This window comes from Euprymna scolopes, chromosome 1, assembly GCF_053919585.1.
Source record: "Euprymna scolopes isolate OS-2025 chromosome 1, ASM5391958v1, whole genome shotgun sequence".
NCBI lineage: Eukaryota > Metazoa > Mollusca > Cephalopoda > Sepiida > Sepiolidae > Euprymna > Euprymna scolopes.
This window is the reverse complement of record NC_136482.1, coordinates 99919464-100063642: the sequence shown is the minus strand read 5'-3', so window position 1 is coordinate 100063642 and position 144179 is coordinate 99919464. Positions and strand designations below refer to the sequence as shown.

The window sequence follows — 144179 nt, the reverse complement described above, 5'->3', positions numbered from 1 at the left end:
GTTCGATCTTCAACTGCAAATTTCATTTCTTTTAATTTTCACACTTTTGCATCGATTTTTTCCGGGCTAAACCCCAAATATAAAGTTTCGCGTGGATTCAAATACCTTATATATGAAGTTTCATGTCTGCAAACAAAAGCTCTAGGAGGAGTTTGGTAGGCAAACTTTTTTAAACAAAAATATATACATATACATAAATATATATGGAAATAATTTTGTGTTTACTATAAACTTTTTACGCACATATTATGCAAGTATAAATCATGTAGAACATCTGCATTAATATAATTACACGTAATAGTTAACTAAAGATGATCATCCCATAAGAAAACCGAAAAAAAAACTAATAGGGAATTAATTAAAATGAATGTTTAAAAGAATATGCAAATTAGCTAGATCTTCTGCTAGTGAATGCAATTCCACGCCCCATACATAAAAAATTGTATTTTCTTTTTAAATAAATGGAGAAAGGGATTTTAATATGAATATTAATACACACGCTTGAAAAACGAATTTATAGGAGTATAGAATAGATAGATAGACTAGCATTTCAGCCCGGCGTTGCCCGGGTGTTTGAAGGTATATGTTGAGAAAAAAAAAGCGGTCGATTTTTTTTAACTTTGACCCATATTAGGACCCCTTAAAATTAATTGTTTTGGGCTTGCATCAAGTTATTAAGTTAGATCCATGTTCAAGAAATCTATATCGAAATTTTCAAGTGTTTAGACCCAAAATTGTCGGAGGAGTTTGGTAGAGTTCTCAAAGGTCAAATTGTCGAACTTTGACCCCTTAACAGCCAAATTTCTGGCCAAAAACGGATTACAAAGATTTTCCCAAATCTCAGTACCCTGTATATCAAATTTCGAGACTAAAAATTGACAGAGTTAATGCGTAGGAAAATGTACACAAGCACACATACACACAGACACACACACGGACTTTTATATAGATAGATAGATAGATAGATAGATAGATAGATAGATATAATATTTAATAGAAGCCTTTAGGGGGGGCAAAGAAGCCGCAAATTATTTGTAATAAAAACTAACTTGAAAGAGAAATGTATTATAAATATCTGTTTCAGCATACGAGAACATACGAACCTTTCTACCTACTTATGTGTGTCACGCTTTTGATTAAATGATTGAAGTTTTTATTGGTGATGGTACACTTTTTCAACCACTTTGTTACCTACGAATATAAATAACATTCGTTGAACAGAGTAAATTTCGAACTGTACGCTCGACTCCATTTCCATTTGTTTAGATTAATTGTATTTTCGTAATTATACTAGCAGGCCGTCCGGCATTGTCCCGTCGTAAAATACGCTTATACGATATGATATTTTGATTAATGCAGATTTCGTATTTATCATTATATTATATTAGACCCAATATATAGTAATCCGTATATCTATAAAAGTGAAACTGTCGCTCCGTGAGTGTGCTTGTGTGTGTACATTTCCCTACCAAACTACTCTGTCAATTTTCAGTAAACAGACTAGAGATTTGACATAGGGTGTATTGATATTTGGGAAAATCTTTTTAATCGGTTTTCGGACAGAAATTTGTCTGTCAAGGGGTCAAATTTCAACGATTTGATCTTTGAAAACTCTACCAAACTCCTCCGCCAATTTTGGGTCTACACACTTGAAATCTTAAATGTAGGTTACTTAGACATGGATCAAACTTTTTAATTCGATTTGAGCCCAAAACAGTAAATGTTAAGGTGGTCAAAATTAGGGTCAAATTAAAAAAAAAATGGCCTCTGCGGTCTCTACCAAATTACCCAGCCAATTTTTGGTCTAAACATTTGAAATTTTACATAAAGTGTATTCAGACATAGAGCAACCTTTTTAATCTGTTTTTCAAAGATTCCCGTTCAGTTGACGGATTATGATTTCCCATCAAACAAGGAAACTGCACTGCGGATATCTTCAGAAAATAACTACTATTTGACACTGTAAAAAAAAAAATAACGAAACTCTTCATCGTTGCTGGCTTGTCTATTCGAAGTCTGCTAACTTAGTTTTCTGGTTTGCCTGCCATTTGCTCAGTAGTGAAAGCAAAAGTCGTGGGAGCCTTTCTTTGTTCATATGATTTAGTAACCAGTGAAGCTGTTTGTCGAAAACTCTGAAGACACATAAACAATCAACTAATCATAAGGAGTGTATGGTGGTGTGGCATGATAAACGGTCGGGCGACTCTGTTGACTTACAATCATTAAACTGATTAATGAATAGCAAACATACTGGAGAGCAGTTTTTATTTCGCGTGATTAACATAATTCAGTTGGGCTGAGAGAAAATTTGCCTTCTGTGGTACAAATCAAAAGCTCGGTAACACCATCTTGATCCTATCATGGCTAAACATGTCAAACGCGCTGGAAGCTATGAACTGCGTGGTCATTATGTCAGCAACCGCATTCAGAACGTATTTATCGACCTTTTTGCTAAGTAAATACGGGACAAAATTATTTCCAATGTTTTTGCAGCAAGATATTATAGCATAATACTAGATTGCACACCTGATATCAGTCACACGGAGCAACTAAGTATTATACTTCGGGGAATCGAGTTTACAGAAGGATAGGGGAGCAGAACTTTTTTAAACACTTCGTTTCTTAGAAGTCAATAAAAATCTGTATACATGCAATGTATACATGCGATGTGTCAGTCATCGACTTAATCTGGTAATATTACATCCATTTTTTTTTTTTTTTTTTTGCCTATCTGCAACATATGTATAATTGATTTGCTGCGTCAACGAAGCGACGGCTATTTTCAATAAACACTTGACCCACCTAACAGTTAAAAGCCTTTCAGACATAAGTTTGGAAGCAAAGGCGGAAGCGTTTTCAAACAACAGAAATTTTGGAAGCGATCGAGGAGTCAGAACGAGTGCCTCTGGATAGTCGAGATGGATTTATCAGCACTGAATGTCGAGCTTTAGTCACTGAAATCAGGAGTTGATTGTGATAATTAAATTGATTGACTTACCGAGGGTGGCTCGGTGGGAAGGGAAAGACACTCATGGCTGTGAACGGCCCGGCCTGGTGTTTGTTAATGAAGAAAATAGGATGTCTATTCCTTATAGCTTAAATAGATATTCCAGTCTCGTTTCAATCTCGCTGAATGAAAGATTGAGACTATAAAAAGAGTCACCTTTGAAGGCTTGTTGTTGTTGTAGTTTGTTCTTGTCGTTGTTAGAGATCTATCAGACCGGTACGACAACTGTTAACAGCGCGTTATATTTACAAGAATACGTTTGCTAGTAAGCAACGAGGTAATTTTTCGTTGCAAGCTAAACGTCTTTTCTTCCCCCCCCCCACTCGTTGGTAGGAAATATCGACATGATGTCTTCTTGTTTGCTTGATTAACTTGCATGACTTTTTGTTTCAGATAAACATTATAAGTAAAGCTCTACATATTCCTTCAATATGCATTGATGACCAAATTTCTCTCGTCGAGGATGGTACGTCATTTATTTCACAATATAGGCGGGAAAGACTTGCAGTAGTCGAAATTAAACGAAAGAGAATTAGCTGATGACCTTGAAGTAGGTCGTGCCTATCCGAAACCAAAGAGAAGAATGAAAACATGTCTCTTCAGATACGAACCAGCAGATGCGTTAGATTATCAGACTGGTGGAGAAGCGTTTCGCTAATAATTTTTCTATCTATTCATGAATACAATTTCACAAAGTCTTCAGGGATGGTTTGAAAGCATGAATTCTTTTAAATCAAAATACGGATTTTTGTGTGGCGCAAGTAACCTGAAAGCTCTAATAACCTCGTACATGTCGCACTCATGTTGCGCTGTTTTGGTAAAAGGGGTTGGAGAGAGCAATATTGACTGTGATAAACTTAAAAAGATTATCAATTTCGTCAAACTCATGAACATTAAGAAATTTATTACATTTCCTGCTGTTGAATGTGTAAATTATAAAATGAAATACACTTGTCGATTTATATCCAAAAATAGCTGTTGCACTCACAATTGTAACCATACTGCCAGTTACAGTGGCATCCGTGAGCGCAGTTTATCTAAATTGAAACTAATTGAAACTTTTTCGGAATTCCATGTCTTTAGAAAGACCGGCTGGCTTATCTGAAATAAGCCTTGAACATAAAATAAGCCAGGAAAGTTGATACGGAGAATTTAGTACAATAGTTAGCTACAGAGAAAGCCAGAAAAGTGAAATTTTAGTTATAAGGTTGGCAGGGACACACCTTTTCTTCAGTTCTATTTTTATTTTTGGCAAAATCTGTTTATTTTTGTCGACACTTATTAAAGCTTTCTTCCGAATGCATTTGTTCCTTCAGCATGTACAAACATTTTTCATGTGATTGAAAACCTGTTTTTATACCATTCTGAAGGAATTTTTACGTATGCACATTCTTGTAGATATTTTCACGGACTTTTTAAATTATTTCCTGAACTTTTAAGTTAAGTATCAGCGCCTATTTCATTACAAACATACAAATTAACATATAGCATACATAAAGATAAGTTTATATGTTTTTATTTACGATCCAAGAGAACACAAACTAACACCTGTTCGTCTTCTTTATTTATTTACCATCTAAGTGAGTTCCAAGTTTACCCTTAATAAAGGACGAAATTAACTTTATTTAGGTATGTTTTGAGTAGTTTTCATTTCTTTTTCTTCTTTCCTATTGCTGGTGCACTAGATCGTGACATTTGTTTTTGTTTATAATTGTTACGGGTTTGTGAAATAATTACATTATTAAACGAATCTGTTACAGAAGGTTGCAGTGCATAAATTATGTTTATGTTGAAGTAAAATATTTTAATCAGATAATTGGGGAGCGATTGCTGCTGTAAAAGCATAAGATAAATTTTGCTGTTTGGGGATAAGTTCAATGAAAAAAAAATGATTTAAGCCTTTTCTTACCATCTCCGGTAGTCAATACTAGACAACCAACGGCGGTTACAATATCAAGCATAAAATAAGATCAGAATTGAATTATGGAACTCATAAATTATAAATAAAAAAAACACACACACACTATATAACATAGAGCAATTTTCTTATTGTTCTGATGAGATAATAAATTTATATTTAATTTTTATTCTTCGTCTTTCATTTAATATTATTGTCTGTTGAGCTTTTATCTTGATAAGTTTTACTTTGTTAAAGATTTACTCTTTGGTAACTTTTAATTCAATTATAGATACTAGCTGTGCCCGGCCACGCGTTTCTGTGGCTGAGTTTGTTTAAATGGAAAATAAACTCCAAAAAATACAAAATGTGGTAAACTGGGGGGGGGGTATTATAAAAATATCCTCATGTTCGTACTTATTTTTTGACTGAAAACAGTTCATTTAAATTTAAATAAAGATAATATCGTAAAAATTTTGGTTCCTCCTCGATATTGTATCGAAATTCGGAAATCGAAAAAATTATGTTTAAGCAATAGTATCTTTTGACTAGCTATGTCGCATTTCCGCAAAACTATTAGGTATAAGTTAATGAATACAGAAAATAGCTTATTTATATATTCGTTTATTTGTGGACTATTATTCTCATATCTTATAATTTTTTCACGACGTTGATGTGGATAACGGTCGGCAAGTAAATGAATAAACTAATTACTAATCTCAAGAATTCCAAGAAGAAGCTAAGAAAATAGTTGTGAGGATAACAATCCAGAAATAAATAAGTAAATAAATAAATAAATAAATAAGTTAAAAAAACTATCCAGTTCAAAAATTCGAATAATTCAAACGTAGTCGATAGAGATAACGCGAGAGATATATATGGAGAGAAAGAAAGAGAGAGAGAGAGTGAGAGAGAGAGTAAAAGAGATAGAGAGATTTTGCGGCACATGTTACGTGATCAAAACAAAGACAGTCGATATCATTTGTTCGTTTAATCTGTGAATACGTATTTAAATAAGAGCGAGAGAGATAACGGCACATGTAACAATATCAAAACAAACATAGGCGATATCATTTTTTCGTTTAATCTGTGAATGCATAATTAATAGAAAGCGAGAGAGAGGGAGAGAGAAAGACAGGTTTAACGGCATATGTCACATGATCCAAACAAACGTAGTTGATATCATTTTTCTTTTCATCTGTGAATACGTAATTAAATGTGGAATGTAAAAAGGGTAGCTGAATATTTTGTTTTATTTTTAGCAATCTATTTTAGCGAGCCGAATGGAGAAACGAACACACGGACACAAATCACAAGCAAGAGAAAAACTCGCAGTGATAGAGTGAGAGAGAGAAGGAGAGAGAGAGAGAGAGAGAGAGAGAGGATGAATATGGAGAGTGAGTGAAAAAATATTTTTACGTTGGGTTGATAACGTAGAATGTAATGAATTTCCGTGTCGCAGTAATGCAACGAAAAAACGGAAAGTTGTAAATGAAATAATATGAAAAAATAGTTTGTCGAAGAAACGAAATAATATGTATGGCAATGACGCCATGTTTAAAATTCAGTAACCGTTCGTTTATGTAGTGAAGAATCGAATAACGGAATTGAAGAATTTCCAGAGCACAGGCAATCAGAATAGTTGGACTTCGGCAAAGTAGATATTATTATTTATGAATAGGAAAATGCAAAGAATATGTTATGTCTATGTATCTAATAACCAGTTTATGGCGGTGCAATTCTAGTATAGTAGGAAAATTTAGAATTGGTACCGGTGTCAACAGGTAGCGAGAGGAGCACTTAATATTGAGATAGAAAAATAGAGAACCCTTCATCTTGATATGTTGCGATTGTGATGCTGTTGCTCATCGGATGCAATGTAGCAATTTATTATTACTACTGAATATGTCTACAATGGTGTTCAAAGGCTACATAAGATATTGGTTAATAACCTAGATGTAATCAATTTGTATGTGGCATCTGTTGTTGCAAATTTACGATACTTTTTCCATATATATATATATATATATATATATATATATATATATATATATATATATATATATTAAAATCTTTTAGACTAAGCTCATCGGATTAACATCGTCATTGACAATTGTTTTAAAACTTTGTAGAGTAAATAAAAAATTTAGTAAGTTTACATAGCCTGAAAGAAGATCTACACATAGTGAATTCGTTGTTCTATATATTGACACATAAGCAGAATTAAAAGCTGTCCTCCAAAAGATTTAACAACAATGGTTGTGAAAACGTCCAATGAATAACAAAAAACAGCAAGGGTGGAAATAAAACAAATCTGAAGGAATATATATATGTGTATGTGTGTATGTGTTTGTGCGTGCGTTATTTTTATTTTTATTATTTACTCACTAGGAATACTCACCCAAACAATCGTCAAAGATTTTCCACTAAGTTTACTCATTTTTTACTTACTTTACTTAAATAGAATAAATTTAAAATATTTAAGCGATTATTGTTTTCTAATTTATATTCGTATCCTTCACTGCTTATTATTGCTTTCATTAATATTATTATTTGGTTCTGCTTTTATTCATAAATTTTACTGATTCTCAATATTTTCCTCCCCCCCCCCCTCAAATTAGCACTAAGTGTAAATGTTTAATTATGGAAAATTTAAACTTTATCTAACCTAGAAATAGTACGTCTTAAACTCTATAGACGTCAAATCTCCTTATGTTGGTTATTATTTAATTCTTTAATGTTTTTTTTGTTTGTAATTGGCAAAATGCCAATATATTTTCCATTTTATTTGCCTGAAATGTAAACATCCTCAAATGCTTCCCTTGTTTTTATCCCTTCGTGTATTTGCTTTGATATAACCATTATGCAATTATTTTATGTAAAGTGTAATTACCTCTCTGTAGTCAATGAACTACATGATTTGCTGTATAAACACTAGCTATTCTCACTTTAATCTTGATCATAAATTTTCTCTTTAATATATAATTCCTGTGCGCATGCAGACTTTAGTTCAATAGAAATTTATTTCGTCTCAGAAACGTCGTACACAAATTCGTTGTTGATGTTGAATTTTTGATGCCTAAATGGTTTTTCTATGAATCATATTGCCTCATACACTATGCATGTGTGTATGTGCGTGTGCATGTGTGTGCGTGTGTGTGTGTGTGTGTGAGAGAGAGAGAGAGAGAGAGAGAGAGATGCAAAGCGGTAATTATTTATTCTGTTTTATGTATTTAAATTTATTTATTCTTTTATTTTTTTTCTCAGAAAATATAAAAATGACTTAAGATTGGATGCCATCTCATGGTCATACAGCATGTCGTATGAATAAAACAAAACTTTCCCACAAACAGGTCATAAAGCGTAGCCCAATTTAAGTGAATTTCTTTCTAATCAAAAGCGACCGTGCATGTTACACGTTAATTCTTTAACAAACGTGTAGGGTGGAGCGTCAGGTTTTCATATGAGATATTTTATTCATCGGTCGCTCGAGATATAAAGCGGCCAATTATCCAAAATTAGAATTATTTTAATACTGAAACAAATTCATATTCCGTGTCAAATTATTTCCTTCGTTCCCAGCCAATATTAATTATTAGATTTGGAAAATTCCCGGTTTCATTCCATTGATTTCCATCGTAAAATAATCTTTTTCACATCTCTTAAAAAGAACAACCACTTCGCTCGTTAAACCGGTTGTTGCATATTAAATATAATCTAATAATTGTCGTGTGATAATTGTAATTTGAAAGCAGTAATGTTTCATACACTACCCATCAACACACCACACACCCGTGTATATATATATATATATATATATATATATATATATATATATATATATATATATATATAAAATGAAATTTTAAAATGCGATTGGATTACAGATTGTATAATACTGTAAACCTCTATATAAATATTAGTATCAATATTTATTAGATAATCCCAAACAGATCAAAATAAAAGCTCGATATGATAGAGCTATGATGTAAATTAAAATTTTGAATTAAGTTATGTCAAATTTATTGTTTGACTAGGAATACAAAAATAAAAATGTTTTCCTTAACCTATGGATTTTCAATCAAGCAAAAACATTTACTAAAAACATTTTATCAGATGAGATGAGCCATTCAGCCATTCATTTAAAATTCACGAATTAAGGGGAAAACCTTAATTATTTGTATTCCTTGTTTAGTAATAATTTTTTTTGTGTTTGAATTTGCATAATTTATTTCCAAATTTTCATATATATATATATATATATATATATATATATATATATATATATATATAGAGAGAGAGAGAGAGAGAGAGAGAGAGAGAGAGACAGACAGACAGACAGACAGAGAGAGAGAGAAAGAGAGAGAGAGAAGTGAGTGAAACTAGCTAAGCAAAATAATTATGATAATTAACTTATACAGAATTTTTCGCGTACTATCCTCGTAAGTACTCGTCATTTGAAAGAATTCTAATAAAAATTTATGAGTGTGAATTAATTTCGATTTTTTAGTCATAGTTTATGGCTTTAGAGGTAGAAATTCACTTTCATTGAGCTTAATATTTGTTACAATCCAAATAATAATTTATAGAATATATACCTTATAGTTTCTTATATTTTTTAATTTTTGAAACGTAATAGATACATTGCGTACTTGTGTCTCATTTGGAAATAAAGAGTATAACAAATTTTAGAAATAGAAAATATTCTAATCATAACACTGGACAACAAGTTTTTACTTTTTGAATGTTGTCGAGATTTCTATAACTGATTTAGTATTTGTTTTTTTTTTTTGTTTTTTTTGCACTCTCCATCAGGTTAGATTTTTTATTTGAAACCCCCCCCCGGATTTTGTGACAAAATCGATTACATTTTTGTCCAATTATCAATTTATTTTGTCAAGACATATCATCCTTAATATATTTTTAAGAGAAAATGTTTTGCCAACAACATATATTGATTACCTGATAGAAATACCGATTACTGTGAACTGAATGCATTGATAAAGGTAAGTACACATAAATTGCATGTTGCTTTACTGTTGTTCAAACTTTAGAACTTGAACTTCCGTTTCTTAAAATTCCTAGAATGCTCAGTGAAAGAGAGGTCTCTGTTCAAATTCCAACAGTAGTTAGCCATCATGACTGCGTTCCAGCGACACTGACACATGCCATCCTACTCTTTCAGGTCCTGATCGAATCTCTTCTTCTACTCGTCATTCTCAGGAAACCGGCCCATAGGTGAAAATATGGAGTGTATCTTGATGCTCATATTGTAGCCCAGGTTTCTGAAAACAGTCAGCCTGTTGTTGCCAAGTTTTGCATAGTTTCTAGCCTCATTGCTGTCAAGAAATTTCTTCACTACTAGAACAAACGCATTCTACCATACTTCAAATTCTACTTCATTCATTGAGTTTTCGAACTCTGGATCTCTGATGAGTTGTCGAATCTGAATACTGTCAAAGATGCCAGCCTTCAACTTGCTTGGCACAAGTAAGTGAAACAGCCTTGGTGAACTGCTTGATTAAGCCGAGTTTGATGTGCAACGGTAGGAAGAGTATTCTGTCTCTGTCCACTAAAGGATCGTTCCTTTCTTTGCAAAGCACCAATTCCTCCCGCACAAGTCAGTCTTTCTTTATGTATGCTGAGCACCAATTTTTGGAAGGTCTCGAGGTTTTATAACTTCAAACGGATCCCTTTTCGACATAATCATTTAGAACTGGATACGTTTTGTCATTAACGATCATTTTCAATCAAAACATGACATTTTACCTCCACCAACTTTTTCTAAAATGTTCCGCACATGCGTACATGTGAACAAAAACGTAACAAACTGCATGTGGTCATAAGTCAATAAGTTGCCATGATTGAGAAAAACCAATGCGATATTAAGATTCAGCGCATCAGATTCGTCCTAAATCAGTGGAAAAATGCATAGAACAAATTTGTTATTGATCAGTGTACTAAATAGTAAATTTTCATCAAATAAAGCAAATACCATTATTGGAAACCGAAACGGAAACCGAGAGTATACTAACTGAACTATTTAGGCTTTCTTTAAAATAGAGCTTAAAACATTACCTTCGCAAAATAGTTAGAACTTTGGTGTAACGTTATAGAGTTATGATTTACGTCATCTTTAAAAACATTAATTCAAACTTAAAATGAATCAATATCTTTGGAAATTATTTTAACTGGCCAAAACAATTTAGCTTGCGTTAACTACGCATTAACGATTAAAAGAAAATAATTTAATATAATAAGAACTTGGACACATAGGGTCCTTAATTCTTATATTCATAAAAATAAGAATTTAATTATATGTACATGGTTACGTGTTTCACCGTTCTTATTGTGGATGGATTTAGCTAGAATCAAAACTGTTACGCCAGTGACGTAAATTCGGCACCCTTAGCCTGGGCCCACATAAAGTCAGTTTTAGTAGAAGAAAAATAAACTGCATTTAAATGTTTTAATTCTTATTCTTATTCTTCTTTTTCTTTCTTTCTTTCTTTCTTTCCTTCTTTCTTCTTCTTCTTCTTCTTCTTCTTTGTCGTCGTTGTCGTCGTCGTTGTTTTCTTCTTCTTTATTGCGATAGTGAGAATCGAACGTATACAAATGTCTTTCTACGGGAAAGATTTCCTAAATCTTAAAAGGGAACTATTGTGACCTACCGGTATAGGAAGCCTGTCCTAGGATAAGTATATTTTATAAATATAGAGACGCTCCCTATATGATGAAATCCACTTTTAAATTCATGTAAATATGCAACTTTTCTTTTTCTTTTTACCCTGAATAAACTCAAACTTTTTACTTACTTTTTACTTACCCCGAATATTGTTAATTAGTAAAATTGATTACAAATAATACAAAGAAAATAAAATGAGATTCATATGTAAAAGATGGATTTAATATTAGAAAAAGAAAAGAAAGGAAAATAATCAGGTATTTGTTCAGGGTTTATTCATGACAACTTCCGGTTTTGTTTCAATATTCGCAAGATAGTAAAAGAAAACAATAAATATAACCGTGTTTCTAGAAATTGTATTTACAACAATTTAACAATTTAAGTAACTGTTCAGGAAACAATGGCATTACAGCAACTACATAAAGATTTTGAATATATACTTGATTTCTAAGTTCGGCGCTGATTGGTGTAAGTATTTAACTTTCTTTCTGGCTAGTTCAATCAAAGTCCACATCTCAGACGAATTGAGTACACAACCGGGGTTCATAAAAGAAGATGCGCATTACCTACTTTCTCTTTCTTTTCCAGAAGAAGACATTGCCAATAACTCATCCACATGACCCGAACCAACCCCCTAACTTTTTTCCCTTGACGCACTATCCGAGTAGTTTGGACCATGGGTTCGACTTCAACAAGAAAACTCAAGAATCCAACATGGCGATAGATGCACACGCACCGACACAGATCTACATACAAACATTGACACAGTCTAACTTTACCGCCCGTGTGTGTAAATACATTCTTATATATTAACTTTTTCATTTCTTTAAAATAAAACATTCATCCTATCCTTCATATGTGAACTTTTCTCTTCTCCTCCACTAATGGGACATTTATTAAAATCATATTGACTTTCTAATATTTCGTTCATACTCATGGACGTATTCCTTTATTCTTTCATTCCTTTTTATTAATATCACAAAGATGGCTAAATAGTTATTTTGAAGAATAAAAATCATTTCGTCGTGATTTTCTACTATATAATATTTTGATTGCAGAAATTTTCCTCTGGACCAAAGTACCGTAGCTTTTCAGCAACAGATGACATATATAAATTCATTACATCTACCCTGATAGCCAGTATCTTGTGTACCTTATGAACGCCATTTCTGTCACATTCACTCGTAATAGTAAAATGCTAAATACATCCGATGAGCAACACCATCATAATCGCTCCATGTGCAGAGAAAGGAGTTCCTGTTTTTCTCTCTCATTATTTAGTGCTCTCGCCGCTACCAATTAACACTGGGATAAATTCTACATTTTCTTACGCTATTTTGTTTGCACCGCCTTTAACTGGTAAATACATACACAGATATGACATAATCTTTCCATTTTCCACTTAATAAAAAAGGAAGTCTACCTGCATGATTCTGATAATTCCGATTAGCTGAGCTCTGACTATTCTTAGATTCTGGAATACAATTCTCCCACTTTATAAACGAACGGTTACTAAAAAATGTTACATAACGTCACTAACAAACGTATTATTCCATCTGTCAATGCGTCTGATACTGAAAAAAAAAACAATTTCTATTCTTACAGAAATTGCCAAATACAATATTACTTGTAATTAGACATTAATGTCTTCCTACTTTCTATACATTCCACACCATTGCATTCGTTTATTTTCCCTTAGCTGCACCACTCCTACTACGCCGCCGATGCGTCGCGCGTTCTCCGTCATATACATGAATAACCTTAGTTCCTCAGGATAACTACTTATTTACTGCAAATTTTACATGCGCTTTACGTTTCCACCTCGAAAAACAACTTCTCCTGTAGCGCTTATTGCTAGATCCAATTACAAATTTGTACTCACCTCGAAAAACAACTTCTCTTGTAGCGCTTTTGTACACATTTAGTCATCACTACTACTACTACTACGACGACGACGATCTCAGTTTCTTAGGATTACTACTATTTACGGCAAACTTTAAATGAGCTTTCCGGTTCCAGTACCCCAATTACGAGTTTTTACTCCCTTTCCCCTCCTAAAAACTTATTTTGTAGCGCTTATTTATAATTATAATTTTATTTTATTTTTGAGGTTTGTAAATGTGCATATTGCAATGCAGTTATTAGCCAAAAACGGGTTTATTCCGTTAGAAATGAAAAAGCGAGGAAAAATATTTATTCTGGCAGATTTGCATCGAATAAATTATTTTTCTCGGGATTACTACTTATTTGCGGCAAACTTTAACTGCGCCTTTCGGTTCAAGCGACCCCAATAACAAGTTTTACCCTCCTACCTTTTAAAAAATTATTTTTTAGCGCTTATTTATAATTATTTCATTCTAGGACGTATGAGGTATGAAATTTGCATATTGCAACGCAATTATAAGCCTCCCCCCCCCACAAAAAAGTTTTTTTTTTCTGTTAAGAATGAAAAAGACGGTGAAATTTTTTATTCTGACAGATTTGCATAGAATAAAGTTTTTTTTAATAACAGAAAAACGATAATCCATCGAAGCAAATAAGCCCAATATTTAGCATTTGATTATTATTCTAAAAATCGGTGATTTAAAAATTAAATAATTCGCTAGATTTCCTTACAGAAGGGTTCCATGTTTCCGTTAAAAACAAATAACGGTTACTGTTTTTTTTAACATAATAAAAGCGTCAAAATACATTTCAACGTAAAACTAATTCAGGTAGGTAGAAGAGTAATTTATCCAGCCTTTGACACTTTTCAAATCTGTTACTTGCTACTTTTAGTTATTTTTGGATGCACTCATTTTTATTTTATACTAAAACGCTTTCTGCTTTTGTTTTTTTTTTTTTTTAGTTAAAATAGCAGCAATTATTACCTAAATAAGATGGCGAAAACTGAGGACACTGAATAAAATAATTAAAACTAAGTATTGCAGTTATTAAAAATATAAATTAAATAAAAAACCCCGAGAAGTTTCGCTTCATTTCCTTAGGATATAATATGTTTTCATTCTGCAAGATAGGAGGAAACATCAATAAAGCGTGTTTCTCAAGATAATTATTACTTTTTTCTTAACAGATCATCGCGTATGAATGCCCAAAAGGTTAATGAGTTTACTAATGTGAGAGACGACGGCATGGCCAGAAAGAAGATGAACTAAAAGAAGACTACGGAAACAGCGTTGGAATCTGCGTTTGTTCTCGAGCTGTGTAGTACGTGTTATCAAACTATCACTGTGGTTTAGAGTGGCACTGGGAGCAGTAGAAATCAAATCGAAGTCTCACCACTGGATGCAATTTTTTTGTCATGTCCAGCAGAACAATTGGGTGAGTAAGAGGAAATAGCTGGACTAGTTAATAATATTGAGAATAAAGTAGGTAGGAAAAAATAGAGGAATGATGATTTGGGCGGTGTTTTTTACTTTATTTTATTTCTTTTTCAAAAACCAATTACCGTTTATCAAGGCGCAAAGGTCACTCGAGGATAACGGTTATTAAATGTGACGGGTAGATGTTGAAACATCAATTAGTAACGATAGTTGTAACTGGTCAGAAATTTATTATTTATTTGTTTACATTGGATTTGAAAATAATCATGGGAAGCAGTCCCGTGGTAACTTTTTCCACAAGGAAATAAACTTTGCTCATGGAAGTCAATTTTCTAAGATATATGTACTATATAACCACTATGTTATTGGTAGAAATATATATAAAATCATTGACTAAAGAAGTAGAGTAAAAGAGAAAGCGGGGGAAGGGTAACTAGAATAATTATTCTTTTAGTAAGACATTCTTATTTGCTTTTTCAGCCAAGGAGGCTGCCCAGGCATTTTTTTGAAAGAGAAAGTTCTCTTAATCTACTTTTCTCTTACTGACTTTTCTAACCCATTTTCTGAACCTTCAATAAATTAATAGGGAGTAATTATTAGGTTGATGTAAAAATAATGTCGTTTTTATCAGATATATATATATATATATATATATAATTGATTAGTTTTTTTTGGAAAAAGAATTCCAGCAGAGTGCTCAATTAAAAGGAAAATCCAAATTTTAAGAGCGTACTTATATTTTGTGTACAGAAAGTTGTTAGTTGAGACAGGTCATTGGTACCGTCGGTTTCAAGCCCGATAATAAGGCCCGTTTAAGGTATCCTTATCAAGCTCTCTTCAGCCAATATTCGTCTATCTTATAACCGGAAGTGTGAAGTATATATACCTCGCGAATCCACGTTCAAATCTCGTTTTGTATAATCCCCCCTTTTTTTTTTTTATCTATCTATATCGGATATATCTTCAATTTTCGTTAGTAGGATTCTTGTATACAGCTGGTTACTTGGTGTTGGTATATTTTTAGTGGAGTAATTAAAGGTATATTGTTCCATCTCCGGTTGTTTTTAAAGAAGGTGGTCTTTACTTCCTGTTTTGTGGTATTTCTTTCCCGACAGTGCTCAACCACTAGGCTATTGGTATTTACCGTAAATTCCTGGTGGGGGCGAATATGATTAGTTTTTTTTGGAAAAAAGAATATATATATATCGATATAGATAGATAAAAAAAAAAGGGGGGGATTATACAAAACGAGATTTGAACGTGGAATTCGCGAGGTATATATACTTCACACTTCCGGTTATAAGATAGACGAATATTGGCTGAAGAGAGCTTGATAAGGATACCTTAAACGGGCCTTATTATCGGGCTTGAAACCGACGGTACCAATGACCTGTCTCAACTAACAACTTTCTGTACACAAAATATAAGTACGCTCTTAAAATTTGGATTTTCCTTTTAATTGAGCACTCTGCTGGAATTCTTTTTCCAAAAAATACTAATCATATTCGCCCCCACCAGGAATTTACGGTAAATACCAATAGCCTAGTGGTTGAGCACTGTCGGGAAAGAATACCACAAAACAGGAAGTAAAGACCACCTTCTTTAAAAACAACCGGAGATGGAACAATATACCTTTAATTACTCCACTAAAAATATACCAACACCAAGTAACCAGCTGTATACAAGAATCCTACTAACGAAAATTGAAGATGTATCCGATATAGATAGATAAAAAAAAAAAAAAGGGGGATTATACAAAACGAGATTTGAACGTGGATTCGCGAGGTATATATACTTCACACTTCCGGTTATAAGATAGACGAATATTGGCTGAAGAGAGCTTGATAAGGATACCTTAAACGGGCCTTATTATCGGGCTTGAAACCGACGGTACCAATGACCTGTCTCAACTAACAACTTTCTGTACACAAAATATATATATATATATATATATATATATATATATATATATATATATATATATATATATATATATACGTCAAAAGAACGACATTGTTTTTGCACCTACCTAATACCATCGGATCAAATTGCAGAGTGAGAAATAAATAGGTGTAGCTATAGAACATATTAATGTATACAAAATAAATTTAAATGTAATGGATTTGGAGCAACAAATTTGATGATTACTAAATTAATCTATATAAATATAAGGTTGAGTTTTTTCTCGCTCTGACATTGATATTAAAAGCCTATTTTTCTATTTAAACATTATTAAAACGAAAATATACTCAGTCATGGATATGCGAGCGACTACATGAAGGTTACCTAATTCCTTTCCAAAACGAGCGTTGATCACTTATTCATTTTATATGGTTTCTAATTAGATTATTGGTTTCATTTCACCATTACGTTGATTTCTATTTATGCATAGTTTTTAGATTCTGCATGATTGTATAAAATTGAAAATCAAAACGTTCTACCACACGGATATATTTACTGCTAATAGGTCAAAATTTAAAATAAAACAGTCGATTTTGACAGGATAAGTCGAATAAAACATTACTCCTGTTGTTATTTTTGCGCATACGCAAAATTAAACATTCAATTCGCTTAATTTTTAATCTTTCGCATCTATATCTCGTTAGCTCAGACACCAACGACACTATACGTCGGTAGCTCAGACAGTAACGACGAAGACTGGAGTGCTAAACCTTAAGGTTTCGATTTTAACGGATGGTACCCAAGTTATATTTTTAATAACTTTTGAAATCATTACTATATATTGGATAATAATCAATAGAGAATTGGTTCTATAATCTTTTATATAATAAAATTATTGCAGAAATTCCCTTCTAGACCAAAGTACACTAGATTTGCACCAACAGATACCACATACAAATTTATTGTCTACACTATTAGCCACTATCTTATGTAACTTTTGAGCGCCATTTGACACACATTTATCATTATAGTAAAATCCTACATTACATCCTAAGAGCAACATTATTACATTCGCAACCATCTATAGTGGAAGTAGTTGTTATTTTCCCCTCTAAATAAAAAATACTCCTACCGGTCCCAGCCAATACCGAGAGGTGTTCTGCACTTCGGATAGATATGAAGTTGAACCCTTATTATTTGTATCATATACTTATAGGTATACCATAAACCACTTCCGACTGAGAAAATAATTGTCCAAGAAATAAACAGCTGATTTTGTCTTCAACGCAACATCGACTATTTCTTCACAATTTGATTCGAAAGATAAACTCCATGTAATATCAAATCAATATTTAATTGTACCTCGAGATTTTGGAATCTATCTGTATCAGTATAAGACAACCGTGTTTGTGTAAAGAAAATAACTTTTTTGCGTTCTTTGGGACTATTCAAATAACTTTAATGTTTTAACATCGTTTAAATAATGTATGCTTTTCGTTTCTAATTTACTTTTAATTTTCACCATATCTTTTATAACATGTTATTAAAAATGTTTCTGTTTGTCATAGTGATGATGGTACTAACTAACATATTTCTATTTTCTTTTCTTAATTTTTTCTTTGTTTTTCGTTATACTTTTTTAATATTGACTTTGATACATTTCTTAGCGGTCATAATCTGTAACAGCTGGGGAGATAACTGGCTTTGTCCATGTTATGGGGACGTCTCTTGGAAAAGGTGTTACGTCCTAGGCACGGCATTACCAGCTCCTTCAGAATAAACGATTGGCACACTCCCTTCACTTGAAGAGTTACTCCCGTCCGTAGTTTCAATGGATCTTCTGTTGTGTTTTCGGCTTCATTAATTCTCTCCAAAGAATTATTGATCTGAGCTTGAACCTTTATCTGTAAGTTTAATGCTTGTAATGAGGAGCGAACAACATACTTTTTTATATTTAAAATACATAATTTACTTTTACATTTCAACTTCCAAAGAAACACATAATCTAAACTCTAAAATAGGTAGAACTGAGGACGTACCGTCGACCTGTCTCGAATGGAGTTTAACTTCCAGCTACCAAACAAATATCCCGGGGTGACGAAAACCGAGAGAGAAAGAGATAAAGATAGAATGGGTGATAGATAAAGTGGCAAATAAATTCATGTGTACATATCAAGAAAAAAAAACAGGGAAATCTTGTCATATTTCAATACGTCCTGCAGTCATCCAATTAGATCTGACCTTTAGTTATATCCGATATGCATATCAATCTGTATTGCTTTGCCACGGCTGGGATTTTATAAATATCTGTCAAATCTAGGTAAGATCAAATCTGATTGACAACACACTCTGAAGTCGACATGTTTTAATAACACCTTTTCTATTTTACTCTGTTCTCCTCGAGTACAGAGAAATTTAGACATAAGCCTATTAAATGTGAGGAGTTAAAGCCTATTAAATGTGAGGAGTTAAAGCTTCCCAAAAGAGCTCACATCATCAGATTAAGTCTTTGCCTATTTTGTTTTCGTAATCTTAACTTTAATAAACTTTTGTGTCGTACTATTTATTTTTAATTTTAATTTTCTTATATTTAATTATATAAAGTTACGCATGTTTATGTGTTTATATATTTGTATGTATACTATTCAAACCTAAATTAATTAACTGATCATTATGAATTTTGGAACACAGCTCATAGTAAAGGTCGTAATATAGACTATATTTAGTTTAATTTGTTTTATGCAAATCTCCAGGAAAGGTTGAAATATTTCTTGAAAATTTAGATACCTCGTATTTTGTAAAATTTTAACAGATTAGATATTATTTAATAAATATTACCCAAATTTCAATTGTTGATGTATTTTAAAGATTTTAGGGGATAAATGATTAGCACAACATCCTATTTGAAAATTCAAATATTTCAGTTTTTAATTAAATTTTATCCCTAGTTTATAGTTATAAATGTCAATTAAGCAAAATTCTGTCCATTTTAATTTTTTCATATGATCCCTTAAGCTTGCCTTGATTTGTAGACATCTTCTATGATAAAAATCATATAATGGATTTTGATAACAATTGGAACAAAGATTACAGACATAACGTTTAGTAGCATTATATACTGATTTTAATTTTTATAAAGACATCTATTAATTCATTCATTCGCTCAAGTGGTGTCCTGCCTGGTTCAGGCAATGACTGTTATAACTCTCCAGTTACCTCCTCTCTCGAAGCATTCGTGAATTCATTGTTGCTCATCATTCACAACCCCATTCGCGCTTTTTTCTCGAAAGCGTTTGATGCATTGCCATAGATTTCTTTGCGGTTGTACAGACAGTAGGTGGCAGTTTCTTTCTGTCCAAGCAGTGTTCATACTGGGCGATTATCTTGACCATTGTACTCTAAAAGATCTTCTGCGCAGCACAACAAGATACGAAACCATGAACAGAATTATTCCTGATAGCTTCCGTAATACATCAGTCACCTGCTTTCCATGACCTCACGTTAGCCTGATCAGGAGGCTGAAGTGAGTGCTCGACCTTGCCCAGGGACGTTCCACAGATTTGTGGAGGAAGGGGGCGCCTAACCTTTCTTTTGACAGTAGTACTCCCCCGTCATCTTATACAGCGCCTATGTTTCTGCCATTTTTTAATTAAACTATTTGTGGTACAAGAAAGAATTCATTGCTTTATGTGTATTTAGTTATTTATTATTAAGATCGATTCGATATCGGTCATATTCGATATTTATATCTACGTTTCTCTACTTGATTTTCGGATTCTGTTCCCCGTAGAGAATGATGTCTCACAAGTCAGCTGAGTGTCATTTTATCAAATTCATATACTTTACCTCTTAAAGTTGTATTTTCTATTTCAATTTTTTGACTGATTTTAAGTATTTTAGAGGCCCACTTTCTTCCCGTTATTAAAGACAGCAAGAGTGCCGAGAATGTATGAATTTTGGGGGGGTTTAATATGTTTTACTCATGGTGAAGTAAACGTGAAACTTGTAATTACGTTGGTAACGTGATTGAAATAATGCATCGCAGCTAGGGAAGTGGGGGGGGCATAATAATATAGTGATTTATAAAGTGGATATTCGAAAATAGTAAAATTCACCACAAGATAGAAAATCTATCATCTCTAGGAAAACAGTATGTCCTCCCCTCGTGCAGTTATAGAGAAAAAGAATGCAAATGTAGCTCTTTCATTACACAACGACCAAACTGTTTGAAACGGAAACCACTAATAACTAAAAAGAAAAGAAAACATATATCTAAAAAATTATAACTTGTAGACACAGATATGAAACCTTATTTTGTATGTATGAATTAAAGCTGGGTATGCTGTTTGAATGTGTATAATATTGAAGATTCAGAACACTTCATGACACAATTATGATCCAAATGAAGACTTATATTGGTGCGTTTAAATGTATATTATGAATATAGTAGCTAAAATGGGCTGAAACGTTCAACATTGATATTAGTGGGTGTAAACTATTACTTTAAATAAGCAAATCAAAGTATGACTTCTTACCCCCCCCCCCGCCTCTCCCTCTCTCTCTCTCTCTCTCTCTCTTTTCTTTTTTTTTCTCTCAGACCAACAATCTAAGAACACAAGTAAAGAAGTCGTATTGCGATTTACATACAAGATTAAATATACCGGAACGTTCAATCATTTATAGAACAAAATTACACTTACAAACAGGCATGCGCATGCGCACATACACACACATAAACACACACATCCGCATATTTGCATACAAGACAAATACGTGTATTTTTCATGCACTTATCAGGAGCGTTCAGTCCGATTAGCGCAGGTGCAAACAAAAAAGAAAACAATATGAGAGTGACCTTCAAGCAATAGATAAGCATGGAGTTGCAGAGTATACAAGGGAGATAAAGGATGGATGTAATGGTCAAATAGCACAGTCGGTGCACATGAGGGTAAAAGAGACCCGAATTATAATCGTTTATTTTTCTCTTCCATCACAGGAAATATGAGATTGCGCAATCCGCGATCTCTCAGTTCCACCATAGCCCGAACGTGAACAAGCGAATACGCGATAGAAAAATGTTTGTTTTCATGTTTCTTTCGTTTTACAGAATCCATATTGATTCGCAATTTCCTGCAATAATATAATAACACAATAGCATGCAAGACTACAGGATTCCCCCCGCCAAAATATGTCACACATAAAATCTATTATATAAAAGAAAAATGTCTATGTGTATGTTCACATAAAACTTGAAAAATATACAACAAACACCCACAAACTTGGTATTTTTTTAATCGGTGTAACATCTGATGTATATCTAAAATTAAAAAGAGAATTCAAACGACCCTTTGTATAACTTAATATTATCAAGTATATTTTAATGTTATCATGTAAGGGAATGTAACTCTTTTCACAGAGTTATTTACTTTATGCCGACTCGAGTCATACGTAAAGAAAAAGAAAACTAAGGGGGGGGGAAACGGGGAAAGGAAAAGAAAAAAGGATAAAAGTTATATTACACTTTTGCTCTGATAGTCATTTATAAAATTCATAATCCTTTCTGTAAAGAAATCATGGTTTGATTAACTTATCCACTGATCTTCAGTCAGTAATATCCAATAGTCTTTTTTATTATTGCTACCAACGCTACGAACACCTGGATACGGCGTCATGCATTTTAATGGCATTTGACGAACTCTTCTCCAGATACTGCCTTGATTTCGCTTGTGACAGTCCTCGTCAGTTTAAGAATAGCTTGGTGATTATTTTAACATAGTGCTGTCAATAATCTCAACGGATGAAAATCTAAAGGATTATGGTTCGATGAGTGTGAAATTTATTTATTTGCTGGTGATCACCAAAGTGGAACTGTATAACGGCGATAAAACAAATACAGTTGAACGTTCATTAACTTACTGGATTTCATTTGTATCAAATATTGTTGGATTGTAGAAAGGATTGTGAATTTTATTAAAGATTTCATCACTGGTATTTGGAATGAGAGTCAATCGGCATATTTGTGCAAGATTGGAATGATAACATTCAATCAGTTCGGATATTAATTGGAACGTATAAAAAATAATAAAACAAGTCGCACTGAGATATAATTTATTGGTGGAATAATAAAAAGGATGATTTATTTTGCAGTGCCTAGCTCCCTAGCGATTGTATTCCAATCTGTGTAATCCATTACGATCAGATCACCATTTTCTGGTATAAATGTATTCAATTCTGGAAATACAAAAAGAAAAGCACAAATAAGAAAAAAAATAACGCAATTCTGTTAAAAATCTGATTGGTATTGGTGTTAATCCCAGGGTAGGGGAAAACAACCCATTGAGATAGAAAATGTTTAGAAAGGTAGAAGTCAAGTCTGGGCGATATGCTGTGCTTGGTGTCACTTATTTATAGGATGTTTCCTAAGATAAGAATATTTCTTTTATTCAAACATGTGCCACCAAGCACAGCATATCATCTTAGCTTGATTTTCATCTTACCGGAAATTGTCCTTGCGCTGGAATTAATACCAAATTAAAATAAGGAAAATGAAAAAAATAATAAAAAAAAGAACCTAGTATTGCTCCGAATAAGAAACTTAAAAGTTTCAAAAGTCCCAGCTCATAAAATAATAATAAATGATTTTTTCAATTATCATTTTATATTTTCATTTTCTGTTTGAAATAGTCAGTTGAAAAGTATTTATTACACTAGCAGTACTCGCTAACCGTCGTTGCCTGGTGGAAGCGTGGTCTCCCTTGAAAAAAGTTAAAATACGTTTGTTGCTGCTGCTGCTGCTGCTGCTGCTGCTGCCCAACTGCCAATCTCCTCATGTTACGAACGACTTTCGAAATAGACGCACCTAGCTCTTCATGGTAAGAACGGCTATTGGAACAACCCCCAGCCGTAAAAAAAAAAATTAAAAAATAGCAGTGAGGGGAAAAAAGAAAAAAATAGACGCAGTAGGCAGCCCGCGTGGAGAGAGGGGAAAAACATCCATTTAGCTGTTGAAGCTGTGGTAATGTTGACTGGTTATTTACCGGCCTCTGTGACTAAAATAGTTTTCTCAAAGTTTTATTAAGAAAAAGATTTATTTTAGAACGAAAGTTCTTCTTTGTATTTATCATTTATTAATTTTTTTTATTAATTACTGCAATGCAATTATTTCACTTATCACTGTAAAAAAAATAAAACCATAATAAAAATAAAAATACCTTCCCAAAATGAAAATAAACCAAAAAAACACAAACAAAAAGAAAACACCCCAAAAGCAAATGAAGTTTTTTTTTCGTTTCATTTCGACAATAAAAAATAAATCAAAAGCAAGAATAAAAGCAAATGAAATTCGATAATATAAAAAACTGAGCAAAATGGAGAAAAAACACGAAATGTTACACGTAACGAAAATAAGGAAACACCTGTTGCTCGGGTGTGTAGGGGTGGTGTATTAAGGATACTGAGCAAGAGTGAGGCGTAAAAAAGATCACGGAGAAATTTAAAAAAAAAAAGAGCTAAAACAGGAAAATAAATAAGAAGCGAACGGAAATAATCACATAAATACCCCTGTTTAAATGTTAACATCCACCCCCTAAAAAAAGAGACAATCCGTTACATTGGTTCGAACGTGAAACCCGTAGGTTACGACGCGAGCTCTCCATCCACTGGTCCACGGGGACGTACTCACAATAAAGCCGTGTTTTTATTTTTTTTTTTGGGGGGGGGGGGTTCTAGTTAAGCCAAATCAAGAAAGAACGCTTGACGCACATGTGTGGTTGCGGAAGTCTGGTAAAAAGGAATGATTTTTTTTGTGACCTCGCTGAATTTGTTGCGTTTTTAATAACGAAAATAAAGAAACACGTCATTATACGTTTATAAATAATGGACCCCCCCCACTTCCACAAAAAACCCCGAAAAATTGAACAAATGTGGACTATATTTGTGTGTGTGTGTGTGTGTGTGTGTGTGTGTGTGTGTGTGTGTGTGTGTGTGTGTGTGTGTGTGTGTGTGTGTTGTTAAGTAGTTTTGGATGCGTTTTAGTTGGTGAAAATTTAATTGGATTTATGTAGTGGTAAGCGAGCATATCACTTACTGCTAAATCAAAGGAAAAGGTGCCGCCGCTTCTTGAGTAAATCTTTTCATGTAATTGTAAGTATTGGTGGTTCGTTGTTTTTCTGTTAATACTCGTTTGCGGAGAACAGTTTCTTAGCGTTTACTAAAGATCAGTTCATTTTAGCGTAGCTTAATATAGGACGCTGAAACCGGATATAATAAAAAAAAAAAGCTGCGACGTAATTGTCTTAATTTAACAATATGTAAATAATGTTAATCAAAGTAATGGGAAATGGTATGTGTAACTTTATAGTAAATGTCGTGTATGTAGTTACCCGGTGGGAGAGTGGGAGGACTTTTCAGTGACAGGAGAAAATACGAACTACTTCGTCTATAGGTCTTGGCAATCGGGATGATGACGTTCGTAAGAAGTAAGGTGGGATTTTAATATGATGAATAAATGTGTCTGTAACGGCGATTAAAAGTTAGATAAGATGGTCGGTATTAGACATAATAAATTTATATGTGGCATCTGTTATTGCAAACCTACTATAATTTGATCCAGAGGGGAATTTCTGCAAAATTATATATATATATATATATATATATATATATATATATATATATATATATATATATATATATATATATATATATAGGAGATTAGTGTTTTCATTCCATGAAAATAGCGGCGTGCTTTTTTATTGTTTCTATGATAAAAATACTAATATAAAATGACGCCAATATAAAGCAATTATGCGGTAATTTCATATCGCTTTAGAAAACAGCTACTTATCTCTGATGATGATGGTCACTGGGATTCACCATTAATATACGAACTTATATTCTCTTTGCATCAATTGGATCACCGTGGAGAAGGGGTTTGTTCCGAAGCCTGAACTTCCTAATGATCACCGACAAGCAACATCAATGACGATGTAGTGTTTCATTATATCAAAAACGAGGCGTGTTAAAATGTTTTTGATTGGGAATGAGGGTATACCCCCCCAGTGATTCCGACGATCTTACTTATAACTTACGGTTAAAACAATCAACCAATCAGAAGCCTCCAACTTTATTATAAAAAAATATCGAATTTCGGATTCAGTACAGTTCGCTGTCAACCTCTGTCTTGAAACGACTGAATCGTGACTGCATTGATTCTTCGCCGCCATCTTTTTTACTATGAATTACTTAACACTCGAAATTGTGACTGCATTGATTCTTCGCCAACATCATTGTTACTAAGAATTACTCAACACTCAAGATCGTTACACCACTGATTCTTCGCTTCGATTTGATTTACTACCGCCATCTTTGTTCAACATAATGCCTCAACACATGTAGTCTACAAAAATTATTGGAATTATTTTAATATACTATGCGTAAAAATTCATAGGCAAGCATAGACAAACATGATATATTTATACTTTTACTTTAATTCATCCCAAATAAGGCATATTGACACTAATGCGTAACAGGTCACTGTGACAGTGGCCAGATTTATAGGGATATTTAGGTGATGTGTGTTAATCTATAAGATCTTCGTCCACACTGCATTTAAATGTTTGTATATTGGTGGGAATGGGGAAACAGAATGCGAGAAGAGAATTCCAGCGACAATATACTGAAGAAAGAAGTTATCAAAGTAGAAAATCTTCTGACATTTATGGACTTCCACATTGAATGAGTGGAGTTTTGCTGGTAATTGGTAGGGGACATTTTCGCTGAGTGCAGTAAGTTCATCGGAGCACATTCCGTGCTAGTACTTGTACAATAAGTACAATTAATGCAACAGTACGGCGATATGACAGGGGATGGCGTTTAGCAGACGGTTCAAAACCTATTACATTACAATTTTTTGTTGCACCTCGTCCAAGAGGGGGAGACTAGTGGTTGGTGCAAACAGTCCAAATATGATAACCATGCTCCATGTATGCGTGAATGGCGAATTTATAGAAATATACGATATTGGTAGGTGTAAGAAGTTTTCTAGTCAGGTAGATGTTTTATTTGCAGTAGATTTGGCAACATCTTCTATGTACTTATTTCATTTCATGTTAGCTGAGAGATTTGATCGTTAAACTCTAGGAAGCTTAGTATCACCTATGATAATCAGTGGTGAGAAAGGTTTTATATACTTGCTTAAGAAAAATAGATTTTTTTCCTTGATAGCATTAAATTTGGCCATCTATTTTGACAGTCTATTTTGGTCATTATACTACAGAATGGAGGTCAATTTTTAAGGATTCATCGATTGCTTTGCGAGTATTCGATTTTGCCTAATACCGAAAATAGAGCGCGTTTGCATATACTTACCAATATCCTTTTCTCCGTCTTCCTCATATGAAAGCCAATAATTATTGTCTGTTTGTTGTAATCCATTCAGTGAAAAAATATACTCTCCTCTTAGGCCTTTCCTCCACGAATCTCTGACTTTTGTTGTTAAACTAATTTAAGAACAACCAAGCAGATGAAAACGGTTAGACATAAAAGAAAGAAAAACAAACATGTTTAATAAAATACATGCAGAAATCAATATTTGCAGTTAACTCGCCGAGAGTTTAAAATTGATATATGTCGAGGGACAATACGAAAGATAATAATAAAAACATTTGTTACGACTATAGTTATGACTACATATTGTGATGATAAGTGCAACAAATTAGAATATTATTTCATAGTCTTTCCCAGTGATCATCACAGTTGTTATATGTGGTGTCTGGCTTCCGGTCGCCATCTTATCTCAGTAGTAGTTCAGCCTTACATCATTTTGGGCAAATAAATGAATACGAACGGCGTTCAATATTCACTCGAAAAACGAGACTCTTCTTTCGGATTTCAAATCAAAACCATTGCAGTAATGATGACTCCTCTTCCCAAAATGCTACCGATGAAATCGTTGATTAACTTCACCATCCTTTCTTGATTTCAACAATATTTGGTACAAATGAACTTCAGACTATGCCTGACTTATCCATGAAGTTTCAGTTATAAATGTTCAACAGTCTTCGTTTTATCAGAAGTACTGTTAGGTGCAACCTAAACTTGACACATTCTTCTCTTGACATTAACCTGATTTGGACTATGATGACGATTTTCATTTGAGGAATAATTTGGGGATATTTTTTAGAGACATTATCTTTGAGATACAATTACAAATAATTTCGTGCGAAACCCATTCAGGATCACAGCTCATACTGATGAAACAACTAAATATTGAACGGAGATAAAACAAAGTATGTTAGATGGTCATAACTGAAACTTGGCAAAAAGTTAGGTATAGACTGAAGTTTATTTATACCAAATATGGTTTAGATAATTGTGGAAAGGATTGATAAGTTTATTAACGATTCCATTGAAGCATGTTTTGGGTGAAGCGTTACCTTATACTATTACAATATGTTAAACATAAAAACTGAACGAAAGAAATTTTATTTCGTTTTCCCAGAAATTAGCCAAAGGCAAACATTCTCTCTTTTTTTATGCTATTCATTTATTGCGTTAAACTTCAATTAAAGCTAAGAAATTATTTTAATTGTTTATTTATTTATTTATTTTACTTTTTATTAAAGTTCAGTGTGTGTTTTAATATCTAAAACATTATACTCGTTTTTTAATTAAAGTAATTGTATAATGCTAAAGAATATAAAATAAATGATACCATATTTTATCCTCACTTTTAAAAGCTTTTGTAACAAATCTAATATATACACGGCTATATATCTGTCTGTCTGTTTGTCGGTTTGTCTCTCTCCATATTTTCGAACTCTATCTCCTCCGAAACTAAAAGTCGCAGAGCGGCGCTAGGGGCCTCAAATGATTAGATTTTATTTTTACGGGCCGTTCTTTTATGGATTTTTAGCTGGTTAAAATAGTTTTTAAGGGGTCAAAAATGAGTCAAAATTGGAAATATCGTTTAACATTTTGTACATTTATCTTAGTTTATTTTTAATTCTTAATTGGTTTATATGCGTGTCGTGTTGATACGGTGGTAACGTTACCAGCTTGGAATGCTACAGTTTCAGTTTCGATTCTAGCTGATGGCACCTAGATACTTTTTTTACTTTTGAAATCACGACTATATGATAATATATACGAAATATGGACAAATTAAAATGTCATACTTAAGCGTATTTTACACTCGGGTAAAGCCGGACGCCCCCCCCCGCTATTAAATTAAATGTCCCTAATCTGGACCTACTCAAATTGCTTATTATTACGAAGGCATCAATCAGATGTTGTATCCCACTATCCGTAGGGAGATTAATAGGGTCTCTGATCAGGAGGACAACAAGAACACATCGGGAATTAATTTAGATGGAAAAATCACTTATTTCGTGAGGTCCTTATTTACTTGCCTCCCTACAAAGTTGGCTTTTAATCTGGGGAAAATTCAAATCTACAAAAAGGAGCATTCTAGTTTGGGACAAAAATTACATTACTGCAGTCTAATAGGATTTCTTCTCTGCTAACATAAGACAGAAATGATGAAGTGTAGTATCAGAACCATAGATTGAAGCTCAGTCGAGTACGTTTAATGAAAATAACGATAAAAAGATTAGCAATGTCACTTCTATGAGAAAAAGAGTGTAAGGAAGAGAAAAGGAGATCTCCACTAGATTTTGAAGTCGGGTTTGTACTGTGTCAAGGCAGGAAAGAGTGAGCTGAGCGCCCCCCCCCTCTATGTGGCAACAATACTCTATATTGGGACGTGTTTTTTGCTTTTATACAGAATTGTGTCGAGAGTGAGATACCTCCTGGAGTAAGACGGTCATGTTACCCAAAGATTTAACCACAATTCAAAATTAGAATCTCGAATAGAAAGTAAAGTAAATTAAAGAGAATGTTTAGATCACCAATTTAATGTGTATCTTCAGTTGAATATTACTAAATAGTACTTCACATAAGCTATTAATTTAAGAAATTGATGAATGTTTTACTTTGTCAATTCAAGCAATAGGATTTGTTTTAGGGAAATATTTCCGTAAAATGTACCGTGTGATCAGCAATATCTGACAGAAGAAAAATATCCCAAAAGGGTTATAAGACACTTTTGCTTCGTTTATTCAAACATAAGGATATAAAAGAATAAATGCGACTTTTTTGTATACTGATGACACTGGTTTGACATTACATTCCATTTCAGAATCTTGCAAAAAATGGTTCATCATGGCACCCATTCGGTCTCGAGAGACAATGGACAGTCCCTGTAATGGTGACTGCGTGTAATCGTAAAGCAAGGGTTGTGTAATTCCTTTCCACACCTCTCTTGAGTCGGCACTGCTGGATTCTATAGGCACGGAGAAATCCAAGACGGTTGAAAAGAATGCCGAGATAAGCAGAGAGCACATACAGCACATACAAACGTCGCTTAACTGCGATGGTCTAATGAAAACCGGTGCGCTAACATGTGTATGCCATATTTAAAATGTTCATCTCACTGTAAATCTGCACAAAACAATCGTTATGCTTCAGTTAGTTACACAAGACATACTGAACCGTCTAATCTCAGTAGCAGAGACAAATGTTCGAGAAATTCACTGATTTCAATTATGAAATGATTATAAAACGAAAAGCATATATATTTGATTCTCCCAAATACAGATTCATGACAAGAATGAGGAAGGCAAAAAAGGTCAATGTTTATAATGCATGTATTTCATGTTAAAAAAACACACACATTGTAAGATTTGGCTCATTTACTGCTGCCATCAGATTTTTATGAAAACTAACACCTTTTCTCAAACAACACCTTCCAAAATTCGCTTAAAGCTTAATTCTGACGACATTGTAAGCACGTATAAGTATATTTTCTAACAGAAGAAACTACTCAGAAAGGCGGCAGGGTACCTGTCTAGCATGTCAGGTGCGCATATTCTGTAAAGAAAAAGAAGTAAAGAACTTGTGTTCGTAGCTGGATATATTTTTAGATGTGATATTGATTTGCATATGAGCGGAATAGCTGCTTTAAAAAGGACAAATTGGGGAGGACAAGAATTGAACATTTGACAGCCGAGAGAAAACATCGGCGCAGAGATTTGTGGGTGTCAGTTACGGTGTAAGTGAAGAGGAGTTCTGTGACTTTTCCTTTTGAGATTGCACATTGTCAAAGGATTTTTTGGAATGATCACGCCATACGAATGAAAGATTAAAAGATTACCATACAAATACTCTATAGTGAATGTTTCGAAGGAGATGGCCTTCAGCACAAGTAAAAAAAAACATTTCGTTATTGCTTAAACGAATCGTGTAATTGGCTTTTGCTGAAAATGAAATAAAAATTATCCAACATCTACAGGACTTCATCATTCACAGAAAAGGCCAAATAAACTTCTGATAAACAAAACCTCGAAAAACATTGACTACTTCTATTTCACATACAACCAAAAGGTTTAGTGGATTAAATAAATCTAAAGATGAATTAAAAGTAGAGTTGAGTTGCCAGAGCTAGTAATAACACCAGAGAAGATATCTAAAAATAAACACTGACACGATATTCAAACTGCAGACAATTTAATACTGACAACGTCCATAATTTCTGGTTGAAGCAACTAACTGCATTACATAGTCCATGGTAGTCCTGTTCTACCAGACTTCTCAAGGAAGTAGTCACACCGACACGGCTCACCAAATAGAGAACAATCCCCATACTAAAGACAATATCTACATTTGACTAGTGAGCGTATCAGCATAACAAAAATTTTGCCAGCACATACTATAATATCCTGTTTGAGTTTATCGGGATTGGCTAGATATCTGAAAGACCATGTAGAGCGAAATGAGGAGATAAATTGCCAGCCATCTGCAACTAACATCGCTTGCCGGTTTCAATAGTAATCACTATCAATTCCATGACGAATGATATATGTCTGCAATGGCCAGATTCATTTAATGAGCTGAAAGTCATCATGTTTAACGTGTACCATGTCCGAAAGAGAGAGAAAGAAAGAGAGAGAGAGGGAGAGAGAGAGAGAGAAACTAATAGCAACGTAATTTAAAAAGGGCTGATTAATAACATCAATATTGACTGACATGTTTACTAGGATCGGTATGGTTCCATTATGGTCTCTTTGTACAAGTACAAAGGGAAGAAAGTTGAGTGCGACAACTATCAAGGCATCTCTCTTGTTAATGGCACATGAAATATATTTCCCAGAATCTTGTTGAATAGTTTAAATGCTTACATCTGTTCTTGTGTGGTTTCTGGTGGTCACAGTGGCTTTAGAAGTAGAGGTACTACTGATATGATCTTTACGCCGTGTTAAATGCAAGAAAGGTGTATTGAACATTGTCTATATCAGGTTTTTATTGATTCGACGAAAGCATTCGATACAGTTAATCAGTGTACTCTGTGGCAAGTACTGGATAAATTGAGATATCTTATTATCAACTTAACTGACAATAATATATCTGCATCCACTTTGTTTTAGATTTATTTTGCTGTAACTTTGTCATTGGCTTTTAATAACTGTTTGTATCTTCTATTTCTCACATAGAGTCAGGAGTATACTTATATTGAGGATATTCTCTATTGTCGTTCGAGACTTTCTCTATGCAGACGATGTGGATCTCGTACATGACTGGCAGAATGATATGCAGGATATCATGGATCGTTTGCATGGTCGTCTAGAATCACAGATCTCACAAAAAGCTTGGGCAAGACAAAGTCTATGTTTCCAACTCGTATCACGAACTGGGTATATTTTCTGAAAACGGATCTGTTTATGTATCTGAATAATGTTATTTCTAGGAACGGATCGTTGAGTGCTGAGAAGACGTATTGCATAGGTCGAAGCGGTTTTATTTTTTATTTTTGGTCATTTGGAAAAACAGGTGTGAATACCACCTGATATCAGGCTGGAAACTATGTCTGAGATCTGTGCTTTATCAACTTTTTATATGCTTGTGAGGCAGACATGAACAACTTATAAAGCTCAAATTCGCGTTTCTATCAGAATTGTCGTAGGCACTTGCTTAACATCTCTTGGGATAGATTTAGTTCTAACGCCGAAATTTTGGCGTGAACTGCTATTCCAAGCATTAAGTCTCGTATAAGTACACACAGATTCATTCGTTTTTCTTATAATATACTGTCCAAGCAGGTGATTTATGGCGAATTTATTGGAAATACTCGCCCACACACAGCATAAATCACGTTAGCGATTCAAAAGACGGTTTAGAGCGCTTTGGAATCGATGTTGGAAGATAGGAGGCGTTGCTGTAGATGGGTCAAGTTTAGGGGAAACCGGTTATTTGGAGATAGTAAGATTTTTTAAAAGAATAAGACCGAAGCACACCAGCAGCTAAAGAGGGCAACGAGGAAGAGATGAGACGTGATACCTATGACATGTGGACTAAATATGAAACAGCTAACATGCCGAAACTGCAATTTGGTAACTATGTCATTTGTCGATTTGTTGAATAATCAATGAGTACATTTGCTGCAAACTGAATCATATGCAACAAGTGGGTTTGATTATGGCGTCCCTTCAGATCAACACAACACCTGTCACTTTTCTAAAAGTCTTCTAGGCTTAAAGAGTCATATCTCCATTTTTCACTGTGAGGTTTGAAATTAATATGACATCGATACGTAAAAATTGGTATACTCAAGACCGAATATGGATCAAGATTGTCATATATATAAGTACATAGCTGTGGATGACATAGTAAGTAGACTATGCCATATATATATATATATATATATATATATATATATATATATATATATATATGACATCAAGTCTTAGTATGGCTTTGCTTCAAATCAATTCAGATTAATTCTTGCAAGATTATGAGAAATGTGGCTGCAGATTGCATAATCATTGATTCACTATAACTATTGGTATTGTTAAATTCATTGTTATTATTGCCGACACATTATATAGCTTAGTACTATCACTATTTGCTGAGTTATTTAAACTATAGCACACTAGTCTTTTTATGAGTTTATGCATGCAGTTATTACTTAAAGGACATTTACATTTATCAATACAATTACAGGGATTAACTTGCGATAGTGGGTTATTATCATTTTTTATTATTTATTTAAAAATTGTATTGTATAATGCAATTACATATAAATTTTAATTGGATACGGTTGAATATTATAATGTAATAGTATTTTGTTTATTGTATTTATGCTGATTTATTTTTTTTTTAATTTCAATGATTTTAAATATTATCTAAGGATGTTTGTTTGAAGATTATTCAACAAAAAGTGTTGGGCCACGTAAAATGATGTCATGTATTTTCCATAAAATTCTTATTTACCATTCAGTTTTTAGTGTGTCTAAAGTAAAAGTTGTCCTTAGTAGCTGAAGAACAATTCTTAGTGTGAAGAATCCGTCAATTCGCATCATCATTACTTATAGATATTTTATTTATATTCATCCACTTATATTGATTATAATGCTTGTTTTTTATTAAGGATGTGTAGTTTTCTTTTATAAAACTAAGTTTTCTGTGTAACCTGGATAACAAATGGCAATGTTATAGAACTTAACATTTTATTTTTCGAAAATATTTCCATTTGCTAAACGTTTGGGGATTCTATCAGATACAGCCAAAACAGTAGTGTGAGTTTCTACGGCGTTTATTAAAATAGTGCAACGATTAATGCGGTTTGTTATATGATTAAACAATATTATTGGCGAATCATAGTGTTACATCTAAAAAGTAGAAATTGTTTGACTACTCTCTACAGTTATAATTCTTCAGAAAGAATAGATATAATTTCTTTATTATTAAATTATAAAGGCATTCGCGTACTCTGGTGGTAAAATAGCATTGTCTCTATATAAGCTTCCTAATAAGTCTACAAGGGAATGTTAATATTTCCTTCAATCCCACCAGGTCTGTGAAAAGCGGAATCTGATGTACCTATCAGAATGTAAACATTAGCCAACTTATACTATATATATATATATATATATATATATATATATATATATATATATATATATATATATATATATATATATAGTATAAGTTGGCTCAAACTGTGTTGGCATTTGCATCAAAATGTGCTTGTGCGTGTAAAAGAGTGTATATTCATGTGAGTTCATGCATATATATATATATATATATATATATATATATATATATATATATATATATATATATATGCGTGCGTGCACGGATGTGTTCATCGGTGTTATTGTGTATATACATGTGCGTGTAAATATGTGTGTGAATGTCAAGGTGCGTCGAAATATTTAAAACCCTGTTACGATTAGACATTTGAAATAAATTATCTTTACCGTGAAGATATTTGTGGAAGACTTCATGTTTCTTGCTCTGAGCTACAAAAACATTTGCCAACGACTTAGTGCGTCTGTGGTTGTCCATGCTTGGTTATTTTCTTGTAGATATTTCACAATCACGATATTAATGAATATATGATTCGGACATTTTTCACGAGTTGTCAGACTTTCAGTTTGAACGTCTATTCTTTTAAAAATACGATATTTACTTCTTTTTTTTTTTTTAATATTATAATTGCTTCAAATACAGCCTAGAAAATACCCGTATTTAATTTTGATTCATTGTAATGAAATATTTGAAATTGTGTTTTAAATTTTATATTTTGGTGAACTATTGAAAAATATCATAAAAATATATCCGCGTATGTATATTCCATATTAAAGATAGTTTTTTTCTTGTGCTAGATTGCTGATTTGAGCTTTTGTTTAAGTGAGAGTTGATCTGTAAAAACATTCGCTTCCTGTAGCCGCTTTTACAAATAGCAAGACATTGCGTTTAAAATATATGCTATATATACTTAGATATCATAAAACTCTTACATTTTATAAATTTATTCATAAAATTTAACTCTATGTTCATTTTTCTGCTTAGCAAATAATAAACTACTGAAAAGTAAAGTGCTATGAAACGTATCCTGATTAAAGCTATGAGAGTCTAAATATAATTATTGTGAAAAATCTGAGGACAGATAACCGACTCTGAACAACCACAGTGACACAATTACATGAAGTCAAAAAGACGGTCTAACAAATTATATCACTAGAGATTAGTCGGTGGCTCCAACATGCCAATCTTGCGAACGAAGAACAAAGAAAATGTTATTATTTATGGCCAGTGATATCAATACAAGACTGCCACGAAGAAATGCTTGAAAATTAATTTATTTAAAAAAAATCTTATTATTTTGTATTTACCTCTCGTAGTCTCCTTCTTCTCGTTAGTACGAAAATAGCCGACATTAGAAGTTTTAGGTTTATCCCATGTTATTTATCCTTTGAAAGGAATTTTTATGTCGGCCATTGTCGTAAAGTTCAAAGGTGGGGCTAGTTTTTTTTTTTTTTACTTACTAGAATAAGAAGTCTACGAGAATGATTGCGATAAATTAAACTAAATTTTATTAGATTACCTTAAATACTGCATGTTCATTTCCGTAGCTAGAAGTTGCTTGTTCATGTACCATCTCGCCAGTCGATCTAAGGGGTTCTGTTTCTCCAAACTTTATATGTTGCTCCAATTGGGATATTGTCAGCAAATAAAATCCAAATTTAAAGTTCGTATTCTACAAGGTGACTCCTAAAACGCCACTCGTGGAATCAGTAATAAAATACTGCAATCCAACCATATTCAGCACAAATAAACTTAAGTTACTTTCTGGCTTAACCAACAATTTTCAATCATGAATGTTTAACAGTGTTCTATCGCCGTTCAATGATAAGCGCATCTGAATACGACGTGTTAAATTGTGAATAATTTTAATTCACCCTCATCTCTTGGCATTATCATGATTTGCACTGTGATGAGACTCTCTTCAATTCAGAAATAGTCTGTGGATTCTTTTTTTGTTTTTGTTTTAGATATTATGTTTTAGATATTTATCTTTGGGATCTCTCATCTGTGGGGGTCGGAGATTAGCTCCGGTGAATGTGAAGTCCATTCAGAATGTTTCCTCTTCCTCATGACGTCAAAATCTTCCTTCGCCCATTCCAAGTCATTTGAAGCATGATGTGTTGCATGATTTTATTAACACCACTGCTCAGTGGTGTCAATAAAGCTCAGTGTCTGCTCAGTATTGGTCAATGCAGAGGAGCACATCTGGATCATATCAAGTCAGGTCTATACTGAAGTTTATTTGTGCAAAAAATGATGAATTTTATTAAGGATTTCATAGGTGGCATAGGCATAGGGATGAAAATCATGAGGCATTTCGGTGCAACGGACTGGCGGACTGGCGGACTGGCGGACTGGCTGCTGTATTAAACACACACGCACGCATATATATATATATATATATATATATATATATATATATATATATATATATATATATATATTAGAATGACAAAATTTTAAATAGTGAAGAAAGACCATAATCGGATATTAAATCGAATAAAATTCGAATAAAATAAAAGAAAAAGAAATTAAAAAAAAAAAAAAAACGGGGAAAATTACATATTGTAAATATACAATTGGGTGAAATAAATAACCCGATTAAAAGAATCACGAAATATAATAACACCCGAGGAGTTTTTCGTCAGGCCATTTTTCAAGGATAAATGTCTGAAAGAAAGAAAACAACTATTTCTTTTTGTTTTTTGTTTTTGTAGAAATACTAATGCGAAAGAAATAGAAACGAAAACAAAAAAATGAAATGAAATGTGTCTCCCAAAATAGTTCCAACCGTAACCGAAGGTTCTCTGCTTACACAAAGTATTTTACCAAATTGTATATGTACAATATATAATTTCCCCCGTTTTTTTTGTTTTGTTTTTTTTTTTTCAATTTCTCCCTTTTATTTTATTCGTATTTTAGTCGACTTAATATCCGATTATGGTCCATTTCTTCTTCTTCAACACACACACATACACACACACACACACACACACACACACACACACACACACACATATATATATATATATATATATATATATATATATATATATATATATATATATATATAAGACATGAAAGTTGCCTTATGAAAATTTAAACCAAATTGAATTAAAATTGTACACACCCACTTGCACTATTTATGCATCATCAGTGATTTACTTTCTAGAGTCATAAGAAATCTAGAGATTGATTATATATCAAACTTTCTTGTCTCAAGGTTCAACTGGGAGAGATCAGTTCCCAGCTAGTATCCCGGGAGTTTTTTTTTTTATGCATGACTGAAAGACGCAAAACGACATACTTCCAGTGACATTTGTGATTCTATTTTCTAAATTAAGATCTACAACCTTTTCACACACACTAAAATTTAACCGCATTTCTCTATAAAAATATGATCTAATGCAACTATATTCATTGATATAGGTAGCATAGTTTACCTAATAATGTTATTGAAGTCACAAAAAATGATTTGTATCAAAACACTGTCGGTTATACGTAATAATTTTATTCTCCCACCCAGCGGAATCTTCAAACTCCAATGAACATTTAATTTCATTCCAGAAAAAAAAAAAAAGATAAAAGTTCGCATCCGATCTTCAAGTTAGATCATCCTTTTTTACCCTTGGTCTTATCCTGCTACAGTTGAAGAATTCGCAAGTAGGTGTGAGGTCGCCAGAGTTTTCTCCATATTAAATCGCCAACATTATAACACTCACCCACAGCTACACGCACACACACCTTAATGTATATTCATCGATATACGCACGCATACACACAAACTATGCTTTACATCTTGTGCATTAGGCAAAATAAAACTAACAAACCATTTCAGTTAATTATAAAACTTCACATATTTTATAGATGCTTCGATGAAATAGTGATATCGTTTTTCTAGTTATTTTCACGGAAATAAATATAGAGTTCTTGTGGTAAATACATGCGTTTTATATCAAGGCGCGTATACATGACACACACATACATATATACACTACATTCTACGCATAATTGCATCGAAAATATTTTTCTATGAGTTAAAATAAATAATTACCTGTAGCTGATATATTTTTTCCATATAACTCAATATTGCTATGTGATTACATTAAACTCTTTAATCGTAGAAATGAAATTAGTTTGTTTTTCTTCTAATGAGTAGCAACTTATCAAGGATAGGACATTCGAGGATAAGGGTTAATGAGGGAGTTTTTAATTACACTAAACAAAGTGCGTCTTTTCTGGATAAGTTTGAGTTTTTTGTTTGTTTTTCTTCACGCAGGTGACATGCGCTAACACTAATTATTGAAAAGATTCTTTGAACTGCTTTATTAACAAACATATTAACAAAAATACGGCTAGAATCTGAGAACCTACATTGATCCAGTACCTGGATAAACATTTAGTGTTTTTATTCAATGTAAAATGTTTATTCGGTTTGAAAAACATACAGTGTTTAGCGGTATATGTTAAAAAGACAAATGGCGGCGAGCTCGCTGTTGAATACGTTAAGTTTGGGGAAATGAGTTCAGACAAGAAACTATACAAAATATTGTTAGAAACTCATTCAATATATGTTAACGTGGCATAGGCTGACATATATTCGGTGGGTTTCTAACAGGGGTTTGTTTTACTATACACATACTCATTTAGTGTTGTTTTAAAAAGAATAAAATCGATTTTTCACACAATTTTGTTTAATTTTAGATAGAATTTTTGACCACTTTTTCGTACCTCTATGGATTATAAAACAAACCTACGTTAAGTTAGGGAAACTGAGTTCAAAGTAAAAAGTATACAAAATAATGTTAGAGGGTTTGTTTTATAATCCAAATGGGTACGAAAAAGTGGTCAAAAAATAAAATATATAACAAATAAATATTAGCAAAGGATAAATAAATTACTCTTCTATCTGAAAAAGTTTTTAGTGTTTTTATTCATTTTAAAGCACATACACAGTCGATCAGTCGGTATGAACAAGAAAATGGTGGCGAAAACTGACACCCTAAATATTATATTTGAAGTTCTGATAATGCCTTAAACATAAAATTAAACAAAATGGATTTGTTTCACTAAACACATGAATTCGAAAAAGTTGTAAAAATAGTGGTAGCAACCCTAACCCAACAAATGAAGCATTTAGTGGATTTCTACCACCATTTTATTTTATTACTTATCTTGAAGTCATTATTGAGTCTTCAAAGACATCGCAGCCATCTTTTCTTGTTCTTCGGCAGCGTCAACATTATTCGTTCTTCAAACCGATTAAACATTTTACATTAAATAAAAACACTAAAAACTTATCCAGTTAGGTAGAAAATTAAATTTTCTTGCCTTTGATAACATTTAATTGTTATATATTTGTTTTTTAACAACTTTTTCGTACCTCTGTGTGTCCCTTCTATTTTTGTGCTATTATTGAAATTCCCAAGATTCGATCCTCTCACGTCTGATACTTTTTCTTGTTCTGACGTAACACTCGACACTACTTGTTTTTTTAACTAAATGAACCCTTAAAAATAAGTTAAATCACTGAAACCTTAGCTAACTAGGTAGAAAACGAACACTTAGAAAAATTGATTTTATCTTTTTTAAAACAACAGTAAACAAGTAAAAATATTTTTTTAATATTATGGTGTATGCACTCTCTTTTAAAAACAATATCTCCTGCAAGAACGGTCATAAAATGTGTTTTCAATCGATATTTATTCACTAATGGACTAGTTTTCCTTGCTAGCAAAAATGGACGAGTTTTTCGGGTATCGTAATAACAGCCGTAACTAAATAATTGCTTTCCAAAATGAGTTTCTACTTTTTAGGTGATTATGTGTGACTGAACATTCTAAAAAAAAATTGACAGAAATAATAGAAGAAAAAAAAACGGAAAAAAATATTTTAGAATTTGGACTGAGGAATCTGTTTCTTCTATAAATTTAATTTTTTACCACTAATCCAAAGTCTGACTGGAATGATAGTAAAATCACACTCAATCATTTTAAAAAGTTAATATTAACCTCTTCTCCCAGAATACTGCCCTAAAATACTAGAATAGCTCAGAAATTTAAGTCATTTCTTACATTAAATTTATAGGTGAAACTCTAAATTCTAAAAGAATTCATGTTTTTCTTCCTCGAGAATTTTTTCAGGGTGTTCATACATAATCTTACTTTTGCTTGGAGGGATTTGTTGAAGACTTTCATATACTACAACAATATTATTTTTATATAGTAAAATAATCAACTTAACTTATATTTTTACATGGAAATATAAGGTTAAATATGAAACGAATTATAAGAAAAATATTTTAGTAAAATATATTTTCAATTATTTTTTTAAAATATGCATTTTTATTGGCAGATAAATTTTCAGTCTCCATCTATGTCTTTGCGTCTGTCTTATCGGTGAAAAAAATATAAACTTAACTGATAAAATTGCTTCAGTTATAATCATGAATCGTTCATTACTCGATGTGAGTTCATATGCTTTATTATCAGGATATTGAAAATTTGCTTTTATGACAAGTAAACACTACTGACAGACAGGAGATGCCGAAATCAAAGAAACGCTGGCGCCAAAATGTTTCTACCGTAGAAGAGTGAAAAACCTCTAAGTCCACTAATTCATTAGAGTTTTTCTTTAGATTTGTCAATGACCGGAAAAAAGCCAACATTTTCTTTTTTTATTTTTTTGCACAAGTAAACTAAATTTACATCATTTTTTATGTTATTATTATGAATATACATTTTAATATCACTAGGTACTTAAAAACAATAAATGTTCATCATTCTATCTTAAGTGCCAACAATGTAAATTTAAGTTTTAACATGTTTTTTAGGAATCGGTTTTGGTATCGGAAATTAGAATATTTTTTCCGATTCCGATACCGATTCGGATACCCTGAAAAGTTCACATTTTTCCGATTCCTGATTCCGATTAATCGTCCCAACACACACACACACAGACACACACACAAACACACACACACACACACACACACACACACACACACACATATATATATATATATATATATATATATATATATTAGTAAACTATGTAAATATATTTATTGCAATTAAGCTACATAGAGGCATCTGCGTTCATATCTGCACGGAACTCTCAGGCTAAGTGCACATATTTTGGTTACTGATTGTTTTTATATATCTATGTGGTCTTTAGTATAACGAACTAGCCACTCAGATTCGTTGTTTCAGACGTTTTCATAAGTCAATGGTCAAGTTTTTTTCAAAACAAAAGCCTTTACTTAACATCTTTTTTTATTATTTTGTTTCGACGTGGCATACCCCTTTTATGAATGTGTCAAGTTAACTAGTGGTATCATTTTAGCATATACGTGATTGGAATATGTTATTCGTTTCTAATTTAGATGTTGATTTAGATCTTCTATTTATATATTCTACTTCATTTATTTATCATATATATAGTTATATTAAAGTTTATTATAAAAGAAAAAATAGAAAGGCCAATATTTCAGCGTACGATAAAATAAACACACACATACGTATATATATATATATACCAAGTTGAAAGTGTTCATGAATTAAAGTTTATTAAGAGTGATCAATAAAAGAAAGAGAAAAATCTAATATTTTTTTTATTTATATAGACAAATATTACATAGTTGCTACACTGAACATACTAATGTTTCGGACAATTAATTGTTATATGTATACGAGAGGGCGTTCCGAAAGTAATGCCGCCTATTTTTATATTCCACCCGAATGGATCAGAGAGAATTGAAAACTGGAGTGTTATGATGACTGAACGTATACATTCATAACATGAAAGTTTCATCTCTCTGTTGTGGATATTGACAGTGTGAGACTCTAAGAAAACAGCCCCTATCATTGACGAGAGTCAGAAGCAGAGATGCGTCGTTGATATTCCGGCAAAAGTGCATTGAAAATAGTGGTAACAATGTAGAAAATTAAATTCTGGACCAGAAAAGGTCGTTCGTTTTAATTGTACCGCTCGTGCTTTCGTAGCTCTTCAACATTTTGAGTTTAAAAAGTAGGCTTTATTTTTGGAACGACCCTTGTATGTGTTCCTGTGCACGCTCGTGTGTGTGTGCATGTGGATTTGAAATTACTCATTTAAGGCATGTTTCCGTAATAATAGATTTGGTTTTTAGTAGATGTTTAAACAGATTTCGAAACGTGTGTTAACCAGTTTTATATTAAGTCTTTTACCTGAAAATTGATTTAAATGTTCCATACATACACATGATTATATATATATATATATATATATATATATATATATATATATATATATATAAACTCTGATTAGTTTTACCTACAGATATAAGTGCTACATGTTTACACAATCATCACTGCAGGAGGTGATAATTACTAACAATTGAAGTATTCGAACCCAGTCATAAAATCACCTTTGACACTAGCTCGGTATTCAACCCGTAGGCCAGTAATAATTGTCACGAGAAAGAAAAGAGAATTAAGTTTTATATATAATGTTAGAGGGAGAGGATGAATACAGAGTACTAGTCAGATAGTATTTGACAACAGACGCCGGGACATTGCGTTACTCTAAAAATGACAGCTTATTATAACTATCTTAAAGAGATACAATGCTTTTTGAAAGAGGCATATAATAATATTTCCATAGATAAATATTGATTATTTTTACATACAGACACTATTCTTCATGCTTACGCACTCGTATGTATATGTGTATATATGTATGTATATACGTATATATGTGTATATATGTATGTATATACGTATATATGTGTGCATATATATGCATGTATATCTATGCTTATCGTATTCTCCAGGGTTTTAATGGTGCTTTTACTGACAAGATATAAGTTATTTGTCTAAATGTTATGAATTCAGTTCCACGTCTGTTAGTATCAATTAACGGTTTTACTGTGCAGCTTTTGCGGTGTCTGTCTGTCACTTACTTGAAACATTTGTTTTGGGAAGAAGCCAACTCGATCAATTTTTTCAGGTTTTTTCGGGGGGCAGTTAACACGGTCTTACAAAAAGTAACATTCGATTTTCTCAGATCCAGAATGATGGTTATGTTTTTTGACTGGGCCTGAGTCGCTGTAATATACGGAAGAGCCAGTCATTAATAGGTGCGAGTTGATTTTTTTGGCAAACCTTAATTTTTTAATTTTTTTTTCAAAGGTTTATGGTGTTTCTTTACAATCACACCGCCATGAGAAAAAAATGCTCCGTTTTATTTACTTTTAAAGTAGACTTGTTTTTAAAGGTGAGCAATCCAAACTCTTATATTTTGTCCGCAGAAAAGTAATTTCCGTGTTTTTATTTATTTATTTATAATGTTACTTATGACATGATACTATTATGAGTAACGTCATATTACCTGTAATAAACTACAATAGCACAAAACGTTCACTATTCTGTTTTTATTCGGATGCAAGCAAAATGACGATACTCGTAATATTACGTGTCTTGGCATAACACTTAGCCTGAAGAATAAGAACCCAGTGATTTGATGCAGACACTGTCAAACAAAAATACAATCGTCGCTAAATAAGCAATAAAATGACTGGAAGCCACGTCTCACAAGGGGCGTGGCTACATTAAGTGTGTAGACGAAATCTCGGAATGGGCGTTGGAGTTGTAGATGTGTGGGTGTCCAAATATGTCATATTAACTGCCCCAAGGAGATTAAGAGAAAACACAGCTGGCTAGCATATTTGAGAGATCAATTTTCGTCAACTGTGTCATCACACACACACACACACACACATACACACACTCTATGCCTGATTTGTCCATCAAGACTCAGTCATCGATGTCCAACAGTCTTGTTTTATCTCTGTTCATTGATATGCTCCAAATGTTCACCTGTTACTTTTGGGTGCGATGGCCCACTTCAGTTCCAGTATGGTTTTGATAGGAATTATCTTTGCGATCACTTCACGGATAAATCATTGGGTATCACACTTTCTATTGATGAGACGATCACAAAAGTGCCCCGCATATGATTGTACGTCGATAAAACAAAGACCCTTATAAATCCATGGATGACAATTGGCAGATTAGTCAAGTAAAAACTGAAGTTTTGTTGTTGGTTAGACAACAGAAAGTGTCGTAAATTTTATTAACAATTCTGAAAATGGCATCTTTTGATAGAGTAATCCTTTATGATAAGTAACATTTTTATAGCTACATGTGTACATGTTAAGATGCTTATCTGCCCCTAAAATTTCCATCTATTGACAAAAAATTGATAAATGACACTTTTTCAAATGAACCTCCACTGGAAGAGTATAGGGAGTATTAGGACCATAGAGAGTAATTGCCACTCAAATTTAGGATGATCGTTTCCAGTGAGAAATTATAGGGTAAGCAGCGTTTGCGATGACATAAATTCGTTTGAAATAGCTATCTAAAGAAATTGAGATTACTGAAAATCTTAGGAGACTTGTCACTCAGATTCCAGGGAACGCAACCGGTAATTATAAGTGAGCAACCACTGATTATAGCCTGCGTGAGAACTCCTAGTGAGTAACAATAATAACTAAAAAAAAGTAATAATAATAAGTATAACAACCACTAATGAAAATAATACGTAACGCATAGCACAAATAACAAAGGGACTGGTTGATATCACTAAAAGAAATGGCAAAGTAAACAATACAAAAAGTAATAAAACGGGAAGCAAAAAAAAAAACGAAAATTGAAAGATTGGGGGCGTAGTAATGGACAATTTATAAGACAGACCAAAGAAATTGCGCACGGGAAAACATCGATATGACCACAGAAAGGACGCTTGAACATAGAACTTGAATCTGCTGAGAGTCGCATAAAAATAACACAGGAAGAACAAACTACATAAAATATCAAGGAAGATAAAACCTATGAAAATAGCAAACAGAGTGTGTGCAAAGAGACGAAACAATAACTCATTTTATAAATGAATGCAGAAAGTTGGATCAAACGAAATACAGAAAAATCATTATTTGGTTGAGTAAGTAGTCCACTTGGAACTATGGAAACGACTACATTTGGAATATATGGACAAATGGTCTAAGCAAAATCTGAGCCTAGTGTTGGAAAACGAAATGAATAATAATAAAAAAAAAAACTTAGACGTTGAAATACGGACAAACACATGCAGGCACGAAGACTAGATGTGATAATTTTTCACAAGAAGAGAAAACAGGCAAAATAGACGGTCGTATCAACCGATCGCAGGTTGTAGCCGGAGAGAGCAGAAAAGAACTAAATAAATACATGGAAGATGAACACTTGAAGATAAAACTATTGCAATAGCAATAATTGTATCAGCATTAGTACAACCCCGTATAAAAGAGCATCAGAAACGGAAACAAAAAATAAATAGCAGAAATTAAAATCGGGCGGGGGGGGCACTGACATCATACGGACCCCGATAGAAACCAGCCAATATAACCATGTGACTAACCTACCAAATTAAGTAAAGGGGTTTGGAACAAAACTCAATTAGAAACAGGGGCGGGCAAATGAGAATGATTTTAAGCAAGTGTGGGATACTTGGTTAAAGTCTGAGGGAATATTCGAAAAATAGTGGAACTCCACCCCTAAAATTGCAGTTGTCCCAACATTGAGTTCTCTAGCAGCAGGTGGGTGTGGTGGATCTGAGAGGATAGAAACATTGAGCGATGGCATCATTTACACCTCTACTTGAAGGGTACAGAGAGTACTGGAATTCTGAGGAGGCGTATTGTCACTCAGATCCCAAAGAAATGTCAACGATCTTTTTCAGTGATTAATCACTGATAACGACTGGTGCGAGAATACTAACTTAGCTACAATAATAATCAAATGGAAGCATTAGAAAAATGGGAAGACTTGCTGTATGCAGAGATGGCTTTTTTTTACTAACGAGACACTGCTTATCGAAGCCCAAAGGCCACTTAAGGATAAGGATTAAAGGTTTGTGACAGATAGACGGTGGAAAAAATCACCTTGAGGATTGCAAACCATGATTGGGTCTGGGAAAATTTTGATTACTTAGGGGTACAACAACAAGAATTTGGTAAGATTGGGCTTAAAAATGACTCATTCTGTGCTTAGATGGGAAGCAGTTTTGTGGTATTGTGTTCCACAGATGGCCAGTTCTTGGAGAGAAACTTTGCTCATGGACATTATGTTTAGCTCCAGATGCACAAAAGAAGAAAGGAATTTTTATAGTGGTTGTAGCTAGATCAGATTTTGCTATGAATGTTTTACAGGGGGTAGAGATTAGAACTGTTGATCATCTAGTTACTTACTTACCTAGCGTTAATAGATAATTTTCAAGCAAGCAAAGAATCAAATGAAGATTCGCATACCTCCATTGCCATTTTTATCGTCATCATTTTGACGTAAGGTGTTGAAGTCTGCCCATTCGTATCCCAAAGCGTCGTTGCCAAATGAGGGGTTTTCGTCGAATCTTAAATTGTCAAAGAATGGGTGATCCATCGGATTTTCTGGCTGATATTGTGGCTGATATTGTGGCTGATATCGTGGCGGATTTTCTGGCTGATATTGTGGCTGATATTGCGGCTGATATTGTGGCGGAATTTGTGGAGGAATTTGTGGAGGAATTTGTGGAGGCATTTGCGGTCCCATTGGTGACAAAAACGGCAACTGGGGTGCTTCATTCGGAAATGGTGAAAATTGTGGCAAATTAGGGCCGGACATAGGCATGCAATTGAAACCGGAACACGGTGGTGGGTACATGGGCGGCGGATAAACGGGTGGAGGATAAAATGGTGGATGCGGTGGTTGCGGTGGTGGTGGTGGTTGTGGGTACATTGGTATTGGATCAATAGGAGGGTTGTCGAAATCAGGTTTCCCGGAGTTAAAATTGCCACCATTCTGTGAATCACTTCCGAAATTTGTGGGATTATTTAGCCCGCCCCAAGGATTCATTGGAGGGTGCCAATGTTCCGACGGAGATCCAGAATCTGAAATTATATAAAATCAAAAACGAAAAAAAAATATTTGAATGCCATGGATTGTTATTTAATATTACACGTGAATATTATTTAGAAGCGGGATCTAGTTATAAGTGTTAGTTAAAATAAGACGCGAAAAGATAGGTGAATGGCTTTTGATTTAGTGACAAAAAGAAAAACGAAAAAATATGGTTTGGTTTGGTTTGGTTTGGGTTGGGTTTAATGGCCCAACAATCACCGTAGAGTCATTTTGGGCCCAAACACTATTTCTGATTGTATTCGTTTTAGTTAAAGTTTAATTTTTGGTTCTTTGGTAAAGTTTATTCCTTGACGCTTTGGAGATATTGTAGTATTTTTGCTTTGTATTGCCTGCTGAAGTAGTTATACATTTTTTTTCAGATTTTATTGAATAATTTTATTTCTTTAAGTTATGCGATTAATTGGTCTATCTTCTTGTGGTTAAATATGTTTTTACATTAAAGTACTTTTTCCGTATAGATGTAAATTCGGCGTAATATATCATAAAGTATTTACAGTGTATGGTGCGTGGTAAGCTATGCATGATGGAGGTTCCTCTCTTTCAAGTAAGAATCGGTGGATTATTTTAGAGTGCAAAATATGGAGTCGAGCGAGAACTTCCTCTTTCAAGATTCTTTGTATTCTTTGTACCTATTCTCCTACAGTCTTATTGCTAACAGTTTATTTGGATTACAGGTGCCCCAATGCATTTTCCATTTGTATTGGATATATGATTGTATTTTTACTTTTAGATAAATGGAATCTTGTATGTTTGGTCAATAGGTTCTTTATGAGTATTTTTGGCGGCTGTATCAGCCTTATTATTTTCTTTGATCCCCGTGTTACTTGGAATCTAGCAGAAGACTGTATCTTTTATTTCTGACAATACTGTTAGTCTGCACAATAATTTTATGATCAATGGGTTGGCCAATTTTTATTTTTTTATTTTGTAGGGTTGTCAATACTGATGAAGACTCTGAAAAGATCAGGATTTTTTCCATTTCGCTTTGGGAGATGATATTAATTACCAAATGTATGGCATTTAATTTTGCACTGAACATAGATGCTTCTTTGGGAAAGTGTTTTTAGGTGACTTGATTTTTATAAATGGCTACACATTCTGTTGTATCCTTATCCTTAAATCCATCTGTGAATATGATGTTATACTTGGGATAGGAGTGTAATATTTTATTTGAATCTTCCTTAAATATGTATGGGTGTGTAAAGCTTTTGTTGAGATTCCATAGATTCAGTTCCACCTAGAGTTGTTTTATTTCCCAAAGTATCATATTTGGTTCAATGATATCATGTATGTTTCTGAGAAGAATGTTAGTTTCTTTAATTATGCTTTCCATAATGTCCAAAAGGTCTTATTGTATTTTTCCTTTTGGAATAATTCTTTATACTTTGGTTCAAATGTAATTTTGCGAGCTAGATTTAGTGGGCATGATTTAAGTTTTGTATAGTATTGTAACGCCAATTTTTGCCTTCGTGGAGCTAAAGATGTTTTTTGTTTTTTTTACATAGACGTCACCACTTATCAAGGCCGATAGGCCACTCAAGGATAAGGGTTAAAGAGTATAGAGTAGTCAAAAGGACAATATAGTAATCGATAGTAATGGAAGTTCGGAAAATTTGTTAACTTAAGTGGAACGGCTCATCAGAAACTTGTTCACGTTGGACTTGAAGACAACCATATTATAGAAAGCTGGAAAGCAGGAAAACGGAAGACAATTCCACAGGCGTGCAGTTCTAAGAAAGAAGCTTTGATCATGGAATCTATGTTTAGGTTTAGGTACAGATAAAGAGTGGGGAAAATTATTGGTAATGTTTTCAGCTAGTCTAGTGTTTCTTGTGAAAGTTTGGCGAGGGGGGACCATAGATTGAAACTCAGCTGAACACTTTCCATGAAAATAACGATAAAGCAGAGACAAACTCGCAACATCTCTTTTGTGAGATAGAGGTTGCAGCGAAGAGAATGGGACATCTCCCACTAGGCCACGAAGTCTATTTTGAACCCTATCAAGGCAGGACAAGTCTTTTCTAGCAGCTCCTGTCCATATGTGGCAACAGTATTCCATCCTTGGACGTACCTGGCTCTTATATAGATAGTGAATTGCATCAGCAGTGAGATATCTACTGGATCGATAGAAAGAACCCACCATTTTTCCAGCGGTCTTGGCAACAGATTTGATGTACGTATTCTATTTAAGATCAGGAGTAAAGGTCAAGCCCAGAAGCCTGTCAAAACTTGAGGCCTCCCCAAGACGAGAGCCATTCATTTTGATTGATGCCAGATGGGGATCAGAACGTTGATGATGTAAAGATAGAAGCTTGGTTTTAGATGCATTAAAAGCAACCAGCCACTCCTTTCCCCATTGTACAACGTGATCAAGATCAGAGGAGAGAGAATCGGAGAGAACTTGGTCGTTTACTGTCTTAGATGTGCTACCATAGATGGTAGTGTCATCAGCAAAAATGTCTATGAATGATGTAAGGATGTGATTTGGAAGATCATTAATGTAGATCAGGAAAAGAGTTGGGCCCAGGATGGACCCTAAGGGACTCCAGCATTTATACTGTGAGCTTCTGATTTTTGCCCATCAACTACTACTCTTATGAACCTATCAGAAAGAAATGATTTAATAATTGAGAAGACATTTACAGCAATATCATAGCTGGAGATCTTGTGAAGTAAACCTTTATGCCATACCCTATCAAAGGCCTTTGATATGCCAAGAGCAATTGCCCTAGAAAGGTTGCCTCTGTCGAGAGATTCGCTAATTCTATGAGATATAACTGTAAGCACATCTGCTGTAGATCTAGCAGAACGGAAACCATATTATGTGTCACTAAGAAGGTTATTTTTGCTGAGATGGTTGATTACTTCTCTATTTAACACAAATTCCAGCAACTTACTCATGACGCACAGGAGACTTATTGGCCTGTACTGAGAGGGGGATGAACGATCACCTGAATTCTTAAATACAGGGCATACTGATGAGATTTTCCAGGGTGATGGGAAGCAATTCTCCTTAAGACAACGTTTAAACAGTTTTGTAAGTATGGGTGCTAGTTCTGGTTGAAGTTTTTTGAGTACTATAATTGGAATATCGTCAGGGCCGGTTGCTTTACTGGAATCAAGGTTTTTGATTAGCTTGGCAACATCACATACAGATATTTGTGTATCACATAGTGTGTTTTCTGATACAGGAGGAAATATTGGGGGTTGGCGACCTTGGTCGCAAAGGGTAGAATTGGCTGCAAAGTTCTTGGCAAAGAGTTTGGCTTTGTCTGATGCTGACGAGATTAACTCAGGTCCATTGATGATAGTTGGGATGGAGCACACGCTTCTGTGCAATTTGCCAAAACTGGTGGGAACCAAGCCGCTGCTCAGCTACTTTGGACTTGACGGACTGAGCATACAACTCTCTTGCATTCTTTATTACTTTCTTACAATGGTTGCTGGCAGTCCTGAAAGCGGCTTTATTTTCCATACATCTATTACGTTGGAAGCAGTGGAAAAAGTGATTTCTGTGCGCAATAGCAGCAGCACATTCTGGAGAAAACCATGGCTGGCTGTTAGGTTTTTGCTGGAACTTTTTCGAGGGTATGAAATTGTCTATACCTACAATTAACCATTCTGTCAGGTCTGATACTATAGACGACACATCCTTTTAAACATGGAATGCAGAGGAAGATCCGATATAAATGTACGGAAACTATCCCAGTCAGCCATAGTGTATCGATATACTGTACGATGGAGAGGTACGTCTGAGGACTTATTACATTTCATTTTTATCTTAATTGATACAACTGAGTGGTCGGAATATCCAAGAGGAGACAGAACGGAAACTTAACATAGTTCAGGGCAAGTTGTGAGAAAAAGGTCTAGGAGACTTGCATACTGGCCGTCATTGTCGGGCACACGGGTGGGTTCGTGAACAATCTGAGTGAGGTCATAAGCAATGAAGAAATCATGACAGAATCTCCCCTCATCATCGGTCTTGTTTGAGTGGGTCAACCATTCCACATTGTGAACATTGAAGTCTCCACATACGTGAATGTTAGCTGAAGGATATGCTGATAGAACTTGGTCAATTTTCTCAGATATGCTTTTAAAGATAGTAACTCCGCTGTTGTGGGGGCGATAGAGAGTAAATATAAATGCCGTAGTGTGAGCTAGTGCTACTCGGAAGCACATATAGGGTAAGTTAGGATCTTCTCTGGAGATGTCCCTACCACATGGAAAGCCATCTTTTATATAGGCACATATTCCATGCCCATGGCGATTTTGGGGGTCAGATTTGGAAGTTAGGTTAGAGTATCCTTTAATTACGAACTCATTTAGGGAAATAGTCTGTCCAATTCCAGTTTCGCTTAAAAATAAAAGGTCTGGTTTAGTCTCTTGTAATTGGGCTTCAACCTCTGGAAGGTTAGAACGTAGACCCCTGATGTTGGAGAAGGAGACATGGTAGTGGGGGTCTACGTTGGAAGTTTCAGATCCGGGTTTAATCGTGTATTTTTTATTGAAACTTGTCATGATGGAATTTTGGAGTTTGTGGACTAGGTCGTCAGATTTGCTTAGAGCAGGACAGAGAAGGGAAACAAAGAGAGAAAAGTAACGAAGAATTTTTTTTTGTAGCACATGATAAGATACAGCCGTAACAATTATCCACTAGTATGGCATCGAGAGTTAGTTGGAAAGGTGGCAAACGATAATCGGAAACCTTGGTGGTGCATGCTTTCATATTTTCTTTTGTTGCATATTTTTTTATATGATTTACGAATTGATTCATAGATAAAGCAGTCATAATCTAGAGCGTATTAAGGTTCTATGTAATTTCAGTAATGTAACTTTGCCGCAGTTAGTGTGTGCCACCGTTCTCATTAATTGGATTTCTTTGTTGTATTTTACTCTTAAGTGCTTTATATGGCGACTGTGAGTTTAGAATTGAATAGAATCCAGAGGAATTGATGTTGCTGTACTACATGAATTTCTCTGCCACTCAGTTTTAAAGTTGGGCCACAGTACATTTTACATAAGTAACAGAAATATATACACCTAGTTTTAGTTCGAGATACTTTAAATCCGTTTTCGATTTTCCACTAATTTTTTTCCACTAATTTTGTTAGGTTGTTCGATTATTCTAATGCTTTTGGAAGAGTAACAAATTAAAAAATCATCTACATATAAAAATTCGTCATGATCTGCTTTGAGTGACTCTGCTATGCCATTGATTTTTATATTAAAGAGTATTACTGATAATATGCTTCCTTGTGGGGCATCCATTTTTGTGAATTTTCGTTTCTGAGTACTATCCTTGTTTTGAAATTCCTTTCTGTTAGGAAGTTATTCATGAATTGCGATAATCTTCCTTTAAGGCATAAAGATTTTAGATCTTTCATTATAACATATTTCCACGCTGTGTTGTAAAGCTTCTCAATGTCAAAATAAATGACAGCTAGATGGGGGGGGGCAAAAACATATCGAATAAAAGTTTCCAGTCAGACTATTTGGTCGATTGCACATCTGTTTTTCCTAAATCCAGATTAGATGTTTGTAATTAATTTGTTCTTTTTCCAAGTACTTTTTAATCTATAGTTTAGCATTTTTCCAGGATTTTACAGGTGCAACTTGTAAGAGCAATAGGCCTATAGTTTGTTGGATCTGAATAGTTTTAGGTTTTTACTGTGATAATTATGATAGCCTGTCTCGATAGTATGGGTATTTTTCTTGCTGTCCATTAAGTTCACAAGAAGGTTCCTTGTGGAATTTTTAATTTTGATTTCAAATGATGTATTTTCAAATAGGTTTTCGTTATAACCTTTATTTTATATCATCTTAAAAGGCGTTTTTCGCTCTATCCAATCATTTAAATTAGAATCGTTTTAAAGCAATTATGTCTTCTTTTCAGAATGTTGAATACAAGATGGAAAATAGCAAATTCGCATAATTTTCTTGTTTCAATTCAAGCTAGGCTGAAAACTTGCTGAAACAGCTCGCGATATCAAAGAAGCGTTTAGCCCAGGAACCACTACTGAACGCACAGCACAATGGTGGTTTAAGAAATTTCTTGGTGGCGACGATGGTGAGCGTAATGGTCGACCCTCGGATGTTTACAACGATAAATTAAAAGCCTTAATCGAAGTCCATCCATGTACAACTATTCAAGAACTTGCTTCTGAATTAGGCGTAACATATACGACGATTTTCAACCGCTTGAGAGAGATTGGAAAGACAAAAATTTGATAAATGGATGCCTTACAAATTAAACGACAACCAAAAGAATTGTCATCTTTCTTTTCTTTCACGCAACAAAACGACCCATTTCTCGACCGAATTGTGGCATGTAATGAAAAACTCAACTCAGTGGTTAGATGCCGACGGAGCTCGACGACACTTCCTGGAGCCAGAGTCACGCCAAAAGAAGGTCATGCTGACTGTTTGGGTGTCTGCGCCTGGTCTCATCCCTTATAGTTTTTTTTAATGCAAGCGAAACCATTACGGCGGAGAAATACTGTCAACAAATTAATGAAATATATCAAAAACTTTGACAACAACACCCAGCATTAGGCAGCAGAAAGGCCCAATGAAGTGTGGTTTTATAGTGAAATGTATGTAGGAATCGCTAAGTATGATCAGTTATACAGTACGATTTAGGAGATATGGGGAATAGTTTATTGGTTTGTTTAAAGCCATTTGCTGCTAGAATTTTTATAATATAAAATAAGATCAGAAAAATTCCTGCAAGACCCTAGTTCAGAAAATGTGGCTCCAGTAAGCATTTTTAAGTTCAAAAACACTCGTCATTTTCTTCGAAGATATACTAGCCTTCTGATAAAAGAACCAAGAAAAAATCTCACAAAAGAAGGACAATATACATAGACTCATTTAAGGAATAGCCAACAATGTGAAAAGGCTTGTTGTTACTTGCTGTCCATTGAAAACAACATGTTACACCTGTGCAAGAATTTATCACGAACTATGAACGTAAATCTCGCTCCCTTATTTGATAAAGAATTGGTGAAAGAGAAGAATTCTTCTTTCTATGGTCGCTTGCTATTCCCACTTACTTGTCTCCTCCCCACGAGGAAAAAGTTAGACACAAGATCGCTTTTTTATGTGGGAGATATCCAACCCTAAAAAAGGGGCAACCTTGAGTGGAATAAAAATAAAAATTTCCTCAATCTAGAAGAAATTCTACTTCACTGACCGAGGACAGAATTGAATAGGTGTAGCATCAGAACAGATACGATACTTTGTTCTTTTTCGTTCAATGTGATCTTTTGTTTAACATGAATGTTGTCTGAAGGTTTTGCAATCCTCTTGTAGTATTCATCATCATTCAACTGTCAATCTGTCCATTTAATTAACTCTTATCCTTGAATGTTTCTTAGTCTTGATAAGTGGTGATGCATTAGTACCAAAAGAATCATGCGGATATGTGTGTGTGCGCGTATTGTCCACAATAACTGAACTGCACTTTTGTTCTCCAGCTTAAACATCACGTTACAATTTATTTTTATCCTTATTTTGTTTCGTTTCTATAATTGCTTACTTTTAAGTGGCCCTGTCGGTAGGGCATTAGAATACGCCGACTACCCCCCTGCAGAGGATAAAAGTCCCTCAATGGGGGTCCTGGATATGACCTTAAACTCTATCCAGTGGTGAGGCCCCAGCTTGTGGGCTTTAGGGAGTGTGGAGCCACCCTTTAATTACCATTGCTCCCAGGTCCACTCTGACCCGGAGTGGTAGTACCTGTTAGGGTCCCAACTATGGGTTAAATAGAAATCGACGTGAAAACAACAAATATATTCTATTAAAAATATTTTTCTTCAAAATCTTTGGATTCGGCATTAAATAACCCGAAAAGGGTTGATATGCCGTAAAAAAAACAACCAACCAACCTTACTTTTAAAATTACTACTCTATATATTGTGTTTTCAAATTATAAGTAAAATCCAGTACCCGTTCCATCAAAAGGGCCGGAGAGATGTTACAATTTCGAAAATATCAATTATATATTAAAAGACATTACCTGTTTCTTCTTGGGTCAAGGTGGGGAGTAATTCTTGAATAAATTACCCTATAGATTTTTTTGTTCTTTTTAGAATTACATATTATCGATTAAGATAACTCTTCAATAAGTTATCTCCCATTACACCAGTCAAAAGAACATACAAATCTTTAGATTTTTAGCATATTATATCGATAACTAGACTTTTAGCCCAACCACTAATAAATGCTTTATGCCAAACTTCTAGAGTAAATGTATTGTGGTAACGAATCCCTATTAATTCCTATCCGTGTATAAAACGGATGTCATAATAGGTAGTTCACTTCACCTTGTAACTATGGTCCATGCAAAATTTTAACCAGCTGGATCCAGTAATTTCTGAGAAAAGGTAGAATGGACAGATAGACAAACAAACTCAGAAAAATATAATCTAAATAAATAAAACCTTATACTTAATATATATTCATTGGGAAACTTATACTTAATATATATTTCATTGAGAAACTTAATTGCATTCACTAAAGCGACGGATAGCTTGTGTGTATCAATTTCTTTCACAATAGATTTTATTCTCCAATGGGCACCATCTTAACTGGATAGCAGTAATGGGGAGGTGCCGGTAAACGGCGCTCATCAAATCAAATAGCAACAATATTTTTTCATCGGATTTTTTCGATTATCGGTTTTCGATACTGATTGTATTATTCGATACTTATTATATTATCCCGACACAAGACCTATATAAGAACACTCCCAGATACATAAAGTACATGTTTTTGTGAAATTTCATAAAAACCGATCCAGCTGTTTCGAAGTCCATAGGGAACTCACTCACAGACCCACGTGCACAGACAAACAGACACACACACAGACTCACACAGACCAAGTAACTTTTATATATCAGCATTATTTGATTAACTAAATGCAAATTCAATAGTGTAAAGTACTAACTCTAATTGATTTCCATTTTTTCTTAAGCAAACTATTGAACACTTTATTAGTTGAAAAACATTTTGTGTCTCTGCGAAAATTGATTTAAATTTGACTATCAAAATTACGTATTGTTCGGATTATTGTTCTCGTCGTTGATGTTATTCTAATAACGTTTCGGCCGATGTAACCTACGACTTTCTTTTCTTACTAAACTCAGGAATCTATGCGAGATTTTGAACAAAATACTTTATTCAATCCACGGGAGTAGCATTCTGTCGTTCTGTTAGCAATCACCAAGTAGAAGTCTTGCGCACCTAAGACGTAACGGGTAAAATACTAAGAAAAATTCAGTTTTAAGCGAATCTCTTCTGGAGATTGAAGATTTAATCCTCATTGCGGGGGAGACACAAAATACGATTGTAAATTAGTTAGGATTCTACCAGATCAAGGCTAGCGGAAAGAGGAATAAATTCAATTGCAATTTTGTCCAGATTTCCGAGTTCGCCAAAACACATCTGAATAAAGTTACATTGGCCAGAACGCTGTGAGAATAACATCCAATAATTCAAATAATATAAATTATCAATCCTCATCTCAAAAATTCAAAAGCATAACATCAAATTCATATTTAAAAAGAGAAAAGTACTGAGTAGATACAGCTAGTAAGTACAATTATTCAGTCCCTTAATACAAAATATGAATCAGGCTTACCAGGAAAGGTAGTTGAAGTAGTACTATTTTTTGACTTATTGATCAGATTCTCGAACCATTCCTTAAATGGATTGAGGTAATCGACCGGAATTGATCTAAAATTGAGCCATACTTTGATGCTTTCTTCCCATTGGGGAGCTTTCTTCATGAAATCAGAAACCTGAAATAGACAACATGTAATTTATTTATAACATGCATTATCTGTACAAAAAAATATTTTGCAACAAGAGATATATAAAGAGATGGCATAAAACGAAAAAGAATCCGTTTATATCTATAAATAAATAAAAAAATCCCATCATGTCTGTGTGTCTGTCTCCATTTTTCAAAGTGCATCTCCTTTGAGGTGCAAGATCGCAGAGCGGTGCGAGGCTTGTCAAATGATTGCATTTTTTTGTAAACCGTTACGATATATATATATATATATATATATATATATATATATATATATATATATATATATATATATATATATATATATCAGCCGGTAAAATAGCTAATAAGACATTATATATATATATATATATATATATATATATATATATATATATATATATATATATATATATATATATCAGCCGGTAAAATAGCTAATAAGTTATTAAATTGATAAAAATTTAAACTTGGTAAGCGTAATTCGATTTAATGTGCTTTTGTACGCATGTGCAAATATACATTTATACGTTAAAGTCAGTACATTTTTAACAATTTTTTTATCAGTCTGACAAAAGCTCAAGCGGTAACGACTAAGGCTAGAGCGCTAGATATTTTAGTTTCGATTCTAACTGATGGCAGGCAAGTAATTTTATTCTTAATTTTACTTTTAAAATCACTACTATATATTGCGTACAATAGAATAATCAATAAAAGAAAATCAGTTTTTTAGTAAAAATACGAAATCTGAACGAATTAGAAGATATTAAAATGTATTTTACGAGTGGGAGAGGCTGGGTGATATATATATATATATATATATATATATATATATATATATATATATATATATGATTGAAAACAAAGGGATGTAGTGTTTACCTGATATACGCTATGGTAAACTTCAAATTAATACAAATAACAGTATTTATATATAGAACATTTAATCCCAACCGAATTAAAAAAAGCCCAATACGCAATAGAGAGTAGAGCTTATTATAAGAGAAAGAAACTTAAAACTGTAAGTTGACCTTTACAATCAAAATTTATTGTTCGACTGAATACTCCATAAAACAATTCCAGTATTCAGTATTCAGTATGGAGTATTCAGTCGAACAATACATTTTGATTGTAAAGTTCAACTTACAGTTTTAATTTTCTTTCTCTTATATATACATATATATACATATACATATATATGTGTGTGTGTGCGTGTGTATGTGTGTGTGTATACACACACAGAGACACACACATTTATCATATTTATGATATTTTTCGTATTTACTTATTATATGAAGTATATATATGAATATAAACATACATATATATATATAATATAAAGCTGAATGTGTGTGTGTGTGTGTTTGTGTGTGTGTGGTCACAAATAGGCTCCTATATGATTGACTATTTTAAAAAACTGATTACATATAATGATAGAAGATGTATCGAGACACAAGAATGGGTATATATCGTTCGCGCCTGACCTATATGGAATGGAAATATGTCACAAAGTTTAACAAGGATTTTTAATATAGATCCACAGAATATTGTGATAAGTGTTTCAGTGTGAACAGGTATGGTATAATAAATTATGGGATTTATCTATTTTATTTTTACTTTCATCATATTTTGCTTTGGTTTTGATACCCCCAAATTCGAAGCTATCTCTTTACAACCGTTCCTTTTCATAACCTATCATACTTTCATAAATCAGAGTCCATTTTCTGTAGGCTGTTTTTGAATCCAGTCAACGACGGCTACTTTTGCTAGTATATATATATATATATATATATATATATATATATATATATATATATATATATGCTCCATTTATACGCTACATACAAAAAATTTAATAAATACATGCATATATACATCTATATACATATACGTATATATATACATATACATATATATACATATACATAAGTATATATATAGATATACATAAGTATATATACATGCATATATGCATATAGAAATACATATGCACATATACATATATACATATATATACATATATACACATACATATACACATATATACACATACATATATAAATATACACATACATATGCATGTATACATACATATATACATATACACACATATATACATATAAAGACAGATATATATATATATATATATATATATATATACCCACATACTTATATACCCATATATAGATATAAACGTATACATACATACACACATACATGTATATACATGTATATACACACGCAGATATATATATATATATATATATATATATATATATATATATATATATATATATATATATATATATATATATACACATGGTCGGACATAAATCCTGTTACAAAATTTCGGAACTATATTTTATGATAATATTAAAATAGGTTTACTATTTTATGATAATGTAATAAATGATTTCTTATTTTTCAGAAACAAATGGTCAAAGATACTAATTTTTAACAACGTCTGTTGAATTGAACAGAAGATTCATCATAGAGCAGCATGAGAAGGGCCTGCGTCCAACAGATAGATTTAAGTTAAGGAATCAACAGACTGTTCAGAAAATGGTCGATTGATTGTTACCTGGGAATATTGTCGATCAAAGATAGACAATGATCAGGCCGTACCTGCGCCTCCAGTCACACCAACATTTCTAATAATGTCAATTTTCCTTCTGAAATATCCAACACTGTTGGCATTTTTTTTGAAAAATTAAGAAGGAAATAAAAAATTTGACAAAAATCAGGTCATATATAGAATCTAATAGAAAAACATTAGTGGTGGCTTTCTCCTTTAAAATTCAACCAACACCTTGATACACATACGTTGATTTGGTACTCGTTGCCAGGCCATCCATACAAGGGTACGAAAAAAATCGAACCTGACTAATACTACGAAACAAAACAAAGGGTCTTTTGAAAGAAAAGAAAAAACACAACGCGACGAAAAAAATGTGTTTACAATATCGGTAAATTTTCAATGCGCTTAATTACATGATTATTGATAATGTAACCATGTGATTGAAATTTGATTTAAATTAACCACACGTGGTCGCTTTCCTATCAAATATTCATCGAAAAATGGTAGGTACAGACAAAATGAATGCCGACGTTCAAAGTGTATAAACATTTTGACCCCTCCCTTTACTTAAAAATTCACCAAAAATCAGGAAATTAACCAATTTTAACGAAAATTTCAGTATTTATCAAATAATGATCGCAGAATATAACGAACTAATTATTTTTACTTAACTCTTAGTGAAAATGTTTTATTTTGTTTAAACAAAAAATACCTTTACTAAAGTTATGGTTTTCAGTAGTAAATAAAAAACGCAAGAATTTATTTTTGCTTTTTTTTATATAAACAAAGCATCGTAATTTGTAACAATAAAAAATAATTTTTACAGGAACATTACGAAAAAAGCTCCTAAAGTCCGTATTAATGAATTCGATATAACTCGAAGAAAAATGAATTTCTTGCATACTATTCAGGAATTAAAGATTCAATTAGATTCTTATTTCAGTCACCTAAATTATTTAGGGTGAAATGAGTTTAGGAATTTATAGGCAAACCTAAATATTTTTTTTGCTTAAAAAAAATAGCATTAATACAGTAAGTTATGTAAAATTTGCATAGAATGCTCTGCTTTACGGTTGTTGTAAAAATGGAACGGAAATTTGAATTTCGTTACCTTTTAAATTCGGTACCTTTTTACATTACGTCCAACTCATCGTTCACATTCGACACGTCAACTTTTATAGCTTTTCGGGTATGCTGGCAAGGTTAGGGATGTCTATTCCGAAAGCCGTTCTAACATGGGTAGATTGGTAGGTGTGTCAGAAATTTCGTGAAAAATAGTGAATAATTCCACCCCGTCTTTCCAAGCTTATAACTCCTCGAAAAATGTAACTCAAGCCCTAATTTTTTTTCAATTAAAGGAGCAAGGACCAAGGTTTCATTAAAAGAAAAACAAAAAACAAACAACGTGCTTTAAAAAAAAGGTTTTAAACTTCGGACTTTACAGGTAAATTTCTAAAACACTACTTTTTTTTGTTTAAAATTTGAATATATTATTTATTAACCTTTTCTCTTCAATTTGGTGAGTAAATTAATTATTTACTTTTTAATAGAAATTTCAAAATGGTATGCGTGAATTATTCGAACCCCCTGTCTTTCTAAGCTTATAACTCCTCGAAAAATTTAATTCAAGCCCTAATTTTTTTTTTTCAATTAAAGGAGCAAGGACAAAAGGTTTCATTAAAAAAAACAAAAGAAAAAACAAACAACGTGGTTTAAAAAAAACTTCGAACTTTACAGGTAAATTTCTAAAAAACACTACTTTTTTGTTTTAAATTTGAATATATTATTTATTGACCTTTTCTCTTCAATTTGTGATATATAAAACTTTGGTGTGCAAATTAATTATTTACTTTTTAATAGACACTTAAAAATGGGGGGGGCGTGAATTAAAAAAAACGTTTGTCTAAATATTCGGTTTATTTGATAGAGCATAAAAATTTCACATTGATCCTGAAAATATCGTAAAAATAGAATCAATAGAAAAATTTTGATAGATTTTTAAAGTTTAAAAATTGAAAAATATTGAGTTCATAAAATTCATTACTGTTTTAAAAAAAATATTTCTATTACTTTTAAAACAACTTTAATAGTTTATTTTGGAAGTATAATCCATAAAGAAAATAAACAACCCACTTTTAAAAGAGAAATTACGAGTTTTTTTATATTTTATTCGCAGTTTCGTGATAGGGGTGTCAAAAATTCCTACAAAAATTCTGATACATCTACTAGATTGGAGTGTTTATTCGTTGTAAACGTACCCGACATTTCCATTGTGATTGGTAAGCTGGACTTATGTAAAAAATAACAAAAAGATATACCAAACTGACTTATCGTTTAAAAATGGAATTATTTCCCTTTCGTTATTAACTTTTTTTTAAATATTTTATGTTTTATATACATAAAGTACAATTGTTGAATGTTACTGTTTTGATTATATTCGTTTGGGGGGGGCGCAATTAAAAAATGAAGAAAGATTAAAACGGAGATAAATTTAAGTTTCCATTCCATTTTTACAACAACCGTAAAACAGCGCATACTCAGCAAGTTTTATCGTAATTTATAAGTATAATGTTGAAACACTAAATCAACATTTTATTTATTTTTCTGCATAATTGACGATGGAAGTATTTTTCTGTTTATTTTCTGAACCTCTGTTAAAAAAAATAATTTGTACATTCTCTTGAAAAAAAGAATCAAACTTTTCTCTACATTCACATAACTATTTACAGTGTTCATGTAAAGCATTCATCTGTTCTTTTTATAATATAAATTCCGTTTTCAAAGAGAAACGTTTACTGCCAAATTTCTTTTAAAAAAATGCAAGTTTTCCTGAAAAAAAATCTTTCACCTAACAATTTATGGTAAAAAATTAATCTTTTTTTTGGGGGGGGGAATAACAACTTTTATTGATAAAAAAAATTGCAAAAATAATAAAAGTAAATAAACGAACAAAATGCAATTTTTCTTGAGGAATGTGTTCCATTTACACAAACTGAGCCACAGCAACGCGTGGCCGGGTACAGCTAGTAAGAAAATAAAAATGAAACGATGATTAAGCCGAATGGTTGGTCTAGAAATATGTTACAATTTTAGAGAGGGGACAAGAGAAAATTACGAAAACGAGTAGTTTGAGAGGTTTTCGGGTGTGATAAAATCAAAAGAGAGAATTTTCTTTGTTTTTTTTTTTTTTTGTTTTGTTTGTTTTTTTAATATCCATAATATTTTTCGCAAGAAGAAAAACTTGCCGGGGAACAGCACTAGATGTGCACTTGTTGGAAAAATAAAGATGGAAACCTGCGATATTGTGTGCTTTTAAAGCATGCTGCGGGTAACGGCTTCGGGCAGATGATAAGTCTCGGCACAATAAATTAAAAAGGTAAGCTTTGGAGAGAATACGATAATTCTTTAGGGTACCAGAGGCCCAGTACCACGGACAAATCACATATAGTAATAAGAAGCATGAAAACGACGTTGTTTTTTGCATTTAATATTATATATATATATATATATATATATATATATATATATATATATATATATATATATATATATATATATATATATATATATATATATAATCAAGCGGTCCTCCGCTCTTGTTCACAAACATAAGTATCGAAATGAAAATGAAAGACGTTGAAAAAACTGGAAATTTGTATTTTGGACAGCGTTTATTTCTGCCAACAATATTCGAAAGAGTTCACGTGAATTATTTTAGAGTTTTTGGAAAAAGAAAGTTGTGCTTTATTTTTTATTTTTATTTTTGTTTAATTTTTGTAACGTATTAGCGATCATTTCAACCGGCAAAAGAATAGAGACGCAACTAATTTCAATATGTATAACAAATAGCTTGGAAATTGAAACGAATGTGTATAACGGTAAAAATAATATTAATGATAGTTCTCATAATAATAATAGTAATAGTTGTAAAAACAATTATAGTAAATAAATATAGCAAAGTAATAATAAAAATGGTAATAGTTATAATAGTAATATTATTAATAATACTATTGTTTCCATTTACTTGCATCCCCACGAGGGCGGAGATAGACACTAGGTTGCTTTTTTAATGTGGAGAAAATCCAGCTCTCCATGAAAACAGGCACATAGGATAGGAACAAAAATAAAAATAAACACAAAATAAAAATTGTCTCGATCACGATTTCTCCTCCACTGACCGAGGACATAAAAGGTTAAGTGCAGCATCAGAATAGATACTACCCTGTGATCTTGGCCCGAATATCACTCTGTGCGTATTAATAATAACAATATTTATTATAATAATAATAATAATAATAATAATAATAATAATAATAATAATAATAATAGTAATAATAATAATAATAATAATAGTAATAATAATAATAATAATAATAATAATAATAACAATAATAATATTTAACATCAGACCAATAGTAAAGTCTACATAAAAAATTTGTGTGCACACATGTACTGATATACATGCATGCATCTCCATATGACAGCCATGTTTACGCATATATATCCATATTATACAGCTATATGTAACGTGCATATATACATTGTGCATGCATTCCTATACATACACATATACATATAATCATATGCATACACAAACATGTACACATATACATACATATGCACATATATACACACATGCACAGATCAACATGCGCATACATACACGTACACGTGCTCATACTCACATAAATGTGCATATATATCTACATGTGCATGTGCACATACACTCATACCCAAACAAATATACATGCACATACACTCATATATATATATATATATATATATATATATATATATATATATATATATATATATATATATATATATATATATATATATATTTAAAGGAGATTAGAACAATAGTCTAAAGAGCTGGGTGTATTTTAATGTAACAGTGAAATTACTAGTTTAATTAAAATACAGGAAAGAGAAAGTGCTCGTTGTAATTTAGATATATAATAAGCTCGATAGGTAAATGTCCTAGAGCTAATTCAATATTAAGTAATGTAATTGATAATTTAAAATTTAAGAATCAAATTATAATTAAAGAATCAAATTATAATTATATGAAACGGATTTTTAATTTAATTATAATTTGATTCTTAAATTTTAAATTATCAATTACATTGCTTAATATATATATATATATATATATATATACAGAGAGAGGGGGAGAAAAAACAATATACATGAGCATGCAAGGCAGCACAAAGACATCTACATTAACATTTATATGTATTACACACACAGAAATAAATATATATATATATATATATATATTGTATATATATATATATATATATATATATATATATATATATATATATATATATATTAAACATCCATATATATATAAAAAATAATGAAAAATAATATTAATTAGTAGTTTAACAAGTCTATCCTTAAATCTATGTGTATCCGTACAAGCATACTTATACATATACGTACATCTATATGTACATATATATATACACACACACATACATAAACACACATATATATATATGCACATGTACATACAAATAATAGTTGAAAAGCATCAAACAAGCAATCAACATTGTAGTTATTATATATACATATATACACACATTTACACACACATATATATATATTGGCATATACACACAACATATATATACATACACCCATACAAACACATACATACATGTTGTGATGGAGAGAGTGAATTGGAGAGAGTCCCTATAGCTGAAATCTAGCGTGGTAGTAGGCAAAGTACAGATTGTATAGATGGGTAGGAGTACATTATTAGACGTGGCATACCTATTATGTTACCTAGCATCTTCTCTCATTTTCTGATGAGAAGCATCAGATTTCGAAATACCATGGTATAAAGAGTCTCCCACTTACCCTACATCCCTGATTGATGTATACTCTTATTGAATAAATTAATAAATATATGTATATAAGAATATAGTCTTATATCGTCATTGTTCTTTTATTGATTTCTATATATACATACACATATACATATATTCATATATTCTCATATACATACATATATACATATACATATATATGCTTATACATATATACACATATATATGCATAAACATACATATACACATATATACATAAACATACATACATATATATGCACATACATACATGTACACATACATACATATATACATGTATATACATATATACATATATACGCGTACATATATATACATATACATCGAAAGTGTATATTTCCTCATATATATATATATACATATATATATATATATACATATATATATATATATATATATATATATATATATATATATATATATATATGCATGCACATTACTGACATAGATATACTTGTTTTGCGATGGTTCTTATTTCGTTCAATAAATTTTTCTTTCAACCGAGATATTTTCATCTGAATTAAAAAGTTAAAAGCCGCAAGAACGTTCTTGTCAACCTTATATTATATTATATATATATGTGTGTGTGTGTGAGTTTGTGTTTGTGTGTGTGTGTATATATATATATATATATATATATATATATATTATATATATATATATATATATAAAGGTTGACAAGAAAGTTCTTGCAGTTTATAACTTTTAAATTCAGTTGAACATATTACGACTTAAACAGAAATTTATTGACCGAAAGAAGCACCATTAGAATAAACACACTTTTTGCCATTGCAAAACAGGTGTATTATGCCAGTAATGTAAAATTCTTGCGTTCTGCTAGCGATGAAATCGGTGAAGGCGATTTTCATACCGCTTAGGTTTTTTAAGCAATTCTCGCGCAGAAAGTTGTCGAAATACTTGAATACGTGGTAGCCGGGAGATGAGAGGTCTGAAGAGTATGGGAGAGTTTCCTAGCCCAATTTGTTCGATATTTGTAGGGTCGGTTTAGCAACGTGCGATCGGGCATTGTTTTGGTGGAGAATTTGGCCTTATTTGCTGACTAATGCTGGGTGTTGTTGTCAAAGTTTCTGGTGCATTTCATCCATTTTTTGGTAGTACGTCTCTACCGTAATGGTTTCGCCTGCATTCAAAAATCGTATGACCTTCTTTTAGTGCAGCTCTAGCTTCAAGAACTGCTTTGTGGCTTTATCAGTGCCCAACCACTGAGCTGAGCGTCGCCAGTTTTCGTAAAGAACCCACTTTTCATTGCAACTCACAATCCGATCGAGAAACGGATCGTTGTTGTTGCGTAAAAGAAAGGAAGATGACATTTCATAACTGTGTTTCTTTTGGTTGTCGTTCAAATTGCGAGGCACCCATTTATCAAGTTCTTTGTCTTTCCAATCCCTCTCAAGTAATTGGAAATAGTTGTATACGTTCCGTCTCATTCAGAAGCAAGTTTTCGAACAGTTGTGCGTGGATTGGCTTCGACTAAAGCTCTCAATTGCTCGTTGTCAACATCCGATAGTCGACCACTACGCTAATCATCTTCAAGACCCTCGTCGCCACTTCCACGAAATTTCTTAAACCACCATTGTGATGTGCGTTCAGTGCTGGTTTCTGGGTCAAACGCTTCGTTTATATTGCGAGCGTTTTCAACAGCTTTTCGAATTTAAAATAAGAAAATTGTGCGATGTTGCGTTTTTCCATCTTGTATTGAAAAAGCCTAATTGTTTTAAAACGATTGTAAATTCATCGATTAGATAAAGCGAAGCACCGTCTCTAAAACGATAAAGTAAAGGTATTTAAATCAAACCCGTATTTGGAAATACATCATTTGAAATCAAAGTTAAAAATACCGCACAATCTTCCTTATCAATGCAATATATACATAATATATAAACATGTATGTTATATATACATGTGTATACATATTAGCTATATATATATATATACATATATATACTACATATATAATACCTATGTATATACTGTATATACATATATATTCTATATATAATTATATGTATACTATATATAATATCTATGTATATACTATGTATACATATATATTCTATATATAAATGAATACATGTATATAATATATATAAATGAATATATGCATATAATATATATGTATATACTATATATACATGTATATTAAATAAATACTATGTATATAAAGTCTATATTACTATACGATATATACTATATATATATATGAAGTCTATATATATATATACTATGTATACGTATATATTCTATATATTCATATATACTATATATAAAGTCTATGTATATAATATATATACATATATATTCGATATATACTATACTAGCGGGGGTACCCGGCGTTGCCCGAGTGTTTGTTTCCGGGACGGGGGGGGGGGAGTTTTAAAACATGTTATGGTAGGTAAGTAGGAAGGATCAAACCCGGAGTCATGAGTAAAAGTAGGAAAATAAAGTGTGAAAAAAACAAAAAAACAAAAAAAACATCTGCAACGTTAACAGTTCGGCCACCAAGAAAAGTCCATTCCAGTTGTTAAGGAAAAAAAAAACAAAAAAAACGACTACGGTAGGTCGGCGCGAACGTGAAAATATAATGTGAATTGTACAGCATGCTAACCACTACGCCACAGAGCACTGCAGCTTAGTTTAGTGATTTTAAATAACTTCACATGAAAGAACTACGAAGCCAAACCGGTGTTCTCTTCTCAACTGTTCCTTGTGAACGATCCCCAAACGGTGTTAAGTGGTGGCAGGGGGAGGAGGAATTTATTAGAGAGAAAATATTTTACCACTTCCATTGATCTTAACCGATTTTGGCCGTGACTTCTCAGCAGAAAAAGTATAGAAATCTAAGATTATCGAGGAATTTGAGAAATAATAAGCCTATAACACACCTCAGATATAGTTCTGCCGTTTGTGCATATTATATTTGCATGAAATATCTTGATTTTAATCCTATTAATGTCAACATCAGACGGGAAAAAATGAGTTCATTTTATTTATATAGAGAAGAAGAGATATATGAAGTCTATATATATACTATGTATACATATATATTCTATATATTCATATATACTACATATAAAGTTAGTGTATATACTATATATGCATATATATTCTATATATTCATATATATATATATACTATATATATACAGTCTATGCATATACTATATATATATATTCTATATATTCATATATATATACGATATATATATATATATTCATATATATATACTATATATATAAAGTCTACGTATATACTATCTATACATGTATATTCTATATAGTCATATACACACTACTTCCTTTTTCTCACCCCTCCTTTCAAATTAAATTCTTCCACCATCATGTTATTTTTAGAAGATAAAATTTAAATTTGAGACTTTAGTAAAACATTTAAACTTGTGCTGATCTATAAATATAAATTTGATCACCAAAACTGCATCTGATTTTTAAGGATTATTTTTCTTTGATTTCATAAACAATTGTTTTCTTTTATTTTTATTTTAATTTAACTTTATTTGCCTGTATCCGGATATTATTTTGTTTTTTATTCACAAATTGATTTCACACTTGAATTGAATTTTGAATTTTGAAACTGATATATGAAAACCTTTACCGGATTGATATAATCAAATATTTGCCGGATATCTCATCCAACCAATGGAAAACTAAGAAAATATGTATGTATTAGATTGTTTTCGGGTGCCTTGGAAGAATTACACTAGGCGTTGGATCTTTTGTACCTCCCGACTACCAAGAACTTCCATTACAGAATTTAGCATACATTTTGGATTTGAAATTCAATATCCTTGTTTTCTGCATCAATATCCTATTTCCCTTACTCTATGTAGCTGAAATGATTTTAAAACTTTAAAAACTTTTAAGTTTCTATGTTTATTATTTTTAGCAAATAAGGTGAAAACAATTTCTAATATTTGTTAATATTTTTCCTCTGAGAAGATGAATAAACATCGAAAACTCATGGGTTAATTAAATATAATTAAACTGTAATCTTTGTTCTGCGTGCAATAAAAATTCTATATTTGAAATTTAACTTTTTCAAATCATGAAATTTAAATTCCTAAAATTATAATATATATATATATAAAGCTGTGTGTGTGTGTGTGTGTGTGTGTGTGTGTGTGTGTGTGTGTGTGTGTGTGTGTGTGTGTGTGGTCACGAATAGGTCCTATATGGTTGACTATTTAAAAAAAAACTGATTACATATAATGATTGAAGATGTATCGAGGATCTGGAATGGGTATGTTTGATCTGGCAGAACGGTAGTTCATAAAAATTGTGAGGTCTGCGTTCGCGCCTGGCCCACAAAGTATGGAAATAAAAAATTTAAAAAAACGTTTACAAGGGTTTTTGATATAGATGTACATAAGAATACTTTGATAAGTATGTTTCAACTTAAATACGGATGGTATAATAAAATTGTGGAGTCTGTGTTCACGCCTGTACTCCATGGAAATATGGCACAAACTTTAACAAAGACTTTTCTATCTATTTGCGCAGGTATACTTTGATATCTATGTTTCAGTTTGAAAAAACATGGTATAATAAAATTATGGGATGTTCGTTCGCGCCTGACCTCCATAGAATGTAAATATGCCACAAAGTTTAACAAGGTTTTTTCAAAGGGGTGAGGGTCCACAATAACACCTTAACTTTAATCTTAATTCACGTTAGCTTTTATTTTTTTTTTTAGTTGAATCATATTGTGTCGAATAAATTCACCTCATAAATTCACGTTCTTATTAAAGTTAAAGCAAAAAAAGAAAAGTCGGAACTTTAGACAATTCTCGACACAAATTTTGCACAACTGTTTTTTTTTATTTCTCCACTTGCACGTGGCACTCTTTCGAAAATAGATAAATAGATACATAATAAAAATAAGAATGTTACTTGTTATCGTGTCAAAAGAAGGAAAAAAATCCTGCTCACGTGATTACGTGTCTTTTAAAAACATTTACATAACCTTTTTATTTTTATTTATATATCTGTTTAAGCTTTTTTGTCAGTGTACTAGAATGATTTCAGTTGATTAAAAACCCTTTCTGCGTGTTCATTACATTACACTAGTACAACCCTGAATCCGACGGCGCAATACTACACCGTTCAATACTGCAAAACTGAAACGAAGCTGTTCTGCTTGAAAATGGCACCATTTTCTTCTTATTCATATTTATATCGATTCTTTGCTTTAAAAAACTAAAGTAATTACGTGTTTACTTTTTTAATACCCCATTTTGCTGTCTCGGATTATTTTACTAAAGTAAATAAAGCTTCATTATTTTTCAAAACTGTTTTTTTTTGTTTTTTTTTGTTTGTCGATATTTCGTCGATATTATTTAGTAAGAGTGTTTAGCAGAAAAGCCAACAAACGACTACCCGAAAAAATAAATATACAAGAAATAAATATTACCATAGTCAATAAAAGTTCAGTTCATGTTTTTTTTTGTTTGAAAAAGTTTTTAATGCTCTTTACTTGAAATAATTTCAGCGCACCGAAATTAAAACGAAATTTGAGGCGATAACTACTTAAATTAATTTTTAATTTAATAATAATTAATAATAATTAATTTATATAAATTACACATGCCATAATCGAATATTCATCAAGCACAAAATAACGGAAAGCATTAAAATATGTTTATAAATATTCCTTACGTTGACGGAACTCTCTTAAATTATTAACACAGAATGCTCAGGTGCCCCTCCTTCAAATTGAAAACGGGGCCCTCCATTTCAAAGTCGCTGCCATTTTGATTTTTTTAAATCGGTTCGTGAATTAAAAATTTTTTTTTTTTTTTACAAACTACTTAAAAATACAAATCAATGAACTTTTCTACCATAAAAGTAACTTTTATTGACTATGGTAACATTTATTTCTTGTATATTAATATTATTATATGTATAACAGTTTGTCTTTGTAAGGAAACATCATTTTGTTGGTCACTCTTGGCTACGAATGGAAACAAAGTTGATATAAAACAAATATATTTTCGCGAAAATCATCTTTACTTTCATCATATTTTGCTTAGGGTAAAAATTTTGAACATCAAAACCTATCTCTTTACAACCCCCTCCTTTCCATAAATTACTGTATGTATACCCATAATCCTGTTTCTTAGAAAATCGCCCATATTTTTATTTGGACGTATCCCGGAGTTCTACTGTACATGCATTCTGAATTTGACCGTTATCTAAGAAAATTAATGTAGACTAATTATAAATGATAAATTAATAAAATATTAAATAAGATAATTTTATGTAAACTATAACAGTATTACTGCAAGTTATGAATACGTAAATTTAGCGTTGGTGACTATACATTAAAATTCCAAGATGGCGTAACTTAAAGAAAACACAATTGCAATTTCTCTTCCGATTTCCGGATTTTGTAATCATACCAATATTCCTTTATTTTATTTTAAAGTTGATGAGTTCCTTTTCTTCTGATGAGTTAAGGGCGGAAAAAATTCAAAAATTGACACAATAATTGCATGAATGATTCTGCGCTACGAAACAATTACTGTGAAGAATTTAACATTTTAACATGCTTAAAGAAATAAACGGTAAGATGGACCACATTTTGAAATTTGAAATATAGACCTTTTTATCATTTATTTCTATATGCTCCGTAATTATATCGAGCTTCATAAATTAAAAGATTGGTATGAATAAAAAAGTGAAATATAATTGAATAAGCATATTTTCGTATAAACACACACACCCACACACACATACACACACATACACACAGACATACACACACACACACACACACATATATATATATATATATATATATATATATATATATATATATATATATATATATGACTACTAATGTATGAAAATATAATTTAATGCGTAAATTTTCAGTATTTCTTCAACAGTGCTCAATACATAAGTAGAACTAGGTAGTAACTTATAAAAATATATATATGGTAATTAAGCAGCACAGAATAGTCTCACAAAAATGAGACGCGGAATATTCTGTGTAGCTTAATTGCTATATATATTTTTATAACTTACTATATATATATATATATATATATATATATATATAATGGAAATGGTAATTAATAAAAACTGAAGAAAGTGCTCAATACCGTTGTAGAGCAGATATGCGTTTTATTTTTTATACCGTATCTTTCTGTTAAGTAACATTATTGTTTCAGCTACTTGGTCGTTTTTTTTTTTTGCTGTCTGTAGCATCCTCAGACTTTTACAGAAATGTTCGTTATTTTGGAGAGGATGCTACAGACGGCCAAAAAAACGGCCAAGTAGCTGAAACAATAATGTAATGGAACAGAAAGATACGGTAATAAAAAATAAAACGTATATATATATATATATATATATATATATATATATAATTTGGGGGTAGAAATTCAGCAGAGTGCTCAATTACAAGGAAAATCCGAAAATAAGAGCGTATTATTTATATTTTGTTTACAGAAAGTTTTAGGTGATATAAGTCATTGGTACCGTCGGTTTCAAACCCGATAATTAGGGACCGTCTTAGATACCCATATTAAGCTCTCTTCATCCAATATGTATCTCTATTATATAAAAATATATAAATAATTATCTTTAATATAAAAGAGATGAGTATCGGCTGAAGAAAGCTTGATATAGGTATCTAAAACGGTCCTTAATTATCGGGTTTGAAGCCGACGATACCAATGACTTATCTCATCTAAAACTTTCTGTAAACAAAATATAGATAGATAGATAGATACTTGAATAATACAATATATACTATCTATCAATATATATAATGTGCGTGTGTGTATTTAAGCTACTTACTTTGGAAAATAGATCAACAATATCAGTTTGCTTTTCGATCACTGTACGAAGTTTTTGAGACCATTTCGGTTCGTTGATGTCGGTATTGTTGCGCATTGTATTAATCAGTTTCTTCCACCTTTTCCTCGTTGCCACGTCAGTGATGACTGTGTCCCATCCAGGCCATGTTAGTATGGCCAACACCCAATTGCTCCTCTTTTTCCCAGTTATTGGCGAAGGGATGTCCGGTAGCACCACCTTAATGTTGGCAAGCGGATTCCGATAGAAATATCTCAGAAATGGGTTCTTTACTGTACAAAATTAAAATTAGAAATGCGGAATTAAATGTTAGAGAACGACAGAATTAAAGGATTTTAGTAACGAACTGGTCTTACTTACTCGTGTACGACAAATTAAGGCACGACAAGGCACGGCAAATGGCTCATGCTGATTATCTATTCGTGTGGTATTTAGGCACGACGAATTAAGAAAACAAACAATTTTTTAAAGGAAATTAAAGAAATAAACAAATGTTTTCTGCTGCTTTTGTATTTGTTTTGTTTATTTACGTTATTTTTTTTTATAAACAAGATATCTTTTTCCAGACTTAGGGCGAATATTTAAAAAAAATATACTAATCAAACAAAAAGAAAAATATTTGTTTAATTTTTAAAATAGTAAATGTTTTCCTTTATATATATATATATATATATATATATATATATATATATATATATATATATATATATATATATATATATATATAGTAAGTGTCGTTTTTTTAATAGTAGATGTTTACCAAGAAAAGAAAATTACTATGAAAAAGAAAATAAAACAAAAATTATTTAATTACCAAAATTTAGGCCTGCTAGTCTGAAAAAAAATTTAATTAGTTAAAGTCCGTGTCTTCAATGAAGCCAGTTTGCATAGAGATGAGAGCTAGAAGAAAACTAAATACCAAGTTCTAATGTACGACATCATTATAGTAATTTGGGGAGCCACTGGGATCATTGAAAAAGGGTTTTAAAAACTACATAGCTAATAAATCCGGCAAACCATTGGCACTTAAAGGGATGGTTAAAATTCTAAAATGATCGGAAATAGTAGGTGAATTTCTGGCATTTTAGTAGGATACCCCATCCCCAGAATAATTAATAAATTTATTAATAAAATTAGAATGTACAGAATGCTGTATAGAAACCAGCGTCTACTAAGGCTATATCTACCCAGGTGAAAATGTGGGGGTATGGATTTCTTAGATATTAACCATCAGAGCACTGATCAATATTTGATGAGTTTCCGGAACCCAAGTGCATCAAGAGACAAAAGATAGTAAAACAACGAAACAATAAGTGCAGGTTTTGCCACATAGAAGTGGAGAGTGTGACATTTAATGATCAGGTTTTGTTGTGGAACGGTCACTATTCGATTGAACACACTTGTGTCTCTAGATATGTCTTAGGAACATAAACCATAAATAATTGTTGGAAATACGTAATTGATAGCTATGCAATCCCTACAGCTACATACATACAAAACGTAGCTATGAAATCTGAGCTAGCAATACGGGGACAAGAGGCAGAGAATAGTAACAATAGTTGAAGTCAACATCCACAGTAAGGAGCTAGGAGGGAGAAAAGAACTAAATACTAAGATCTCTTGACAAAGGCTTCCTTTCTAGGGCAATTGCTCATGAAATATCAAAGGCCTTCGACAAGGTATGGCATAAGGGTTTACTTCACAAGATTTCCAGCTACGGTATAACTGGAAATGTTTTCTCAATCATTAAATCATTTCTCTCCGATAGGCTCATAAGAGTAGTGGTAGATGGACAAAAATCGGAGGCCTGCAATATAAATGCTGGAGTCCCTCAGGGGTCAATCCTGGGCCCAACTCTCTTCCTGATCTACATCGATGACCTCCCTAAACACATACTTAAATCATTCGTTGACATCTATGCTGATGACACGACCATTTACGGCAACACATCAAAGGCTGTAAATGACAAAGTTCTCTCTGATTCTCTCTCCTCTGATCTCGAGCGTGCGGTTCAGTGGGGGAAGATGTGGCTGGTTACCTTTAATGCATCCAAAACCAAACTCCTATCCTTACATCATCAACGGTCTGATCCCCATCTGGCATCAATTGTGATGGATAGCTCTCGTCTGGGTGAGGCCTCGTGTTTTTACAAGCTTCTGGGTTTGACCTTTACTCCTGATCTGAAATGGAACACGTACATCAAGTCTGTTGCCAAGGTCGCTGGAAAGATGGTGGGATCCTTCTACCGCTTCAGAAGATATCTCACTACTGATGCAATTCTCTACCTATATAAAAGCCAAGTACGTCCAAGGATGGAGTACTGCTGCCACATCTGGGCAGGAGCTGCTAAAAGCAGCCTATCCTGCCTTGACAGAGTACAAAATAGACTTCGTGGCTTAGTGGGGGATGCCCTTTTCTCTACCCTGCAACCTCTCTCCCACAGAAGAGACGTTGCGAGCTTATAGTTGTTTTATCGTTATTTCCATGGCAGGTGCTCGTCAGAACTCCAATCTCTGCCCCCCCCCTACCAATCTTTCACGAAAAACACCCGTCTAGCTGAATCCACTGTGAAAAATTTCCCCCACTCTATATCTGTGCCTAAATCAAAACGCGGATTCCATGACCAAAGCTTCTTTCTTAGAACTGCACGCCTGTGGAACTCTGTTCCGTCTGCCTGCTTCCAACCGGACTACAACTTGGATGTGTTCAAGTCCAATGTTAACAAATTCCTAATAAACCGCCCCGTTAAGTAAACACTTCATCAAATCTCCACACTAACGTAATGTACTTGCAATAACCCTTATCCCTGATTGGCTTCCGGGCCTTGATAAGTGGTGATCACTGTGTAAAAAAAAAGCGTGTGTAAGATATGAAAAGAAGCTGAAACGTTGGAAAGATTTTAATCATTCAAGTAATTAGGATCAACCATGTGTTCTGCAAAGTCGTGACTGATCGTAACGTTTCCACCCACGCAAGACGTGACGAAGAACTGTCTTCTTTCTCTCCAGGCCAGGTTCTTTTATCTGCATCAAATCCCGCCCAGTTACGTTGGCTTGTCACGTTCTTCAAGTCTTCTTGCATAAAACCTGGTACACTTCTTGCATTTTCTAGTTTTTCTTTTTCTTTTCATTGTGCGAGGAGCAGAAAGAACATACACTTTGTCTCTTTGCTATAAGTCTATTTGTGACATTACTACTACATCCCTCCCCATGAAACATTTGGGAGGTAGTCTTTTTGCGCAGTGTACTTCTTCGCAGTCGTACAGTTACTGGGTGCTTATTAGAAGTATTGTCAGACGAGGCATTACCTGCAATTATGCTGGGTGCCTGTTCACATGGTCTCTCTCCAATTGTTATAAATTTCTCACTCGCATCCTCTGAAGACATGTCAGAACAGACTGTCGGCATACTTAGTGCCACTCTGGGTCGCAGATCTTTTATATGGCGTGGCAGTCCGTTAACCGATATGTTCTGTGCACTGGCAGAATACACTGTTTATGGCGGCGATCCGTTTTACGGTTCTGTTTCATTGCTTGACGATTCCATTACCAGAGGGAATGTATTCACAGCGGAATCGAAGTCAGACTTTCCATTCATCAAGGAAAGATTTAAACAAGCTGCTCCGAAAGGCAATGTCATTATTTGTTAGAATTTCTGTCGGTGGGTCTAGCTTATAGAAGAAGATCTTCATTTGGTTGATTACACTTGTCGCATCTTGCTGAGGAAGGCGTTGCCAGATAGTAAACCGAGTGAGACCACAATCAATCAATGTCAAAAAATGAGCCCCGTTACAATGGGTAATATCCATCGCTAGCGTGTGCCGTATTTGTTTAGCATTTAAAGCACCCCCTGGCCAGCATATGGGTGACGGATTGATCTATTGATACTCTACTCTTCACATTCTCCAACAATGGTTTTCACAGCAGCTTTAGAAACCCCAGGGTCGATCTGTTTCGCAAAGTAGCATATCTGTCTATCACTAGGATGGCTGTTTTGTTAGTGAACAATCTTGATCTGGTCAAGCCCAACTGGGATCACGGACACAGTGCAGGCAAGTTGCACAGGTTCAGTGTTCCTCTTAATTGCATCAAGCCACTTCTGAAGCACTCTTGTCAATTGATCTGCTTTGTTTTGGATAGATCTGACCAAGGATACGTCCATTGACAGCGCGTATTCCTACAATTTTATTATAGTGTTAAGCCACCGTCGAATGAGCATCTCACTTATGGTTTTAATTCGTACCCTGGCCCTACCGGTAAGCGTATCTAATATAGGCACAAGCGGAATCCATGAACAAATGTAAGGTGGTCGCCTTCCAGATGATTGCCAAGTTTATCCCTTTAATAATGACATCAAATTCTGCGAGGTAAATATGTTGGGAGTCATTGTCTGGACGTAACTAGACAGCATTCTCTACTACATCCTCATCACATACCAATGACATGCCGGTAGCATAAGAGCTTGCATCAACCGATACGTTAAAATCTTGGCCTTCAATGCACCATTTGCCCTGTTCCGGGTCTTCTTTTTGCAATCTGGTGAGAACCTCCTTAATTATGATGTTAAGAGGGGCGTTGTCAACTTTGTAATCCCACCCAGTGGTAACGTCAGATGCTCTCCACTTGATGAACGCACAGCAACATGAAGCCAACCACTCATGAAATTGTGCCCAACCAATTTGCCACATAATGAAAATATATTGTCACGTAACGACACGAGGTATGTGTGGTATTTTTCCGCCTCTTCTCCAATACAGAGTTTTATCCTCTCCCCAGAAATGGGTTTACGTGCTCGTTTAACTCCCGATAGTCGAGCAACATCTTACTTTTTGTTTGTTCTGCTGGATGACGACCATTAGTGGGATTAAGCCTTCGGGTGCCCTAATTCCTCTTCTGGGTAAGGAACCAGTCACCTATTATCAATCCAGGCTTGTAATTCATTGTATTTTGCCCAGAAATACTCTGCTATACACTGATACTCTGTTGCATATTTTTTGGCAGCTGATTAACTGACCACTTCCACGACACCATTTAGAATTTGATGCGTTAGTTGAATACTGCGCGAAAGTCAGAAGGTCGAACCCCAACGATTTTTTGTTTATCACTAGTATGTCAGTCTTCAAGGGATTTCTGTCTGTCACTGTTAAAGTTATGTAACACCAGAAAAGAAATAAAGGAAAAAAAGTAATTTTAAAAAAATTAAGACAGTCAGCCACACGCAACAACAGTTTCCAAGGATTCCCGTACAATAGTCTCCAAGGATTCTCACAGATCGTCTTCGTTCTCCCTGCAACCTCCTTTTATGATGCTGATAAGCAATATCGAGACTCTCCGTTATTTTGCGATACCGCCCAGTTATAAAAGCTGTGAGCACCGCCATCTTGATTCTTTTCTCTCTCCCACTGACAGCTCGACTCCACATGACGCGCGGACGCTTTAATGGTATACCACAATTTTCCCTACAACCCCCCCTGATCTCATGATCACAGACAAGGCAGAGAGGTGGCGATCGTCTTTGCCGGGCACTCCTTCAAAGAGGAAGGACACACGTGTGCTTTCTGAAGGTCGACAATTACCGCGTCCGCCGCGAGGCTGCTAATATCCGAATCACTGCCTAATAAAACTGGCGCAAACCAGAGCGATAGCTAACTGGTCTCAGAATCCAAACCGCTTTCGTCATCCAATGGGGGTTACGGTTGCGTAACCAGCCGTAAATCTTTAACATGATGGCGCATACTATCAACCCGCACTGACTGCGAGCTGGTTACCTCAGTGATACGTCCGGTACTATATTTTGTACACCTGTCGCACGAACTTTTGACCCAAACGACATCTCCCTTCTTAAACTTCTCTCCGATCACTTCCAGTTCGGGTAGCGGGTTGACTTCAATGCATTTCGCCCTTACAGGCTACCTATGCAATGCGTCGGCCAGTGCTGTGGAAGATAAAACATCATCTTTTGGGGTGACGTTGTATCAGAAGACCGACTCAGACCCTGAAAAATCTTTTCTGGCTGCAATGGTTTTGGCGGTTCTGTGAATTCGTTCCTACTCGGCAAATGCACGTCTTAACTATCCACAAATTTCTTGAATTCCTCACTGGTAAACGCAGCTCTATTGTTGGTCAGTATCTTTATTGGTGGGCTTCGCTCAATTAAGACACTCGATAACTGTCTGATGACGGTGGTCACACCTTGACGACGCAGCAGCCGCCTTACTGCAAACCTAGATGGACTGCAATCGATAAGCGTAAAAAATTTCTCAATATTGTGGTGGATTATATCTTTTGTCAGTCTATTCCAGTTGTCTTTTGCGCTTAGTTTCCCCCTCGTCCAGCGAACAGGTGCTGGATTGATCGACTCGCAGGTTTCGCAGGCTTTTACAACGGATTTCATGTTCTTTTTGGACATTTGCGGTTCAATTAATCTGGAGAAATACAGAGTCTGTTTCACACCTGGGTGTCCGCTTTTTACAATGGACATTGGCTACCTAGTCTTGATTTAGTCGTGCTCCCACCGTTGCGCACTTTCGGGCGCTAGCCCTCCTTCATTTAGCACATCCAGCTAATTACGCGATATTCTGGTAAGGCGACCTGTACGAGTGTCACACCTATGATCAATTCATACTTTCACCAGTCATTGCAAGGTTCCCAAGTATCGCCTGACCAGCACCTCGTCAGCATCCCTTGTATTCACCTGTGCTTTCCCGATCAGAGTGTTGGAAATCCACCGATGCACATACACCGAATCAGCGACCAAGTGTACTGTTGTCGCCTCCCACTGGAGTTGAGCGCCACGTCACGCTCGGCTAAATTTATATGCTTGGCATCATTGCAGCCAACACGCATCTTCGATGACATTTCCGCTTGCCTCGAATGCTACTCGCATATTTACGGAACTCGCATTTACCAAGATTGTAATTTCGCTGCCGCCCATGCACCAGTCTCCTCTTACAGGATCCTGCTCTCATATCCTGCTCAGCATCTCCGCTAGTATGCAATCTGGATCCATCACTATGATCCAGAGACCAAAGCCAAGTCAATGTAGTGGAAGCACTTGGATTCACCACCTCCAAAAAGGCAAGGGTGAAGCCCTCCGCTGGTAAGGTCATGCTCACAGTCTTCTGGGACCAGGACGGAGTAGTGATTACAGATTTCCTGGCAAAGGGTACCACAATTACAGACGCCTATTATGCTTCACTTTTGAGGAAATTAAGGGAAGCTATGAAAATCAAGAGGCGGGGCAAGATCAGCAAAGGTACCCTCCTCCTGCAGGACAACGCCCCGGGCCACAACTCGCATGTCGCCAGATCAGAAGCACGGGCGTGTGGTTATGAAATCCTCCCCCATCCTCTCTACTCTACTGACCTTGCACCCTCTGACTTTTACCTCTTCCCAGCCATGAAGTTGTTTTTGAAAGGAATGCGTTTCCCAGGCTTGATTTCTGAAGTCACGTCGTGGTTGGAGGACCAACCTGGGGTGTTCTACAAAAACGGTCTCCAGAGCTGCATCAAACGATGGGAGAAATGCATAACTGTGGGTTGTTCCTATGTAGAAAAAGACTAATAACTGTGCCAAGTTTCGTTGCTCTACTGCTATGGGAAGTGGGTCATTATTTATTTATTGCACGCCCCTCGTAGAAGTGATGCATCAACTCTGTTGCTGTTATTTTGTCAGCTTTTGTGCACATATTTTTGCGTTGGCAGTGAACGCATTCGTGAAACCATTTAATTAACGGTAGTCCAACACTGAACCTACCTTCTGCTCATTTCCACCTGGTTGTCCACAGTTTCCCGTCAGAATCGAAGGAGATATCGAAATAGTGCTCATAAATACAGATGGCCACACACACCCTCTTTCTTCCACCAATATTCACGTCTCCGGTCGGCGAGACTGTAATACATTCCAATGCTCGAATTGCGTTGATTCCAAGCAGCAGGTCATAATCAAGGGGCTTCTCATGAGCTACCGAAACGCTGATTTTAGCCTGAACACCTCCATCCGTGAGGATCGACTCAATTTCGACGCTAAAGCAAGCCTGATATATTGCATCCACCGTCCGAATTCTCATTCATTGACTGCTCCACACCCAGTGTCGATCCACACTAACTATTGACTGGGAACACTCAATGTCGACGAGCGCTGTGCACTGTCAGCCGTCGACTTTCATGTCAACCACAGGCAACGTCGCATCTATTCTATTCTGGAACAAGGGTAGCTACGGTACAACAACTCGTTATGTGGTCTAGTTTGTTGCAACGATAACAGCGTATTCGTCCTCATACTCTTCGGTTATTTGTATGCCCTGTATTGCTCCGGCTTCGGCAGTCCCTGGCAAAAAGGTTGGGTCCACCATGTCTGTAGCATCTTGCGCTCTCTGTTGGTGATTCAGGTGCTTTTATAGCTGCCGCGACTGGTCCAGAGTTTTTCAAAATGTTTCAGGCTCTGGTTAATAATCTGTTCAATCCAAGCTCATTAAGCTTCGAAGGTAGCTGAATGGTGTCGTCTGGAAAACCCAGCAAAAAGACACATCTTAGTAGGCGGCGTTAGCTGGTACAGCCAGCCTCCTCAAATCGGCCAGGTAAACGTCCACCATTTCGCCCGGTTCCAGCTTTCATTTAGTACATTATTTCCAGGCAATGAAGGGGTCTATACCAAAGGCCGCATATAGCCCCTGCTAAATTTCTCCCAGATCTGCATCATCCCTGAGTTGCCGGTACACAACGTAGGTTCCTTTTGTGAGCCTCAGTGTGATGACCAGTTCGGACTCTTTTACTCTTTTATTTTGAACAGCCTGCAAATACGTTCGGTCTTTTCAAACCATTCGACGATGGACGGACCAGTGAGGAGGCCGTCGAATTTAGGGATCAACTTCAGGTTGAATTTGTCAATAACGCTGAAATAGCTTGTAACACAAAAAAAAGAAGGAAAAAAGTCACAGTTTCCAAGGATTCAGTACAACCGTCTCAAAGGAATCTCGTCACCGATCATCTCCGTTCTCTTCGCGGTATCCTTTCATGTAACTGACCAGTGAGATTTTGCACACGGACCGCGAGAATTTCTGTTATTTTGCGAGATCGCCTAGTTATAAAAGCTGTGGGCGCCGCCATCTTGTTTCTTCCACCCCTTCCACATGACGCGCGGACGCTTTAATGGTATGCCATAATTTTTCTCTACAAGTTATGCTGCCAACGCCGAGAAAATTGTGGTACTTTCACGCACTTTGGGTTGACATAGCAACCTACTTAAAACGGATGAGGAATATCTGGAATCCACTAACGCTATTTGATCTCCCCCATTGATTTTTACCTTTATTAAGGGGATCACTTTTTCTAGTTTATGTAGGGATAGAGAAGTGCTGGCTTCTCGTCCCTTGTCTCGTTTCCCGGACACCTCGAGGCGACATTTTCTTGTTGCTGGCACAAATAACAGCGTATATCCGGGAGAGCACTTCTTGCTCGCCCTCGGGCTGCCGACAAAATGATTGGGACCTCCATACTTGTTGACCTGCACTGAAACTGCGTCTTGCTGCTTGGGTTTTAAGGTGGCTCCACAGGCACATGAGGAAGAACTTTACGTCGTAAGATCGCCGCAGCAACAGGCTCACCCACCTTTATTTTTTCTGTCATGAGAGCTCGAGCACTAGCAAGGATCTGTTCTAGGATCACGTGTTCCGTTCTTGAGGCCCCACGCACTTCTTGTCAAACCAAAACGGAGAATCCTGATACAAAGCACCGGTCAAAGGGGTGTTCTTCAATCAAACATTGCTGATCTTGTAAATCACCCACGTAATCGTCCTGTTTCCTCTGGGTGCAAATGACAAGAGACAAACTTGGTAAATGCAACAAAATGGCCTGGCACAAGAGCCATGAAAAGAGCTTGTTTCACCAACTTTAAATTCTCCCTCTAATCACGGGTTAATCGTCGGTATACTGGAAGAACCCAGCTTCTCAGTGTGAGTGATAGAACCCGCTCGATGTTGTCAACACCGCACATTTTACACACCAACTCTAATTGTTACAACCATTCGGACACTGTGTAACCGGGTGAAACGCCATAAAATTCGGTAATCAGCCGAATATCAAACGCTTCACCTACCATTTGCGTTTGATTAATAGTTAATGAGGATTTAGCTTGTTCTAGAAGGTCCCGACTGATAGTAACGTTACACCCTCGCAAGACGTAACGAACAACCCTTCTTTCTCTCCAAGCCGGGTTCTTTTATTCGCCTCAAATTTCACTCAGTTACGTGGGCTTATCTTTTTGTAAAAAAAAAAAACAAAACAAAAAAAACAACAGGTACACTTCTTGCATTTTCATTTTTCTTCTTCTTTCCAGGTGCGAGTGGCATGAAGAACATACTCTTTGTCTCTTTGCGGTAAGGCTATTTGTGACATTTATACTACACCAAGTTCATGAAAAAGAATTTTAAAGACTATCTGGCGAATATTTGCATTTAAAGGGACAGTTAGAATCCTAAAACGATCTCTCAATTGAAGTCTTTGAAATAGTGGGTGAATATTTGGCAGCTAATAGGGCACTCTCTTACAATTTCTAGCAAAAACTAAGAAAAATAAAACTTTAACAAAAAATGAGGGAATATGAAAATGATAATTAGCAAGAATTGAACTGCTTGGCATGTTAACTGCAAACTACTGCTGGGAGTTTTTTCAAGGATAATTCATTTCAAAAATTTATGATTATTCTTTCTAGCATGTATTTTGTGTGATTAATATACAGAAAGAAACCTTAACGAAAAAAACTGTTGATTAAGTCGATTGTAGTATAATAACAGATAAAGTTTGTGAGAGACGGGGCACGCACATGGAAGAATGAAAACTTACCGTTGATGAGTGGATAAGAATGAAGATAATTGAACTGGCCTAAATATGGCACGGTTGAAGTTGCTAATGGGTGGAAACTGCCTGTAAAAACAATCGAAACAAAATAGAAAAAAAAGAAATATAAAATAACGGCATATAAAGCTCCGTAATTTGGATTCTTTTAACTCTTTTAATTAGCGTCTTGAACATATGGTCTTAACTTCATTAAAATATGGTATAATTATTTGAAGACTCAAAGGAATTCTGTTCCATAGCTCCATTAGAGGTCGGGTGGGCTATCAAGATCCAGCACATTGAAAGGCGTGTAGAGATTCGGAACTAATTCCATTGTCTTTCCCGGAAGAAAAATTATACACATGATTAAAATTTAATTAAAGTAGGATATGTTTAAAATGTCAAGAACCACCATAGTTCTCTTAGACACTAAGAACCACTTCTATTGCTTTCCCCGGAATTTTTTTACATATGAATATTTTTTTAAGGTTGTATATATATATATATATATATATATATATATATATATATATATATATATATATATATATATATATATATGTATGTATGTATGTATATATATATGTATGTATGTATGTATGTATGTATATATATATTTATATATATATATATTTATATATATGTATATATATGTGTGTATATATATGTATATATTTATTTATATATATATATTTATATATATACATATATATATATTTATATATATATATATTTATATATATATACATATATATATACATATATATATATATATATATATATATGTACTATAGCTTATGCATTTAATCATCAATTCAATAAAGGAAATGCATCAATAAAGATAAGGAATACAAATGCTCTTTATACCTAGGTATTTCGAGGCGAGAATTAAGGCAGTTTTTTTATTTTCGTTCCAATTCAGTATACCTTTTTTCGAAAGCTAACATTTCCCCACATTAAAAACCGACTTCGTCCTAACTCTGCCTTCGTAGAAAGGCAACTAACAGATTTATCAACATTGCTTGAATTCAATCGTAATAAGAAATTCAAAATGACCAGAACAAATGCTAGGATTTACAAAGAAGGACTTGTGTTATTTTGATAATTTCTTTTTTCTCGTCTAGTTGCCCTATTATGGTTGTAGAGTATGATGTCCTGTGATTACGTATATCGCTAAAGGGGACAAAGAAATTGATTCATATACACTCATGAGCTTAAAAATGGGCCAAGAGTGAAAAAAGTGAAGAAATCGATTTTTCAATATTTTTTCATAAATTTTTGTTAATTTTAACTGAAAATTTCTATTTTGCATATCATTATTATTATAGCATATAATAATAAGTGAACAAATTAATAATAAAAATGTTTAGAACTCATCTTGGTGAGGATATAAAAAACCGAATTGCGGGATTAAGGCAGTCCAAAATTACTTAAAAGCAGATTTTTTATATTTTAAGAAAAGAAAAAGTGAAAACATCTCTTTCTGTAATGAAGCGGATTGGTCAAAGGTTCGAGGTCGAATGCTTGGTAAAAGGGAAATCTGGATCTGGTCGCCCTAGAGCATTCACTTTGAAGGACGACCACAGGCTTAAATTAACTGTTTTGAAGGATTGAAAAAAAACTTATGTTGACCATAGCAAAGAATTCAAAACAGGGACTGGAAATTTTCTTTGTAGATATACAATATCTAGACGAATTAAATAAATGGGATTTTCTTCCAAAAGGTGTGTAAAGGAGCCATTTTTATCTAAGAAAAACATCAATGATAGGAAGAGATTTTTCTCGCATTATGGCAAGAAAGATACAGACTGGTTCAGAAATGTTTTCTGGTCAGATGAATCAAGATTGTGTCTTGTTATTGATGCTCTCGATGCTCCTGAACGGTGCAATTGAAGAACAAGTTGCATAAAAACGACAGTTAAACACCGGAATGAGGAATAATGATATGGGAAACTTTTACTGCAGCAGGAGTTGGGGAACTTATTAGATGTGAGAAGTCAATCAATGCAAAGGAATACATTCGAATATTAGAAACAGGGTTGTTACCAAGTATCCAGAAGCTGAGAATATCTCAGAACATTATTTTTCAGCATGATAATGCCACAGCACACAATGCTAAAGTCACAAAAATGGTTTTCTGATAATTCAATTAATGTGATATTTTGGCCAGGTCAAAGCCCCGATTTAAACCCAATCGAGAATATTTTGCCCATAATGTCTCATGCATTGGATGGAAGAACTTTTTCGAAGAATCACAAACTGTGGGAAGCTGTGCAAAGCGAATGGAATAGCATTTCCTCTTCACAGTGTTCCACTTTGGTTGAGAGCATTTCTAAAAAGTTTGATCTTTTAAAGAAATCAAAAGGGAATGCGATTCCATCCTAAGCATTTATTAAATTAAATGTATTGTTCTGTGTTATTAGTCTCGTTTAAGTTTCCTTGTTCAATTGTTCTTTGTTCAATATAGCTTTTAGTGCAATAAAATGTATAAAATTTGTTTGGCCCATTTTGTATTTTCCGAAAATGTTAGACAATTTGCTTTTAGAGCCAATTTTAACTTACGGTGACTGGTGTTCTCAAACAGTCACCTCCCTAAGTAGTGACTAGGAGCAACGTTGCTTAACTTCGGAGATTCAGTAAGAATCGTTATTTGAACGAGATGCAACATCAACAGTAAAGAATCTCAACTTGTTGAAATGTTCTTGTTTTTTAATTATCTTTAAAACAAAAACTCAGTCTAAAATGTAAGTTACAAACTTTACGTATTTAAAAACTCGTTAATGGGAATTAGAGATATCTCTTTACGAGAATAACACGTGTTTTAACAATTATGCTTATAGTTTCGTAAATAATGTTTTACCAGACCTAATAAAATTTTAGCCCTCCCTTCCTGTTTGTGCTATAAATATTTAAGAAATATCTCGTAGTGTGTTCTTTGATAATTTTTTTCATTTTCAATTTTTTTTTTAATTTTAACTAGAACCTAAATACGAAACCTCAAAAGTATGTAGCCCACCCTTTCCTAATATCAAACATGGTAACCTCTACATCTGAAGCAGGTCGGAGGTTACATCAACAGAAACGTTGTGCAAATAACAGTTCAGGTGAGAACAGTAGTCCGATTAATCCAAATAATATGAACAATCATTCCTCATCTCAAAAATTCAGAACTGTAATAAGTATAGTGCATATATGTATATATATGTGTGTGTGTGTGTGTGTGTGTGTGTGTGTGTGTGTGTGTGTGTGTGTGTGTGTGTGTGGCTCTTGCTTTATTTAGGACTAGCAGAGCTACCCGGCGTTGCTCTGGACTGTATAAACAATGAGAAAATTGAAGTTGATTTTGAACATATTTGTTATTCTTAGGAGAGAGGAATTTTCAATGTCTATGTATCATTTGCTATTTCGAGCAAAAGAGTATTATGCCTACACTAGGACAGCTATTACACATGTATGAAATAATTGTACCTCCCCTAGGACAGGTAATTTACAGAAGGTATATGAAATAATTTTACCTTCTGGGGACGGGTAATTTACAACACATATTTAAAATATGTTTACCTACCTCCGGAGGGGTAATTTGTATACATATATAAAACACTTTAACATGCTCTCGACAGGTATTGTGCACCACATATGAAATAATTTCTCCTCCCACCAAGGTTAGCATAATTTTAAGAAAATTGAAATCATTTTTAGAAGATGGATCATTAGGATTTCCAAACTAATACATAAAAACTTTGTGTTGGTTATTGAGTTGGCAACCCTTGCTTCACCATAAATTTCAACGTTACTGTGTTTCTTTCCTTTCCTCACTAACGTCACTATTATTGTAAGAAAAATTATATCATTTTTGGAAGATGTCTCAGCAATATTTTCAAATTAATGCATAAATACATTGACACAGTTAAGTGATTAAACAACTTTTGCTTCATTATCAAATTTCACATTACTCTGTTTAATTTTTCCCCACTACCGACAACAAAATTCTTTGGAAAAAAGACGTCATTTTCGGAAGATTACTTAGCAGGTTTTACAAACAAATAAACAAATATGTTGAGAAGCTTAGTTATTAGGCAACCCTTGCTTCACTACGAGAGTCCACATTACTGGGTTCTTTTCCTTCCTACTACTGACACCATAATTTTAAATGAAATGATATCATTTCTTGACCATAACTCAGCAGGTTTTCCTAATAATTATATAAATGCATTGATATGAATGATGATTAGGCAACTTTTACTTTACCACAAATTTCAATATTAATGTAGTTCTCCCCCTTCCTTACCACAACCACCAACAACACATTAGTAAGAGAAACGATGTCATTTCCGGGATATGATTCCATAGTTATTCCATATTTTTGGAATACGACATTGTGGGAGATTGCATGGTGACCCCAAAATGGACATTACTCCCTCCAGTCCCACCCCAAAAGTAGAGATTTGTTAATTCATAGAGAACTCCAAAGCACGTTAAAACGCAAAATAATTGTGTCTTTCTACTAACCACTACAACTGTGACATCATTCCCCGAAGTTAACATTGAAAATTCAGAAAGCTATTGGTAACCACCTACAGAAACTGATAAATTGCCTGGACCAATTATTTCATTACAAACACACCAATCAATTAATTCACATTGCATCATTTTTCATAATTTTTGGATATATTACTAATTTCGACAATCATTTTAATAATTTTAGCCCACATTATCGCCCCCTACTAATTTAGACACTCATTTTTAATAACCCCACTGTTAAAAATATACATGAAATAAAGTAATCCTAATCGGTTTCAGCAATTTCCAGGACTGACTTCTTATCCCCCCATCCCACTGTTAAAATAATACATTAAATAAAGTATTGTCTAAAAAGTAAAATTGTTGCAGCCATTTCTGGGAATGATTTCATATCCTCAATTAAAAATATACATGAAATAAAGTAAGGTTTAAATCGTAAACTGGTTCAGACATTTCCGGGACTAACTTCTTATCCCCCACCCCATGGTTAAAATATACATGAAATAAAGCAATATCTACGCGTAAATCATAAACTGTTTCAGCCATTTCTGACTTCATATCCTCCACTGTTAAAAATATACATGAAATAATGTAATGTTTAAATCGTAATCGGTTTTAGCCATTTCCAGGACTGACTTCTTATACCCCATCCCACTGTTAAAAATATACATTAAATAAAGTAATGTTTAAAACATAAAATGTTTCAGCCATTTATGGGACTGACTTTATATCCCCCACCGCACTATTAAAAATATACATGGAATAAAGTAATGTTTAAATCGTAATTGGCTTCAGCCATTTCCGGGACTGGCTTCTCATTCCCCACCCCACCATTAAAAATATACATTAAATAAAGTATGTCTTAAACGTAAAATGTTGTAGTCATTTTCGGGACTAACTTTATATCCCTCACCCAAGTGTTAAAAATATACATGAAATAATGTAATGTTTTAATCGTAAACGGTTTCATCCATTTCTGGGACTGATTTCATACCCCACTCCACTGATTAAAATATACTAACTTTCGAAATTAATACAAAAAACCTTAACACGGGTAGGATTAGGCAATTATTACCTTAACATGACTTTCTGAGTGTAGTATCAGTCTTAGCATTCCAGTGACTTTACTCCCCCTTTCCTTAACTCAGGATTACTTGATATATTTGCGTGATTTTTGGAATGTTACAAATAAGCCCTAGTGTGCACTAATTTATTTACCTGATTTTTGGAATCAGCAGTTCAGCCATGTGATTTTTGGAATATGACATCTTATGTCAATGTGGTATATCATAAATATATTATATGCATCTTTTTTTTAACAGAAGGTAATGACGTCATCATCGGAGGTAAACACGTCTGACTATTATCTCCCCCCTCCTCCTTACGAAAATAAGGAGGAGATTAAGCCTGGGGTCTCATTAAACACTCACCAAATCCATTAATTCACATTTCGTATAATATTAAAATCTGTAAGTATAAGGCTTTAAAAAAAAACGTTGATTAATTCATATTACCCCCCCTCCCTTCCCTCCGTAATATTTGGGATTAAGGCTCAGACGTTTAGACTTTCATATAGAAATGCATTGTTATACGTTTTAAAATATAGCAACTGCTAATTTTGATCTTCGTCGGTAAATGTTTTCAATCACTCATAATTATATTTTTCCCTCTTCGATTTTCATGAAAATTTATTTTACGTTTTGAAATGTGATAATCACGTTGGTACAATTATTTTGACCCGAAAATTAATATTTAACTCTGAGTTTTAATATCAAGTTACCCTTCGAAAGCGGTTAATGTAAGTATTAAAAGTCGCCATTAAAGGAAGCTGACGTCAAATCCGGTCATTAGTTAGCATTTTTTTTTCAAATATGTATAAAATAACATTAGCAATAGTATTGTGTAGTATTTAACGTTAAAATTTTACTAAATTTGATGATCCCCCCCCGCCCTGCAGAAAAACGGTCAGATTACCAACTTAGACTTGACTGTTCGGGCCAATTTTTCGATATTATTTTTCCGAAGGTCTGACTATAAGACGATACCAAGTTTGTCAATTTTTGTTTGGCTCGTCGAAAGTTTTAGCGGACATACAAACATACATACGTACATACACACACATTAACAGACAGGTGAGATTTATATAATAGATGAAGATTCCAGGTTACATAAATCAACTTTTGGCTGGTCACAAAACCAGCAAAATAACGGATCAAAACGTTCAATAGCTTTAAGGAGAGGAAAGTTCTTCAAAGTCTCAAATGAGTCTCTTCACCAGAGGCGCTAACCGATCTTTCTCCTAAATAATTTTGGTCTGGAGATTTTTACTGAGGATAGATGCATATGTACATACATGATATAATTCCAGGTCAATATATACTTATTTTCAGATGTCAAGCAATCAATGAAGTTTTAAGATAGTTAATCCAAAAGTGTTCAATACCGAAGTAGGGCAAGATATACTTTTTATTTGCTTTAAATAAGCATTAATATGTCGCTACACATTCATATGTTTAGGTCAGCCAGTTAAAAGTAATTAGGGACCTCTTCAGACGATATTGCTTTTACAAAAATGAAGGAAATTCCAGCACAAGATAATCAGCAGATCATATCACATCATATTCAAAATAAAGCAAGCTATAAGTTTATATATATATATATATATATATATATATATATATATATATATATATATATATATATATATATATATACTCGTGAACAAAAAAATGGGCCATGATTAAAATTGGAACAAAAAAAATGGGCCATGATTGAAATTGGAAAGAAAACAATTTTTAAAATTTTTATCGCTTGTTTGCTAATAATTAGCTGTTATTTAGTATTTTTCAGATTATTAGTATTAAAGATGAGTCCAAGAAAAGTAAGACGACATCTTGACGAAAAAATTAAAAACCGAATTGCAGGATTACGACAGGCAAATTTGACTTACAAACAGATTTTCGACATTTTGAAAGAAGAAAAGGTGGCAACATCTCTTTCAGTTGTGAAGAGAATTGGGCAAAGGTTCGAAATTGAAGGCACAGTGAGCAGGAAAGTTGGTTCTGGTCGCCCCAGAGTATTCACAATGAAGGACGATCACAGGCTTAAAATGACCGTTTTGAAGGATTGCAAAAAAACTTATGTTGACCATAGCAAACAATTCGAAACAGCAAAAGGAAATTCTCTTTCTAGAGTGACAATATCCAGAAGAATGAAGGAAATAGGATTTTCATCAAAAAGATGTGCAAAATAACCTTTGTTAACTAAGAAGAACATCAGCGACAGAAAGACACTTGCATCATGTTATGGTACGAAAGATGCAGATTGGTTTAGAAATGTTTTCTGGTTGGACGAATCAAGATTTTGCCTTGCCAGTGATGCCCCTGAACGTTGCATCCGAAGATCCGGAGAAAGATTTTCACCGAATTACATAAAAACCACAGTAAAACATGGAAACGGAGGAATAATGGTATGGGGGACCTTTTCTGCTGCAGGAGTTGGGGAAATTATCAGATGTGATGCGTCAATTAATGCCAAAGAATACATTCAAATATTAGAAAGAGGTCTATTACCAAGCATCCAGAAGTTAGAAATGAACAATGACATTATTTTTCAACATGATAATGCCCCTGCACACACAGCAAAAGTCACAAAGAAGTGGCTTACTGATAATTCAATTTATGTGATGTTTTTGCCTGGCCAAAGCCCAGATTTAAACCCAATGGAAAATATTTGGGCTATAATATCTCGTGCATTAGTTAGAAAAACTTTTTCCAACAAAGAAAAATTATGGGAAGCAGTACAAAGAGAATGGAATAACATCTCCTCTTCACAGTGCTCCAAGTTGGTTGAGAGCATGATAAAAAGAATTGATCTTTTAAAAAGATCTAAGGGCAATTCCATTCCATACTAAGTTTTTATTAAAGTAAATATCTTGCTCTTTATATTTTTTGCTCATTTTCGTTTATTATTTAATTGCATTTTGTGTAATGCAGCTTTTTGTGCAATAAATTGTAAATTTCTTTCCTGGCCCATTTTTTTTGTTCATGAGTATATATATATATATATATATATATATATATATATATATATATATATATATATATATATATATATATATAGTGTGTGTGTGTGTGTGTGTGTGTGTGTGTGTGTGTGTGTGTGTGTGTGTGTGTGTGTGTGTGAAACGAGAAAATTACTGCCGTAGAAAATACAGCATGATTTCTTTTCCATTTGATGAAAACCGGGTTTGGGGGGGGGGGGCTGCAGACCTCTACTAGTTAACCAGTTGTGTACAAATCCCATAGGCGATAGTGTGGCACTATATCTCAGTGCCACGGTTTCTAACACACTCTACAGCATGGCCGAGTAGTGATTTGGCCATGAGCGTAGAGATACAAAGAAATACATTCTCAGAATTCCCTTTCTAGATCGCCCTCTTTCTGTCCGGACCGTCATTAGGTGAGCACGCATATTTCTGTCTCTCCGTAAATGGGGGGAGCACCCCTCCCTCAATACTGGTTAGGGTAGGTTAGTTAGTTTCGAAGAGCCTATTGCCTAGGTTTAATTGTAAAAATTAATTATAATTTGTATATTATATTGTAATATATTTTTTGTAAAATAAATAGTTCAGATTATACAATATATATTACAATTGTGTTGCATGTTGTTGTTTTTTTGTTTTTGTTTTTTTTTTGTCTGCCATAAATGCCTCCATTGAAGAACGAGGCGGCCCTGAGGAAAAAGAAGATTCAAACCCGAATGTCACCAAAAAAGACGTTTCCTGGGAGAAGAAGGAGTCACACCGCCACAGCCAACATCTCAGGTATGCTTTTCCTATTGATACTCAGGCCTCAGTGACTGGCCCATCGTTACATTATCATGGAACCGTTTCTAAGACGATTAGTGTAATAGGTGAAGCCAGTCTCATGCCAGTGACCGGCTGATCATGTTATAATAGGAACCTTCTGTCATGTCTGAAAGTAACACAATGTTTAACAAGCGAGATCTGCGATGCGCCGCTGTACAACATGCTATCTACCGATCAAATTTATGACAACCGGGCCATTGCCAGCACCATCAAAATACACATCCGGCGGTTCAACACTTGAGGGCAGAGCTCAAAGAAGTTTCCGGCCACGGTTATAGTCTTTGGTGTGGTTTAAAGTGAGGGCCACTCCATGCCACCTCACATCTTCGAAGCTGGCTTGAAAGTCAACACCAAAGTGTACCTGGATTTGCTGAAGAATGTGGTGATCCCCTGGTGTAAAGAAACCCAGGTTTGGTTTCAGAAGGAGTGCTACGACTGTGTACCCTTCTCTGACTGACCCTTCCTCCTTTGACCTGAACCCGCTGTATTACTCCGTTTGATCATACATTGAGTATATCTCCAACATGACCTCCCACAACACAAAAGCCAGCCTTTTTTATTGTTAAGTCTTGACGCTCTCTTTCCCCTATCGCTTCCTATATTTGGAGTCTAAAATGTCACTTCGCCTATCACCCCTCCGTTTCTTACTTTTAAATTTAACATTTTATTTTTACAAAAAAAATACATGACACATCAGTGACACATAAGCCATATTACGTCGCCTGGCGAGGACTTTTGTTTTTTGCCAACCAATTGTTCAAAACATTAGCATGTTCAGTGTAGCGACTATGTAATATTTGTCTATATAAATAAAAGTATTATATTTTGCTCTTTTTTTATTGATCACTCTTAATAACCTCGTTTTAATTCGGGAGTTTTCCCTCTTGAACATCTTCAACTTGGTATGTATGTGGAGGGTGTAACTCAGTGTCTACGTGTGTTTGTGTTTGTTTTATAGAAAAGGGGTTAGAGAATCTGTATAAAATCTAAAAGCGTATTTTTATGTAAAGTTAAGCGGGAGAAATAATGGAAGTGTTCCTGAACCTCTACGTGCATCTCTAGGAGGCTATGGGGCAATTTCGCCAGAATAGCCTGAATGGAAATGGAAGAGGGTTAGGAAGAAAGAAAAGGAGAAATATAAAGCGACAGATTGAGATGAATACAAGTTCTAATATAAAGATGTTACACATATATTTTGTTATGGTGTGAGTTGATGTACCCATTTCGGGAACAAACGGGCTTACTCAGACATAATAAATACAGTTACGAATAAACGTCGTGGCAGTTATTGACGGTACTTATGACCACAGAATCGGAAGCATAATTTCTGTAACATATTTTTGTCAATCCTGCCACTGCGTTTCTTTTGATTATTACTGGCCTTTCAAAACCGCGGCATTTTTTAATCTCTTCTATTTTGTTATTTATAACTTCGAGCAGTGCTGATTAATAAAGACAAGGTAAAAACAATGTAGAAAAATATACAACATACTTCATGACAACATGAGACCACGTAATCAATATTGAAAATGTTGAAAAGAAAACCTTTATTATAATTCTCTAACTAAAAGAAAATGTGAAGGGCATTACATACATGTCCGATATGTTATAAAACGTTAAAATATGACGCTTAGATTATCTGACGATATGCATAGTATTTTTTTTTTAATAAATTCTTTAAGAATATATATGTAATAGTTTCTGTAAATATTGGTTATTTAAAATTTCGGGTGCCGAGTGGGACCAAAATTCGGAGGATCCAACGTAACAAAACAAAATAAGCTGCCATACTTACCTCCATACCAGCCCAAAGGAAGTGCGTCCACTGCGCAAGCAAAGACTAAAATATAAAAATATATATATATATATATTATAAAAATCAGATTATTTCAAATTTAATGAAAACGCAATTTTAATACATTAGATTTGTTGATTTTGTTTATCTTGATGCTTAGATTAAATTATTACCGCTTCAATACTTAAATATTAACTATTACTGTGTATATATATATATATATATATATATATATATATATATATATATATATATATATATATATATATATATATATATATATATATATATATATATATAAGCGTGTTTGCTTTTTCATAAATTCAATTAAATATCGACTATGATGATGGCCTGTAAAGTAAAGGTCCCTGACAGGGTCTGATTTCTTAGTCTCACACCGCCAATATCTGCAATAGAGAGATGAAACTTTCAGGTCATGAATTCATAAGTTCGGTCATCATAACAACACGATTTGCAATCCCCCCTGATCCATTCGAGTAGAATAAAAATAGGAGGTATTACTTTTGATACACCCTTCGTATTTAATTTGTCCAAATGGTTAAGAATAGTAAACTTTTAATCAGTTTGAACCATTTTAAGTAAATATTTTACTTAAAGTCAAAAATTATTGAATTTTGAAAATTGTTTTCGTACAATGACGACACGCTTAACATTGTTTTTATATAGGGCGTCCGAAGTCTTTGTCATTTTACCATTAATGATTATTTTTTTTCTTTATTTCAGATATTTTGCAGATAATATTTTGAAAATTAATTATAGATAAGTATAGCATTGAATACCATACGCAAGTTGTGAAATTATTTTACCAAAATCAGAGGTCAAATATTTTCATTCAAAGAGTTTATCGTCAATTGTTTGGACTCAAAGAGCTTATCGACGGAATTTTCAAGCCATGTTAAAGAAAGAGTCTATGTTAACAAACTCCAAACCTTGCAAGAATTGAAGAAAACATTAGGAACGAAATAAAGGAGTTAAATCTCAATCCAGAGATCTGCAAGCTGTCATGAATAATGTTTTGGACAGAGCACAAATATGCGACACTAAAAATGGACAACATTTAAAAGACATTATTTTTCATGAATAAAGATTGTTTGAATTTTGCATTGTTTTAAAATAATTTTCCAATGTCTCAGTCATATTGTGTTAAAATTACAGAAAGATATCGTCAAAAATAGAGAATCTATTTGAGTTCAAAATCCTTCAGTGACTTTTTGATCACCCTGTACCTTAATTGTACTTGTTCAGCTTAAATGCCGCCGAAAAACCCGACTAGCAGCAAAATCCCACTCTTTCAGTGCGGAAACCACAAGATGCTGAAAATCTTTATACTCTAATCGTTTCTTTCTTCAGATCGTTTGCATTTGGAATTCTCTCCTTTCTCCCTTATTCCCTGACTGTACCAACATGCAAATTTTTAAATAAAAATTTAGATCTTTGTGCCAAACTCCTTACTTAAGATGCTTTCTATAAATCTGGTCCCTAATTACAGTAGCCTATTACGTCTCAGTGGGAATGTGCCTTGTTTGGAGTGAATAGAAGTTTTAGTAATAAATAAAAAACAAATTCGACATTTATTGGCGTTGGTTTATTTTACTTCAGTTATTCCGTTATGTCCTTCCTTCTTTATTTTTTTAGCTTAGTTTTAAAAAATGGTACATTACACACTTTTCTTTAACTATCTCGTCTTCTTTTGCATGATTCCGGTTTTGTGACTGTTAAACGCGACTCTTTATATATTTTTTCTGACAACATTTTAAGTAAGGCTCCAAAGCTAAAACTAAAAAGTCCGCCAGAACCCTAGTGAACCCACCTCTTCACTCCTCTTTCCTAAAAAACTTCACTCATCCCCGAACGGGGGAGAGGGTTGGAGGTAGTTAGAGCCGGCTTTGATGTAACTCAGTTGAATTTCCATAACCACAGTAAAAAAATTTAAATAAATCTTTATTTGAGGGTTCTCGTGTCTGGTAACATAAGATCTCTATCTAGATGTGTCCTACATGGGCAAAGTTAGACACAAAGTTGTTTAAAACAAAAACGTAAAAAAAAAAAAAAATCAGTTTTAAAAAACTCTAAATTTGAACCGAAAATGGACAACTCTCTCTCTCTCTCTCTCTCTCTCTCTCTCTCTCTCTCTCTCTCTCTCTCTCTCTCTCTCTCTCTCTCTCTCTCTCTCTCTCTCTCTCTACGACCTCGGATAGGATAAACATCACACGCTGATCCCAGTCGACCAGAGCTTGGCGCAAGTCTGTCTCTGAAATCTTTATGTAATCTTCGTTTAGAGCATGCACATTTCTGGTTAAATTTAGCAACATCCACGACTGGCCATTCTGCCGGTTAGAATCCGACGCTTTGATCGAAGAGAGACGTGATAATTAACAAAATCAGGTCAATTTATTATTATATGCTTATATGATTGTGTAAGGAGCTTTTTTTCAAAGGAATATGTATCGTGAAAAAAAAAATGAATGCCGACAAAATTCAGGATCTTTGATTGGTTTTATGTTTTTTTATCCAATGTTTATTTATAATACTATTTTTAAGCCCTGGGAAATATTTTGCTAAGAAACGATTGCGGTGGGAAAAATACAAATGAGAAAATATTTTATAAAGCGAAAATATGTCTGTGGTTTTATGACTTCACAGCTTCTGAACAATGCAGCAGTTTAGGACTTACGAACATTTATTTTTAACGATAGTTTCTACAGTATGACTGTATTTGGTGTGATTATTGCTAGATTTATTTTTAATTGGTTGACGTTATCTTGTTTGCGTATATATATATATATATATATATATATATATATATATATATATATATATATATATATATATATATACGTGGGCATGTGTGTATCTATGTATGCACGGGTAAAAAAAATCATTAGATCTTACAGAGTAATGTTTATCGATGTTTGCTGCTTTTAAGTGCTTTTAAGTGCTTTTAAGTCCTTAACGTTGATAATTAAAGATTCATTCATGTATGTATATTTTATAAGTGTACACGAACTGGAGAGATGTGGTTGGAGACTACGCACCTCCTGCCATAAAAATACTTGATCTGTGTTGGTTAATAGAAATTCTTGTGTGCGGGACGTTTGCTCAGTTGGTAAAGGGCTTGCCTCGCATGCAAGAGACTCGGGTTTCAAATCCTGAGTTCGGATGTGTCTAACTGATGAACCCAAATGAGGGCGAACGTTGAGTCTTGAACTTCCGGTTCGTTAACTGTCATAGCTCTTGTGGGCTGTGACATTGTTTGGCTGTAGAATTTATATATATATATATGTGTGTGTGTGTGTGTGTGTGTGCGCGTGTGTGTGTGTGTGACTACTTCATTTAATCACATAAATTAATATACGAAAGTATAGATTTATGCGTAAACTTCAACAGTGCTCAATACGTAGCTAGACCTAGGTGGTAAGTTATAAAATATATATAGCAATTATGAATATTCCGCGTTCCATCCACGCTAGGATTCATCAGGCTGATAAATCCTAGCGTGGATGAAAAGCGGAATATTCTGTGTAGCTTAATTGCCATATATATTTTATAACTTACTATATATATATATATATATATATATATGTGTGTGTGTGTGTGTGTGTGTGTGTGTGTTTAATTGAAGGGCAGGGATAATTCTTTGTTTTTCTTGCAATCCATTTTTTAATTTTTAATGGGATAATATTCGAACGTTATGTTCGAGTTTAAAAAGGAATTTGTCGCAAGCCGAACATTTTCGACTTCCATGAGTCGTCTTCAGGTAAGTGATAAATTTAAAATGGCGTTGATGAATTTATTGAAATGTCGTTTAAAAACATTAAAAGCGCTTCAGCATACCTTCTCCATCATATTGAGCTTGATTGATGGTCATTTTTTTATACAGCAAATTTCTTTTTACACTCGAACAGAACGTTCGAACATTATTCCACCAAAAAGAAAAAATGGATTGCAAGAGAAACAAACGGGAATTATCCCTGCTCTTCAATGAAACATGTATAAGAGAGAAAAATTCTTCCCAAATATACTTATATATATATATATATATATATATATATATATATATATATATATATATATATATATATATATATATATTAGTTTTGACGATGACTAGTCGGACCCTTAGTGCATATGCAGGTGCCAGACTTGTGTCGTCTGCAGTGTCTCAGCTCTAAGGCTTCTCCAATCTTTCTCTCTATTTCTTTCTTTCCTTTGTGGAGACTGTTCTGCCAACCACTCCTTTCTTTGGCTTGATCCTCCCAACTCTCGACATTGATGCTCATTGCCTTCAAGTGCCGCTTTGTTACATCTTTGTAGCGAAGCTTCTGACCTCCTACTTTGTGGGTTCCATTTTACAGTTCCCCGTAGAAGATCCTCTTTGGAATTCGGTTTTCTTCCATTCTAGTAATGTGGCCGGTCCATCGTAGTTGCATAGTAGCAATGGTAGCTTCCACGCTATCTAGGTTTGCTCTCCTGAGAACTTCCGTGTTTGGTATATAGTCACTTCATTTGATCTTTATGATCCTTCTCAGGTGTCTCTGTTAGACGACTTCCAATCTCCTTATGTATTCTCTATACAGAATGTAGGTCTCTGCTGAGTACAGCAGGGCTGGCAAGACGATGGTTTTGTAGACTCCGAATAACGGCCCTTGTCCAGAGCCTCTTGTCTAGCTTGCCAAAGGGGGCACATGCGCTTTGGATTCGGCAGTTTATTTCTTTGTCAGCACGGTTATCAGAGCTGAGAGTGCTTCCAAGATATTTGAAGTTTTCAACAACTTTTAGCACCTTGCCGTTGATTGTTATTATAGGCTCTTGCAAGTCGTTGTTATCTGGTGAGGGCTGATACATCACTTCAGTCTTCTCTATGTTGATTTGTAGACCTATCTTCCCGGCTGTTTAGAGAAGGTATCAACTATCCTTTGCATCTGAGTTTGATTATGAGCCATCAGAGCAGTGTCGTCTGCGAATCGTAGTTCTGTTATCAGCTCCTTCTTTGTCTTGGTCTTGACCTTCAGTCTTGCACGGTTGAACAGTTTCCCATTAGAGCGTATGTGGATAAAGACACCTTCTTCGATACTTTGATGAAGCAGCATTAGGGCGGCTGTCAGAAATAAGGTGAACAGTGTTGGGGCCAGTACGCACCCTTGTTTGATGCCGTGGTTTACTTCCAAGAGTTCGCTTTCTAGATTCTCTAATGCAACTCTCCCTTTTGTTTCTTCGTGAAATTGTTTGATAATTCCCACAAAGTGATCGGGGCATCCAAACACTTTAAGGGCCTTCCACAGCATTTTTCGGCCAACCGTATCAAATGCTTTACGGAAGTCTACAACAATTATGTAGAGCTCCCGGTACTGTTCAATGGCTTTTTCTTGAATCTGCCGTAAGCTAAAGATCATATCTATTGTAGATCTTTCATGTCTGAATCCACACTGTGAATCGCTTAGGACCCTTTCCGCCAGTCTGACTAGCCGTGCTTGCACCAATTTAGTCATTGTTTTCCTGGCAATGGTCAGCAAAGATATATCTCGGTAATTGCTGCAGTCCTTGTGATCACCTTTGTTTTTGTAGATTGGGATGATCATGACATCTTTGAATTCTTGTGGCAGCGTTTCTTGCTGCCAGCATTTTGCTATTAGCTATTAGTTGGTGAAGTTTTCTCATGAGTTGTTCTCAACCGAACTTTTATACTTCAGCTGGTATGCTGTCAATTCCTGGGGATTTGTTCATTTTAGTTTCATCAATTGCTTCTCTTACTTCCCCAAGAGTTGGTGTGTCATCATCTGCTGGGGGGAAGACTATTATGTGGCTTAAAATCGCCTCATCTGTATTGGATTCTACATTCAGTAGGGTTCCGAAGTATTTTTGCCATCTTTGAATTATCTGTTTTGGTTTGGTCAGTATGGTGTTTCCATCTCCTGATAAGAGGGTGTTAGTTATCTGGATTCTTGGGCCATACAATTCCTTCAGTGATCAGAAGAAACCTGCAGAATTGTTTTCTTCCGCTTGCCTCTGCATATCTTCAGCCTTTTTCAGCCACCTGGTGTTTTCCATTTCTCTTAGTTTTTTTCTGGACTTCTACCCTCACTTGTTTCAGCTTTTTGTTTTTACATGGAGTTCACCACTTATCAAGGCCCAGAAGTCACTCCGGGATAAGGGTTATTGTGTGTACAGTAATCAATGGGGTAGTGTTGTAGTATTCGTTAGTATTAGAGGTTTGATAAAGTGTCATTACTTAAGGGAGCGGTTTATCAGGAATTTGTTTATGTTGGACTTGAAGTTGAAGTCAAGAGGGAAACAGCCAAGCGGTAGAGAGTTCCACATGCATGCAGTTCTAAGAAAGAAGCTTTGTTCATGGAATCTACGTTTTAATTTAGGCACAGATAAAGAGTGGGGAAAATTTTTGACAGTGGTTTCAGCTAGGGTGTTTATCGGGAAAGATTGGCGAGGGGGGCAGAGATTGGAGCTCAGACGAGCATTGCCATGGAAATAACGATAAAACAAAGACAGGCTCGCAACGTCTCTACTGTGGGAGAGAGGTTTCAGGGAAGAGAAAACGGCATTCCCTATTAAGCCACGAAGTCTATTTTGTACTCTGTCAAGGCAGGAGAGGCTGTTTTTAGCAGCTCCTGCCCAGATGTGGCAACAGTATTCCATCCTTGGACGTACTTGGCTTTTATACAGATAGAGAATTGCATCAGTAGTGAGATATCTTCTGGAGCGGTAGAAGGATCCCACTATGTTTTCCAGCGACCTTGACAACAGACTTGATGTACGTGCGCCATTTCAGATAAGGAGTAAAGGTCAAGCCCAGAAGTTTGTTAAAACATGGAGCCTCCCCAAGACGAGAACCATCCATTTTAATTGATGCCAGATGGGGATCAGAGCGTTGATGATGTAAAGATAGGAGCTCGGTTTTGGATGTATTAAAAGTAACCAGCCACATCTTCCCCCACTGTACCACGCGCTCAAGATCAGAGGAGAGAGAATTAGAGAGAACTTTGTCATTTACGGCCTTTGATGTGTTGCCGTAGATGGTTGTGTCATCAGCATAGATGTCAACGAATGATTTAAGTATGTGTTTTGGGAGATCATTGATGTAGATCAGGAAGGGAGTTGGGTCCAGGATGGACTCCTCAGGGACTCCAGCATTAATACATAGGGTCTCTGACTTTTGCCCATCAACCACCACTCTTATGAACCTATCGGAGAGAAATGATTTAATGATTGAGAAAACATTTCTAGTGATACTGTAGCTGGAAATCTTGTGAAGTAGTCCCTTATGCCATACCTTATCGAAGGCCTTCGATATGTCAAGAGCAATTGCCCTGGAAAGAAGCCTTTGTCGAGAGATTCACTAATCCTATGAGATATAACCGTTAGCACATCTACTGTAGATCTAGTAGAACAGAAACGATATTGCATGCCACTAAGAAGGTTGTTTCTGCTGAGGTGGTTGACTACTTCTCTATTTAATATGGATTTCAGCAACTTACTCATGACACACAGGAGACTTATTGGTCTGTACAGGAGGGAAATGACGTTTCACCTAAATTCTTAAATACAGGCCATACTGATGAGGTTTTCCAGGATGTTGGAAAGCACTTCTCCTTAAGGCAACGCTTAAACAGTTTTGTAAGTATGGGGGCAAGTTCTGGTTGGAGATTTTTCAGCACTATAACTGGAATGCCATCAGGGCCAGTTGCTTTACTGGAATCAAGGTTTTTGATTAGCTTGGCGACCTCACGCACAGATATTTGTATGTTGCATAGAGTGCTGTGTGTTATATGAGGAAATACGGGGAGTTAATGGCCTTCATCGCATAGGGTAGAATTAGCTGCAAAGTTCTTGGCAAATAGTCTGGCCTTGTCTGTTGCTGACGAGATGAACTCAGGTCCGTTGATGATGGTTGGGATAGAACACACGCTTCCGTTTAGGATTCTATTTGCTATTTGCCAAAACTGGTGAGAACCAAGCCGCTGCTCAGCTACTTTGGATTTAACGGACTGAGCATATAGCTCTCTTGCATTTTTTATTACTCTTTTACAGTGGTTACTGGCAGTCCTGAAAGCAGCTTTAGTCTCAGTATATCTATTACTTTGGTAGCTATGAAAAAAGTGATTTCTGTGGAGAACTATGGCTGGCTGTTGGGTTTTTGTTGGAATTTTTTGGATGGTATGAATCGGTCTATGCCTACAATTAACCATTCGGTCAGGGCTAATGGTTTAGAGTAATACTAGACATATTTGGGAAAAAAAAGAGAAAAAGCAAAACGACAAGATAGGTAAAGTTAAGATGTTCCGATTTTAAGTCAAAGCGGCAATAAGGAAAAGAAATATTTGCAATACACAAATGTTAACGGTATTTAGACAATATAGATTTAAAAGGTTATAGATAAAAAAAAATTCTTTAACTTAGCTTTGGGTCTGGAGAGTCTGACCCATCCTTCTTGGGGTCACATCGAAAAAGAAGGAAAAATTAGCAGACCTAACTGATTTTATCCTGGGTACTTAAAAAATATAGTGGAGGTTGGTGGGGGGGGGATAATGCTTTTATTATATTTTACTTAATTTTATTATTTTATTTTATTTTTTTTATTTATTTATTTTTTTTTTGCTTTATCTACCTCGAGTTAGAACGTTCGAGCTCCACCTTGTAATTAAAATCCAATAATTGAACTTGTGAAGTCGGGTTATTTTGTATTAATTTAGATTTGAGGAACTCATTTACAGACTGGTTTAGATTAATACTATGCATATTTGACAAAAAAAAAAAAAACAAGAGAAAAAGCGAAACTACAAGATAGATAAAGTTAAGATGTTCCGAGTTTAAGCTTCTTCTGATTTGCTCTAGTCGGGTTGCTTAGTTTTGATTTTAATGTTTTTTTTAATATATATATATATATATATATATATATATATATATATATATATATATATATGAACAAATGATTAACAAAATATGTTAAAAGACATCTTGAAAAAGAGTTAAAAACATATTTAATTTTAAAAAAGGAAGCACAAGATATATATATATATATATATATATATATATATATATATATATATATATATATATATATTAGCAAAAGTACCCGTCGTTGACTGGGTTCAAAAACAGCCTACAGAAAATGGACTCTGATTTATGAAAGTATGATAGGTTATGAAAAGGAAGGGTTGTAAAGAGATAGCTTCGAATTTGGGGGTATCAAAACCAAAGCAAAATATGATGAAAGTAAAAATAAAGTAGATAAACCCCATAATTTATTATTCCATACCTGTTCACAATCTATATTAAAAAACCTTGTTAAACTTTGTGACATATTTACATTCTATGGAGGTCAGGCGCGAACGAACACCCCATAATTTTATTATACCATATTTCTTCAAACTGAAACATATTTATCACAGATAAATATGAAAAGTCTTTATAAAAAGTTTGTGTCTTTCCATTCTATGGAGGCCAGGCGCGAACGCAGACCCCACAATTTTATTATACCATCCCTATTTAAGTTAAAACATACTTATCAAAGTATTCTTATGTACATCTATATCAAAAACCCTTGTAAACGTTTTTTCCCCCCATTTTTTATTTCCATACTTTGGGGACCAGGCGCGAATGCAGACCCCACAATTTGTATGAACCACTGTTCTGCCAGATCAAATATACCCATTACTGATCCTCGATACATCTTCTATCATTATATGCAATCAGTTTTTTTAAAATAGTCAACCATATAGGAGCCTATTCGTGACCACACACACACACACACACACACTCACACACAGACGTTCAGCTTTATATTACAGATATATGTATATTTTAAAAAATCCGACGATATAAATTTAAAATAGAAAGAAAGAAACAATGAAACGAAATACTCGACGATTCGTCTGTTCAGTGGGTTTTATTTATTTAAATGTGAAGTATATATCTTCAGCTTCCAGTTAATGGCGAGTATTCAGGATAGAGAATACGGATCTTTTGTCACTTCATTTTCGTAGTTATTACATTCGTAAATTAATTGTAGGCTGTTTTTAATTGTGGGGTATTATACTTCGATTTCTAGATAATGTCAGGTCATTAGGGGAGAATACGCAACTGTTTCGGTGCTAATTTTTCATATTTTTATTCGTACCAGCACCCCTCTACTGATGTGAGTCTAAATTATCTGAATTGCAAGTAAACGAACTGTTCAAATTAATGAAAACAAAGTTACGTGTAATAATGTAGTAATTTCTATATCGGTTAACGGATAGCATTTCAAATTTAAATAATACTAGCAGAAGTACCCGTCGTTGACTGGGTTCAAAAACAGCCTACATAAAATGAACTGTGATTGATGAAAGTATGATAGGTTATGAAAAGGAGGGGGTTGTAAAGAGATAGGTTTTGATACTCAAAATTTTACCCTAAGCAAAATATGATGAAAGTAAAGATAATTTTCGCGAAAATATATATTTTTATATCAACTTTGTTTCCATTCGTAGTCAAGAGTGACCAACAAAATGATGTTTCCTTACAAAGAGAAAATGTTATATGCATAATAATATAAATATACAAGAAATAAATGTTAACATAGTCAATAAAAGTTACTTTTATGGTAGAAAAATTCATTGGTTTGTATTTTTAAGTAGTTTGTAAAAATATTTGTTCTTTTAATTCACGAACCAGTTTTAAAAAAATCAAAATGGCAACGACTTTTAAATGGAGAGCCCCGTTTGGAATTTGAAGGAGGGGCACCTGAGCATTCTGTGTTAACAATTTAAGAGAGTTCCGTCAACGTAAGGAATATTTATAAACATATTTTAATGTTTTCCGTTATTTTGTGCTTGAAGAATATTCGATTATGGCATGTGTAGTTCATGTAAAAACTCATTTAAGTAGTTATCGCCTCAAATTTCGTTTTAATTTCGATTAGCTGAAATTATTTCAAGTAAAGAGCATTAAAAATTATTTCAAAACAAAAAACATGAACTGAACTTTTATTGACTATGGTAACATTTATTTCTTGTATATTTATTTTTTCGGGTAGTCGTTTGTTGGCTTTTCTGCTAAACACTCTTACTAAATAATATCGACGAAATATCGAAAAACAAAGAAACAAAAACAGTTTTGAAAAATAATGAAGCATTACTTACTTTGGTAAAATAATACGAAACAGAAAAATGGGATATTAAAAATATAAACACGTAACTGCCTTAGTTTTTTAAAGCAAAGAATCGAATTGTGCCCTTTTCAAGCAGAACAGTTTCGTTTCAGTTTTACATAAGAACGGTGTAGTATTGTGTCGTCGGATTCAGGGTTGTTATATTGTAATGTAAAGAACACGCAGAAAGGGTTGTAATCAACTGAATTCCTTCTAGTACACTGACAAAAAAAAGCTTAAACAGATATATAAATAAAAATAAAAAGGTTATGTAAATGTTTTTAAAAAGACACGTAATCACGTGAGTAGGATTTTTCCTTCTTTTGACACGATAACAAGTAACGTTTTTATTTTCTATTTTTTATCTATTTATCTATTTTCGAAAGAGTGTCACGTGCAAGTGGAGAAGAAAAAAACAGAGTTATGCAAAATTTGTGTCGAGAATTGTCTAAAGTATCGACTTTTTTTTGCTTTCACTTTAATAAGAACGTGAATTTATGAGGTGAATTTATTCGACACAATATGATTCAACTCAAAAAAATAAATAAAATCTAACGTGAATTAAGATTAAAGTTAAGGTGTTATTGTGGACCCTCACCCCTTTGAAAAGACCTTGTTAAACTTTGTGACATATTTACATTCTATGGAGATCAGGCGCGAACGAGCACCCCATAATTTTATTATACCATATTTCTTCAAACTGAAACATAGATATCAAAGTATACTTACACAAATAGATATGAAAGTTTGTGCCATATTTCCATGGAGTATAGGCGCGAACGCAGACCCCATAATTTTATTATAGCATCCCTATTTAAGTTGAAACATACTTATCAAAGTATTATTATGTATATCTATATCAAAAATACTTGTAAACGTTTTTTTTTTATTTTTATTTCCATACTTTGGGGGCCAGGCGCGAATGCAAACCCCACAATTTTTATGAACAACCGTTCTGCCAGATCAAACATACCCATTCCTGGTCCTCGATACATCTTCTATCATTATATGTAATCAGTTTTTTAAAATAGTCAACTATATAGGAGCCTATTCGTGACCACACACACACACACATACACACACAGACGTTCAGCTTTATATTATAGATATGCATTTAGACACTTTCATATCGAAAGGAAATAAACAAATAAATTCAATAGACAAATAAATAAACAAATGAAATTAGAAATAAAATAAATATCATAGATAAAATAAGATATAAATAACTAATTAAACGAATAAATAAAATAACTGTACTAGTCTTTAGTGTGGTTTCAAGCGAGGGCTACATCAGTCCCCCATCACCATATCTTCGAAGTCGGCTTGAAAGTCAACACTAAATTGTACCTAGATGTCCTGAAGAGTGTGACGATCCCTAGTGCAATCAGGTGGCCGCTGGACTCGGCACCAGTTCACAAGTCCAAATAGACCCAGTTTTTAGAAGTGCTACTACCGGTCCCCTCCACTTTCTCCCTCAACCTGAACTCACGTGACTACTTAATTTGATCATACGTCGAGAACATCACCAATATGACCTCTCGCAACGCCAAAGCCAGCCTGATCACTGCCATCCGCCAAGTATTCGCCAAGCTCCCGCCGGCACTTGTGGAAAAGGCATGCTCCCAGTTCCGGATCAGGTTCTACAATTTGTTCAACTTTAAAAGAGCACATGCGATTTCTATAGCTTTTTTAAACGTAGTGCTTGCAAAACTGATATAAACCTTAGTGTTATTTGCAGTAACTATTCCCCATTTGTATACTACATTTGAAATTAAACAGCTTCCATTTAGTTGATAATGATTCTTATTTCTACAATTACAGTTATTTTCGATTATGCTATGGGTATCAGTTGGTTATTGTTCAGCTTGTGGGCGTTTCCTTAGATTTAAAGTACTCCTCTACTTTTTCGATCATCATGAGTCGCATCTTCTGCTTCGTGCAGATTGCGAGCCTACGTGACTTATTTTTCGCCATTTCTTTCCAATCCAGTGCAAGTTGGTTGATAGACACTTAACTGTTGAGAGATGTCCAATCGAAAACACTTACTCTCCACCTTCTCCGTGGATTTCCTCTGCCTCTTTTGCCTCCTAACATATCCTCAAAGCATAACTTTGACAAGCCACTGATTGATCGTTTAACATGGCCAAAAAGTTTAAGGATTTTACTTTGGATTTTATCAAATAGACGAGGTAGGAAAGTAGATTGACGGAGGGTGGATATTTTGTTTGTTTTTCTATCAAGCGTAGTGAAACGCATTACATGATTTTGAAACATTTCAACGCGATTGGTTAGTTGTTTAGTCCATGTGATACAATCAAGGGCATATAAAACTACTGGGAGGACATAAATTAAATAATTTTTTACTTTTACAGTTATCGGCAGCCTTTTTGATTTTAGAATGGTGCTGTGTTTTTTGGAAAGCCGCCCAACCCAGTCCGATTCTATGTTTCAATGTCGTCTCGTGATCACATAAGAAAGTCAGTTCATGCCCTAAATAAATGCATTGGGTAACATGTTTGATGGGTTCAATGAAGATAGTCATGTTTAGGTTAAACTGATTTAGTTATAGACATACATTCTGTGTATATTTCTAATCCTATTTCCTTTGCATTCTTTGCTAATACATTAACAAAAACTTGAAGTTTATGTGTGCATTCATTAACAAGAGCAATGTCATCAGTGTAAGAGAGGTTGGAGAGGATTTGTCTACCTATAGAAAAATCGCTTTGGCAAATCTCTTCTGTCTTAAGCATAACAGCATCTACTGCAACAGAAGGGGATTGCTGAAAGTATATCTCCTTGCTTGACACCTTTTTTATGGTAACGGAGCGGCTAAAACGAAGGTCAGTTTTTAAAATGCCTATGATTCTTCGTAAGGGATTTTCGATAACCATTGTAAATTATTCTGAGTTATCGCAACAGCCGCTTACCATTGATTTCTTAATGGTAATGGACATTGGTTTTCTCTGAGGCTTGAGTGGCAATAAGCCTCCCTAAGATCCCAGTACCCTCCACACTCTTTCAGTGGGGAGGGGTCTGGTAAGCGCTCTGCCTTCTCTATCTTTCCATCTCCTTTGACTCTTCACGACTATTTTGTGTTGTATCAGATGAATTTGCTGCCTGATGGGGTGCAGTTTTACTTCCCTTAGCTTTATGTGATTATTAGTATTACTAGCAAGACCCGTTAACCGGCGTTGCCCGGTGGTAGCATACTCCCCCGCATAAAACATTGAAGTACGGTTGTTGAAGTAGTGTTGTTGTTGTAGTCCAACCACCAACCTCCTCATGTTAAGAAGGGCAATCGGAATGGACACCCTATTTTGTGGGTGTGGTTGTGATTGGCAAAAAATTAGCCAGTAATGTAAGGTATGTAATAATAATAAAAAAATAATATATTTTGGTTGGTGACCAATTTGGGTAATAAATTAATAACACAACATTTAATAATACTTATAATAGATTAAAGTACGCACAAATAGTTTTTTGTTTGTTTTTTGCGAAGCAGCATCTAATCTAAGTACAACCACGATTTAACATGTATATATAACTATAAATTTTGACGATATCAAACCCAAATAAAAGAAACGATCTCTCTCTCACTCTCTCTCTCTCTCTCTCTCTCTCTCTCTCTCTATATATATATATATATATATATATATATATATATATGTGTGTGTGTGTGTGTGTGTATATATCTTTCTCTCTATATCTATCTATCTATCTCTATCTATCTATCTACCTATCTATCTATATCGCAATAAGGTCCTCTCTCTCTCTCCCTCTCACTGTATCTCTATCTATCTATCTATCTCTATCAGCACGATTGCCGTGTAGTTTTATGAATATTCGGCGTCAGCCACGTTCGTTTTCACAATTAAACAAATGATTAATCTAAGTTAAGATTTATTTTAAAATAAAAATATATATATATGTGCTATTTTTATAGTAAACTATTTTCACAAAGAAACCAAAAATGTAAAGTTTAAAACAAAACTAAGTTCTAGTATTTTATTAAAAAAAACTTAGTCATCAATAAACAGAAAAGAAATAATAAAACACGGTATTCGGAGCCTTCTGGTTTTCGTTTAAGAGTTTTAAATGAAACTACAGATCCAATGAGAATGATTGGCACTTAGTGGTCCGTGCTGCAATAATAACGTTTTATTTCGAAAGACAGAAAGAAAGTATTTCGCAATGTGTGCCCCACTCGTTTAAGTCCGTACTGAAAGTTTTCACATTAAACAAATGATGAATCTATGTAAACATATAACAAAATCAATTGAAAAGCGCAAGTTGTTTTGTTTAAATATTTTTTTCAGAGCAAAAACGTAACGCACTGCTTACAACATTGTAGTCATTGTGTATTTCGCAATGTGGACATCACTTGTTTTAGTCCGCACTGTTCACAATTAAACACACGATAAACAAATGATGAATCTAAGTTAATACTTTGTAATAAGAAAAGTATCTGATATTAATACAGTAAAATATATTCACAAATAAACCTCAAAGTTAAGAGTTTGAAATAAAAATAAGTTCTTGCATTTTATTTTTAAAAGAAAACTCAATAATCGAGAAAAAGGAGAGGATTAATAGAACTCTGTAATTATGCAGAACCAAAATAAAATATAGGCATTTGGTTTTTATGTGGTCGCCTTTATGGCGTGGTAACGCGTTAATGGATTTCGTTTTCACATATAAGTTATGTGTTATGAAAAAGATAATCTAGTTTATTTTTTAAGTGTAATATTTTCACAAATAAACAAAAATAAAAGAATTTTGTATCGAAATAATTTCCTTATAAATAAAAATAAAACGTAAGAATATTGTGCACGTACAGAAATGGCAGTGTGTTTTATAGTTGCGAACTGTTCGTTTAGTGGTGGAATAACCGATTAGGTGAATTGTAGAATGTATACTTCTCAGCCCATCAGTTGGGCCGGAGAAATCATTATTTGTGTAAAATGAAGGCGGTAAGAATATGTGTTTGTGTAAGCAATCCGTAGTCAGTTAATGACGGTTAATATCCAGGAAAGTAGGAAAAAGCATAAATGCACACGGTGTGGAATGGGGGCGTAAGAGGACTTGTAGAACTGGAGTTGAAAATCTAGCTACTTCCTCTATAGGTTGCGGCGATGATGAACATGGCATTCCTCGGAATAAATATGTTTTAATATTACGAAAAAAATGTGTATGTAAATGTGTTCTATATGTAAATAAGATAATGGCTAATGGTGTAAACATAATAGATTTTTATCTGCCATCTGTTGTTGTCAACCTACGCTAGTTTCGTTCAGAGAGAAAAATTTGCGCCTCTTTTATTATATACAAGAACTTGACTTTCTTCATGTTTCATATTTCTTTCAACTCGCTGGCAAGTTACGAACATTTTTTTGTTCGTTTTTCCATCTATTTGATCTCTACCTTGTTGTCCGCAAAATCTATCATTTGGCAGGTTTTTTTCCTTCTTGTTAATTATTTTAACGGCTGATCTTCTTGCCTGGGTGTTGATCTGTTCGTACCTTCATATCCCAGAAGATTTTGTGGGTTTTCGTTTTCCAATACTGTCTTTGACTTGGGTTTATACTATTTGCCTGCATGTTCAAAATGTAGTTGTTTATATAGTGTCCAGTGAATTGCTTTCGCCACACAATTGTGTCTGTTGTTATATACTTTTTTGGGCTAGTTTGCTACATTCAATTATTGTTGTTGTTGTTATTGTTGTTGGTAGTAGTAGTAGTAGTAGTAGTAGTAGTAGTAGTAGTAGTAGTAGTAGTAGTAGTAGTAATGTTGCGTTGTTGAATGTATATATAAATTTCTAGCTGCACTTCAAATACTTGTTAAAATCATACATACAAACTGACAATTCTTTTGTCGGTATTCTCAAAATCAACACAGAGACGAATTTATCAACAAATGGATTGTTTACAATTAAGCTTATTGTTCATTAACAAAAAGAGAGATAGAAGTTAGTTGTGTGAGGTTGGTTGGTATGTCGCTCGACGGCGGAGAAGTATCAAGATGTCGATCACGCTCGCCGACGTGTTTGCTCTCTTCTGTTTTCTGTTGTTTATTTTTCTCTTTTATAGTCACAAATCGACACTCCTGAAACTGTAAGCATCAAGATATTACATTCTTCTTTTCTATTTTGCATTGCGCAATTTGTAACTTCTGACCTTGAAATGCAAACAGTTCTTTGTTTTTGTTTAATTGCAATTTCAGTCATTTTTATGGGACACAAGAATGTAGATCAAACTCATCTTAAATATGTGTGTGTGCACACCTCTACATTCAAATGCGTGTTGCGATGTTTCCATATCCAAGTAGTATCACTTATTATTTCATAATATTGTTTATTATCCAACTGATAATCTCATTAATTTTTATTCTCGAGTGGGTTTTACCCTTTGTGACTCGTTAGTGTATTAAAAACAGTATTTACGCAAACCATTGCATTCAGTTGTTGCTGTTCTTCTTATTATTATTATCATTATTATTATTAGTAGTAGTAGTAGTAGTAGTAGTAGTAGTAGTATCCCTCATTTTTTTTAATTCATCGAAGGAAATGTTAACATCATGTGAAAACAATGGTATAAATTTACTCATCTATCAAGAATTATTCGGATAAATGCGAAATAGTGAAGATTTATGAAATAATTTCTAACCTGCGTAAAATGGTACCTTATTTATTGCAGTAAGAAACTTTGATGTTTAATTACCATAAAACTTAAACGTGTTTAAACGTTAAAAATGATTATTTTAAACGCGTTGCATTTCCATAAGTGACCCTTAAAGTATATTTCACTTCAGAATTTCCGTTTTACGAAGATTGTTAGAAATCAACTCAGAAATCTTATGCTTTTATTATTTCATGAATATTATTGATACGTCACGTTTTTTGTTAACCTGTCACGCTAAAATTTAAAACGGCATTTACATTTGTTTCTCACACGGAAGTTTGAAATAGCATTCATGTTTGTCTGACAAACAAGTTAGAAATTGAATTTTCATCACACTGAAGTAAGTAATACCATTTCTTTTCGCATGTCACACTGAAGTAAGAATTCGCTTTTTTGTTGGGGTTGTAAGACTTACGTTTTACATATAATTTGTGTTGGTCTATCACTGTAAATTTACACTTTTATTAACTACCTCCTTGTTGTCTTATTTAATTTTGTCCCTTTAAGACCAACATACAATCTGAGTTAGTGTTATTCATACCAGTTAAGGATACGTCCTCTAGAGAATTTGAGATATTCTCGAATTGGTTGCCTTGCATTTTCCATATATTATGGTTCTGGGATGTCCACTCTCCCATTCACTTTGTGAATGAATTAGAGTAAAGCTAATTAATTACCTTAGACGCATCTAATGCTATATGAGCTGCTTAAGAATTTTCCGTAAGTCAGTGTGCACATGTCTCTTGTACACTGGCTTTCCAACCACCTTACCTTCAGATCATGTGTCACATCTTTCCACGCGGCGAAACAAGGCATAGAGACCAACAGACCAACAGACATCTATTTTATTATAATAAACTAGTAAAACGCCGCAGAAATTCCACGGAATGGGTAATATATTTAATTAACAAATATGTTTTGATAAAATTAATATTTTTCTGGGTAACGCAAAAAATTAGTATTTGGGGGACAGAAAAACCAATAACGTGCAGTAAATATGAGTTTACAAACATTTCTACGAAACTAGTATCCATTATATTTTAAATATAAAATCAACTCAAATGAGATGAATTAATAAATAGTAATAAATACCGAGAAAGTAATATTTTGCTAGATAGTTTAATACAAATGATAAAATCACATTGTAAGAGACAATCTTTAATTTATTCCTTCGGTACAGCATCTATTGACAGACAATGTTCTTCTATTTTTACTCTGTTTCGTTCGAATGTTCTCTTTCTTACGTAACGTTTCGCTGAGTTTGATGAAGAACTGCTGTACGTCGAAATTACTACGAGTTTCTTTCTCACACGATTACGACAATGATCATATATTATTATAATGTTATTCGCGAACGAAGCTACATCAAAGGGAGGTCATTCTCATATTCTTTGTCCGAGGTTGCCAGATTTACCTTTTTAAAGCCAAAGTTCGTGAATTTAGTCTTATTGAAGTAGTTTCGCCTTCAAAAATTGTATTTGGCCTTATTCAATATTATATTATTAGGTACGGACTAACTAAGAAAGGACCGCGCAGAATATTATATAGATGTCTTTGTTTACTTACCCACAACTAAAGTGCCCAGATACGCGAGAGGGTGGTGCACAGACATTGTCCCGATGCCTCTGAAAGAAATAAAAAAAAATCAACATTCAGTGAATTTAATGATATTTCTAAATCTTCTGTTCACAAATCTTAACTCAATTCAACAGTAGATCGCAACAATAGAAAAAGCAAATTAGGTTCAGTGTCATCAGCTGCGGTTTCTGGTTAGCTTGGTTTAGTTTGTCGTTTACGAGAAATCAACTCTTTTTTACTTATTGAATACCAAAATGCAATACTTGTCGTATTGGATATTACTGTATTCTCTCTTTAGTAATTACTAGCCTCGGTGCTCGGTGCTCGGCGTTGCCTGAGTGTTTGGAGGTGTGTGTTGAGCAAAAAAGAAAAAAAGTGGTAGTAAGCAGACATACTCGAATCCGTACCGCGAAGGAGGAAAAGAACATGAAAAAAACGTGACGTCTTTGCTGTTGCGTCCATCGCCAAACCGGAAATGGCGAATGTTTAAATTAAAGCTAGTCACTCGAATAGAGGGGTTGACTTTCGAAAATATTGGCAAAAAAACGATCCTTCCCTGTATAAAAGTGCCCAGTTGAGGGTGAAGGAATTAATGTTTTTGAATATTCAATGTTTTTGAATATTCAATGTTTTTGAACATTCAATGTTTTTGAATATTCAATGTTTTTGAACATTCAATGTTTTTGAACATTCAATGTTTTTGAATATTCAATGTTTTTTAACATTCAATGTTTTTGAATATTCAATGTTTTTGAATATTCAATGTTTTTGAACATGCAATGTTTTTGAATATTCAACTATGTTTTATCAAAAATACATTTGAAAATGACATTCCAGCTGCATTGCCTTACAGTTTCTCGGTATTCTTTCCACAAAAAATGGAAATTAGACTAAATATATTTTTGCCAAGCTTCTCTTCACTTGTGAATTGTTTAGCTCTGACTAGTTTACAATTGTGTGGGGATGGGATCTGTCTGTGTCAGTGCGTGTGAGCCAACATATGTATTCAGTATGATTACAAATAGCTATTCTCATTGTGGTCAGTTATATAAAAATGTATTCCAAAGTAATGTGTGTCAAGTTTTCCGGTGTAGTGAAATTATAGCCTGTGCTGTTGTTGCTGTTGTTGTTATTGCTGTTGTTTTGCTACTTTTTTAACGAAAATGTTAATTCTCGGCTGAGACACGCTCATTATAGATAGGGCGTTTTATGAGAAAACAAAGTTATTTACTCACTTCCCATTGCAGCAAGGTTAAAAAAGAAGTCATTTTATCAGGATGAGTAAGTATAGCCTCATGAAACAGATTAAACTATGGAAGGGTTCAAAATTTTCTATGATTAGACCCATCGAATTTTACCGTGGATGCCCTTATGCTATAAAACGTTATCTAACATGTGTGAGCAATGTCAAAAACAGAATCTTAATCTTCATCGCTGATAACGCAATTCTAGCATCAAACAGAACTTTCCTTCAGAGTCTGATCATCCCTCGGCTAACATTCACTGCAAAAGATAATAAAGAAAAGTCAAACTCTTTGCCAAAAACTTTGCAGCAAATTCTATCCTATGCGATCAGGGCCGCCTAACCCCCTATTTCCTTCTGTTTGAAAACACGCTATGCGACATCCAAATATATGTGTGTGATTTTGTCAAGCTAATCAAAAACCTTGATTTCAGAAAAGCTACAAGCCCTGAAAATATTCCAATTATAGTGCCCAAAATGTTTCAACCAGAACTAGTCCCCATACTTACAAATCTGTTTAAACGTTGTCTTAAGAGAAATGCTTCTTAACACCCTGAAAAACCTCTTCAGTCCGCCCCGTATTAAAAAATTCAGGTGATCGATCATCTCCCTCTCAGGACAGATAAATCAGTCTCCTGTATGTCATGAATAAGTTGCTGGAATCTATGTTAAATACAGAAGTATTCAACTACCAGCTGTAAATAACCTACTCAGTGACATGCAATATGGTTTCGTTTTATAGATCTATAGTGGATGTGCTGACTGTAATATCTCACAGGATTAGCGAATCTCTCGAGGGTGGTTTCATTTCTAGGGCAATTACTCTTGACATATCAATGGCATAAAGGTTTACTTCACAATATCTCCAACTACAGCATAGCTGCAAATGTCTTCTCAATTATTAAAGTATTAAATCATTTCTGTCTGATAAGTTTATAAGAGTAGTGGTGGATGGGCAGAAATCAGAAGCTAACAGTATAAATACTGGCGTCCCTCAGGGTTCCAGGGCTCAACTCTCTTCCTGATCTTCATCAGTGATCCCCCAAATCACATTCTTAGATCATTTATAGACATTTATGCAGACGACATCACAATCTATGGCAACATTTCAAAGGCTGGAAATGACCAAATTTTCCTGATTCTCTCCCTTCTCTGATCTTGAGCACGTGGTACAATGGAGGAAAAGGTGACTGGTTAATTTTAATGCATTTATAACTAAGCTTCTCTCTTTTCATCATCAACGCTCTGACCCAACTGAAATGAATTGCTCTCATTTAAGGGAGGCTTTATGCTGTGACAAGTTTCTGGTTCTATTTATCTGAAACGGGGCATATACATCAAATCCGTTGCCAAGGTCGCTGAAAAATCGTTGGATCATTCTACCGCTCCAGTAGATATCTCACTGACTATGCAATTTTCTACCTGTTTAAGAGCCAAGTGCGTCCTGGGATTGAGTACTATCGCCACATCTGGGCAGGAGCTGTTCGAAGCCTTATACTGCCTTGACAAAGCTCAAAACTGACTTCGTAACCTCTCTTCCCTGCAACGTCTTTCCCACAAAAAAGACATTTTCATGACAAGTGCTCTTCTGAGCTTCAATCGATGTCCCCCCTTGCTAAACTTCCACAAAATAAACACTCCTCTATCTGAAACCACTATCAATAATTTCCCCCACTCTTTATCTGTACCTAAACATAAACGTGAATCTCATTAACAAAGCTTCTTTCCAAGAACTGCTCGCCTGTGAAATTCTGTTCCACTGGACTGCTTTCTATCTGACTATAATATGGTTGTCTTCAAGTCCAACGTAAACAGGTGCTTGGTGGGCCGTTCCTAAAGATTACTACTATATTGTCCCAATGAAAACCGTACACTCCGGGCCTTGACAAGAGTTGACTCCTTTGTTAAAAAAAAGATCCAAGGGTTGGATCCTCGGCAGGCCAGACTCTTGCGACAGAATGAGCCAGACGGGAAGAGATACGACACTTTGATTCCTAAACGCTGAGTAACAAGAAACAACGAGTAATACTTTCGTAGTCTTTGCTGAAACCGACTCAAAGTTTGGGTGCGTTTATAAATAAAATTATTAAAAGAAAAAAAAAAATTCTTGATTTGAATTATAATCACGGTAGGCCATTTGGCTTTTGGCTAAGAGCAAATTGTAGTATATCTTCTGATACTAATGCAGTTTTAATTGTTATTTCCCTATACAGGTAACCTCTTTGGGGGATCTTTCCCGCATTAAAAACCGACCTTGTTGTGCTATCATGAAATATAAATAGGAATATATCATATGCTTTTTAAGTTATAAAATTGACGTCATCAGCTTTTTTTGGTCCCCCGACAAAAGGAGGGTGCAACTGTAAATTCACTCTTGTCCGTTCGTCCGTTCGTCTGTCCTCACTTTTCTCAATAATTACGCCTTGGAATTTTTTGAAATTTTGCGCAAACATTAAACATGATATGAACAAAAAAAATAACAGAATTTGTAAAAAAAAATTGATGCCTTGGATTTTTATAAAACTTTCTGAAAAGTTGTAAATAACTGATTTCTATATAATTTCGTTTGTTTATACTTCCTGATAACTCTTGGGTGTGCCCCAGGGACTCCTTTGGGACTATTTTACCATATTTGTTCAAAATTTTCTGTGTATGTCTATTTATCAGCTTTGTTGAACTCAAATTTAAATATGCCTTTGGGGACTTTGGGGACTAAATGGGCGGGGGCAAATGATTGACTTAGTCATTTCTTTTCTTTTTTTTCTTTTCTTTTTTTTACATGGTGCAGAACTCAAATTTACATATGTTAAGGTCTAAAACTGCAGCGTTTGTTCATTTCCACCAGGATTTGACGTCCCCTGGGGACTTTTAGAACTAAAGAGGGGGTGAACTTGGTCATTTTTTTTATGCTTCATTCACTATACACTCACGGGCAATCATGCATGTTTCCCTTGTTTAAATTATTTCGGTTTACAATCGTCGTTTGAAAATGCTAGATCTGGCCATGAGCAAGGCCGATTCAAAGAGGTTAGGGATTTTATCTGCCCCCTCTCACTGTATACACTATTATATGTTTTAATGTAGGGGTGTAATTAAAGTGATATTTTTTTATCTTAAGGGGAAAACTGTGCTGTACGAAATAATCTATTCGTTATATTATTATAAATGCATAAGCAATGTCAAAATCTGAACCTTCATTGACACAACAATGTTCAAAATCATTTTCATGGCGCCACAAGTTTGTACAACTATTTAAAAATTATTTTCGTTTGATAGTATTCAGTTTATAAAACTGCCATGTTTATTTGCGTCTTTTTGTTTTTTTGTTTTTTTGTTGTTTTTTTTGTTTTTGTTTTTTTAATTGTTCATTTTAGTTGTCTATCAACGTAGTGAATTATAAACAAAATTAAACAAATTCTCGGAAAGGGCGCTTCGAGTTTATCCTTCATAACACACACCAACACCATTTTCAATATTGGCCAAGTATCCCGTTTCAGTTTCTAAGAGGATAATATTGAAAATACAAAAGTGGATTTAAATCCTTCGTTCTGACGGACATTTTGCAGTTAAGACAACAAAACGAAGAAAAATGGTAAAAAAACAAAACAAATATATAATAAATGTTACCAAAGGCAATATAAGTTACTTTTTACCTACCTGGATAATTTTTTGTATTTCAACTTATTATTTTGATAGAACATTGTATTTTCGCTCGATTGTTGAAATTTATTAGGTGGGTTTTTGCCAGTATTTTGTTTCATTTCCGATTTTTGAGCTATTATCAAGATTCCTCCAGATGACCGTCTAATGTCAGCCATTCTTTTTTCTTGTCCTAACTTAAGACTCGACACTATTTTGTTTTAAAGTAAATAAACACTTAAAAATAAGTTAAAACACAAAAACTTATCTAGGTAAGTAGAAGAATGATCTATACTTTCCTTTGGTAACATTTGTTTGTTATATGCTTTTTTTACCACTTTTCATTTTATTTTCTTAACTGCAAAACCCCCGAATTGACGAATCAAAGTTCGAAAACTTTGGGTTAAATAAGGGGGCTTTAACCCAACTGAACGTGACAATAAGAATCTTCAATTTGAAGAGGCTGATTGATACATAAAAGCCGACAATTCATTTCCTGGTGAAATCTTTCTTTTTTGTTTTCTTGTTATTATAGTACTAATAATTTCCAGATTACTGAAAAAAATATTAATTTTTATAATTCGTCATGTAATTTTATTATAGACTAGTAATTCAGCCCGGCTTTGCTAGGACCCATGTACTGCTCATAACTTTATGTACATATATATATATATATATATATATATATATATATATATATATATTAAAAGTTTGCCTCATTTGCAAGTAACCTACATCTAAAATTTCAAGTGGTTAGACCCAAAATTGGCGGAGGAGTTTGGTAGAGTCTGCAAAGGTCAACTCTGTAAAATTTTGCAGCCAAATTTTCGGTCAAAAACTGACTAAAAAGCTTGTTGCATGTCTGAATACCCTTTATGTAAAATTTCAAATGTTTAGATCCAAAATTGGCTGAATAGTTTGCTAAAGACCGCAAAGGTCAAATCTTTTCAACTTTTACCCATTGGCAGCCAAACTTTCGGCCAAAAACCGATTAAAAACTATGAATACACTTTATGTAAAATTTTAAAAGTTTAGACTAAAATTTGGAGTAATTTGGTAGAGACCGCAGAGGTCAAATTTTTTAAAACTTTAACCTCAATTTTTACCCCTTAACATTCATTGTTTTGGGTTCAAGTCAAGTTAAAAAGTTTTATCCATGTCTAAGTAATTTACATTTAAAATTTCAAGCGTTTAGACCCAAGATTAATGGAGGAGTTTGGTTGAGTTTTCAAAGGTCAAATCGTTAAACTTGGACCCCCTGACAGCCAAATTTCTGACCGAAAACCGATTAAAAAGATTTTCCCAAATCTCAATAGCACTTAATAATAGACTGAAAATTGACAGATTAGTTTGGTAGAGAAATGTACAGAGAGAGAGAGAGAGAAGAGAGAGAGAGAGACACACACACACCCACACACACTCGCGCGCAGACAGACAGTTTCACTTTTATAGATCTATAGATTATATACAAGTTTTATTTTTATAATTGGTGCTAATCGACGATCCCTGGTTTTCCAATTGCTTAATTAATGTTTACATTCGTACAACAGTGTACGGGTTTATTAAACAATATAAATAGAACTTTAAAACGTTTCTTAACTTTGAAAGAACTTTTTTTTTTCTTTTTTTTTCTTTTTTTTTTTTTTTCGAAAGCGTTAATGTAACCATAGCCGATTTGCTTTGGGTAGATGTTCGAATGCAATATCTATATTTAATCGTGCCTCCGTAGTGAGCAATATCGGCGTTGGAAAATCATGACTCGCTATCCCCAAAGAGCCGCCTTCTGATGATGTCCTGTATTTTAATACAGAACATCACTAGAAGGCGCCTCTTTGTAAACAATTAAAATATTTTCGTTTTTAATACTCCAAAAATAAAAAATAAAAACAAACAATGAGAATTTATCTAATAAAATGAATAATTTTTTAAGGAATCAATTTTAAAAAAGTAAGATCATAGTGGTTTACAAAACACTGAAATCTTAACAGGATTAAAGTTAGGGTTTGGTTAACATTAAACCACATGAGCAGTAACTTAGACAATTATGCTGTTATTGCTAAAAGTGACCTTATATAATATTCCAACGACATTTTAAATAATTGGTAACGACTGATGTAAGAATTTCAAATAAATAAATAAATAAATAATAATAATAATAATAACAATAATAATAATAATAATAATAATAATAATAATAATAATAATAATAATAATAATAATAATAATAAATCTTTAAAATTCCAAAGGAAGCAGACGATAGTTATAAATAGGGCTGTATATTCTTTTCATTGTTTTGACTCTTAAGTATATATCCGTTAATATCTTATATGTTTTTATATAGACTGATGTGGTTCCCGGTTGATTGACTGTGTCGGATATATACTTGAGAGTCAAAAGAATGAAAAGAATTATTCTGTTGTCAGAGCCCTAGTTATAAGCGAGACACCACTTGTAAACGACTGTTGTGATAATCCAAATTGGTTTGCACTCCATGAGTAAACAACAATAACGTGTAATAAATGATTAAACAAAGTTACTGTGGATTTTACAAATTAGTTCTAAATTCATTAAAAAAAAAATTGAAAACATTAAACTAATTAAAATCAATTAACCAATCAAATGTGGTTACCTACCTTGGATTAGGCTACGAGAGTGAGTTAAAACTGCCGAGAAACTCGTTCCTGATTCCGTTTTATAGTTTCCCAACGAGTGTGTGTAAAAAGGGGTGGAGCATGATTAAAGAAGACAATGTGCGTGGGAAGGAAGAGAGGCAAAGGGGGTAAGATAAAGATAGAGGAAGGGAAAGAGAAGAGGCGTAGAGAAAAGTGATTAGAGATAATAAAAGGATAAAAATAAATTAGAGAATGGGTGTTAAGTGAAATGAAAACTTTTTTATTGTTCTGTTTTTTTTTCTGTTTTTTTTTTTTATATGTGAACGTTTTGACAAATTCATCATTTAAAACGTTATTTGCCTTGCAGAAAGTCTCGTTTTTGTTTTAATTTAAATTTTAGGTGTTTGGGTTGTTGGTCGTATGAAATAGGCTAAGCATAACTGTTTTGATAAGTAAAAATGGATGATGACATAAAAATGCTAAAATGCTCCAAAGGATTAACACTTTCGAATGCACACAAATATCGAAAATCCCAGTTTTTCTCAACGATTTCAATTTCATTTATTTTTTTTAAATCATTTTTTGATAAAGAATGGAGGATCGCTCGAAAGATGATATTTAAAATTATAATAACATTGCAGCAATTAAATCATTATATATATATATATATATATATATATATATATATATATATATATATATATATATATATATATATACGAGACTTTTGCTCGTGAAAAACGGGCAAAAGTTACAGCCCGTTGACTAAGAATAAATGCATTATGCAAAATTGATGATTAAATTTGGGTTAATGTTTATATTAAATACTAATCGCTATTAATCCCTAACTGCATCAAACGAATGGTATAATACTTAGTTCGCTGCACCTTATCATAACGAAGGTGAATACAAAATTTCATATATATATGTGTGTGTGTGTGTGTGTGTGTGTGTGTGTGTGTGTGTGTGTGTGTGTGTGTGTGTGTGGATAGCTAGATAGATATGATATGATATGATATGATATGATATGATGTGATATGATATTTATAATAAAACTAGCTTGGGTGCTTGGCGTTGCCCGGGTGTTTGGAGGTGTGTGTTGAGCAAAAAAAAAAAAAAGTGGTAGTTGGCAGGCAGGTTCGAACCCGTACCACGAAGGAGGAAAAGAACGTGAAATAAAACGTGACATCTTTACTGTTGCGTCTATTGCCAAACCGGAAGCAACGTAGATTTAAATTAAGGCTAGTTAATCGAAAAGAGAGGGTGAATTTCCAAAATATCGGCAAAAAAGCGACCCCTCCCTGTAGAAAAGTGCCCAGTTGAGAATGAAGGAAGTAATGTTTTTAGCCAATTTTTCGATATTTGTCGTCCGAAGGATTGAGCTTCAAAATGATACCAATCTCGTAAAAATCCGTCGTCTTTGTTGAAAGTTTTAGGCAGACATACATACATACATACATACATACATACATACATTTAAACAGACAGATGAGATTTATATTACAGATGAGAAGCGCTTTTGTACTTAAGAAAGAATTGGCGCGACGGTCAAGCCTGGACTTTTTCTCATTTTATTACTTTTATTATTTGGAATAATCACGTTGACACACCGGTTCCCGCTGGATCACCGAAGTTAAGCAACGTTGAACCTGGTCAGTACTTAATGGGTGACCATTTGAGACTTCTAGTTGCTGTATGTGCTTACCGCTTATCTCGGCACTGTTTCCAGGCATCCTGGACTTCTCCTTTCCACTGGACACAAACAGTGCCGATTCAGTGCTGATTCACAATTACACGCGCAGTTGCCTCTACAAGGGGGTATCCTTTGCCTTTTGAGACTGAACGGAGGCCTTAGATTATTTGGAATTACTTTGAGAAGTTACTTTGAGACTTCGAGGAGTTTTTACCCACATTCAAACATACAAACTCATAAAAAATAAAATATAGGATATGCACATACGAAAATTCTGAATGATCGATTAATTACTTTAAGAGTAAATTATGTCCATGCAAATATATAAACATATACACATTCATATACATAAAAAAAACATATACACCCTACTAAAGTCTGATTGCCACTGCTGATGAGTTTCAAAAATGCAATCTGGACGTGGGGACACTTTAGAAGTACGATATGAAATAAAATTCTGTTTTAAACTTGGAGAAAAATGCCACAGAAACATAGGCAATGCTTCAGACAGCTTTTGGGCCATCTTGCATGAATCGAGCATTAGTTTTTGATTGGCATAAAAGATTCAAGGAAGACAGGGAGTCTGTCAGGGATGATGAGAGGTGTGGGAGGAGTATGGAAGTCAGAACACCATAGTTGATTGACAAAATAAAGAATTTCATTGATAAGGACCGTCGTGTGTCTACAGAGACAATAAGTGTACAGTTTTATGTCAGTTTGGGAAGTGAACACACAATTATTAGCGAGGAACTCAAAATGTGGAAGTTTGTCCCAAAGATGCAGTCCACAACTCCATCCTTGTCACAGACTATTTGACTAAGATGAGCATCAAGGCAGTTACTCACCCTCCATATAGTCCAGACCTTGCTCCCTGTGACTTTTGGTTATTACATAAGTTCAAAGAAAACCTTAGAGGCTGTCGTTATGAGGAGATTAAAGAGGCTGTGACGCTCACACAAGAGAACTTCCTTGGAGCCTTCCAGAAATTGTTGGAACAGTGCAACAATTGCACATGGATATAGTATCTTTTCCAATGGAAAAATCTTCTAATTTACCGTAATTTTCAGATGCCATCTTTACATTTAGAATTTAACTTTCAATCAATTGGATTATTACAATTTTTATTGGGCTATTTCATGTGCATCTATACATCTAACTCATCAATATTTTCTTTGGAAAATTTTCTTCATCGAGCCTGAACTTCTTTGGGGATATTCTTTTGAACTATACATTTCTGCATTATTATCAACTTTCATACAAAAATGACTTCTTTCATAATTTGTAGTTTTCGATTTATGTTCTTACAAACACAATTTATTACCTGTTTAAAAATACTAATAAGCAAAACCACACCTCTCCTGGGTGGGCATTATTAAATACCAGTGGCAAGTGGAGTGTATGTTGAGGACCACTTAGAAAAAAATGCCGAGATAAGCGGAGAGCACATACAGCGCCTAGAATTCCCAAATGGTCACACATCTGCTACTAACCAGGCTCAACGTTACTTAACTTCAGTGATTTGATGAAAACCGGTGTATCAACGCGATTATGACGTGTATATATATATATATATATATATATATATATATATATATATATATATATATATATATATATATATATATATATATATATGAATAAAAAAGAATACGAAAAGTATAAAAGCTTATAACTTTTCTTTATTCGTTTTCAATTGGCGACGTGCAGGAATACAAAATAATAATATTATGAAAAAAATTTAAAAAACTTTATATATATATATATATATATATATATATATATATATATATATATATATATATATATATATATAATAACAAAAGTTTATATTCCAAAGTACATGATGTTAACAATTCTGTATTTCATTCCTTTACATCAATTGATTTATACAGTTCTTGACAGCATCTATTTCGTAGCGCACAATCAATTGATGTAAAGGAATGAAATACAGAATTGTTAACATCATGCACTTTGGAAGATAAACTTTTGTTATTTATTATATATATTGCTCTGTATTCACACTGAGCTTCTTATATAAGGATTGATATATAGCAAGAAAAATATATTTCTACAGAAATAGATATATATTAATATGTATATATCTATATATCTATATATATAAATATATATATATACCCCGAGTAATAAGTATAAAAAGATAAAGAATATATATATATAGAGAGAGAGAGAGAGAGTGAGAGAGAGAGAGAGAGAGAGAGAGAGAGAAATAAAAAGGAAAATATATATATACTAGCAAAAGTACCCGTCGTTGACTGGGTTCAAAAACAGCCTACAGAAAATGGACTCTGATTTATGAAAGTATGATAGGTTATGAAAAGGAAGGGTTGTAAAGAGATAGCTTCAAATTCGGGGGTATCAAAATCAAAGCAAAACATGATGTAAGTAAAAATAAAATAGATAACCCCTATAATTTATTATACCATACTAGTTCACACTGAAACACTTATCACAATATTCTGTGGATCTATATTAAAAACCTTGTTAAACTTTGTGACATATTTCCATTCTATGGAGATCAGGCGCGAACGAACACCCCATAATTTTATTATACCATATTTCTTCAAAATGAAACATAATTATCAAAGTATACTTACGCAGATAGATATGAAAAGTCTTTATTAAAGTTTGTGCCTATTTCTATTCTATGGAAGCCAGGCGCCGACGCAGACCCCACAATTTTATTATACCAGCTCTATTTAAGTTAAAACATACTTATCAAAGTATTCTTATGTATATCTATATCAAAAACACTTGTAAACGTTTTTGTTTGTTTCTTTTAATTTTTTCCATACTTTGTGGACCAGGCGGAACGCAGACCTCACAATTTCAATGAACCACCGTTCTGCCAGATCAAACATACCCATTCCTGTGTCTCGATACATCTTCTATCATTATATGTAATCAGTTTTTTTAAATAGTCAACCATATAGGAGCCTATTCGTGACCAGACACACACACACACACACACACACACACACACATTCAGCTTTATATTATAGATATATATATATTCCGAGTAATAAGTATAAAAGATAAAGAATATATATATATATATATATAGAGAGAGAGAGAGAGAGAGAGAGAGAGAGAGAGGAAGGGGAGGAGGGAGATAGGGATATATTGCGCCTCGTTCCCACATAAACATTGTTCCCACACTCCAAATTACGCATACTAAAATGTTTTACAGATAGTTTCTTACACAATTTGATACAACAATTAACATATGTACAACAAGCAAATTGTACTGAAAGGGTTATGCGGCGTTGCCCTGGACTATGAATAATATCACATATTGATTATTGTATTAATAGTCCGTCTGTACCGCCAAACAAATCGCGTTGATTCTGTGTCATTTTTTATTCAGTCCTTCACAGGTGTTTGTATAGTTTTTAATTGCTAAGATTAAATAATTTTAACAATTAACTGTGAGCTCTAAAACATTTACACTAACAATGTTGTAGCATGTATAATAAGTAACATTATTAAAAAAGTGCATGTTTCTATTTATTTATTTCTCACTAATGTTAGAGAAAGTTTTCTCGTTCGCGAGAGTCTGTAATCTTGTTACACCCATGTGAGAAATTAGGAAAAAATATTAACCTGTTTCAAAGCATCAGGTTTGACCAAACCCGAAGCTCTATCCGTCGGGCGCCTTCTTGGTAGAAGTCGCATAGACTCTCAGAACACTAACAACGTAACATTTGCTTATTCATTGCCCAGGGAAATCGCTCTATCTGCTATAAAAGTAGAAGCTTTACTTTCACAAAGACAAGCGACCACAATACATGTAACCATTTCGGACGATGAAGGAGTAACATCCAAAAAAGTTTATGGTGGATTACAAAATGGCCCTTTACTACTGAAGAACTGCGGTTAAAAATTATAAAGTAATTTTATAAAAAAAAAAATAGGCAGTGACATTTAAGTTTAAAATAGTAGTGTTTACATTTTGTAAGAGTGAAAGTCAGTAATGAAATAAACAAAATAAACAAATAGCCCCGCTCTTACTTTAGTGGTCAATGTAGTCAACCGTCGGGCTAAAATGTATGGAACTCGTGTTAACAGATGTTTGTATACATACATGTGGCGTTTATTTTAGCCACCTAACCAATCAGATTCATTTTTATTCCCTCCCATGCGTTAATATTTTTATTAACCAAAACCAGGGATTCTCTCAATGGTTCGGCTGACTTTTACTTTTACTCTTCTTTTGTTTTATTTTATATAGGGGTGACGACCATTTATGTGAATGTGTCGAGTTAATATGTGACTTTATTTCAATACGTGCGTGGTTGAAATAGTTTTATTTCTATTTTAAATCTGGATTTAGTTTAGTCTTTTATTTAATTATTTTTTTTATTTGTGTGTTGTTATGATACAGTAACGTTTATTCTTTATATTCAGCTGTTTAACTTCCATAGTTTAGTAGGTTTTAGGAGCCTTTAAAGATTACAGGTTTATTCTTCAGACATAATCTTCTCCGATTACTAGTATGCCGTATTATTTTCCGCTCAACTTTTGGTGAGTGTCCGCTTCCCGAGTAATAAGTATAAAAGATAAAGAATAATGATTTATAGCTAAAGATTAAACATTTAAATTATCAATAAGTAAAATAAAAACAGAAAGCTGTGTATATAAAGCTTTAAACATTAACATAGTAAGTATACCTAGTAATTTTAACTATATATGCTAAGGATTTACTGATTGCTAATTAAAGATTGAGGTTAAAAAATTAAAAAATTATAAAATCAAATATTCTAAAATTTTAATTTTAACTAAAATCTTTACAAATAAAGTGAGGGGAAGTTTTAAGTACTTGATTATTAGGTGACAATTAAAACAGGCAAGAATATATTGTCAGTGTACAGCCAATATGTGAAAAGACCAAGAACAGAGTATACATAATAGCATAAGTATCAAAATTAAAACCCACACATTACAATACACGGAACAGAAACGCATCAATCAATCTATATATCTATTAAAGTGAAAGTGTATGTCTGTCTGTATGTCATTCTTTCTGTGTACATTTCCCTACACAAAAACTCCGTCAATTTTCAGTCTACTGACTCGAAATTTGATATACAGGGTATTGAGATTTGAGAAAATCTTTGTGATCAGTTTTGGCCAGAAATTTGGCTGTTAAGAGATCAAAGTTCAACGATTTGACCTTTGAGAACTCTACCAAACTCCTCCGCCAATTTTGGGTCTAAACACTTGAAATTTTAGATATAGATTCCTTGGACATGAATCTAACTTAATAACTTGATTTGAGCCGAAAACAATACATGTCAAGGGGTCAAAGTTTTAAAAAAGTTTATCCCTTCGGTCTCTACCAAATTACTCAGACAGTTTCTGGTCTAAACATTTGAAATTTTACATAAAGGGTATTCAGAGATAGGGCAAGCTTTTTAATCGGTTTAGGTCGAAAATTTGAGTTATCAATATATATATATAAATGTGTGCATGTATGTATATATGTATGTATGTATGCATATTTGCATGTCTGCCTAAAACTTTCGACAGAGGCGATGAATTTTCACAAGATCAGTCTCGTTTTGAAGATCGACCTTTCGGACGACAAATATTGAAAAATTGACTAAAAACATTAATTTCTTCACCTTCAACTAGGCACTTTTCTACAGGGCGGGGTCACTTTTTTCGCCGATATTCTCGAAAGTCATCCTCTCCTTTTGATTGTCTAGCACAAATTTTCACAAGATCAGTCTCGTTTTGAAATTCGACCTTTCCGGCGCAAATATCGAAAAATTGGCTAAAACATTAATTTCTTCACTTTCAACTAGGCACTTTTCTACAGTGGGTCGCTTTTTTTCGCCGATATTTTCGAAAGTCATCCTCTCCTTTCGATTGTCTAGCCTTAATTAAAACCTGCGTCACTTCCGGTTTGGCGGTGGTCGTAACAGCAAAGACGTCAGGTTTTTCCCCGTTCTTTTCCTCCTTCGCGGTACGGGTTCGAGCTTGCCTTCCTACTACCACTTTTTTTTTTTGCTCAACATACACCTCCAAACACTCGGGCAACGCCGAGCAGCCATGCTAGTATATCTATAAAAGTGAAATGAAACTGTCTGTCTGTCGGTGTGTGTGTGTGTGTCTGTGTGTCTGTGTACATTTCCCTACACAATAAATCAGTCAATCTTTAGTCTACAGACTCGAAATTTAATATACCGGGTATTGAGATTTGGGAAAATCTTTGTAATCCGTTTTCGGTCAGAACTCTGGCTGTTAAGGGGTCAAAGTTCAACGATTTGACCTTTGAGAACTCTACCAAACCCGAGCGGAACTGCTAGTATGTCTATAAAAGTGAAAATGTGTGTGTGTGTGTGTGTGTGTGTGTGTGTGTGTGTGTGTGTGTGTCGTTGTGTGAACATTTCCCTACCAAATAACTCTATCACTTTTCGGTTTACACACTCAAGGTTTGTTATAAGGGGTATTGACATAAGAAAATCGTTTTGATCGGTTTCCGGACAGAAATTTGGCTGTTAAGGGGTCAAAGTTAAACGATCTAACCTTTGAAAACTCTAAAAACTCCTCTGCCAATTTTGGTTCTAAACGCTTGAAATTTTAGATACAGGTTCTTTGGACATGGCTCAAACTTTATAATTTGATTTGAGCCCAAAACAATAAATGCTAAGGTGCCCAAATTGGGGTCAAAGTTGTTGTTTTTTTAAATTGACCCCTGCAGTCTCTACCAAATTACTAAAAATTTTGATCTAAACATTTAAAATTTTGCATAAAGTGTATTCATAGGGCAAGCTTTTTAATTGGTTTTTGGCCGAAAAGTTGGCTGCCAAAGTGTCAAAATTAAAAAGATTTTACATTTGCGGTCTCTAGCAACTTATTAAGCCAATTTTTGGTCTAAACAGTTAAAATTTTAGATAAAGGGTACTCAGACATGCAGCAAGCTAGCTTTTTAACCAGATTTTGGGCGAAAGTTTAGCTGCCAAGAGGTCAAGGTTGAAAGAGTTGATCTTTGCGGACACTACCAAACTCCTCCCCCAATTTTGGGTTTAAACACTTGAAATTTTAGATGTAGGTTACCTGGACATGGGTCAAACATTTTAATTTGATTTGAGCCCAAAACAATAACTGTTAAGGGGTCAAAATTGTGTAGCCTTTACTTTTCTTTATAGTAGTTAAGGTAGTCTATAATATAGAAAGGCATTACCGTACATATGCACACTTTTTTAATATATACATATGCACATAAAGTTATGAACATTACATAGGGCCCGAACAAAACCGGGCTGAACTGCTAATATATCTATAAAAGTGAAATCTGTGTGTACATTTCCCTACCAAACTACTCTCTCAATCTTCAGTTTACAGACTCGAGATTTGATATAAGGGTTATTGAGATTTGAGAAAAGGGTCCAAGTTCAACGATTTGACCTTTGAGAACTCCACCAAAATCCTTTGCACATTTTGTGTCTAAACACCTGAAATTTTAGATATAGGTTACTTGGACATAGATCTGACTTTACAATTTAATTTGAGCCCAAAACAATAAATGCTAAGGGGTCATAATTGGGGTCAAAGTTTTAAAAGAATTAACCTCTGCAGTCTCTACCAAATTACTCAGCCAATTTTTGGTATAAACATTTGAAATTTTACATAAAGTGTATTCAGAGATAGGGCAAGCTTTTTATTTGGGTTTTTTTGCCGAAAATTTGGCTGCCAAGGGGTCAAAGTTCCAAAGATTTGACCTTTGCGATCTCTAGCAAACTATTAAGCAAATTAAACGCTTGAAATTTTAGATGTATGTTACTTGGACATGGGCCAAACATTTTAATTTGATTTGAGCCCAAAACAATGAATGTTAAGGGGGAAAAATTGGGGTCAAAGTTTTTTTTTAAAATTGCTGTCTCTATCAATGTTTCTCTATGGTAGTTATGAAAGCCTATTATATAGAAACGCATTACGATACATATGCAGACTTTTTAATATATACATATGCACATAAAGATCTGAACAGTACATAGTGCTAGTTTTACATAAATCACACATAGGGCAAGTTATGAGTAGTAGAAAGGGCCCAAGCAAAGCCGGACTGATCTGATAGTATATAAATATTGGCAAAAACAAAAATAAACTTACACATAAATACATATATATGTATGGAAAGTATAGCAATAGACATTTAAAAAAGCGAATTTACGCTAGCGTAAATATAAAATCCTTATAAACATGAATTAGAGCCGTAGGTATGGGTTAGGTATGGATATTATAAAAGTTTTTTAATATAAAAGTAGTGATAGTAAAAGTTTGGATGTAAAGTAGGTAGTATAAGTAGTGCAATAAAGAAATATCAACGAAGTAAGGATAAATTAAAATATTTTAAGGAATATAAGAGAAATGTATATTAAAACCTTAGAACTAGATTAAATGGTGTTAGGGTTAAATTTAAGGGGTGGGTAAGTGGTTAATGAGATGTGATTTTTAATGCCTACAATTAATCAATGACTCTTTTTTTATTTAAGAGCATATTCCTATTTTAAAATGTAATAATAAATACCTTTTTCATTAAGGCATAGAAAACAGGAGGAATTTAAGGATTAACAGGATTTTGTTTTTATTTCCCATTTAACAATTGTTGAGTTCTTCTTTATTATATCATGATAATATAGAGAAAGTGAAAATTTATCATTGTAATTAGGATTAGTGAAGGAACATTTATGATCGGTCAAGTTTTTGTTTCAACGTATTTTCTGTTTGACTAATATAGTATTTACTAATGGTAAGTAATTCAAGTAGTTTTATATTTGCTTGGTAAACCACACAGTTTTTTAGACATGTTTTAAGGGGTCATTCTGACTTTTTTGTACAACTAGATGTTTTGGCATTTTTGTTTTAACTTAGTTATATTCAGTATTTTCTTTTAAAATTCTGTTTTTATAATTTCTAAATTATTACTAGGGCTATGGTAACAGCAGATTTTTTCATTGTTTTGGCTCTCGAGTGTGTATCCATTGATAGAGTGATGTGGTTCTCGGTTGATTAACTTTGTCTAACTGTGTCGGATATATACCCGAGAATCAAAACAATAAGAATATGCTGTTGTCATACCCCTATTTATTATATATATATATATATATATATATATATACCTGATTTCACAAAAATTTTTGTTACTAAATGTTTTTCCAATTGAAAAATTTTAACCTACAATATCTACAGAACGCATCACAGCCTACTAATTGTTACTATAGCTCAACTTAATAACGTTTTTATTAAAAGTTTTATGGGTAGTGTTGCTAAGAGGGAAATGTAGCCTTATAGGATTAAGAATTTTTTCCTATGTTATTTTTAATCATTGAATTAAAATGGGGTGTAAACTGCATGAGCTTTCATTTACGTTCTTTTTTAGGTCTATTAGCACATGATGTAGTTTCAATGTAATTTAGTTACGTGATCTTATACCACTATCTTTTATGGCCTTATTATATAAAAATCTTGAGCGTTATTTAAATTTTTCTACTAATAGATTTAGGACTATGTTTGATAATAGATGTTGGGTGGTTGCAAAGTGGATGGACATAAATAGGATTCGTATTTTCTTTTTTATAAGGTTTAGGTTCAAATCAAGAAAATTAACTATTTTTAGGTTTGAGGTTATATCCACTTTAAGACGCTTATATCTCAAGTAAGGTTATATAGTATACTAGCATTTCAACCCAGCGTTGCCCGGGTGTTTGGATGTGTATTTTGAGCAAAAAAAAAGTGGAAGTTGGAAGGCAGGCTCGAACCCGTACCGCGAAGGAGGAAAAGAACGGGAAAAAACCCTGACGTCTTTGCTGTTACGACCACCGCCAAACTGGAAGTGACATAGGTTTTAATTAAGGCTAGACAATCGAAAGGAGAGGATGACTTTCGAAAATATCGGCGAAAAAAGCGACCCATCCCCCCCCCGTAGAAAAGTGGCTAGCTGAAGGTGAAGAAATTAATGTTTTTAGTCAATTTTTCAATATTTGTCGTCCGGAAGATCGATCTTCAAAACGAGACTGATCTTGTGAAAATTCGTCGCCTCTGTCGAAAGTTTTAGGCAGACATGCAAACATACATATATACATTTATATATTGGTAGCTCAAATTTTCGACCTAAACCGATTAAAAAGCTTGTCCTATCTCTGAATACTCTTTATGTAAAATTTCAAATGTTTAGACCAGAAATTGTCTAAGTAACTTGGTAGAGACCGCAGAGATAATTTTTTTTAACTTTGACCCCTATTATGACCCCTTAACATGTATTGTTTTCGGCTCAAATCAAGTTATTAAGTTACATCCATGTCCAAGGAACCTATATCTAAAATTTCAAGTGTTTAGGCCCAAAATTGTCGGAGGAGTTTGGTAGAGTTCTCAAAGGTCAAATCGTTGAACTTTGGCCCCTTAACAGCCAAATTTCTGGCCGAAAACTGATCACAAAGATTTTTCCAAATCTCAATACCCTGTATATCAAATTTCGAATCTGTAGGCTAAAAATTACAGAGTAATTGCATAGAGAAATGTACACACACATACGCGCACACATAGACATACAGATAAACAGACACGTTCACTTTTATAGATATATAGATATAGACTTACTATATCCCTCTCTATGCCGAATCCAGAGATCCTATAGAAACATCAAAGGGTCCAGTTGATAGCCCTAGATGTGATAGAATTTTTAAAATATTTTTCACAGTAATGACAAGAATTAGTCTTAAATGTCTAAAATTTAAGGGAAATGTCTAAAATTTAAGGGTTAAGATTGAGAGGTGTTGATAAAAAATCGAAATTCATGGAATCTTGTTTAACTGGTATTTAATGAATATGGATCAAATTTTATGCGAATAGAAAAAAAATTTTCAATGGAATGCTGTGACCTTAGTATGCGTCCTGAAAACCTTTTAAAATGTTTTGAAAAGATTCATATTTGGTGAATACTGATTGCTAAAATTTCACACAAATCAGAGATATTTGAATTTTTACAAAGAGCATCCATCCACCTTTTGCTTTTTTTACATAAAATTAAATTAAACTAAATATAGCACGTATTACCAACCCTTAAGCGTAGCAACTGTGTTCCAAAGTTCATAATAATCGATTCATTTGTTTATCAGTTTATCTTATACAAATATTTATACTAGCAGGCTGCCCGGCATAGCCCATGGAAATCTTTACTTTTATTTTTAGCCCCATACATGTCGCCATATATGACACCAGCTTTTACGGTGTCATGTATCACGCCGCGTAAGCCGTCATCTGCTATGACGTCATATATGACGTTATAGCACACACACACAAACACACACACACACACACACATATATATATATATATATATATAGGGAGTGCGTATATATAAAATTAGATTTTTTTATCTGTTTATCTATTATAATATATCCGTATTCCTGTGTTTTTGTTTGTTTGTTTGTTCACAATAACTGATAATTTGTAATTAAAATTAAAAATCGGTTTCACGAGGAAAAACAAACAAAATCAATAAATTGTACTAGCGTTTCGGAAACGATGTTTTTATTGAGATAGACAATAATTCTTGGGCAATCATTTTATAATTTAGTTTTTTGAAACAATATCTCCTCGTCAGCAAAAGTATTGGGTGTTTTTTTTAAGACACCAAAAATAAAACTAGCATTTTTTTTTTTAAGAAAGGCAGATGTATCTGGAAAATATTTAAAATATAAAGGAAAATAGTTACTTTTTTTGGTGTTGATAAACAAAGTAAAATAAAATGAAAATAAAAATAAAATAAAATAAATCGGGTAAAAATTAACTTATAACTAGCTTAATTGGAAGTCTGGATGCATTAATAAGGAATTGGAGATGGAAAGCTTATCATTTCGATAAACACCAAAATGAGACCAATGAACCAGTGCATTTTCAACCTGAAGAAATGGAAAATATCAACCTCAGAGAAGATGAAGCACAAAGAAAAGCGGCAAAATACTACAAACTTAAAACATATAGAACCCCCCCCCCCAAAAAAAAAAAAACAAGGACACTGAACATTTTGAAAATGACTTGCTTAACCTTATTAAAAATATTAAATTTAAAAATAACAAAAATAACATATTTCACGCCAACCCTTAAAAAGATAACTAAATTTTCGAAATCAATTTTAAAAAATAAACTGATAGTCCCGGCAGATAAAACTAGAAATGTTTATACCATGGATTATTTACAATATAAAAATCTAATATATATAAGGAATTTAATAAAAACTATAAAACAACAAATAAGTCAGCATTGAATAGAATAAATAAGGAAGCAACAAATATTTTAACTAAACTTAAAATAGATAAATACACGGAAATAACAGTACCGGGCACCTCGACATTTTCTTTAAAGGATCACAAACAGGACTTTAATATAAACCCTACAATTAGGCTCATCTGTCCCTCAAAATCAGATATAGGATTAGTTAGTAAAAATATCCTAAATAGAATTATCGCTAAAATTAAATCTGTAACAAAATATCCACTATGGCAATCTTCCACCCAGATAATTGATTGGTTTTCGAGCATTCAAAATAAAAATAATCTCTCTCTCTCTCTCTCTCTCTCTCTCTCTCTCTCTCTCTCTCTCTCTCTCTCTCTCTCTCTCTCTCTCTTCCTTTCTCTCTAAATTTCAACATTTCCTTACCATGTTAGGAGCGGTGACAATGTCAGAGCTATACGATTAGCAGTGTTTGAATGAATATGCAGAAGGATTCAGCATCAGGATCAGATCATCGGCATCAGGTCATCCTGTGGTCGTCTCTGCCTTTGTATGTGTCAAAAAAGGACGTGGACCGCGAGGAATCAGAAATAAGTAGAATGAAAGTAAATAGCAACGTTGCTACCTTCCCCAACTACGCATGTAATCGCTGAGGCTTGCAGTTATCAGTGTCGGGCGTAAACATCTGCTATTCTACAGGTTAATGAATAGCTGCGACCAATGAAGAGGGCTGCTTGCAGACCAGACAACCCTAGGGCACGATCTTCACGAGCTCTTAGCAAAACCCTGCTTCACTTTACAAATAAACAAATTTTTTATCGATTATTATTATTATTATTATTATTATTATTATTATTATTATTATTATTATTATTATTATTATTATTATTATTATTATTATTTCTGTCACTATTTTTTGCCAACAATTTTTCATTTAATTTTTAATCTATAATAATTATTATTATTTAGATGTACAACGGTAGGTTTTTTGTTGTTGTTTTTTTTTTTTGCAATGAAGGACGTTTTCTCATATGAAGAAATATAAACATTACTAGACTCTTTAGCTTTACAAGTGTATTTATTCTATAAACTGCTGATCTACACGGATGGTTATGAATGAAATGAATAGCGAAAGTAAAATTGATGAAACTAACTCTGATTAAAGCACTGAGAGAGTGGAAGTGCAGAAGGGAAATGTAAGCGATGATGTGAGGCGGACAACTGAGGAGGAATGGAATCCTATCGTTAGGGGAAATGATGAGAAGGAGTTTGAAGGATCTAAGGCAGATGAGATCAATAACTCTGAGACAATGGAACTAGTGGAAGGAGCAGATGTATGCAGAAGTGGTGATGAAGTTCGAGCTTTGACTTCTGTAGAAAAAGAAGTACCTCAGAAGTTAGGAGAAGTTCTTCTTGGAGACGAGATCATAGATATTCCAAACACGAAGAATAGTGATAGGCGGAAGATGAAAAGCGAGGTAAAAATAGTTCAAGGACTAATTCACATCATCATAAGAAAGAACATATCGATTACGGAACTTAACAGGCTTCTATATACAGCGTCATATGCTGTTGCGAATCGTCTTGGTTTAATACAGAAGAAAAAGAAAGAAATGAAGGATAGAAGGCCATACTGGCAGAGGCGGCTTGAAAAAAGTATTAAACGGTAGCAAAAAAAAAAATACGAAATAAGAAAAGAAGTTAAACTAGGACACAAAGCCAAGGAAGAGCTTAAAAAGAGGTATAGATAGCTGGAAAAGGGAACGATGACCGTTCAAACAATGTTGAAAGAAATGATCCATACTGGTGATATGAAAATTAGGAACTTTGTTGGAAAAAGTGTTGCGTTCTGTCAGAACAACCTTTTTCCGGAACAATCAGTCTCAGCTGTAAAGAATTAAATAGTAGTAAGCAGGCAGAAAATAAAAACATTCCAAATGCAGATGATGCCAGGAAGTTATGGAGTGGTATTTGGTCTGTCGAAGGGCGATATAATAAGAAAGCTAGCTGGTTAGGAGAGGTCAGAGAAAGGCTATCAGGAATGCAACAAATGAAAAATGTTGAGATAATCATTGATGACGTGAAGGCTGGAATACGAAGGATGACAAACTGAAAAACACCCGGCCTAGATGGAATGATGAGCTTCTGGTTCAAAGAGTTCCAGTGCCTTTATTCAGCTATAGTTGCTACCCTGCAAAGGGTCGTAAAGTCGGGAGATGTCCCTGATTGGCTTATTAAGGGAAGGACGATACTAATTTAGAAAGATCCTGAAAAGGGAACAGATGTCAGCAATTATAGACCAATTACATGTCTACTACTAATGTGGAAACTGTTGACTGGAACCTTTGCGGAAAAAAATTTATGGACATCTTGTGAGTAATGGTGTTTTCCCTGATGAACAAAAGGGGTGTCAGACAGGCTCGAGGAGTACAAAGGAGCAATTACTGATTGATAAGGCAGTAATGCAGGATGCAAAGAGGAAGAAGATGAATATGAGTGCAGCATGGATCGATTACAGAAAGGCTTACGACATGGTTCCTCATTCATGGATCTGTGAAACACTATTGATGATGAAGGTTGCTAGGAATGTGGTAAGGCTTTTGGAGACAAGTATGGCTCAATAGAAAACAGAGAGGTGCTGGGGCAGGTTGGCATTAAACGTGGAATATTCCAAGGAGATTCGTTATCCCAACTTCTTTTTGTAATGATAATGATGCCACTGAGCATCCTCTTGAAGAGAGAGAAGCTGGGGTATAACTTTGGATCTGGTGGAAGACGCCTCAACCATCTACTGTTTATGGATGATTTGAAGATATTCGGTAGAAATGAAAAGGAAATGGAGAGACTGGTAGAGCTTGTAGGGACATACTCGGAAGATATCCGGATGGAGTTTGGTATTAGTAAATGTGCGGTGCTGGTGATGAAAAGGGAGTAAAGTTTCATTCGAATTGAATAGTGCTGCCAAATGGAGAAATTATGAAAGAAATAGGAGATACAGAGTATAAGTATTTGGGAATGTTGGAGGGTGTAAGCATCATGAACAGAGAAATGAAGGAGAAAGTTAGGAAGGAGTATCTTAGAAGAGTGAAACTAATTGCAAAGTCGAAATTGTATGGAGGAAACTCACTGAAAGCGGTGAATGCATAGGCAGTCAGTGTTTTGAGATACAGTGCGGGAATTTTAGAATGGTCTGGCAAGGAGTTGCATGCCATGGATATCAAAACAAAAAAAAGTTTTAGCAATGTTTGGTATATTCCACATTCGAAGTAGCGTAGCGAGGCTGTACCAAAATAGGAAAGACGGTGGGAGAGGATTGAAAAGTGTAAAAGATTGTGCTAGAACTGAGGAGATGTCGTTGAAGGAGCATGGGTTAGAAGTGAGGAGTGGGTGCTTAAGGTTGTGACCAATGAAGTGGAGGTATGTAAGACCAAGGCTGATTATGTGAAACGTATGGATAGAGAAAGGACAGAGGAACTGGCTAAGAAGAAAATGCACGGAAGGTTCTTCCAGGATATAGCAGAAGTGGCTGATGAAAGATCATGACAATGGCTTAGAGCTAGATATCTGGCTAAGAGTACTGAAGCTTTTGTTTGTGCAGCATAGGAGCAGGCATTAGGAACACGATTGTTAAAAAAAAGTGGTTCTAGGAGATGAAGTTGCTGCGGAATGCCGGATTTGTGGTAAAACCCCAGAGTCAATTGCGCACCTTGTAGCAGGGTGTAGTGGACTGGCTCAGAGAGAATACCACAAAAGACACGATCGCATGGGACTCCGGGTATATTGGGAGGTATGTAAGAAGGTTGGGGTGAAGTGTGCTGAAAAGTTGTTTGAGGAGGTGAGAACAAGTGAGGATGGAAATGTAGAGGTATGTTAGGACAAAAGTGTCATAACGACCAAGCAATTGGAACATAATCGTCCGGATTTGATCGTCATTGACAAGGTCTCAAAAAAACTGGCAGATTGTAGACTTCAGGGACAGGAATGTGAGAGAGAGAAAGAGAACGAGAAGTGGAGACATTATGCTCCATTGGCCTTGGAGATGAGGCGTATACACGGAGTTAAAACACAAATAATCCCGATCGTAGTAGGGACGCTAGGAGTAGTATCAAGTCGTCTGAAAGGACAATTGAAAAAACTACAAATCCCCGATGTTTTAGGCGGCCTTCAGACTTCTGCTATTTTAGATACCACCAACATCCTTTGGAAAACCCTTGATCTTTGAAGCTCCTGCTTTGGAGCCGGGATTGAGGGAAATCCTCTGGAAATGAATCCCATCCCTTTCCAGGGAGACGTTGATAAACGAAATCAGAATTATTATTTCTGTCACTTTTTTTTTGCCAACAATGTTTCATTTAATTTTTAATCTATAATAATTATTATTTAGATGTACGACGCTAGTTTTTTTTTTTTTTTTTTTTTTTGCAATGAAGGACGTTTTCTCATATAAAGAAATATAAACATTACTAGACTCTTTAGCTTAACAAGTGTATTTATTCTATAAACTGCTGATCTACAGTGCAACAAATTAGCGACGAGCAAAAAATGTTATATTGTACTATGCGACAGTAACAATTTAGGGAACAAAATTCAAAGAAAGTTCAACAAGTACAAAAAATATATATAACATAGAACGGACTTTTAAAATTTATGTTAGAACTTTTGAACTGCCAAGAAAACAGCATGATTAAGATAGTGAACAAATTCGAAAGAAGACTCGAAAAACTGTGTAGACAAGATATGGAAAGACGATATAAAAAAACTTCGAACGGTAGGAGAAATTCTTTGCAAAATTCTTATAAAAATTCCCAAGAGATGATGACCAACATGAATCTAATTTTTATTCTCGAAATTTAGTAATTAACTTAATTGGAGAATTCAGAAATATGCCAGAAGTCAAATTTGCAGAAAAAAAAAAAGAATTAAATATTTTTCTACATGAACGGAATTCTTTATTTAACCTACGGGAGCAGCATGTTCTTGCTACCTTAGCTATGATCGGGTAGAAGTCTTCAGTAATTCGCAATTGTAGTTTGAGTATCGCCCGGACTGATAACTTAACCTTTAACCTCCAAAAGAGTGTCATTTACAACTGAGTTTTACCTAGTATTGTTACGCCATGGGACCTTGCGCAAGGATCTGCAGCGTTCGAGATTCTATGTAAATTCCCAAGTTCGACAGAAATATTCTCGGGTTCGACAAGAGAACCCTAAAGAAGGTTGGTTACATTGACCGAAATGCTGTGAAAATAGCACTCAAAATGAGAAGAGTAGTCTGAATGTTCTAAATGATACAAATTAAAAACATTATTTATTTGCAAATTATAATTTGTTATCAGATGGTTAGTTGCGTCATAAATTCTATGAACTTTGTATTAACGCGTTCTTTTTTTAGCATTCTTGAGAAAGGAAGATACGAGTAGGCTTCTGTAGCTCATAATGTTAAACCCTAACCGATTATTAAGCTGGTGACTATTTCAACACCTTCTCTACTAACACGTGACCTTGTTCGCTGAATCAGAGTCATAAGAACCTCTTCGCCCCACTTAAGATTCTAAGGTGGGTATATAAAGAGCAAAAACAAAAAGTGGATTATGTAGGCACGGATTGATTTCAAACTATCTTTGGTCTTGAAAAAGGCCCAATGGTTAATATATTTCGTTTTTCTGACGCAAGAGTCATAGTTCGAATATTGAAGGGGTGGAAACAGCAAAGAGCATGGGAACAATGCTTGATTGCAGCATAAATAACGCGGTTTTCATTCAAGAGATAACAAAGAATTTCGAATCATGGCTCACAAAGCCGAATAAATCAGGTTTGCCTGGAGTTTTTCAACATAACATTCCGCCAATAGTAGCGTTGCCCTTAATATATGCAATTTCAATGACAACGACAATGTTAATGAGGAAAAAAAAAAGAAGATTAGTGACTACCTGCGGAGGTGGCTTTGTCTTCCAACGATCCTTTGCGGTGGAGATTTATAAGGGATTTATATATTTTTATTCCTTTTTTTCAGTTATTCTATTCATCATCACGACAAAATCAAATGTTCCCAGAAAAAGCATGTGGGGTGTGGAAATTATCGCGTGAAGTGCCTGCATCTGAACAAGGTCCACCTGTGGTATGCACATTAAGCGCTAAGGCGACCTGTCCTGGGATTCATTTTTTTTACAAATAATAAGATCAACGTGAATTATGCATTATCCGCCTTTAATTATCTAATTATGCATTATCCACCTTTTCCAACTTGAAATGAAAGCAAACATTAAAGAAGTAAGAGTTAAAAAAATTGTAGCTTGGTCGAGAAAGGTGTCTAGACAAAATAATAACATTCATCAAAAGGAAAATCAGCTTCATTCATAATTTTTATGATGTTTTTGACGTGTTCAACGCAGTAAATTGAGCCAGCCTAATCTATCTATATATAAAGTTATGTAAAATATATTTTAGTCATCGACATACAGTCCTGTTTCGTTGTTTCACAACTCATCAGTTCCGCTAGACTAACACCTATCCCAAGCCGAAGATCGAACCTAGAACCGTCGTGATGACAGTCGGCAGTTCTACCCCCTGACTACGGAAGCGGTGGCCGTAACTGATCTGTCCGAATATCTATTTAAATAAACATCCGTCCGCAACTCGTAAAGTGCTCAAACGTTTGTTTGTAAACAAACCGCGAGCTTCGCATTTTTTCAGCTAAATTAAGTAGCGAGTGAGATTATTTACGATAGTGCTCAACCCAAGAGGGGGGCTTTATAAAATATATTTTAGTCATCGACATACAGTCCTGTTTCGTTGTTTCACAACTCATCAGTGCCGCTAGACTAACACCTATCCCAAGCCGAGGATCGAACCTAGAACCGTCGTGATGACAGTCGAATGGTTATACTGCTGTGTTTTACCAGATGTTTATTTAATGAAACTCTGATAGTACTCAATAACAATTAGAACTGTATTGTATAATTTTCTTTATTCATGCATACATTATTGGCTATATATGTGCTTCCGAAATCGTGTGTGTGTGTGTGTGTGTGTGTGTGTACAACTCTCCTACAGTCCATACCATTGGACCTATCACGCCCAAACCTGACATGATGATGGTCCCCCACCTAGGTATGGTGCACACCATTTTCCAAAGGTCAAGGTCATAGTCTATGTAAATATATATATACTCTCCTACAGCGCACATCACCAGATCATAACCAAACCTGACATGATGATGGTCTCCGACCTAGGGATGGTTCACACCATTTTTCAAGGTCAACGTCAAAAGTTAAGGTCATATTTGGACTCTCCTATCTAGGGATGATGCACACCAAATTGGTGCTTGCCATCATCCCGGGAGGCACCATTATGGCGCCGGCCAACTTCTTTGTGAATTTGAATCAAATCACTATTTTAAACATCTTAAGCAACAGTTGCTCTTACAACATCCACTTACTGCAAGAGTACCCGTTTTTCGGGTACCCGAGCGTGAA

General features: G+C 33.9%; 1 protein-coding gene across 2 annotated transcripts; it reads right to left on the bottom strand.

The window, feature by feature from the left end:
- Positions 1-22908: 22908 nt before the first annotated feature.
- On the bottom strand, positions 22909-122855 carry LOC145259643 (uncharacterized). Of its 2 annotated transcripts, XM_080117324.1 has the most exons (10): positions 122776-122852; positions 115249-115307; positions 95839-95883; positions 84659-84739; positions 73802-74091; positions 57357-57516; positions 47065-47682; positions 43678-43822; positions 27180-27310; positions 22909-23045 (listed from the first exon to the last, which is right to left on the bottom strand). In XM_080117324.1, exons 2-10 carry the CDS (start codon positions 115292-115294, stop codon positions 22951-22953), a joined length of 1611 nt encoding a protein of 536 aa, XP_079973450.1. In that variant the 5' UTR covers positions 115295-115307; positions 122776-122852; the 3' UTR covers positions 22909-22950. The 2 variants fall into 2 exon arrangements, 1 of the variants encoding a protein (XP_079973450.1); XR_013864189.1 differs by lacking the exon at positions 43678-43822 and having other exon boundaries at positions 122776-122855.
- Between the last annotated feature and the right edge of the window lie 21324 nt (positions 122856-144179).

Coding starts and splice junctions, on each gene's coding strand:
- LOC145259643 (XM_080117324.1), bottom strand. CDS start 115,294: ATGTCTGTGCACCACCCTCTCGCGTATCTGGGCACTTTAGTTGTGG. Junction 57,517..73,801: donor TTGTTGATCTATTTTCCAAA/GTAAGTAGCTTA, acceptor TGTCTATTTCAG/GTTTCTGATTTCATGAAGAA. Junction 23,046..27,179: donor AGACGGAGAAAAGGATATTG/GTAAGTATATGC, acceptor TTGTATTTCCAG/AATTGAATACATTTATACCA.